This window comes from Moschus berezovskii, chromosome 24, assembly GCF_049115385.1.
Source record: "Moschus berezovskii isolate FMDL1 chromosome 24, NW_MosBer_1.0, whole genome shotgun sequence".
Lineage (NCBI taxonomy): Eukaryota > Metazoa > Chordata > Mammalia > Artiodactyla > Moschidae > Moschus > Moschus berezovskii.
Window position 1 is genome coordinate 54,453,088 of NC_142483.1, and position 144,179 is coordinate 54,597,266.

The following is a 144,179-nucleotide window of genomic DNA, read 5'->3' on the forward strand; positions in this document are numbered from 1 at the left end:
CTGCGGGCCCTCGGCTGCTCCTTCTGGGGATGAGCCGCGCGCGGAATGGTGACTTTGGAGCCCCTGGGAGGGGAAAAAAATGTCCTATCAAACGCAGGGTTCTTGCCACAAGACCATCAGTGGCAGACTGGACAGAAGGATAGTGCATGCAAACTCTTGATCTGCCTCGATGGAATACACTAAAAAATAACTTAAAGTGTGAAATAGAAATTTGAAACGGGGATTAAAAAAAAAATTCCCCTGCCTGCTGCCACCGGGGAAAGGCTGCTCGTGCAGAGCAGCTAGCTACCTGTGGCTTTAGCAGGGACTCAGTGGTGGCAGAGGGCGCTTGCAGGCGGCCTGCGCGCAGCCCCACAGGCCCCGGGAAGGCAGGGCTGGGGGCGGCAGGGCGCGCCGGGGGTGGGGACGGGGGACCGGGGGCCGCTCACATGCAAATGCAGCTGCGACAATCCGGCCGGGCGCCTCCGCGCCTCCGGGAGGCCGAGGCAGGGACAAAGCATCAGCATTTTCTGCATGTGAAAAGCCCGCATTCCTGGGCGGGGAGGCAGCGAGGGCGCCGCCCCCCTCGCCCCATTCACCCTCCGGACCACACAGAGCGCCTCTCGCGCCAAATGCTCGAAGCTTCGCTCCAGCTTTTCTTTCGACTAGGGCGATGCATCCGAAATGTAGATATTTCCCTAAACGCCGGCTTTGACATTTAATGTGATCCTAAGTAGCCAGAAATGTGGACTGGATTAGGAGGAGGCTTCGGGCCCACAGGGACACTTGGCCAAATCCGCCTAAATCCTCCTGGACAATTGTTTGTCACCACACGGATCCCCTTTGCCCCAAATGAGGGGGCTAATGAACTGCGCTGCCTCCTCCCGGGACACTCCCACTCCCACCCAGGAGCCCGCACGTCGGCCCGGCGCTTCCCAGGGAGGAAGCCAAGCCTGGTGTGCAAACTGCTCAGTGAAGGTATAGGTTTGGTTCCTTTAGGTTGGGCCGGCTGAGTTTGACCAGTAACCCACCCATGCTGGGTCACTATTTAACTGGCTTGATGAGCCACAGCGGGTCAAGGATGCTGAGGCGCCCCGCGAACCCTGGGATTATGTTAATAAGCCATCCCCACCTTGAGAGAAGCAGTTCTTGTGACACTGCCCGACCTAGAAAGGAAGGCACCCAGAATCTGTGCTGCTGACTTTATTATCTAGAACAATCCTCACACTGTATAAGGATCAGCCCTGTTTTCAAAGTATTCAGGATCCAGGAAGGGGAAGGAAATATGATGAACAGTAGACTCAGGCTGAAAAATCCGCCAGGTTACCATGGGGCTCCCCTGAAAAGCTTACCATCCCGGAAATACCTCTGGGTAGAATGTGTGGAATGAATGAAGGCTTGGGACAGAGCAGGTATCTCCCTGGGAGTTAGGGACCAAGGGGCCGAGCGAAAGGCCAGAGTGCGTACACACTGAAATGAACCAAGTCCTAGGGATGGGAAATGGTGACCACTCTGGGGGACAGCAGATTCCAGTCTGGATGTAACACACTGGGTGTAAGAGAAGTTCAGTGGGGAGAGGGGAGTGGTTGGTGTGCAGAGACCTCTCGGGGGAGTTGGAGCTGTGCTGCAGGTGCAGATGAGAGGATGAAAGGGTGGGGGAAGGGACCTCCTGGCAAAGGAGGAGCGCCTGGGTGAGGCAGGTTAAGAACAGGATGCGAACATAGGATGATGCCAGTATACACTGAACACCCCTCGTGGCCCAGACACTGGACACAGCCGGAGGGCAGGAGGCAGTCATTTACCTGGAAGGGTCCCCTTACTCTCTACCACCCAACTCCCCAGTTCCAGTGGCTCAGCAGTCTCTGCTTTGATTATCCTTCATATTACACAGTAAAAAAATGAATTTCCTTTTGAACATCTGGAGCTCATATCCAGCAACAATGTCCACGGCTTTAAACCTCATTCCAAGTCTGTGAGAGAGGTACTGTTATTGTCCTCACTTCACAGATGAAAAAAGAAACTGCGGCACAAAGAGGCAAAATACGGTGTTGCAGATCAAGTCTGTCCCGGTGAGAGCTGAGATTTGAAGCCAGTCCAGCAGTCTGGCTCCAGGGTTCACAATGGCCCTGGTCACCTTCCTCCAGGTGGCTTCCAAGTCATTGAGGATGACTGGGCTGAGCAGGTCCTTTGGGCAACAGGAAGGTAAATGCACTCACCTGTAGTGAATGTCTGCGTTCGGGCATCTCATTTTAATTTTCACAGGAGGCCCTGAGGAAAAGTTACCTTCATTGTGCAGAGGGTCAAAAAGCTCAACAGAGATCAAGGCACTTGGGTTGAATAAGGGGCAGAGCTCCCAGCAGACTGGCCCATAAGGGGTTCTGCATGGTGGGAACACCAAGAGTGCTATTCTGAGGAGGGGATAGGGGTCCGAGTGGGGCAGTAGAGACCCTTGAAGCAACTGGCTCTGCTGGGGGCCACCCTGCGGTCTGTGAAGGGACCCTTGCCGTGAATTCTGGCCCAATGGGCTGCTGAACAGGTGGTGGGGCTTGAACAAAAGCTAAGGAGTCCTGTCTCAGAATTCACAACCCCATCAGCTGTGACACCACCCTTTGAGAGCCCCCACACCTGTTAAACTGCAGAACATCATCTACTATAGAAGATGATCGAGACACAAACAGAAAAACTTCCAGGACATGGCATCTAAAACCTCTCAGCACAGTTGGGGTTACCTCCATTAGCAGTAAGTGAAAGTTGCTCAGTCCTGTCTCTTTGCGACCCCATGGACTATATGGAATTCTCCAGGCCAGAATATGGAGCTTCTTTACCAGCTGAGCCACCAGGAAAGCCCACGGATACTGGAGCGGGTAGCCTAGCCCTTCTCCAGGGTCTCTTCCTGACTCAGGAATCGAACCGGGGTCTCCTGAATTGTAGGCGGGTTCTTTTCTTATTGAAGTATAATTGCTTTACAGAATTTTGTTGTTTTCTGCAGGCAGATTCTTTACCAGCTGAGCTACCAGGGAGGCCCCTCCATTAGCAGAGATGGTGGTTCAGGCTGTGGTGGAAAAAATCAGTGGGAGAAGCTTTCCTGGCTGATGGACTCAGAAAGACAAGTCACAGAGGTGAAGAGCCTACATTTACTGCACCCAGATCTGCTGAGGGTGGCTGTGGAGGGGAGAGCTGGACTGCTGGGGTCAGAATTTGACAACAGTGCCTCAGATCTAGAGTGCTCCAGCTGGGAAAACCCTTCACCAGCCTTCTCTTAAGATGTGCAGGGTTGTACCTGCAGCTAAAGATGGATACATGATTTGAACTACAGAGGAGATGGAGGCTGAGGTCTGCTGAGGGTTTCTGGGGAAACTTAGTTCCTGATGGTTTCCGGTCACGACAGGGTGCCTTTACCCTCTTCTTTTCAAAGTTTATTTTCATCTGTGCTGGGTCTTTGCTGCTTCAAGCGGGCTTTCTCTAGTTGCGGTAAGTGGAGGCTACTCTTTGCTGTGGTGCTCAGGGCTCTCCTTGTGGTTTCTCCTGCTGCGAAGCATGGGCTTCACTGCCCCATAGCACATGGAATCTTCCTGGACCAGGGATCTAACCTGTGTTCCCTGGACTGGCAAGAGGATTCTTCACCACTGGACCACCAGGGAAGTCTTGCCTTCATCTTCTTGCTTCAGTGGAGATATGATGCTGGAACATCCTGTGACCAGGGGGACAAAAATCCAGATGCTAAGGAGGATGGTGTGGGAAAACAGAGCTGAGTCCCTGATAGCATCCCTGAGCACTAAAGCCAAGGTCACCAGAGGCCTGTGGATACCCTTCTCAAGTGGGACAGAAACTATCTTCGTTTAAGTTACAGATCCACTTTGTGCTATTCACAGCTGGGGTATTCTTATTTAACAGCAGCGTGGGGCCGCATCTGCCTCTTGGCTATTCCTGCTTTCCCTCCAACTAGTCAGCAAGTGGGGAAAGTTTCAGTTTCCTGGGATGTCTCCAAAGATGTACTGCCTTCGAGTTCAATTTCAGGCCTTCTACCACCCATATGCTACCCAAGACCTGGTGGGCTCGCAATTTATGAAGCCTGTGGGCTTTGTCTGGAAAATGCCCTGGCTAAGCTCCAATCCTTGGGCCACCTGATGTGAAAAGACGCCGCTGTTGGGAAAGACAGAGGACAGGAGGAGAAGGGGGTGACAGAAGATGTGGCATTAGTGACTCAATGGACATGAGTTTGAGCAAGCTTGGAGAGCTGGTGAGGGACAGGGAAGCCTGGTGTGCTGCAGTCCACGGGGTCACAGAGTTGGAAATTACTGAGCGACTGAACAGCAACAGGCAAAGCTGCTACCATCTTGTGGCACACACATGGCTCCCACAGAACCGCTACAGATCTGGGGCTTGGGGAAGCAGCTCCTGCAGACCTGGACCAACACTGGTGTCGCCTACGACTCCCATCTCATTTGGAAAAGGCTCCGAGAGGCCTGAGGGAGCTAGGCCACCTCTGTTTTCTGTATCCTCCAGGAAGGAAACTACTCTGTATGTAAAACAACTTATTTAATTGCTAAGTAGTGTCCGACTCTTTGGTGACCCTATGGACTGTAGCCCCGCCAGGCTCCTGTCCATGGGATTCTCCAGGCAAGAATACTGGAGTGGGTTGCCCTTTTCTTCTCCAGGGAATCTTCCTGACCCAGAGATCGAACCTGCGTCTCCTGCACGGGCAGGTGGATTCTTTACTGCAGAGCCACCAGGGAAACCAACTGCCACGTGCCAACAGCAGGTGGGCCACGTGCACACCCATCGCACGTTCAAACGGAAGGAAAACCGCAGCCCTTCTCCGATCACCTGTGGGTCGTGTCTGGTTGAGTCACACTTGGTTGCTGTAGATCCCTAACTGAAATGTTTGATTTCAGCAACAGAACAGTTCAGATGCAGTTTCTGATAAACCATGTGCTTCTCTAAACGCTCCCCTCTCCATTTGTGAAGGCTGAGGAAGCACGTAGATTCAGCCGGTGTGAACCTGGTCTTCACAGTTGGGAACTGGAGAGAGGCTGGCAGCAGGGGCGATCCCGAACGGCCGGCTTTCATGAATCCACCAAGCCTGATGCTGACGGGGGTCACCCAGGTTCTCCAGAGTCAGTCTGCAGTGTGTTTTGTCTTTCCTGCTTTTAAGTTTAACGTACTGACCCTATCGACAAATTTTGGCCAGGTCAAGCCTGCAACACATTCCTGTCTCTGATGAGAAAGAAGCTTTTAAGTTCCCATTTTCATCTGCAACGGGATTAGCGGTGAGCCTTGAACTCTCTGCTAACAGACTCCCTAACTGGTGCTTCTGCCTAACGGTACAGGAGGGTGAACGTGACCAGTGCCCTGAATGCTGTTTGTTGTCATCTGTAATTTTTAAGCCATAATTGATTCCTATCAGTCATCGCTGCTTAACCCCACCTGACTAGCCCTACGGGTCCTACTATGCATTTTCTGGCCCCTTTGGTCACAACTAGGTTATGACACGTCAGCCTCCCCCGCCTTCTGCCCTGTGCAACTTCTGGACTGGCTACTCATCTGCTCATGATGTGCTCTCCATTTTTACAACTTTAACATGAAATCTCAAATGCCAACATACCGTAATCACTGCAAAAAAGATAAAATATATTTAACAAGACTGTTCTGATAAGACTGTGTTTTAATTGTCTTTGACAGATACATCACATAATGGCTTAAAATGAATAATCTAGCAAAGATTATATGGAAAACAGATGAAAATGAGTTTGTGAATCCTTAACTGTATGTAAGCTTCCAGCCAAAAAAAATTAAAAAAAAAATAAAACAAAAATCAGGGGTTAAAATCATTTCAAAATTGTGTCTTCAAAACTAGCACCTTCAGCATCTTTTATTCACTTTGCTGTGATACAACTAAAAAGGCTTGTAAATATTCCCCTGGGTCTCAGGTAACAGTTTTCCACGAGCAAACTATCACTTTCTCTGCACAGTGAATGCTGGCATTTGGATGGGCTGGATCGGGTGGACAGGCTGGAACACTGGTTTCTTTCTCATTTCAGAGAGTGTTTTCACTGCAGGGAGCAGCTGATTCCTTTTGATGATCTGTAAGGCCAGCTGGGTATTACCTATAAAAACACTTCCCATTACAAAAAAGCATATAACAATAGCACCACCTAACAAAGCAAGTGCGTCAAGTCTCAAAAGGGAGGAAAAGATGATGCAGAAGAGCAGTGGTCTGCAACCGCTGCTATATGCTAGAATAGCACGTAATGCCCCCTGCACCATCCTGGGAAATTCTGATTTAAGAAATTTAGCGTGTGAGCTAGGGGACAGAATTGTTAAAAGCTCTGTATCGATTTTAAGGTAGAGCCCAGTTTGAGAATTTAAAAGGGCTCTAGACTGTGCGCTAACCCCGCCACGCCTTTCAGGAGGACGAGCCTGCTGGGGGCCTTCTTCAGCAATAAAAGGAGGGGAGGCTTGTAAGGATTTCCACGATCAGAAAGGGGGTATGACGAACAACTCTTAATGTTTCTGTCCCCCCGCACCTCTCCCATTCAGCTCTCCTTTTCTACTTCACACCATCTCTCATGTAGGGCCCACAGCCTTTCTTCTAGGTCATATATGCCCCCAGAGGCATGACCTGGATTTAGGCTTGAATAAAAAATCCTCAGCAGGAACTGGCTTACGGCAAAGCTTATTAACGACATCTGTGTTTAAAACACTAAGGTGTACAACCCAAAGCCACTGCATTCTGTCTCAGGTTCTCAATTAAGTGTCATTTGGATGCCTAAGAGAAAGGTTAATTAGCAGAGATTAATTACAATGTCAGAAGTTATGCTATTCTACACTTAACCTGCAAGAAGTAGGAATTTGTAAGATATCAGAAACTCCCTTGTTTAGAAGAATGCGATGGGTAATATCTCTTCCATTTCTTAGAGAAAAAGCAGACACCAAAAATCTCTGGCTCTTTGCAGGGCTACAGTCAAGAAACACTCACCATTCTGTAGCTCAAGGTAGACAGCCAGCAGGATGGCTTCAGGGGGCACCTCTTTGGGATGGATCATTGAGGCCGCCTTCACTCAAAACAAAAGAGAGACCCATGAGCAATAGGTAGCTTAAGATACAAACTCTGAGTAATGCCAAAAAAAGAATGTCAACCTACCAATGTCGAGTCAGCAAACTTACTCGAGCTCACTGGGACACTACAGTTCTGCTCGGATGGCCGTCAGCTGTCTGTCTTCATCCCTCCCAATTAAACTAGACATGTAATTTTCAGTACATACTTATCTTCCCTTGCCTAATCCATAATGAGTTCTTAACAGGAGAAAGCATTCCTTCTCTCTTGGTCTTCTCCTGCTTGGGATTCTTCTAGCTCTTGCTATGCCTGTTGTTTTGTTTTGGTCGTGCCCTGCGCCTTGTAGGATCTTAGTTCCCCAACCAGGGGTTGAACCCATGCCCCCTACTGTGGAGGCGTGGACTTAACCACTGGACCGCCAGGAAAGTACTGAATTAACATGCATCTGAGGATGAGCCCTTTCCAGTTCTGGGGAACCCCTCTGGGTCTGCCGATGGCAGTGCCTGTTCCCCTAATACAGGCTGGGTCCCCTGCCTGTGACTGGTCCAGGGACAGGCAGGGGACCTAAAGAGCCCCGATCAACAAAAGTTCCGGAGACCTGCTGATGTGGCCCCTCTGGGTGGGAGAAGTCAGAGGTCTAGTTCAGTTACACAGCGCCAGGAACTATTGTGTGCAAAATTTCTTTGTGAACCCTTCTTTCTAAAAAGGTTTATTTGTCATTTAACTTTTTGAGTGGACAGAGATTCAGGCAATTCAAAACTAAAAAGGAAAACAGGCATCCAGGGAACAGTCTCCCATCCCAGTGCTCCAGCATACCGCACCTCTCTTGTCACCCCGTAGCCAATGTTCGCAGTTTCTGTTGTATTCACCCAGAGATCCTTTATGCATACACAGGATTACATAAAAACTGCTGTGCACTTATTTGTTCTTTTCACTTAAAATATGCCTCAGATATGTTATCGTATTAGTATGCAAGGTTTACAGCTGCCTTGGGCTCAACTCTATGGCACACCATTATTGATTTGACGGAGCACTGATACAGATGTGGTTAACAATCTTTTGAAATACTGATGATTAAAATTCTCAGGAAAACTCTCCATTAGGTGCCTAGGTTCATTTGCAACAACAGTCAGTTGTGTACCTTGCAAGAATATGTCTGGGGACTTCCTTGGTGGTCCAGTGGCTAAGACTCCATGCTCCTGGGGCAGGGGGCCTGAGTTCGATCCCTGCTCAGGGAACTAGAGCCCACAAGTTGCAACTAAAGATCCTGCATCCGCAACTAAGAAGACCTGGCACAGCCAAGTAAATATTTTTTGAAGAGAGTATGGGAGTCATATTCCAAAGTTTAACAAACTGACCAGAAGTCAGGACACAAACAGGATGAGAGAGCCCAGCAATTCCAGGCCCCCTGCCGGCTGCCCCACAAGACGCCCGGCCCTGGCCCAGCCGCACCTGGTGGAGACACTTCCGGGCCTTGTCATACTCGCTCCGCAGGCAGTAGGCGCTGCCCAGGTTGAACAGCATCACAGTCCGGGCCGAGCTGACAGAACTGGGGTAGCACTGAGGGGCCCGTTTCCCAGCTGGGGAGAAGAGCAGACCTGCGTGAAGAGGCCGGGCCGGGGGCACGGAAGCAACCCGCCCGCCGCCCGCGCAGCTGCCCGGAGTTTAAGCCTGGCTATCCTCCCCGGGCGGACAGAGGAAGGCCACGGAGGCTCGAGGGTGAGTCTTTGGGAAGCAGGCTGGGCTACTGAAGCCTTTACGAAATGTCTTACTTACAGGATTCCATTGCTTCATTTTCACCTTTGTCTGATCCTACAAAGACACGGAAATAAACCTGAGGGGGCCAGACAGAGTATATGTCCCAAGAACTTAACTTTCTTTATGAAATGGAAATCTAATATGGCGATCTGTCGCAGTATCTCCATTTTCACGTGGTGGAGGCTCTAACACTGGCGGCCCAGATGGTAGAGAGGCTGCCTGCTGTGTGGGAGACCTGGGTTCCATCCCTGGGTTAGGAAAATGCCCTGGAGGAGGACACGGCGACCCACTCCAATATTCTTCCCTGGAGCATCACCATGGTCAGAGGCGCCTGGAGGGCTACAGTCCATGGGGTTGCACAGAGTCAGACATGACTGAGCGCCTAAGCACCAGGTTCTAATAAAAGACACGAGAATGCCACCTCCTGCCCACCACCACCCCAAGTCTGAGAAATACTTAAAGGGAATTCTAGTCTTGCTCCCTCAAGAATTTAGCCATGATTTAAAACTGACTTTTGAATGTGTTTTCACTCTCCCTGGGATTGTGGAATCCCTCCACAGAGAAAAACACAGTATAAAAATCAAAACAAATCATTCTGGACTTCTTAGTGGTCCAGTGGTTAAGACTCCACGCTCCCAAAGGAGGGGGCCCAGGTTCAATTCCCAGTCAGGGAACTAGATCCTACATGCTGCAACTGAGTTTGTATGCTGCAACTAAGGCTCCAAACAACCAAACAAATAAAACCAAAAAAACCCGAATCGCTCTAACACCATCAGCATTTAAAAAATTAGAATTTAGCAATTAATAAATATGACTGAAACGACAGACTGCCGACCTATCACTCCCTTCCCTTCACAACCATGCCCTTAAATTTCTATACATCCTGAGTTACAATGGAAAGGCAATGTAAATAGTGAAGAGTTCTGATCAAACATGTCTTCCTTAACCTTGGTCCTGCTCGTTTGAAGAGATCCCTAAGGAGACATCAGTGACATTCTCTGGGTTCAAGTGAGTAATAGCATCAGAGATTCTGTCCAGAGAGATGAGGGCTTCTGCAGCATATAAATGACCCAGGAACCTGAAATGAAAAAAAACAGGTTCCAAATTGAAACATAGGTCATCACAAAAATACCCAATGTATAATAAAATCTGGTGTACACGTAAAAATTTCACATATGTTAAAATCACTTAAATTTTTCTCTTAAAAAATATCTTAAAATATACAATAATTTTTATGTTAGTTAAGAAGGAACAAATGATACATTTCAAGACAGCAGTTTAAAAGTGGGCAGTAAATCAACTGTATTTCAATAAAAATTTAAAATACAGTTGACATGGGGAGGGAGGTGGGAGGGGGGTTCAGGATGGGGAACACATGTACACCTGTGGCGGATTCATGTCAGTGTATGGCAAAACCAATAACACTGTAAAGTAATTAGCCTCCAATTAAAATAAATAAATTTATATAAAATAAAATACAGCTGACAAATGTATGCTGTTCTATTTATACAGAAAATACCATCAGGAAGTGACGAAGTTCTAAAGGAAGTGGCAGATCCTAGGATGTGTGCCTTGGGAGTGGAGGATCAGAGTTAGGGTTCTCCAGCCTGTGCTGCCAAATCAGTCAGAAGGCACCAGGTCTGTCTCCATTGCTGCATGTTGGCGCTCTCTGATTGAGGCGAGCAGGGTCTACTCTCGAGCGGCGGGGCATGAGCCTCTCACTGTGGGGGCTTTTCTTGTTGCAGAGCACAGGCGCAAGGTGCACGTAGGCTCCAGTGGTTGCAGTACCTGGGCTTCAGGCTTAGCTGCCCCGCGGCATGTGGGATCTTTCCCGACCAGGGATAAAACCTGTGTCCCCCGCATTGGCAGGCGGATTCTTAACCACCGGACCATGAGGGAAGCCCCTGGATCAACTTCACTTCTATTGCACAAGTGTCCTCCCCTTCACATCCTCTCTTCTGGGTGCAGCTGCTGTCAGGCAGATGTGTTTCCTCCAGGTTTACAAGAGCCTGGTTCTTCCAGTGTCGTGCTTTCAGCCATTTCCCCCAAGATTATCTGATTGATTTCTCAAAATTAAAACAGCCTTAGACATAATACTCCTTTGGTAAAAATCCTAATGACTCTTTCTACTTGAGAACAAAACTAAACTAAACTTTTGTAGATTTAAAGCTCTCCACAGATGGGTTCCACTTTCCTGTATTCAATGTCTCACTCCCCCAAAGGTTCCTCTGTTCCCATCACTGTCCTGGGCGGACAGCCCACCGTGCTGCCTGCAAGCCTTGCCTCCTTGGCTGCAAAGCCAGGCCAAAATCTAACTCCTCTGAAAGGCCAGTTCAGTTCCCAACTCCTTAAGCCAGCCTGTCCCAATTGTCCCCACGTGGACCCTGAGTCCTCAAACCTTAGACTCTTTCCAATTTGACCATTTTCTGGGATTTATGCACACTCAAGAGCATTTCTCTGTCTTTTTTTGGCTCTGCTGCATGGTCTGTGGGGTTCCATTCCCTGACTGGGGATCAAATCCAGGTCCTCAGCAGTGAAAGCACCGAGTCCTAACCACCGGACCATCAGGGAATTCCCAAGAGCCATCTCATCTCTCTCTCTCTTTTTTTCTTAAGAGCTATCTCTTTATTAAGCAATTTCTTTCTTCTAACTAGCAGGAGCTATAATGCCCCCAGTTTTTAAAAGTAATTTTTAGGGGAGTATAGCTGATTTCCAATATTGTGTTAGTTTCTGCTGCACAGCAAAGTACATCAGTTATACATATACATATATCCACTATTTGTTAGAGTCTGTTCTCATGTAGATCAGCACAGAGCATTGAGTTCCCTGTGCTACAAATTAGGTTTTTATTAATATATTTTATATGTAATGCTCTTCCATTTTGCTTCCCCACCAGATACCCTAATAGAAATGACAACTTAAAAAATCAGTAAATTTAAATACATTTTGAAATAAGACATTTTAAAAATTGCATTAAACCAGAATCCATAAGCCAATAATCATAAAACACAGACACATTAGAAACTTCCTGGTGGTCCAGTGGTTAGGACTCCACCCTTCCAAGCAGGAGGTGCAGATTCGATTCCCGGTCAGGCAACTGAGAACCCACATGCCCTGGCAAGGCCAAAAATATAAAAATACCCTCCTCCCACCCATAAACATACAAATTCAGAGAACCACTTCAAACCACTTCAAATTCTGTGAATTTACTTTTAAAAAAAAAAACAATTAAATGCCTTCATGACACTCAAAGTCCAAACCTTTGGACGAGGAACACAAAGGTAAAGCTGCTGTGGTACCTGGGCTATCTAAGGCAGAAAGGCTTATCCTCACTGCAGGGATGGGGGTTCTGAGAAACCAAAGATGAGAGCAGAATGGTTAAAGAGAATTATAGATGAAATGATCAGACATGGCTTGGCCAATCCCTCAAGAAATCATAAAACCTAAGAATGTTGTTGCTTTGATGTTCAGAGGGAAGAAGTTGATAAAGGAGGTTGAAAATCCTCCCACAAATGCCAAGGAAAGAATCTAATTAGGATTATTTGACAACAGTGATGACCATGTCAGTCAGAGAATTAAAAAAAAAAGCAGCAAGGATTTGCATTTCATTTTTGTTAAAAAGAAACACACAGAACTCTGCTCCACCGATGGCCATGCACATCACGGTCGGAGCAGCGGGTGTCTGCTAGGCACAGGCCAAGGCTCCTGGCTGGTACGTCTCAGCGCTGGACCACAGGAAGGTGCCTTAGAGGCAACCCGACTGCCTTGATCTCAAGCCCCCACCCTCCAGGCCTGGAGTGTAGATGAGATTTTCTCATAGGAGAGTAGGAGCTCTCATACTTGAATTGTGACAAAGTCTCTATGTTCCTGGATGCTCTTTTTTTTTGCGGCGGGGGGGGGGGGGGGGCGCTCACCGTGCAATTTTAGTTCCCCGACCAGGGATCGAATCCATGTCCCACTGTCAACGGAAGCACGGGGTGTTAACCACTGTACCGCCAGGGAAGGCACAATCCATGTTAACTTCAGGTGCTTGTATAAAGTAGTACTTTTATAAAAGGCAAAAATAAACATTTACAGAACTGTTCCTCAGGGTATGACCTCACAGCTCTAAGTGCTGCATGTCACAATCAAAGGCCACTGAAAGGGAAAGGAACGAGTTTTGGAAATTTTAACTATGTACATAAAGGAAGAATGTAAAACAACGGTCCTGATGTTACACCGAGTGCCCATGGTCAGGGATAACATTTCCAGCGTCAGCATCATACAAAGATTCAAAGAATGCTGCATGTTACTCAGTTTTCATAAAAGAAAAGATGATGTGCTTTAGAAAATTTTAGAGTGATAATGACATTAATATTGAAGAGGCATCTGAAGAGTTTAAATAAGACTCACGTTCTTTGGAAATGGTGCAGTCGTTTGGGAAAATATGTTAAATTCAAAGCAGATTTATCCTGTTGACCAAACTCCTTTTCATGTGGGTCTTTTCACTGAGGACTCAGCTTGTTTGGGGAGCTAGTAGGTGATAATGTACCCACTCAGACCCAGAATACAGAGTCCAGAGTCTTTGCCTCCTCATGCACCGTATGGCAGATGCCGTTTCCAACAACCCTCGAAGTGCAACCAGTGAAAAGAAGTTTCACTACCAAACACAAAAATTAGCAAATTAAGAAACTTTTGTGCTTTCCCTAAGATAATTTACATTCCACTGGGGAAGTCAGAGAGGCAATATGCACCACAGACTCACAGAAACCCTCCAAACAAAACAAACACACAGGGTGAGTGACACTTACTTCAGAGATCCTGACAGCTTGGGCTGCTGAAGAAGTTTATCTGCATGATTCAGAGCCATAAGGTTATCACCCAAAGCTAGAGCCACGTAGGCACTGCAGGCGAGTATGGAGCATCTGGAACACAAAAGGTGAGGGCTGAGGAGACCTGAGCCACAGGGTGGCGAGGATGATGTTTGTTACACAGGAAAGGACGGCCTAGATTGCCAGCTGTGGCAATCTGGACGCCAGGCAAGGAGAGGGGAAGCCACAGTGCTAACGGTAAGAATTAGAATGATGTACAAACCACCACCTGAGCTCAGTTTAGCTGTTTACCTATCATCTTTAGCTTCCATCCCATCTCCCACAAAATAACCCTCTGGAATTAACAGTATATGCTTAGCCTGTGAAAAAAAATGTCATTAATTGCCTAGTGGGAACTTACTCCCATAGAACATTTCTTTTACTATCCTAGAAATAAAGCTATGAAAGCACCTTTGCAACTCTGCTAAGAAACACAATTAACTTACCGAAAAATCCATTTTTTACAGTAAGCTCAGCTTACTGTAAAGTGTTCTCTGAAAGTATTAAGAAGTCTATAGCTTTTGCTAAGCCACAGCGTCAACAGTAACTAAAAGAATTTCATTCACAGAGGCACTATTATCCTAAATGAATATTCAAGACTAAAAAAAACCAGGATGAATAATGTAAAGATAAAAAATGTAAGTTACACTGATTTTGCTAGGTTGGGCTGGAAACGTAAACTTCTGTTTGGTTTTCTACTTAACAGGCAGCTCATTTAAAACGAGTCTAGCTAAAGACTTGACACTAATAGATCATTTGAATGTTAAACAACCGCTCCACAAAGCAATCTTAAAATAAACCCTTGTCAAATAGAAATGAGGTCTGAATGGCCAACCATAAATGACCTGACATTAGATACAGGGTTTTGAGTTATGTTTACAAATTACAATACATATGTATATCATGAAGTGCACTCCGGGTGTAATTTCAATCTGGGAAGAATGTGACCATCCTAGCAACACAGTTTTCTAATACTCTGAAATTCTCTGACTAGAAAATGCCCCTCTGGTAAAACCACATGCGGGCAAATTCAGAAGCAGCCTGTTTCCTCCTCACTGCCTCACTCCCGGTTGCTGGAACCTTGGAAAATTGTCCACTAAAGGAAAAGTAGCCCCTCAACCGCTAACAACGCAGAATAGTAGACTGGCACAAGGATTTACGGCCTGAGGCTGTGACGATAAGGGCGAGAAGACTGCCTAGGGTGGGTCCTCATTTTATGACAAAGTAGAAACTGAGATCCAAAGTGACTAAATACATTCTCTAGCTTGGAGTACATGACGAGGGTCAGGACTAACAGTCAACACCGTGGACGCCCCATTCATGGTTCTTCCCACGCTATCACACTGCTTCTTTGTCAGTTCATAAGACGGCCCTAAAAATAAAGAATGGATTACAGTTTGATTTTTCCAGTGCATACATAACTATGCACACATATGCAAACTATCTTTTTATCATTTATTATTGGTCCTTTTACTTTTCAGCTGTGTCATGTGGCACGAGGGATCTTAGTTCCCCAACCAGGGATAGAACCTGCGGTCCCTGCATTGGGAATGTGGAGCCTTAACGACTGGACCGCCAGGGAAGTCCCATAATCTGCCTTTTTAAACAGGAAGAAAACAGAACTTAATTGAAACGCTACAAGTTTACATTTTGTTACTGAGCACATAATTTAAAATCTGAACCCTGTTCATAGAAGAGAGTCACTTAAGAGCAGCAAGCAGTGTCATTACCAAAGGGATTTCCCTGACAAGCCTACAGTCAGCCTCATGTCTCCAACAGCTGTCTTCACTAACAAGGCCATCCCGTGGCAACGACGCCCCAGGGGAGTCCTCTGTGATGGAAGACTCCAGGGCCCAAAGGAGGGAGGCACTGGCTAGTTATCTCCTATTTTCAGGAGCACTTCAGTGGTGAGCTCTGTGTGGTGAGATTAGGGGCACTTAATTTCCTCTTTGGGTTTATTTATAGTTTTATTTTTGAATGGCAATAAACATTCATTCATCACTGAGATATGCACTGATTATGAAGAAAAAGAATGACTTTTAAAGGGCGGGGTCTTGGGCTTCCCTGGCGGTCTAGTGGTTAAAAATCTGCCTTGCAGTGCAGGGGACACTGGTTCGATCCCTGGCCTGGGAAGACCCCGCATGCCATGGGGCAACTGAGCCCGTGTGCCACAACTACTAAAGCCTGCGTACCCTGGAGCTTGTGCTCTGCAGCAAGAGAAGTCCTTCCACCACAACTAGAGCACAGCCCCTGCTCCCCGCAGCTAGAGAAAGCTCGTGCGCAGCAACGAAGACCCGGAGCAGTCAAGAATAAATAAAAAAATAAAAATAAAGGCCTAGGTCTCTAGAGGACCGAGGCCATCGTCAACTCACGGCCTACTTGAATGACAGTCACACAACTGAATATTCGTTTCCATCTGTGACTTGCCAGGGCAAAACATAAGCTCCTTAAAAGCAGAAGCTTGCCTCTTTTGTTTCCTACACAAAGGCTGGAGCAATCTCTCAGTGTCTGCGTAGAAGTTTAACAGACCATCAATGTAAGATTCACAGCTTTCAACACTGCAGATCTACTTCTCCAGGCACCCAGACGCCCACCTGCCCAGGTGGCAGGCCACCTTGCTGATGAAGCCGACTCCCCTCCGGCTCCCAGACACAGGCTCCCGGGCCAGAGTCTACGACGGGCCTTGCCTCGGGCAGGCTGCTGGGAAAGGCCTGCCCTGGCCTCTCCTGACAGTAGGGGGGCTATTACCGCTCCAGCCCACTGTCAAGCCCACTCTGGGTCCAGAAATCAGTCATGTAAGATTTGCAGCAGGATTCTGCTTCCCAAACTATAATTATGTACGAGGTAAAAAGTGGTTTGCCTCTGTTTTTACCTTTCCCTCCATGAGACACCATGTCAAATTAGAACAGGGTGAAAGATTCTACTATTAAAGCAAGCTCCCTATTAAAAAATACGTGAATGCAAAACTCTCTGCTCAAGAGTCATCACATTAAAGTACATTTCCTGGCATGAAACTAAAACTAACATTCACACTCCTCTTCTCGGCGGGCATTCCCATCCACCCTAAGGCATCTTTTACCACTCTCTCGCTCGCCCTCCACTTCCTCTTGGGAAACAACACTCCACGCTGCCTAATTCCTGCAAACTGGTCACACCAGAAGCACGCTTGGCTCTGGAGAAATCGCTTCACTTCTGATAGCTGCTACTTAAAATACTGACACCCCCCACCCCGCCCCAACCTGCCGCACCACTTCCTCGAGTCACTGTCCAATCTGCTTGACCAACCGCTCAGTGGATCTGACAGGTCATCAGACCGGAAGAACTATACCTCAGGGGAAGGGACATGCTTGCTTCACCCGCCCTGCTGCGCACCCCTCCACTGTGGGGGATCCCATACAACCCTGCCCGCCCCTCCACACACTGGAGGAGCTGGCTCGAGAGCCACAGAATGCCAACCCTTGGTAAAGAACAGAACAAAAAAGAAGAACAAAGAAAGGACAGAAACGGGGAAAATTTTTTCCTTAAAGGACCAAATTACAGCAACAAACCATTTAAGACTGAGCATTAAAATGTGTCAAGCCATATATTCTGTGGGTAAAAACGAATCTAAACCAAGTGCCTGAAACAGCAAAGTCAGTTCAGTCGCTCAGTTGTATCCGACTCTTTGCGGCCCCATGAATCACAGCACCTCCCTGAGGCCTCCCTGTCCATCACCAACTCCCGGAGTTCAGTCAAACTCATGTCCATCGAGTTGGTGATGCCATCCAACCATCTCATCCTCTGTCGTCCCCTTCTCCTCCCGCTTTCAATCTTTCCCAGCATCAGGGTCTTTTCCAATGAGTCAGTTCTTCGTATCAGGTGGCCATAGTATTGGGGAGTTTCAGCTTCAGCATCAGTCCTTCCAATGAATATTCAAGACTGATTTCCTTCAGGATGGACTGGCTGGATCTCTTTGCTGTCCAAGGGACTCTCAAGAGTCTTCTCCAACACCACAGTTCCAAAGCATCAATTCTCTGGTACTCAGCTTTCTTTACAGTCCAACTCTCACATCCATCCATGACTACTGGAAAAACCATAGCTTTGACTAGATGGACCTTTGCTGGCAAACAGCTCAACCCATATCAAAAGAGGCGGGTAAGCCCAGTCAGTCACCATTTGTCAAAGGTAAATAAATTCACAAAGTGACCTCGTGACACACATTATTTGAAAAATTGGCTCAAAATATCCTATAAAGAATTTCTTCTAACAAATTGAATATGGTACTGGATTTAAAATTTTTTTAAATGTACATTTCAAATTGTTTCCATTTATCTACAGAAATCTAGAAAATGTTAAACTTGTCAACTCCAGCTCTTAAAATTTAAAGCTTCATGTCTTCTGTAAACACTGCTTTCTAATAACTGTTCTGTTACTAAGAGCCTTATTGATAAACACATTCCAAATCCAATACCAAGAGAGGGCCAGCTCAAAAAAGCTGAGGAAGTTTTCCTCTTCAAGCAAATCTAGCATCTCAAGGAATCCAGTCCTACCCCAGGCAGCAAATAAAATGCAACCGTCATAGACACAGCATCTGATGCACGGGAAGGACTGTAAGATCACACAATCCAACTTGACGGAAGAAGAAAGGCAGGCCAAAATGGGTTAAACGATTTGTCCAATGTCAGCAGGAGCCCTGTGGGGTTTCTCCAGAGTGGGAGACCACTGAAGAATTATCCGAACCCTGGCTTGTGATTAATCTGATCACCATTCATCTAAATGGGGTCCTGGGACTCAGATGTGAATCGTGCTATGTGAAGACAAGCTGCTGATAAGATGAAGGATGGATCCAACAGGCAGGTTCCCTTTTCTGGAAGAGTTTACTAGATGAACACGTTTCCGTAGGATCAGACCCAGTTAAAAGACTGAATCGGGGCTAAGTCCCTAACAAGAGCAAAATGAGAGTCAGGAGATTATTAGCCATGATCTTGTTTTAGGTATGTTTCTCCAACTACAATAGAAGTACTTGGCTAAGACCAAAAGAAATAGGATTCCTTAAGTACACTAAAACTGCCTGTGATATTTATGTTATCCACCATTTGTTTGGCTCATCTTCTTTTATAAACAGTGGGCCATGGGAGGTCCCTTTTAACTGAATAGGAAATAATTCATTGGGTGTCACATCAGAAGTCTATAAGAACTAATTAAGGTCCCATAATTTATACTTGTGGAATAACTGGGCCAAGTTAAATTTGGTCTGAACATTTCCTTTTATCCATTTTGAGCCTCTTACTAAAAAAAAAAAAAAAAAAAGAAAGAAATATTGAAATTAACTGTGTGTCAGCCAAAAAAAGAAAAAGACAAATTGAAATTTCGTTTTTATTTGTATGCCCCCATTTTCTCATAAAGACATTTCCCATATTGGCCCCAACATTATTTCTTGCCCTTTTCCAGTTCTGTTATACCCTTTTCCAGGTTCTAGGGCAGCCTCTAATTTCTCTTTAGAAATTAAAAGTTCGCCAATGTCACAAGCCCAGAATGCCTAACAACGATGCCCTGAAACGCATGCTGTGTGAGACTCTGTACATGCCCGTGGCAGTTACTAAAACACCACGCAACGACCGAACGCTAATGTGACTGGCCTTGTGGGCTTCTTTCTTTACTGTTAGCAACATGTGCTTACTCGCTCACTCATGTCCTACTCTTTGCCACCCCATGGACTGCAGCCCGCCAGGCTCCTCTGTCCGTGGGATTCTCCAGGCAAGAATACTGGAGTGGGTTGCCATGCTCTCCTCCAGAGGATCTTCCCAACCCAGGGATCAAACCCAGGTCTCCCACATTGCAGGTGGATTCTTTACTGTCTGAGCTACCAGGGAAGCCCATTAATAAGATACTTCTGTGCAAAAGGATTAATATGTTGAGCCCTTACCTCATATCACATACAAAAATTAACTCAAAATGGATCAAAGACCTAAATGTAAGTGCTGAATAAAATTATTTAACTCTTAGATGAAAACATAGGGGTAAATCTCATGACCTTGGATTTGGCAGAGGATTCTTCGATATGATACGAGAAGTAGTCAATAAAATAATAAAACATAAATTGAACTTTATCAAAATGAAAAATATTTGAGATTCAAAAACACCTGCAAAAAACCCGAAAAGACAACAGACAGAATTGGAGAAAATATTTACAAGTCATATATCTGATAAGGACCCTGGACCTAGAATATATAAGTAACTCTTACAACTCAATAATAAAAAAGACAACTAACCCCTCTAAAAAAGAGACAAAGGATTTCAATAAAAATTTCTCTAAAGAAAAAGATTCACATGTCCAATAAGCACATGAAAAGATGCTCAACATCATTAGGTTTCAGGGAAATGCAAATCAAAGCCATAGTGAGATACCCACCTCATACCCACAACAATGTATCAATAAAAAAGATGAATAACAAGTGTTGGTGTGGATGTGAAGAAATTGCAACTCTCATACACTGCTGGTGGGATTGTTAATGGTGCAGCCACTTTACAAAACAGTCTGGTAATTCCTTAAACAATTAAATAGTTATTATGGGTCCCAGCAATTCCACTTCTAGGTAGAAAAATAAAAACATGTCTACACAATGACTTGGACATGAATATTTAGAGCAGCATTATTCCTAGTAGCCTGAAGATGAAAACAATCCAAAATGAATGAAATACTGATACAGGCTACAACTTGAATGAACCTTGAAAACATTACTGTAAGTGAAAGAAGACAGTCATAAGACCCACATGTTACATAATCCCATTCACAGGAAAGTGCGAAACAGGTAATCTAGAGAGACAGAAAGCAGACTGATGAAGGCTGGGGAGTGGACTGAAGAGAAAGGGGTTACAGCCAGAGGGTGCAGGGTTCTGAAACTGACTGCAGTGATGCCTGCACAATGTTGTGAATAAACCAACAATCACGGGATGGTACACTACACGGGTGAATTGTGTGGTATGTGGATTATATCTCAATACAGCTGTTTTAAAAATATGTTATCAGTTATTTTGTTGTTCAGTTGCTAACTCCTGTCCGACTCCCTGCAACCCCATGAACTATAGCCTCCCAGGCTCCCCCATCCATGGGATTCTCCACGCAAGAATAGTGGAGTGGGTTGCTATTTCCTTCTTCAGAGGATCTTCGTGACCCAGGGAAGACCCTAACCCTTGACTCCTGCACTGCAGGCAGATTCTTTACTGCTAAGCCAATTTGTCAGTGACAGTCAATAAATGTTTGACTTAAAAAAAGTCAACCCGTATATTAGGTGTATATAGTGTAAAAAGTTAACCCTTATATTAGGTGTGTATAGTGTGTATCATTATCTCCCAATTGCACGTGGCAACATTAATATTTAAATCAAAACATATGGCCAAAATATCAACCCTCTACGTGTTTTTGCACTATAATAGTCATTTGGGAGTTAAGCCTTTTAAAGATGAATTTTTCTTTTTTATTTATTTATTATTTTTTTAATTTTTCTTTTCTTAAAAACAGCGGTTAGATGCCACGAAGTAGATGGCAATGCCCTAACTGTATGCGTGTTGTCAGGCCCGAGAGCCTCTTCCATCCTTGTCAAGGGGAGTGCTAACCTTCTCTCCTTTCATACAACACTAAAGATGAATTCTTCTGATGAGACACTCGGCTAAATTTTGTGGCATGTGAGAAAACTGGCATAGGAACACTATCACACACTGGTAAAAACCACGTATCAAAAAATATAAACACTTCAAATGGTTCTAAAACCTTAGAGGCAGCACTGTCCAAGAGAAATATAATCGGGGCCATGACTGTAATTTTATATTTTCTAGTAGACACATTAAAAAAAAACAAAAAACAATGGTGGAATTAATTTCAACATTTTAAAATTAACCTAAATATCTAAAATGTCATTTCAACATAATCAATATAAAACATTACTGACATATATTACAGTTTTAGAAGTTTTGAAATCAGTGTGTATCATACATCTGAACTATGTACCTTTCACCAGCCATGGCCCATGCGCTCAGGGCCCAGTGATGAGTGACTGTGATTCTAGATACTGAGGCTTCAGGGTCTAAGGAATACATAAAATACATGGAGAGTTTTTTGTTGCTGTTAAAACACCAAGTTTTCCACATGTCACCCTATGAGTGATATGTCAGAGAAACTGACCATTTATGAATCATTAATAATTAACTGTATTTCCCCAAAGACGTCTGCCTCCAATGCGGGAGACCCGGGTTCGATCCCTGGGTCGGGAAGACCCCCTGGAAAAAGAAACGGTAACCTACTCCAGTATTCTTGCCTGGAGAATCCCATGGACAGAGAAGCCTGGTTAGGCTATAGTCCACGGGTTCGCAAAGAGTTGGACACCACTGAGCGACGGAATGGAACGGAAAGAATATATTCAGAGTTATATGAATTTTGAAAATTTTCAATATTTCTTAAACCATTTAAAGTTAGGTATGATTTTTATATCATCTTAAATGTAGAGTTTGGTAAGTTTGAACATGTACATGTAACTGCCAGTCTAATTAAGATACAGAATATTTCTTGCACCCCAGAAAGATTCCCCAAACACCATTCTCATTTCTATGAACGTAAGTTATACAGCTTCTGCCTGTTGTACAAGTGGTATAAACAGAATCATACAGTATGGACCTGACACCGAGTAAAAGAAGAAACAAAATGTTTTGAGATTTGCATCATGTTGACTAGTGCATCAGCAGCTTGTTCCTTTTTACAGCTGAGTAGTATTCCAATATACAGAGTAGCCTGTAATTTATTTCTTAAAATTAAAAAACAATTAATTTGGCTTCACTCGATCTTACCTGGGGCATGTGGGATCTTTACTTTCGGCATACAGGACCTAGTCTCCTGACCAGGGACTCAACCTCAGGCCCCTTGCATTGGGAGCATGGAGTCTTAGCCATTGGACCACCAGGGAAGTCCCTATTTTTGTTAAAAAGAATTTTTGGTTGCACTGAGTGGCATGTGGGATCTTAGTTCCCCGACCAGGGATCACACACTTGCCCCTTGCAATGGAATCTTGGAGTCCCAACCACCAGACCACTAGGGAATTCCTAGCCGGCAATTTAGTTAAGCCAGTCTCCCACTGATACATGCCTAGGCTATTTCTATTTTTTGTCTATCAAAAGTAAAGCTGCTTTAAAATTCTTACGTGGACAAATTTTCATTTCTCTCCGACAAAAACTGAGAAATAGAATCACCTTTCATCATTTAAATATGTCACAGCATTTATTTAAGTCAAGACTGGAGTGAGACTGAGTGTTTGCGCATGTGTTTTCTTAACCGTATGAAACCAATGGCTTTGCTTTGAGTGGTTCAGGGAATAAAGGAATATTCTTACAGTGCCATTACATACATGCCTTCTTGACCCAATGTATCACTATCTCTAAATTCATCCAAGCCTCATGATTAAACTATTAATTTCTGAGACTTTTTCCTGCTTGGAGGACAAATTTCTGTTTTCATTTTGAGAATATATTTTTCTGAAAGCTACCTTGATTTTAATACAGAATCTCACAATTGCTTCAGGTATCCTATGCCTTCTGAAAACATACCTGTAACTTGGTCAGAATGATTTTTTTGGGAACCATCTTCATTCATGTACAAATGAAAAAAAAAATAAAAAAAGGAAAGTAGTCAAGAAGCTCTGTCTGAATCCATACAGTAAGAAGTGGTCATTAGAACAGTCATGATAATTTACTGCATATTAGTTATGCTGGAAAAGAGGAAATGAGGTTTTGCATTGGTGTCTTGGGTATTAGAGCACAGAGGGGTCAAATATAATAGTCCATAAAAACTAAACTATGCACTCCTCATACAGGTTCCCAATCACATAAATGAATTCAGGTCAGAAACAGATAAAAATCTCTGACAATTTCAGGATCTCAACGGAGAACCAGTGTGCTCAGGCTCCTCCTTTCTGCAGAAGACAGCTGGCTCCTGCCACAGAACTGCTCTCTAACACACCTAACTATGGTGGGAGCTTTTACAGCTTTGAAAATTACGACACAAATCTTTTACGACTCCTTCCCCCACACCATTTGTCTCCACATTACGGTTACTACTGTCCTGTCCAGCGGTTCTTTTTATAAATCTACCCTAAGGCTCCTTCCATCTTGTTCCATTTCCCTTCTCCCATCTGCTCCATAAGAAAAAAAGGTTAGTATGTACCAGCAAACCCATCTTCCTTCACTTTATGATGATGGAATTCCCTATGGAGACCCTCTGTCCCTTTCTACAAAAATAGGGAAGGAATCTTTTTTTCTCTGAAAACCACCAATCCTCCTGCTAGAATGTGTGGAAAGCAAACAGTTGTGAAAGGCACAACACTCTCGGAGAGGATGAACGCCACCCTGCACATACTCTTTTCTTTTTTAGTACCACTTACAGAAGGTAAATTTAAATCACGCAACTCTGTAGCTGTTCAACCAGTGTGGAATCAGAAACGTCTTAAATTACATGCACACATAAAGCGACCCTAAGATTAGCACTCATTCAAATAAACTTGTAAAAATTAAATCCAACTTAAATATTGCTGCAAATACCTTCACCATTAAGGATTCCCCTTAACTGTGTACAATGAGAGTCACCGCAGCATTATTTATAACAGCAAAGACTGATAACATTATAACCAAATACAAATCAACGTTAAATAGATTGTCATATCCATATAATGCAACTGTATGCACCCATTAGAAAGAATGAAACCGAGCTCTGTAAACAGAGCTACAGACGCCCTGTCCAATGCGAAAAGTAAGGTACAGAGCAGTGTGGAAGGCTACGGCTGTAGTGTAAAAATCCATCCATCCATCCATCCATATATATATATATATACGCATGCTGGGACGGTAATGAGAAATCCCACTGGAAGGACACAGAGGACGCTGGTCAGCCGCCGCCCACCGGAGAGCAAAGACGGCGGAGACTAGCCGAGATTCACTTTACACTGCCGAGCCTCTCCCTTCTTGGATTCTTTACCCTGCAAAGCAACCTATCAAAGACAGAGGAACCCTGAGGTAAACACGAAATGTGGGGGGCTCCATAAACAGATACATCTCTAGAAAACAGTAGGCATACTGGGGGAAAAAACTGTACATTTTTTGGGGCAAATTTAAAGCATTTTCCCAAATACAGCCTTGACTGAAATTTACAATCCACCCCTTTACATCAGCTCACTTTATACCAAACCTAGACTAGCTTTACTTAATTTGCTTTGCTTTTTCACATTTCCACTCAGGACAGAAATCCAATATAGTGAGTTTATTTTAGCTATATGGTTGGAATTTTTTTTAAAATTTCATTTTATTTCACTCCATAGCTATATTCTTTTGTGTATTTTGTCAGTTTCACTAATAATTTGTCAAAGTATTTTTTATTTTCTTGCTATCTTCTGACTCATACAAGAAATAATTCAAGAAAATTTAAATACAACTTTGGAGAAAAACATTTAATTACCTTTAAGTTAAAAAAAAAACCAAAACCGCTGCTGTAAAACCTTAAATGACCAACTCATTTCTAACTAAATTTGAGAGTTTAGATTTTCCTCATATAATCAGAAGATTAATGCTTTCTTCCCAAAAATAAGATGCAGTGGGAATTTACACATATATATAGCCCAGGAAAGAGAGGTTATATTACAGCAAAGTGGGAATTTGACAGAATAAAGAGATAAAAAGCTGCTGTTTGGACTTCCTTGGTGGTTCAGTGATTACGAATCTGCCTGCTAAGGCAGGGAACATGGGTTCGATCCCTGGTCTGGGCGATTAGGCTTGTCCGCCACAACTACTGAGCCTCTGCTCCACAAGAGAAGCCCAGACACCACAACTAGTACATAGTCTCTGCTCGCTGCAACCAGGGAAGGCCCACGGGCAGCAACAAAGACCCAATGCAGACAAAAAAAAAAAACAACTGCTGCTTTGTTGAACAGGGTGCCTGGAGCCCTAAGCTCACTGACAGCGATGCCATGCCATCACTGATCTGATGATACATGACCAGAAAAGGGAACATGGCCAGTCTTTCCTCCAAAGAGATTCATTAAGATTAATGGAGTAGCTTCATGTTTTAAAAGTTGGAAGACACAAATATTCCAGTAACAAAATAAAAATCATCAGTTATCCCACCACTAAGAAGGTTCTGACATAGACCCCTCCAGACACACATGCAGACACACATATGCATTATTTTATAAAAATGTAACTGTAAACTATTTAGACACAAATCTTAGCATTTTATAGGTCTGTCCAAAGCTTTATTTGGAAAGGTAAATGAAATTAATCAATGTACTATGTAAAATTACATGAAACATGGAGAGAACCTTACATTATTAAGCTTATATAAAATAAATTCTAGATGAAACAAAAATTTAGATTGGTGGTTGTGACAGTGTAACAAAGAGTACTAGAAAATGTGGCTAAATTATTCTTTAAATCTTAGAGGCAAGAAGGACTTTCTACCACCACACAAAATGGGGGAAAAAAGTAAAGATTGATAAATACGATACTTAATAAATGAAACTCTGTTTTATAACTAAATACCAGAAACAGTGTTATAAGACAAATGATAAAGATCAATTTCCTTAATAAAACAGTAAATCCTACCAACAGGAGGTTCACAGTAAAAGTAATATAGGTGATCAATAAACTGTGGCATCAGATTGAGCACCTTCGATTGAAAGAAATGTAAAAGTTTAAAGTGAAGTCATTCCCCACTTATTAGGGTTATCAAATTATCACAGGAAGAAAGGACCCCAAATCTCACCACCTGGTAACTAGCCTACTAAGTAATACCATTTTCTCCTAAGTGTTTGCCATCTGCTTCTAAGAGCAGGGCCTTTTCTTTTACCTCTGATTCTCCTGCAGCTAGCACCAGATTAGCACTAATGTTTGCTGAAGAGAATGTGATTAAATGAAATGCTTTCCAAAAATTTACAATGCTACCTGCAATATATAAATGTCTCAACTGTACTCTTGTCACTTTTTGCAACTTAGTAGGTGAAAACATAAGCAATGATGGCTCTTTCTTTCCATTTTAATTTGCAGTCCTATTATTGAAATCATTCTTAAAGAGATGCTGAACCATTAATCCTATTTCCAAAACATGAAAAGACGATGGTCAAAAATATCTCAAATTTGTTGAAAGATAAATTTATAGATTTAAGAAGGTCAGTTAACACCAAGGGAGGTTAAAAACAAAGAAAACCCCACTCAGACTCATCATAGTCTAACTGCTGAATGAAACACAGACAATCCATGTTGACAGAAAAATGGCACCTATAACAACGGCTGAGATCAGACACTGGAGGCCAGAAGATAATGCAGTGACGTCTTGAAAAAGCTGACTGAAAACAAGAACAAGATCTAAAGTACTTTTATTCAATGAAAACATCCTCCAAGAATGAAGATGAAATGAAGACAATTTTAGATTTAAAAAGGAAAAAAACCAACATAAAACCTTAGGAAAAACTATGATGGGAGATCTTCAGATTGAAGGGAAATGATTTTACATAAAAATTAGAATCATCAGGAAATGGTACTCATGTAGTGAGACATAAAAGACTGTTCTGTTTCTTTTAACATATACATGACTGTTCAAAGCAAATATAATGGGGTTTATAAATCTGCATGGGCAATAATATAACTTACCCAAACTGACAGAGATGAAAACAGAAAATCTGAATAGCACTTAACTACTGAAGAACTTAAATTCACTACTGAAACTTTCCCACAAAGACCCTAGCCCAGACGGTTTTACTGGTGAATTCTATCAATCATCTGAGGAAGGAGTAACACCTATATTAGATAAACTCTCTCAGAAAACAGAGGAAGCGCTTCCCAACTCATTCATAGGTTCAGTATAACCCTGAAACTAAAACCTAAACAAGACATCTACAGGAATGAAAAGCATGGACCACCTTTCCTTGTGAGCATGGGAGCAAACACTCCTCATAAAAGATTCAATCCAATTGAAAAGGTAATACATCCTGCCCAGTAGGGTTAAATCACAAGATTGAAAGGTTGGTTTAATATCTGACACTTAATCAATGCAATTCATAATATTAACAAAATAAAGGACCAATGCGATGCTAATTTTGTTTAGATACTCACTTTAAGTTTTCTAACTCCTGTTTTCTCAACGGGGAAGAAGGTGGAGCTGGAATGCATTTGTCTCCATCGTGGCTTTTACTGCTAAAATAAAGATAGAGTCCTAATTATGAAGAGCACAAGTAATCAAATATATTGATAAAGTTTCATCTCCCTATCCCCACTCTCATGGAATTTTTTATGAAACAAGTGTGCAAGAATCAAACTGAAAAACACTTAGTCATGCAGTATCACTAACATGTTAAAGCTGTAGCATAGGGACTTTTCTGGTGGTCCAGTGGTTAAGACTCCGTGTTTCCAATGCAGGGGACACAGGTTTGATCCCTGGCTGGGGAACTGGGATCCCACATGCTCCACAGTGCAGCCAGGAAATTTTTTAAAAAAAAAAAAGCTATACCATGTATTAGCTTCTTTTCCCTACCACTTTAAAAAATCTGTAACAGAAAACAATATCTCTACTATAAAAAGAAAACCATTCCAGTATTTTCAGAAATTTCTCATTCTTCTAGTTGTCTTTTACCAACTATAGTAAAGCATAACCCCTTGATGGAGGGAAAACAATTCCACAACTTTTGTTCCAAATTTTCCATAATAAACGTTGCATTTTTAGCATCTTAGAAAAGATGCTGAGATGGAAGACTCGAGTTTAAAGGAGCCACATGTAAAAGGAGCTCTTTACATATAATAGTGCTTGTTCCATTATGAGGAAGATTCTCCTGGTTTCTGTGCACTCGGTGCTTAGTCACTCAGCCGTGTCTGACTCTGCAACCCTGTGGAATGTAGCTCTCCATGCTTCTGTGTCCTTGGAACCCTCCAGGCAAGAATACTGGAGTGGGTAGCCATTCTCTACTCCAGGGGATCTTCCCAATCCAGGGATTGAACTTGTGTTGATTCTTTACCACTGAGTCACCTGGGAAGCCCCCCAATTTCCATAGATTGGCATAATATTTCATTTAATGTAGAAAATTAGAAATATACAGAAATATCCTGAAGGTCAGTGGTTTACAGTATGTTAAAAGAAAAGTCAGAAAATAATAAAAAAAAAGAGAAGTTTTAGGGATTTAAGTATTTATTTTAATAAAGGTTTTTTAAAAAAGCCACCTCTGACAGCAACAGGATTTCTTGCAATGATTCCTCATGGCAGCGAAAAGCTTACTTTCTACTTTTCTCTTTCAAGATTCTCTCACTTAGTCTTCACCTTATTTTTCTCTTGTAGAAAAAGAAAAAAATATATATATACACACACACACATATATCTTTGGCCACGCTGTGTGGCTTGCAGGATCTTAGTTCCCTAACCATGGACTAAACCCAGGCCCCAGCAGTGAAAGCGTGGAATCCACTAGACCGCCAGGGAATTTCCCAGAAATACTTACACATTCATACTTCCTATTACTCAAAACAGAAAACTTCGCAAATTCTGGCTGCAGATTTTAGGAACTTATCTACTGGACAGAAGCCCCGCAGACTTGACCGAGGGAGGTCAAAGCGGTCGGAATACCTGCAAGCATCACTGCTTTCACTGCTCTCCGCGTTGCCACCTAGCTGATTACTGTTTTTAGATCCATTTTCCTGCTTCGGATCTTGCTGGTCTTCAGGTAACAGCAGCAAGGCGTTTCGGAGACAAATGGCTGCAAACTCCATACTGGCTACAGGAATGGCTGAAGACTGTCCATCACTGAAAATAACAAACCCAAGTCAGCTAACAAAATGACAACCATAAATAAGACTTCCCTATTACCAGGAATAAAACCAATGTAACTAAATAATAAAGGCTTTGCCCTAGGACAGATAGAAATGGTAATACAAGGAGTTATAAGAGAATGCTAAGGAATCCAAAGCCTAAATATCATACAGGCATACCTTGGGAACATCATGGGTTCGGGTCCAGACCACCACAATAAAGACAGTATCACAATAAAATAAGTCACACAAATTTTTTGGTTTCCCACTGGATATATAAGGAATGCCTACACTATGCTGTGGTCTATTAAGTTTGGAACAACATCATGTCTAAAAAAAAACCCAATGTATGTATCTTAAGAAATATTGTTAAATGCTAACTACTCATGACCCTTTAGTGAGTCAAAATCTTCTTGCAACAGTACCATCGATGATTACTGATCACCATAACAAATAATGATGAAAAAGTTTGAGAAAGTGCCAAGAATTACCAAAATGTGACACAGAGATTACAAAGTGAATAGCTATTATTGGAAAAATGGCGCCAACAGACTTGCTCCATTCAGGGCTGTAACAAACTTTCAATTTCTAAGGAAAAAAAAAAAGCAACATCTGCAAAGTGCAACAAAGCAATAGCCCAGTGCAGTAATGTATAAAATGGAAACAGCATAAACAGAAGACTGTAAGTACACACATTATACACCACGCTGTTTCTACTGGAGTGGGACCTCAGGGACAACCTGACGGACACCTGCAATGTCAGTGTTAATCTAACAAAGGAGTTACAGACAGTAAAAACTGCAGTGAAGGCCAGGACAGACACAATCAGAATGGGAAAGAAGGGCAAAAGTAGATTTTCACATCTGAGCTTTGTTTTGCTTGATGTTAGCTTTTGAAAATATCTTACAGTTACCTTTTGAAAAAGTAATGTTATAGGTCTTATAACTTTGTTGAGATTTTATATAATTTTCTGTTGGCTTTATATATCAAGCTGAATCAGGTTTATTAAGAAGAAAAAAGTGAAAAGGAGTAACAATTTTAAAATGGTAGGGAAGTGATGCTTTAACTTATCTTTGAAAGAAATCTGTATTACTGTTGAAATAAAGAGCAAAACATTGTGTGCCAGATACGTTTTTGAAACTTTGGGAAAACTTTTAAATGGCAGTGAACAATTTTACTTTGGACAGAAGAGAAAAGTAGAAATGTTTTTACAAAGCCTACTACTTTAGAAATAGTGGCAACTCCAATTGGAATCTTTGTAAGAGATAAAGATGTTCATATTTAAAAGTTGCTCAACTGAAAAGCTGTTCTAAACGAGACAGCTTTATATTACTTTTGTTGATATATGTAATAGTACTTTTTTCTCCTAGTCCTAAGGAATTAGCTTTTGGGACTATGAGAAAATAATAACTAAATGAAAAGCATCAATGATAAACTATATAAAAAGGAAACAACAAGATGCCCTCTTCTGGACATTCTGGATAATGGCACTGAATAGACCAGGGTTTCTTAGGGCAACAACCTCAACACCCATGGATATAATAAACCAACATCGTGTTTGAAATAACATTCGCTGCTGACCTGTGTATAGCAGTCTATTTGTTGAAGCAGCAATAAAATCTAGTGACAAAGTGGCTCCTCCTATGAGTTTCCAACCACATTTTAAAATAAATAACACTATTATGAAATAGTATTAAACATAAATAGTTTCTCTTTGCAAAATACTTACTTATAAACAGTATTCTGGATTGACTGTGATGCCAGAACTATTTTACGATGATAGCCTTGACCAACAATAGACTGTACAATTCCTTTTTTACTTGGAAGACCTTTTGTTTCTTGTTCAGAAGTCTACAAAACACAAATCATTTCTAATTAATTTAATGGAACTGTAAGATGAGGTATGAAAAATAACCCAGGACCTTTCGCAATTACTCTAAGAACCTTCTTAAGATCCATCTGTGTGGAGTTTTGGGTGATAAATGTTTGGTACTGAAAAGAGTACATGAGGCTAAAAGTCGGTGACATACACCACACTTCATCAGTATAAGCGCCGAGATAAACCTGAGGCAAAACAGCAAAGCAAGAGCAACTCAGTAACAATAAGGTGCTACCGTTCAGCAGACAGAGCTATATTCACTATCCCATGAAAAACTATAATGGAAACGAATATTAAAATAGAAAAGAATGACTCAAGTGCTTATTCAGAACGATTTATTTGGGCCAGTCTGTGCCCTAGGCACCGTGCTGGATATGACGGGCACTTCGGGCATTTTCTTTCTTAAAGAAAGTTAAGAGCCACAGAATCACAGTGAATGAGAGAAGGGAAGCAGTTCCACTTCCTAAAACACACATCTCTCCCTTCTTAACTGCAAGTATTAATCACAGTGTTAAAAACATACACAAACAAGCTACATATGTCAAAATTTATCACAGGCACGATTCTTACCTTCCAGGAAATTAAAATCCTACAGCCCTGGAAACATTAAACTGAAAAGAGTAAAAGCTACCAGCACATACAGAAATATTTTAGGATACTTCACTATGATATACAATCTCAATACAGGAGCTTGGTGGTGCCAACTTCCTTCATCGTCCCCCCGTTCATGCTAAGTCTCTGATTTACCTGCATTTTATAAAGTCCTGCAGATTCTCGTACATAGGGACAAACTGGAGGCAACTCACATGAACTTGCAGAGATAAACTTCTGCCCTGCAAAAAGTCCACCTCTCAACACGTCTTTTCTGTGCTGTTACTTCTTGCTCCCTAATACAACTTTCTCATGGTTCTACCTCCATATACGTGTGACTTTTAACAAAGCAAGGATTTACATGTATGTTCATTTTAGAAAGAATTACATGAAAAAAAAAAAGAATTACATGACATACAAAAAATACAATAAAAGTGCCTGAGTGACTGGAACTAATTTTTTTTTATTGAGGAGGCAGCTACAGAATACTAGTGAAAAATAAAGAAAGGGTAGATGTTCCGAACCACGATTAGAAGGCCTTCTCTTTGACCTGTTTTCCTGGCAGGGGTGATAAACTTTCAACAGCTTGCCCATAGTCTCTTCCCTGATCCTTAAGGCTGTAGAAGCTGATCAGACGGCTAGATCTGGATGGGACTAAAAATCCACAAAACAGACCACAGGTTCAATAGGACAGTAACAGTCAGAGCGTGTGCCAGAATAGCCTTAATGGAAAATATGATGTGATTAAAATACTCATAATTTTATAGTGGCTTGGCAGGAACCACACTCAAGAAGTAATTTTCAGAACTCAGAAAAATAAATGGCACATATCCAGGAGAGTCAATGGTATTGGTGATTTAAGTAGTCTTCTCTTAAATACTCTAATTGAGTCCATATTTTTTATTTAGTAAATATTTTCTTGTATATAGTATATGTTGCTCAGGTAAAGAAGAACCCTGCAGCTGCCAAAGGTGTCTGCAACAACACGCACGGACAGTGAGGAGAAAACTGCCTCCCTGGTGCCACCGAGCTACTGCTTACTGAGAGGCGAGCTTATGTTCGGACAGAAAAACTGTCCAGCAGCCCTTCTGTCCCAAGGAAGTTAAGACACGTTACACAATTTTATTTGGAGGTCATAATTTCTCCTGTTGGCATTTTCTTCTCTCATGTTACTCAAAAGTATTTTGGGGCTGATTTTACCTCAGGTTCTAGGAGGAGGACAAGTGCAAAGACAGATAATTATTTACGGCAAATTTCCTGTTAGTAGCACAGGATTATGAGTGTTCTGGTATCCACCAGGCTTCCACAACCAAATCGTTTTTGCCATTTTAAAAAAATTTACAAATTTACAATTTTCTAGAAGAAAACAGTAGAGAAAAAAAAAACCTTATGAAATCCATAGAAGACAGACAATCCTAAAAGCAATATTTCTAAAAATAAGTCATTTTAAAAGAAAATAATTAAACCTCACTAGAGTCTCCAACACTAAATTCATCTCATTGAAGAGAAAAAGCAATTTCTAGAGATCCCTTTTGTTTAAAAAAAACATAATAAATTATACCTAGAATTGTTTATCAGTTAATTTAACAATTAACCATTAAGAAAGCTATCTCTTGATAGGAAGGAAAAGTACAATGAAATAACCCACTAAAGAATTTCAAAGACAACATTCACCTCTTCCCCCAGTGGCGGCAAACTCAAATCAAATTGCTTGTATCAAGTGTGACAATTGCCAGGCAGACACACCTCTTTAATCCCTTTAGTTCCTGTAGCTGCTTTTCAGGAAGTGCTGCTCCCCATGGCAGACATGCCAGGCAAAACCTCTGGATGCCATACCCCCTAGAGCCTAGCAAGGGCGGGGGTGGCTAGGAGACGGGGTGGTACAGACAGCTGGTGAATCTGATACGACCTGTCTTCCCCCACCTCCCACTTACCCCTCCCCAACTTGAGATTCAAAAGGCTTTCATCACCTGTTGTTTGGCGATAATCTAGGCATGGACGCTAGTGTAAACTGGTCTATTTCCCATAACCACTGTGGATGGACGCGTGTCAGAGAGAAAACGTCTGGTAATCCACTAACTCCACAACATCTACTGAATCAGAAGTAAACCGCGGGCGCTGGAGGAAACACAGCATAACACGGTTCTTTCCACACTTGCCGTGTTATCAGCAGTCCTCGTTTAATCACTGGGTGCATACAGCACTTTCACGCCAGCTGACGGCGTGGCCGCTGCCCTGGCAGCTAGCAGACCACCGCTGCAACAGATACGACCTCTGAATGGCTTCAACTTTTCAACATGACTGCCGACACATGTGGTCATTCTTTACTAAGAGCCAGAAAGTGAAAACACGACTTCACGAAACTAAATTTTGTCCAACTGATAAGGAACGGAAGACTATCTTTACAAATTCCCTGAGGGTCAGCGAGCAGAGGGGGCAGCAAGTGGGGGTGGGGGTTCAAAAAGATAGAGACTCACTCCCTTATTGGCAGCAATGCAGCACTCAGCCAGCCGCAGCCAGAGCCGGGGGTTTGCGTGGTAAACCTGAACCGCTTCAATCAGACACTCAAATGCAGCGAGCGGCCTTCCAATGTGAAGCAGCTGAATCCCACAGTTATACAGCAACTCATACCTCTTGTTGGTTAGTAATGTACACATAGGTCTTCCTGAAAATTTTTTGCCTGATGATAAAAAGCAGATGAGAACAAATCATTAGATTTAAAATAGCAGCTCTGCTGAAAACATTTCTTCACTGAGTATTCAATCACTGCCTTGTCTGACACTGAGGAGCCCAATCCTCAATCTGAAGGTGTAAACACCCCCCGCCATGATGATATCTCCACCCCCAACCCAACAAATACCCTCCAGAGGCATCTCAGCTGTCTGTGCTCATGGAGCCAGAGACGTGTCTTCCCATGTGCCAGCTCCTCAGGCAACCATGTTCCAGGAAGGCAAAGGCAGAGACAGGACCCTCTCTCACCCCAATGAGCCTTACACTCCCTCTCCACACTCGGCGCCTGCAAGAAGACGCCCCTCCTTTTCACTGTCAGTTCAGCCAGGCTTCCCTGGTGGCTCAGATGGTAAAGAATCCCCCGACGATGCGGGACACCTGGGTTTGACCCCTGGGTTTGACCCCTGGGTTGGGAAGATCCCCTGGAGGAGCACGTGGCAAGCTACTCCAGTATTCTTGCCTGGAGAATCCCATGGACAGAGGAGCCTGGTGGGCTAGAGTCCACGCAAGACTGAGTGACTAAGCACATCACAGTCATTTTATCATCATGTATTTTCTTAACCAGAAGTATTCAGCTAATGTTAGGGTTTTAGGGAACTTTACTATGGAAACAAAAATTTACTATACCCACAATGACTAGTGTTCATTCACTTATTCTAACTTTCATTGTTGCTGTTCAGTCGCTAAGTTGTGTCTGACTCTTTGTGACCCCATGGACTGCAGCACGCTAGGCTTCCCTGGCCTTCACTATCTCCTGGAGTTTGTTCAAATTCATATCTATTGAAGCGGTGATGCTATCTAACTATCTCCTCCTCTGCCTTCCTCTTCTCCTTTCTTTCATAAGCTGTAATAAAACAAGAGGAGGGATTCCTGGCAGTGGTTAGGACTTGGCGCTTTCACTGTTGGGGCCCAGGTTTGATCCCTGGTCGAGGAACTAAGATCCCACAAGCCATGTGGTGTGACAAAAAAAAAAGGACAGAGAGAGACTATGTGTGATTTTTTGGATATATTTTTCATCAATTAAATAATCTTTAAGCAACACAATTGCCTGATTTTAAGGATTTCAGATCAAGGATCCATATACTAAGAATATAAAGGAATAAACTTCATAAATCTGCTTAAAGATTGTCAGTTGCTGCCAACAGTATCACATATGAAACCCCCTGAAGAAAAAAAAAAAAAGGGAAGAATAAAACTACTTTAGGGACTTCCCTGGTGGTCTAGTGGCTAAGACCTCACGCTCCCAAGTTAGCGGGGTCTGGGTTTGATCCCTGGTCAGGGAACTAGATCCTGCATGCCTCAACTAAAGAGATACCTCATGCTGCAATGGAGAAGATCCTGAGTGCTGCAAATCAGACCTGGAGCAGCCAAAATGAAGTTAAAAGAAAAAACAAACACAAACCAAAAAAAACCTAGTTTGGCAGAGTTAAGAAATCTTAGGAAAATACTTTGCTTTATAACATTACCACATTGAGATTATTGGTATTTCAAATCCATGAAAAAGTGAATGTAGCTTTTTTGATTATTATTCCTAACACCTTGCTACACAAAGTAGCAATATCTACTGAAAATCTGGAGTCAATTTCTGGGGTAGGATCATGTATGTAAGGACACATGACGGGCATTTTAACCAGATACTTGCTCTCTGAAATCATGCTTTCCTTGAGTAGTGAAACACAAACTGGCCCCCAGCCGCGGGCTTACCTGGATCAGCGCTGCCTGCACTGAGCTGGGCACAGACGTTGTCATTCTCCTGGAGAGCCTTTTTAAAGTAGAAAATTCCCAAATTGTGCTTGCTCATGGCAAAATGGATGCAACCAAGATTATTCCAGAACATGCACCGCAAGCATTCACCTGAGAAAAACACAAATTTATCCACAGATTTCACTGCTGATATACATCCGACAAGAATCAGGCTTTTGGGGCCTGAGTTAATTCTATAATCAATGGCACTCAGACATTAGAGAACAGTTTACAAGGCATTTGAAATTTAGGAAAACATCTGAAAATTCTGTAAACTCCTTTCTCTTAAAATCTCTTATTAAAGGTGATAAATAAATCTAGCATATTGATTTTTTTTAGCATACTGATTTTGTTAGCCTGTTTACCTTTTTCTGATTTCATTTTTAATAACCACAGGCAAATGATTCAAAAATGCAGAAGACAAGAAGCATTTATTAGTAACATAATAATTACAAATTGCACCCACGCAACAGTTCTGGGAGGAAAGACGCAAGTTATAGAAGCGATAGAAGTATATTAAAGAGCATGTAAACAGAACGTGTAAAATCCTGCTTTGTTTTGTTCAACTCTGTCTCCACTCTTCTTTCCATTCACATTTCTTTAAATATGATGATGGCAGAGCATCTACCTTCCTGTGTGAGTTGGGCATTTGTATTTCTTATCCTGTACATTTGTCTCTTTCTAGTTCTTAGCCCCTTTAAAAGATCTGGTTACAGATGTTTTCCTATTGGTTACCTGCTAGTGTGTATATTATAGAAAACTTCTGTCCCATGTGTTTCAATTATTACCCCCCACTGCCAGCTTGTCATCTGTCTGGTGAGTTGGTTAGAGTGTGTGTATGTGTATGCTTATGTTTTTAATCATAAAAAGCTTTATATTTTTATGTGGTCAAGCTTAGTCATCTTTTCTAAACTGTATGGTTCTGAGATTTTGGATAATGTTTAATCAAGGCTTCTTCACCACAAAAATAAGATAGTCATCCAAGTTTTCTTTTGTTGTCTTTATGATTTTATTTTTACATTTTAATCCTGCATGTGTCTGGATTTTATTTTGGTGTAATGAAAGCAATCCAAGCTTCAGTTTTCTTTTTGCAAATGGTTTCCCAAACATTCCTAAACAATTTGCTGACAGTCTGTCTTTTTTTCAATGATATAAAACAGGAAACTAGACTGATAAAATTAATAATCAGAATATTCATTCAATGCTTAATGCTAAAAATGAAAGGCCGGCTTCATTTTGCTTTAAATTTAACTTATTTTTAATTTAAATTTTACCTTAAAATTAAGCAGTGATAATATTTAAGAAAGAAAAAAGCTAGGCTGAAGAAAAAAAGAGTAAGAAATATGTTTTAAAGGAGTTTGTTTCTTGTGGGTGGCTTTATGAACAATTTAAGAAAAACTCTATTCCCAGATCTTCTCTAATAGGCTTACTTTATTAGCAGCAAACAATGAATTTTATATATGGCAAGCAAATTAAAGATTTTAAAATAAATACAATGAAAAATATCAATACATAAAGTATACAACTATATATAAAATCTTTCCTATTAGATTGTAAGTGTTGACTAGTCAACTACATGTCTAGCTCCATTTTAAGACTGACAACATAAATTCTGAAATCAGTGTCAAGACAATCCTAGGTAAAATTTCTGCAATGTGTATTACCTTTTTAGTCTGAGAGACCATTTCAGTTTGGGTGCTAGAGGGTCTCTAAGGGGAAATTATGACAATAAAAACATGAAAAATAAAAATTTAGCAGAATTAGGCATGGGTCCTCAGAATAAGCAGAGTACCTGAGAGAACTTGTAATGGAAAACACCGCCTTTTTCTTTCCTTTATGACTCCACTGAAGTGGTGAACAGGGGAAGGTTCGTGTGTGTTTACATGTGTGTTTTGTGCACTGGTCTAAATAGAATGTCAGATGAAACAAATATTCATCTTTGCATTCTAAACTTAGTCCAAAATATTTTCACTGTTTAACCTCATTTCTTGAATAAACCGATTTTCTTCCTCCTTCTCCATAAAACAGCAACGATATGAATTTAAATGAGAGCTGCAAATTTTACTTTTCATTTTACTATTAATATTAAGCAATTTGTTAAGGCTTTCGAAATAAAGGAAAGAATAGATAGCAGTAAGTAAATTCCTAATTTATAAAAGTATTTTTGATATAATGGTCTAAAAAAATCTTTCATAATATCACTGCTTTTATGTGAGGGAAGGGCAAAAGTAAAATCATCTCATTTCCTTAAAAGGTCTCTCATTTCCCCAAGCAAAAGCCCAAAGTCGTTATGCCTTGGACACAATTTCTAAGCTGGTATTAAAACCAAAACGAGCGAAAGAGTACCTGGGGTGAAAGACAAGTAGAAGTGAGGCATCTTTTAAAATGGAAACAAGTAATAAAGAAAATTCTAGGAATTTTCTGCAGCAGAAATAAAAAATATTTTCATTTAAAAAATTAGCAAAAATCACTCTGAATAGCAGCCTAGGAAAAACAAAAAGCAACAAGGCGTAGAAGAATCAGGAAGAAAACACCAAAACTTCACAATTTTCTTTTACCTGTTTTCATGAATCCTGGATGCTCAGCAATGTTTGAACTATTCAACAGTTTCACAGCTTTTCGATAATTACCTCTTAAGTACTCAAAATTGCTTTTAAGAAACAGGGAAGGTGCAGACTGTAAAGAAAACACAAGTTTCTTACAGTTTGTTCTCAGATGCCTAATGCGAGATCATAATCACACCACTGCTCTGGCATGTGGTTAACAGCATAACCAAACCACGTTAAGTCAAGGTCATGAAAACTACAGTCTCTGACTTTCCTATTGTTTTCACAATCTAAAACAACGAAACCTGGCAGGCAGCACTTTACAAACTAAATTATTAAATATCTACCTAAAAAAATACATACACCATATGAATAAGCAAATAGTCTGCAAACAGACAGCACTAACCGTCTTCATCTATTATACTATTAACTGAAAGCCAATTTAACAGAACTAGGTCCTTCATCTTAATGATTGTGATAGACCGATGATCTCCCTTATCTTCTAGGACACAAATACACCTTCATTAGAACCCAAGGTACAAATAATTAAATGCTTTTCCAAGCAGGGGGAAAAAGGTGTCATTTCATGGATGGAAAAATTTCCTAACAGAATGCCTGTTTTCAACAGTAATTATTTCAACAACAAAATAATCGTGTTTTGGATCAAAGACCATCTTTCGCTTCTCCTGAAACTTGCTCCTGAAGTTTTCCCTGATGTGGGTATGACTAACAATGATTTATTTTCCTGCTCATCTCTCCCCTTTGATGATGATATTCTCTAAGAAAGGGAATGTCTTTTCTCCCTGAAAAGACTTGATAATAGCCTCAAGTCTATCCCTCAGGTCTGGGCTACAATGTTCTCTGAAATCCCTTGAAACCGACCCAGTGGCTAATCTGGATCCTGCCTGAGATTTCTAGAGTCAACTTTCCTGAACTTTTCCTACTATAAACTGTTTCTCTTTATGACTTCACACTTTTAATTTACAGTTTTCCTGAAAGTTTCTGTCTCTTTATTGTCTTAAGGCTATTTATCAGTCGGAGTGGAGGGAAAGGAAGGGGTATTTTTAACTCAAAATACTCTAGAATCAATCAAACTGAAGGTACTGTCGAGCCAAAGATCATTTGGAAGGGGCAGGTTTGGGCAACAACCAAATTATTTACCTTTAATAAATGTTTTGGCCACTCCAGTACTATTGCCTAGAAAATCCCATGGATGGAGGAGCCTGGTAGGCTGCAGTCCGTGGGGTCGCTAAGGGTCGGACAGGACTGAGCGACTTCACTTTCACACACTGGAGAAGGAAATGGCAACCCACTCCAGTGTTCTTGCCTGGAGAATCCCAGGGACGGGGGAGCCTGGTGGGCTTCCGTGTATGGGGTCACGCAGAGTCGGACACGACTGAAGTGACTTAGCAGCAGCAGCAGTGACTATATAACATCCAGCTGAAGACTAGCAGGGGGGTACCCTTTCTGCCCCCTTCTGATGTCTATGTCAGAAGCTTTCTCTATCTCCTTTATACTTTAATAAAACTTTATGACACACACACACAAAAAAAATGTTTTGGGTATAATCTAAAAAAAAATACTACAGTATCTAATAACAGTAAATGTTAATTGTGATAAACCACTCACAGAATTCTGGACAGCTGTATACTAAGGGGGAAATGCTTGCTACAGTTCTAAGTGGGAAAAACACTGTAATAAATTATAGACACAGATGATCAGTAGCTCACAACTCAACATAAAGGTTTATATCCGGCAGTATATATATACTACAATAAACGTAAGTTACTTAAAACTGACAAATACCTATGGTGCAAATAAGAAAATTTGGGACATAAAAGCTACTAATTAAAAAAAAGAAAAGTCAAGAAACTTACATTCCCAGCTGTATTCATGACGGACTTGATTTCCCTTTTGCATGCCTTTAGGGACTTCATTTGGATATACGCTCTTACTTTATACTGTCAAAAGAAAAACACTAGTATGTAGGAACTGTGGTGGATTTACACATGCTGAAAAAGTTTTACTTTCTAGTTAAGAAAATTAAACCCAATCTAGTCGCAACACAGTTATACCAGGTACTTGTCAAAGTGGGTTTAAAAAAACTTTTTTTTATTATCTTAGTCTATTTTTACTGTACTCTTGGAATATACATTAAAAAAAATTCTCTCTTGGAATACACTTATAAAAACTAAAACATGGTTGAATGAAATTTATATCTAAGTTCCAAGCAAAAATCGTATCAATCCTTAACTGTATATGGCTAACTAATAATGAATTTTCAAATTCTACAAACTGATTTTTATCATCCAATACATTCCTGGGCCATTTCTCTCAATTTTCTAAAGAGAATTAAAAGAAATAACACTGCATTATCATCGTAAGCAAAATATACTTAGATAAATGTGCTTCTGAACTTTAATACTTCAAAACCAATAAACATACATGCCTTTAATTACTTACTGTTTTCAATGATCACATCCTTCATCATTCATAACTACAGGTAAATATATGTCAGGTATAACTCCTCTTAACCTTTACACTACCTGATGTATCTTTGACTTTGCAGCTTCTATTAGTGCTCCGCTTTCAGCTTTATGATTAGATCCCTCTTTGCTGGTATTATTGCCAGTCTGTAGGGTGATAAAACAAAGTTAACCAAGATTAAATATTTTTGACCGTAACTGAAATCACTGACTCACAAGTGAGCTAACCTGAATCACCTAGAGAACATTCTCAAAATTCTGAATCCCAGGTCCCATTTGGGTGGGAAACTTCAGAAGCTCACAGTTGAGTATAATGATGGGCCAGGTTTAAAAAGCAAGGATATTACTTGGGCAAAACTGATTATCTTCCTAAAACACAGAACAGATCATGTCATTCCCTCTTTAAAAACTTTCTCTGTGGGCTTCCCTGGTGGTCCAGTGGTGAAGAATCTGACTTGCAACGCAAGGGACACCAGTTTGATCCCTGGTCTGGGAAGATCCCACATGCCTTGGAACAACTAAGCCTGCCCACTCACCACAACTACACAAAGCCTGCACGCAGCAATGAAGATCCACCACAGTCTAAAAATAACATAAATAAATCTTTTATAAAAAAAAAAGAAAAAACTTACTTTGGGACTTCCTGGTGGGTTAAGAATTTGCCTTGCAATGCAAGGGATACCAGTTCAATCCAAAGTCTGGGAAGATCCCACATGCTGTGAGGCAACTAAACACATGCACCACAAATACTAAAGCCTGTGCTGTGCAACAAGAGCAGCCACCACAGTGAGAAGCCCAGCACTGAAACTAGAGAAAGCCTGTACACAGTACTAAGAGCCAGTGCAGCCAAAGAAAAAAAAAAAGTAATAGCACAGCTATCATTAAAAAAAGAAAGAAAGCAGACCACCAGGGAAGCCCAGAGAGAAAGGAGGGAAGGAAGGAATGGGAATGGCTTCTAATAGGTACAGGGTTTCTTTCTGGAGTGAAGACAATGTTCTGGAATTCAGATAGTGGTAATGGTTGCACAATTATGTGAGTATACCCTAAACCACTGCACTGTACACTTTAAAATGATAGATTCTGTGTATGTGAATTATATTTCAATAAACCTATTAAAATAATACTTAGTAACCACAGATACTAAACATACTTTACATGATAGTCTGATCACCTCAGAACACTCACCTCATTCTTTCCATTTTTGTTATTGTTTCCCTGTGAAATCATTTTTTCTAGAACAGCAAGAAGATGTAAAGCTTTCTCAGCTTGGTACGTTAATATATACAGGTCTACGAGCAAAAAACACACTGCTTGGGCAAATTTTTCTTCTGGGGGGCAAAAAAGAAAAAAAGGAAAAACAAGAAAAGTCACAATCCAAAATAATATCTCAGACCATTCCCCCCCACAGAAAGCTCTAAAAAGCAAAGCCTGAGTCTTTTACCTAAAGGAGTGTTCATTCCCCAGAGCCATGTGTGAAAGCCAAGTGCAGTATCAACTATGTCATCCTATTAGGCTTCTCAAGGCCTTACATATCAGGGATTCTAGTGCCTGAAATTCCTTTGGCAAAGTATCTACCAAGTATCAGCACTTATAATGAGGAGTATTATGTTAGGTAGAAGGAAACCCTAATTCCAGAGCCTGGTTACTTAATAGATGTACAGCCTCTGCACATCATGGAACTATTCAAACTCAGCTGATTGACCTGAAAAGTGGAGACAATACTTCACGTGCCTGACGGTAGGGGGTGGACCAGGTGATCCCTTGTTCCTTCTAACCCGAAAATGGTCTGTGACTCTAGGAAAACAGACTTCCTTCCTAGGCACTGAGATAGAGAAAAGAACAAGGGGATCGGAGACACAAAAGAAACAGGTGCAGACTGGGGTACACCGGAAGCTGAGACAGACAGGCGGAAAACGCAAAGACAAAACTTCCAAGGAAGAACCAGTGAAGAGAGCAGGGATGACCCGGCACATGACATGACACCATTCTCCTTTCCTTTCGGAAGAGAAGATAAACGGAGGGGGACTAAAAGAAGGTGGCCAGAAAGAGACACAGGCAGAGGGAACGGATATACGGACACCGAGGGGAAAAATGCAGGACGGAATGAACTGCGAGCCTGGGACTGACACCTATACACTACCATGTGTAACAGAGAACTAAATAGAGCCTAGTGCACAGGGAACTCCACTCAGTGCTCTGTGGCGACCTACATGGGGAGGAAATGCAGAAAAGGGGATATAAGCACAGCTGATTCACTCTGCTGTACAGCAGGAACTAACACAACACTGTAAAGCAACTAGCTATACTTCAATAAAAACTCATTAAATGCCAAAAAAGAAAAGAAGGCTGCTATAATCAAGAACTGAACATTTCAGGGGAAGCCCCTGGTGGTCCAGGGGTGAGGACACCATGCTTCCAGTGATGGGGCCTGGGTGCGATCCTGGGCCTGACAAGCCTTCCTGATTCCAGGCTTGCGCTTACACAGCGGCCACGGTGGAATCCACTTAAGACTAAGCGATGCAGTTGACGTGCAAAGGTCACACGTCTAGAAGGGCTGCCCACCTCAGCTGAGAACCCGCCATTCCTTACCCCGGCCACAGTGCTGGCTCTGTGCTGCTTCTCCGGGCTCCCGCTTGTTCCTGTCCCCTTGACACCGTCTTCTCACTCCCCGGGGCCTTACCACCTCAGGGCCTCTGCATACACTACAACCTCTGGCTCTGATGCTTTCTTGCCAATTGCAGGGCTTACTTCTCCTCTTCACTCAAGCCACTTTCCAAATACTGTCTTATTCCAGGCCTTCCTCAATTACCTTATCTAAAAATGACATCCCCAGTCAATCCTCTTACCCCATTTTAGCCTTTCTTCCCAGGATTTAACTACATCATAATGCATATTTGTTGTATTGCTCTCTCTGCCATTAGAAGACAAACTTAATGAAAGTGAAGACTTGATTGCTTTCACTATTATCTTCCGACTCCAAAACAGCATCTGCTCAATAAATTTATACTGTATGAAGAGGCAAGTGATGAAGTAAAAAAAATTTTCAAAGAAGGAAAATGGATCTGAATACTGAGCTGGTGTTTGCTGTTCAGCTGCTAAGCTGTGTTTGACTCTTTGTGACCCCATGGACTGCAGCATGCCAGGCTCTCCTGTCCTTCACTATCTCCTGGAGTTTGCTCAAACTCATGTCCATTTGGTTGGTGATGCCATCCAGCCACCTTACCCTTTGTCATCCCCTTCTGTTATAATGCGCTCACAGTACAGCACCCAGCACAGATGACAACTGTTTCAGAAATTCTAAAAACCAGCTTTAGAGAGAAAACACATCCTTGCCATCCTAGAAGTAGAACTGTGATTCCCAGCTTTACAGGGCAAAGGATCTGGTCCCCAGTCACACAATCCTTCACCACTCCTGCCTTGTCTGCCAGGCCCGGTGTCCTCAGGGCTGAGGGGCAGAAGGGTGCCTGGAAAAGGCCTCCCTGGAGCCACAGTGAGAGCTGTCCAGCCAGCCAAAAGCACAGGGACCTGGAATCTTCCCAAAGCAGCATCTGTCCTACAGTGACCGTAACAGCAATCAGGGATTTATAAATCAAGAATAAACACTAGGGTTTTGAATTTGAAAGAAAGACCCTGCAGAGAACAAGACACCTGAAAGCTGCTTGCTCGCAGGCTGGAAGCCGACAGCCCTCTCCACACGTTTCTCAGTCCAGCCCTGCTGTTGCTTTATCACTCCCTCTTCTTTCCGTATCCTCACTTCACTTTTAGTTTTTATCGGAGCATAGCTGCTTTCCAATGTTGTGTCAGTTTCTGCTGTTTGGCAAAGTGAATCAGCTATACTTAAACATGTATCCCCTATTTTTTGGATTTCTGTCCCATTCTGGTCACCACCGAGCAGTGGTCCTTACTTTTCTTATCACTTATTTGAGGCTGGTGACTGTAAGCTAGTTAACAAAAGGCTAATTGTATTCTATATGATCTGCTCTATAATTACCTACAAGAATTTCAATTGGGCAATATATGAAATAAAACACTACCCTGTCCCCCTCACTTTCAAAACACTCCTTCCTTAGTATAGCAGTCAAGAAAGAAAGGATCAGGTACACAAAGGCAGTGTTTAAAGAGCAAAGAAAAAAAAAAAAAATCAGTGAATCTTTCCAATCAGAAACAGCATTTTCAACAGTTATCTTCAAAAACGGGGTAACAGTAGGATGTTAAAGAAAAACCTAGATTCATCTAAAAGTGATAGAATTTTTATTTTTTCTAACCATTAAGATAAACTGACACTGCTTTTTCTTTCTTTAAACACTCATAAAGGATTCTAATTTAGGTTATCTAGACACAAGTATCACAGACCTTTGTAAGTATGAGGAGATAGGCAAATTTCTTGACAGATGACATACCGAAAGGTTCTATGAACTGATAAAGTTTTTCGCCAACGGATATGGCCTCTGTATACTGCCGCAGATGATATAGGATGACTGCTTGATTGTAATACAACATGCTGTTTTCAACATCATCCAACCCATCCATTTCTTCAACAGCTGAGTGTACCTACAGAACAATCAAAGGAGATTATGTCCTAACAGTAAGAAAATAAAGAGTAAAGGTGCAAGAATCTGAATGAATAAGCAGGAACACAGGTCAACATTTTTAATCTAAAATCTCCCACACTGTCAATAGGACCTATAGGCTTTGTTGTAAATTTCTGGCTGTGCTGGGTCTTCACCGCTGCCCATAGACCTTCTCTAGGTGCAGAAAGCGAGGCTTACTGCCCAATCGCAGAGCGGGGGCTTCTCACTGTGGAGCACGGGCTCCAGGGGGTACGAGTTCTAGTAGCAGGATCCCTGATCGATCCTTGGGTCAGGAAGATCCCCTAGAGGGGGAAATGACCACCTGTTCCTGTATTCTTCCCTGGAAAAATCCTATGGACCGAGGAGCCTGGTGGGCTACAGTCCATGGGGACTCAAAGAGTGGGATGCGACTGGGTGACCGGGCCCGCACACATGCTATGGTATGGTGGAACTCATGAATTTAGCATGGGGGCTCAAAAGAAAACAGAACTGGGTTCATGCAGCTCTTATTACATAAAAGCTTTGTCTCTTTGGACAGTTTATTAAATAAGAAAAAAAATGTAGCTACCTCATCGGGCTACTGGGAAGAATAAATGAGACGTCCGACAGAGATTCTTAGTTACATAAGGTCTTATTGTGCGGTAGGCACTGAAGGTCTGCCACCAGCCCTCTTCAGTATCAAAGGGCTAACCTTGTGATGCTATTATGACCAGACCAATACCCAAGGCAGGTTCCAAACCACAAATAAATTATATCTTCTATTTAAAAAATTAATCATTTCCTGATCCAAAATGCTAAAACAATTTGATATGAATAATCAGATCTTTCAGTTATAAGTAAGATTATAGTCTCAGCAGCTACCTTTTTCATATATTTCTAATTCTTTCTCATAACTCCAAAGCTCAGATTTTGTATATCAGCTTATTCTGTTCAAGTTTGAAACCCAACAGAAAGTAAAATCACAGAGCATACCTTCATTTCCTAGAAAATGAATTGTATAAAAATAAAACTAATACAAATGTTGCAGATACAATAGAAATTGTGCTATTAATATCAAATAAAAAGTCACATTAATTTTACCTAATTTCATTTCATAGAGAGCACCACAATATTTTATAATGAAATTCATGTATGGTATTACCTGATTCTTCAGCTGGTTAAGTGTTTGTCTCAAACTATCTGTTGTTGTCTGGTTACTTTTAAAAAACTCAGCTACTGCTGTATTCAAAATTATTTTATAATCATCTTTGTTTATATCTTGTAGGCAGGCAAGATGTTGCAGACAGACATCGTAATTTCCAGCCTAAAACAAAAATACACAAACAAAATCACCTACTAACTTTAAGAACTTTACATTCATTTCCAAATATATTTCATTCACATTTATTTAAAAGTTTTTACAAAGATATAATTCCCCTAAATATACTAAAGTCACTAGATGAAGTAATAGTGACATCAATTAAAAAATTGTGATATGATTTTGGAAACACAGAAACCTGGCAATGGCTCAGATTATTCCCATTCCTTTCACGATATTTAAACTCTAAAATTAAAGAAATTTAAACCTAAACCTACTCTCTGAAGCTAACTCTTAAATTAGTACAGAACAAAGATCATAAATTCAGTGTGAAAATATTCATGCTTGACAGATTCTAAAAATGGAACAGATTAAGAGAAACCATTTCTTACTGTGAAAGCTTGGAAAGCATTGGTGGACAACTCCTTCTCTTGATCAGTGATCCCAGAGGACGGACCTGTCCCTTCGTGTTTCTCTGCTCCCTGATCTGCAAATACACAAGTTTGATAGTTCTTTAGAATTAACAGCTGTCCAGTGAACGTGTCCCGAGTTTTCCTTTTAATTGTCTTCTTCCTCCTGGAGTTGCCAAAGTCAGACCTTTCTCAACTACAATGAATAATTAGTATTTTTTGTATTTATTTTTATTTTTTGGCCATGCGGCATGTGGGATCTTAGTTCCCCGACCAGGAATAAAACCCTGCCCCCTGTATTGGAAGTGCAGGTTCTTAACCACTGAACCACCAGGGAAGTTTGCTAACTAATGTTGTAAGTGAGGAATGAAGCATTCTTTCAAAAACTTAAGAAATGTCTCCCTTTGTTGTGGAAATCCTTATATAAGGATTACAGCTCTGTCCATTAGGACATTCAGGCTAAAATATCTCTTCAAAATATCAGATCTGGGACTTCCCTGCCTACCAATGCATGGCACACATGGATTCGATCTCTGGTCCAGGAAGAATCCACATGCCACGGGGCACCTAAGCCCGGGCACCACAACTACTCGGTCAGTGCTCTAGAGCCCACAAGCCGCCACTAGACAAAGCCTGCGTGCAACAACGAAGAACCCAGCACAGCCAGAGAAAAAGAAAGAAAAACAAATAACTCCTGTTTTAAAAAAAAGAATTAGATCTGCCTCCCACCCCAGCAATACACCCTAAATCTCACATATTCAAGAACCTATTCCAGGCGCTAGAGACACAAAGAATTTATAAGTACATGAGAGATGCTTTCAAGAAGTTTATAATCGTTAGAATGTAGTAACAATGAGAAAATGACACTGATAAGAATTCATAGGTAATTACCAGGCAATGAAGACTTTCACAGGCGTAGAAATCGAAAAGCCAGGATTAATACATTTAAAAAGCTTCCTTAACAGAAGTTTCCATATATATCAATTATTTCTGCCCTACAATTTACTGTTTTAAAAATTAGTTTTGAGGAATCTCCACACTGTTCTCCATAGTGGCTGTACTAGTTTGCATTCCTACCAACAGTGTAAGAGGGTTCCCTTTTCTCCACACCCTCTCCAGCATTTTTTGCATGTAGACTTTTGGATAGCAGCCATTCTGATTGGTGTGAAATGGTATCTCATTGTGGTTTTGATTTGCATTTCTCTGATTATGAGGGATGTTGAGCATTTTTTCATGTGTTTGTTAGCCATCTTTATGTCTCCTTTGGAGAAATGTCTGTCTAGTTCTTTGGCCCATTTTTTGATTGGGTCATTTATTTTTCTGGAATTGAGCTGCAGGAGCTGCTTGTATATTTTGGAGATTAATTCTTTGTCAGTTGTTTCATTTGCTATTAACTGCCATATGATCCAGCAATCGCACTCCTGGGCATACACACCGAGGAAACCAGAATTGAAAGAGACACATGTACTCCAATGTTCATTGCAGCACAGTTTATAATAGCCAGGACATGGATGCAACCTAGATGTCCATCTGCAGGCGAATGGATAAGAAAGCTTTGGTACATATACACAATGGAGTATTTTTCAGCCATCAAAAAGAATGCATTTGAATCAGTTCTAATGTGGTGGATGAAATTGGAGCCTATTATACAGAGTGAAGTAAGCCAGAAAGAAAAACATCAATACAGTATACTAACGCATATATATGGAATTTAGAAAGATGGTAACCTTAACCCGGTATACGAGACAGCAAAAGAGACACAGGTGTATAGAACAGTCTTTGGGACTCTGTGGGAGAGGGTGAAGGTGGGATGATTTGGGAGAATGGCATTGAAGCATGTATATTATCATATGTGAAACGAATCACCAGTCCAGGTTCGATGCATGATACAGGATGCTCGGGGCTGGTGCACGGGGATGACCTGGAGGCAGGATAGGGGGAGGAGGGAGGTGGGAGGGGGGTTCAAGAAGGGGAACTCATGTACACACGGGGCGGATTCATGTCAATGTATGGCAAAACCAACCAATATATTATTGTAAAGTAATTAGCCTCCAATTAAAAAAAATTAGTTTTATTTAAAAAATAAATGCAAAAACCTCAGCTAATGCAAGTTTTAAGCTACTCAAGTACAACACATGTTGAGTCTGAGTGTAAACTGGTCAGACCTCCTGGGAAGTAATCACCAATACCTGTCTATGTACAGCGTCTTGACCAAACAACCCCACTTCCAGGTATTCACTCTACAAATACCCAAAGATGCTCACTGCAGCACTGTTTATAATAGTGAATGTCTAGAAATAAACACCCTTCAGTTAAGAAAACTGCTAAGTAAACTGTGGTATAGAAATACAATGGCACACTGAACAATTGTTAAAAGTTGAGTCCCTACAATGTGTTGACATGGAGAAACATCCTCAACATCTTAAATAAAAGCAGCAGACTGCAAACAGTTTTATACAACAGAGCTCCATGTTTTATAAAAATACATACACAGATACTTATTTCTGAAAATATATACAGTAAAAATTGGAAGGATAAACATCCAGTTTTTAGTGATTATCTTCAGGGAGTGGGACAGAAGAGAGATTTTACTTTCCTTCCTATTGCTCTTAATTGTGAGACCCAGGAGGGCTCTATGGTGCTTTCCTGGATACAAAACTTTCTGATCCCCCCTCATTCCCCCCCGCCCCGCGTCCTGTCCCATTTCTTGCCTGTAGGAAAAAGCTTCAGACTCCTCAGTTCAGTCGCTCAGTCATGTCTGACTCTTTGCAACCCCACAGACCTGCAGCACACCAAGCCTGTCCATCACCAACTCCCGGAGTTCACTCAAACTCATGTCCATCGAGTCGGTGATGCCATCCAGCCATCTCATCCTCTGTCGTCCCCTTCTCCTCCTGCCCCCAATCCCTCCCAGCATCAGAGTCTTTTCCAGTGAATCAACTCTTCGCATGGGGTGGCCAAAGTATTGGAGCTTCAGCCTCAGCATGTTCCTTAAGTTCAAAGGGCAGAGTCAAACAGTAAACAGAGAAGATGGAGCAGTCGAGAAACAGCAAGGCAGGGTCCTGGTTCCTGCTCAAGGAATATATGTATCTCTGAGTTCTTTTGCAGGAACTCAGGCCCCTATCCAAATGGAGGATGGTAACTTCAGGCTAAGCACAGATTCTGGTTACCTCACCACCAGCCTATCAGAGGAAAGCCACAAACCCTGCAGCTCTCAACCCAGGTTTTGCCTACAAAAACTTTGTGCTGCAAACTGTTGGGGGAGTTTGGTTTTCCCCATTCTCCTCTCTTGGCCCTGCAATAAACCTTTTCCTGCTCCAAACTCTGACATCTTGGTTTGTTTGGCCTCACGGTGCCTCAGGCACACAAACTTGCATTTGACAAAAACTGTCTAAATTTTTATAATGATCACTGATCACTATTTTTAAGTTTTATTTTTAAATGCCCGCCTAGGGACTTTCCTGGTGTTCCAGTGGCTAAGGCTTCACACTCTCAATACAGCAGGCTGAGTTTCAGGCCTGGTGGAGGAACTCGATTCTACAAGCTGCAACTAAGAGTTCTCATGTTGCAACTAAGGCAAACTAATGTAAGGTTTAGAATAAGGGGTCTAGTTGACTGACTGCAAGATCTATCAGATGGAGACTGTGGTGGGGCTGGGCGGGGGGCGTTGCTTCTGGATGTGTGAGAATTCATTAAACCATAGGTACACTTATGACATGGGCATTTTTTGGTGGGGCTGCACTGCTCAGCATCTGGGGTGTTATTTCCCTGACCATGGATCAAACCTGTGCCCCCTGCAGCAGAAGTGTGGAGTCTTAACCACTGAACTACATGGGAAGTCCTGGTATTTTTTGATAATGGCCTACAAAATTGTTTTCCAGGAGCATGTCAAAGAACCCAGTGTCAAAAGAGCTGATTTTAGGAAGCCCTCAGTTCATGCTCAGTCATGTCAGACTCTTCCTGACCCCATGGACTGTAGCACACCAGGCTTCTTGTCCATCACCAACTCCTGGAGCTTGCTCAAACTCATGTCCACTTAGTCGGTGATGCCATCCAACCATCTCATCTTCTATATTCCCCTTCTCTTCCTGCCTTCAATCTTTCCCAGTATCAGGGTCTTTTCCAATGAGTCAGTTCTTCGCATCAGGTGGCCAAAGGATTGGAACTTCAGTCTCAGCATCAGTCTTTCCAATGAATACTCAGGACTGATTTCCTTTAGGATGGACTGGTTTGATCTCCTTACAGCCCAAGGGACTCTCAAGAGTCTTCTCCAACACGGTAGTTCAAAAGCGTCAATTCTTCAGCGCTCGGCTTTATAGCCCAGCTCTCACATCCATACATGACCACTGGAAAAATGACAGTTTTGACTAAATGGACCTTTGTTGGCAAAGTAATGTCTCTGCTTTTTAATATGCTGTCTAGGTTGGTCATAGCTTTTCTTCCAAGGAGCAAGCATCTTTTAATTTCATGGTTGCAGTCACCATCTGTAGTGATTTTGGAGCCCCGCAAAATAAAGCCTGCCACTGTTTCCATTGCTTCCCCATCTATTTGCCATGAAGTGATGGGACCAGATGCCATGATCTTCGTTTTTTGAATATTGAGTTTTAAGCCAGCTTTTTCACTCTCTTCTTTCATCAAGAGGCTCTTTAGTTCTTCTTCACTTTCTGCCACAAGGGTGGTGTCATCTGCATATCTGAAGTTATTGATATTTCTCCTGGCAGTCTTGATTCCAGCTTGTGCTTCATCCAATCCAGCATTTTGCATGATGTACTCAGCATATAAGTCAAATAAGCAAGATACCAATATATAGCCTTGAGGCACTCCTTTCTCAATTTGGAACTGATCCATTGTTCCACGTCCAGTTTTAGCTATTGCCTCTTGACCTGTATACAGATCTCAGGAGGCAGGTAAGGTGATCTGGTATTCCCCTCTCTTTAAGAATTTTCCACAGTTTGTTGTGATCCATACTGAAGCATCACCGACTCTGTGAACATGAGTTTGAGTGAACTCCGGGAGTTGGTGATGGACAGGGAGGCCTGGCGTGCTGTGATTCATGGGGTCGCAAAGAGTCGGACACGACTGAGCGACTGAACTGAACTGAACACAGTCAAAGGCTTTGGCATACTCAATGAAGCAAAAGTAGATGTTTTGCTGGAATTCTTTTGCTTTTTCAATGATCCAATGGATGTTGGCAATTTGATCTCTGGCTCCTCTGCCTTTTCTATATCCAGCTTGAACATGTGGAAGTTCTTGGTTCACACATATTGTTGAAGCCTAGCTTGGAGAATTTTGAGCATTACTTCGCTGGTGTGTTATATAAGCATGTGGAAGCCCTGGCCAGGCACATAACAGCAGTTAGTAAAGACTCCAGTTTCCCTATCATCACAGTACAATGAAAACACATGTCTTAAAATTAGCCACATTTCCAGTCTAGTCTCCCTTTGGCCACCTATCTCTTTGCTTAGAGATGTAACTAAATATTAGCTTCCTTCCCACTTTCCCTAACACAGAACAACTAAGGACTCCATTGTGCCTTTTTTTTCTTCAACAAAATACTTATCTCTGCACTTTAAATATACAAATAAACAATGAAATTAGATTTAGTGTGAACAGCTCCTTAGATCACTGTGAAACCCCTATTATTAGACTGAATACTCTTGAGAATCACCACATACTTTAAAACAAAATGCAACCTGTGAACTTATCTAAGACTTAGATCTACTACCAAAAAAAAAAGTATTCTGGTATTTGGGTTTATAAGAAGTGTTATTTCTGATAATTAAAGTTACATAAATTAGTATTTCATTTCCACTTTGCAAACAGATAGATAAGAACCGAGTCCTAACAGGGAGGAAAAACTAATAGTTTGATGAAGAGAGCTCACTGGTTTGAGAAGACTCTGTCAAACAGCTTTTTCATTAAAAAGCTAGCAACAAAGAGTTTCTGTTAAGTCAACTGCTTACACAATCAATATACCTGCCCGGCAAAACTTTCAAGTGCACCATTACAGTAAAGACCAATTTCTTTAGAATGTGTAAAAATAAGGACATAGGATTTCAGGATCCCCAAAATGCAAAGTATGAGTTTAGATCGAGATGGAACCTCAACTCTAGGTATAGTCAACATATTAACAATGAACGTAGATATTAATACTTTAAAAAATTATTAAAGGAAACCTGATGTATTTCCCCTCACACAGAAGTACACTAAATTGAAACCAAATACCCCAAATTCTTAGTTTGCCATCAAGTTATCTCCACAGCTTCTTCCAAAATACAGCCTCTCTACCTTAGATGGCATTCTTTAACAGGGCTTCTGGGTCCAAAAGTCACTTATGAATTGTAATTTATAAATACAGGGCAGAGGGAAACACAAGACAATTCACCAAGGCACTGAAGAATTAAGCTGCAACTTTTCGCCAGAAGCAGACTGGTTCATGTGGCCACTGCTATCATTATCCTCTAGACACTGTGGTGGTGATGGTGGTTTAGTCGCTTCAGTCGTGTCTGACTGCGACCCCATGGACTGTAGCCCACAAGCCCACCAGACTTCTCTGGCCACGGGTTTCTCCAGGCAAGAACACTGGAGTGGGTTGCTGTTTCCTCCTCTAGGGAATCTTTCCCACCCAGGGATCAAACCCAGGTCTCCTGCGCTACAGGCAGGAGACTCAGCCACCAGGGAAGCCCCTAGAAATTGTAAATATCCTAAAATCCTCTAAATAGGGACAGAATCACTTTGATAAGCTAGACTCTAAGGCTGACAAGAGACTCTGAAACAGACATTTTAGAGAACTGAGCTCATAAACAGCCTCCTCCATGTTAACTAACCAGCATTATTCTACCTACATTATTTTACTTCAAGATAAAACTTAAGGGAAAAAAATACTACTTCAATGAGATTACTATTTTTATTTTCCTTATCTTTATGCACTTTTCAAGTTTTCTCCAAGGAACAGTCTTTAAAACATTCATTTTGGAGGTAATTGACATCTTACCAGAAAGCGTCTGCACATAATTCCACAATGTGTCTTTATTTGTCCAAAAATAGTCTCCGTTGCCAATTGAAAGAGTATATGACCGTTCATCCATAAGACTGACCTTCCTTCTACTCTGGCCTAATGAACAGGGCTGACCATCGAGGCGTACAGAGTTCTTTGGCACACAAACCTTGACGCTTTTTAAGCCAACAGGCTTCATTTCTAACCAAACAATTAAGTTTAAACTAAGTAGAAAAGAAACACACCACTTTCCCCAAACTGAAAAAGTCCGTTAACTGAAAGCCCAGACAGATTCCAGTACAGAATGTTAACAATTCAAATCTGATTGGAGGAGGATCTTCCATACAAGTTACCCTTTTCCAAACTGAGCTCCAATGAGGTTCAAGGAAAGAAAAATTTCCCCCAAGACAAAAGAAATGAAGGCCTAAAGAAATCTGCTGCTATACTTGCAAAACAATGCTGACGCCTTTGTGACGGAAAATTTTAAATAAGAAGGATGCCATTTCAAAGAAAAATAATTCAGGTTTACCAAAGCCACCGTGCAGCTAAGGTTCACAAACCTCACATGTGTTTTTCTATCACTGGACAAAGTATAGCTGTCTTAGCAAAGCCCTACATACGATGGCTGACTTCTCCACAGCTCAGAGGAGTAGCATGTGACCAGCAAGGCTACAGACGTGGACATGGAAGAGATAAAGAACAGAGCAGCAAGCACCGGGAACAGTGGCACACCCTGGAGAAGACGGGCAAAGCAGAACACTACGAGCATGGATAAGCATGTTTATTTTCACACCTGAGAGTCGTTTGGGGGCACAGATTCACTCTGGTTTTCAGATATTAATACGTATCAAATCATGAGTTCAGAAAGCTGAGATTTTTCCTCAAACTTTTACATTCAACTGAGACATCTCACTCTGTTTGGAGTTTTCATTTTAAAGGGCTGTGATGAATGTCTGACTTCACTCACACTTTCAAACATAAAATTTTAACCACTTTAAATAATTTAATATAACCCATTTTAGGAACAACCTTTGACTTAAAAATACAAAATTTCCTAAGAACTCAAATAGCTTATAAATCTAAAAAATTAAGCTTATGAAAACAGTGACTCTTTAATTACGTGCATGCAATAATATAGAAAGGCTTCAATTTACAATCACAACTCTTAAGTCAATTATTTACTCAATCATACATTTTAAATTGGAATTATAAGACAATTCTTAAGTGTTAAAAACACTTAAAATATCCTATGTAGGTCACTTAAAGATAATTTATATACAGACTCCATTAACTATACTTTGATTAAAAAATAAAAAGGTTTAAAAAAACACAGATTCCTTATTGGACCTTGAAAAAAAGCAAATGGCAAGACAGTATTGCACAGTTTTTCTTCTTTTGCATACATATACGCATATACATGGTTTTCCCTGGTGGCTCAGGTGGTAAAGAATCTGCCTGCAATGTGGGAGACTGGGGTTCAATCCCTGGGTGGGGAAGATCTTCTGGAGAAGGGATGACAACCTACTCCAGTATTCTTGCCTGGAGAATTCTACGGACAGAGGAGCCTGGAGGGTTACAGTCCATGGGGTCGCAAAGAGTCAGACACGTGTGTGTGTGTATGAATATATATTTGATGTGAGCTTGGACAGTCTGGAAGAACACACAGACTCAGTTACCTGCAGTGTGACACTGGGCAGAAGTGATAGAGGACTTCATATTTTTTACCTTATATACTTAATAACAATCAAAATGTTGGGAGTGTTTCAAATAAAATAAAAGTAGCCTTGGCTTAAAGTTCTCTCATTTTGTTCTTCCTACCATTAAAAAAACCAACTTTTATTGAGTACAGCTGCTTTACAGCGTTGTGTCAGTTTCTGCTGTACAGCAAAGTGAACCAGTTATGCGTATACTTATATCCCCTTGGTTCTGCACTGCCTCCCCACACAGGTCACCACAGAGCGCTGAGTGGAGTTCCCTGTGCTGTGTGCTAGGCTCTCATTAGTTCTCTGTTTTATACATACTATCAGTAGTGATATATGTCAACCCCAGTCTCCAGTTCCTCCCACATTCCTCCATCCCCCTTGGTGTCCATATATTGGTTCTCTATGACTGTGTGTCTATTTCTACTTTGCAAATAAGATCGTCTATCTCAATTTTTTCAGATTGCACATGTATGCGTTAATACATGATATTTGTCTTTTTCCTTCTGACCTCCTTCACTCTATACGACGGCCACCAGCTCCATTCATGTGATCTAGACGTTTTTACAGTCATCCTGGCTCAAGATTTCAAAGCCATCTTTAAATACTCTTCTCCTGACTTCCTATTACTCATCTGGCCGTCTTTCCCTTTTTCACGGAATCAGCAAACACACACCTCACCTCAGCTGATCGTCACAAGCTATAACCAGGTAAAGTAAATAAATCAGGAAGCTATTACGAATAAATTAAAAGACTATTCAGTTCAGTCGCTCAGTCGTGTCCGACTCTCCGCGACCCCATGAATCACAGCACGCCAGGCCTCCCTGTCCATCACCAACTCCCGGAGCTCACTCAAACTCATGTGGACCCCCCATTTTACAAATGAAGAAACAGGCTCAATTTAGAACCTTTTTCAAGGAGCAAGGCTTCATGTTCATCATTCCCAGTCATCCTTAAGTTCTGCCAATTTCACTCCTTTAAAGATTCTCACACCTGCCCCGCTTCTCCATCAACCCCTACCCTAAAGTAATACTAGTCAGCATTTTTAAAAACCAGGGCCTAAGTTGAGCCCATTTAACCCCTTTCCAAAACTGTGAGGTAGATATAATCATTCTCTTTCTCCACACAGGAAAACTGAGGCTTAAAAAAACGGTTTCTTAAAATCTGCCCAAGGTCACACAAATAACAAGTAGCACAAGCAGGATGAGCCTAGGCTGTCTGATTTCACACCCCAGACTCCTAACTCTCCATCACTTACCTGGCTCACTTAAAACATGAACTCATGGACTGGTGGCTAAGACTTCGAGCTCTCAAGGCAGGGTGCCCAGGTTCTCTTCCTGGTCGGAACTAGATCTCACACGCTGCCACTAAAAGATCCTGGATGCCCTGATGAAATCTCTAAGGCTCCTCTTTAGTTAGAAAGAAATTCTACCTTCTTCCATGGCCTGCATAAGGCTGGAAGAAGCTGGCCTCTGCCACAATTCTAATCTTGCCTCTTGCCATGCTTCCTGTGCTTACTAGGTTATGAACAAGTGAGTGCTTTCATACACCAGCTATTGGTCTAGGAGCTAGAGGCAGCCCACGACTAAACAGACAAACATGCTTGTCCTCACGGTGCTTAGGCTCCAGGGGTCTTCCTGCTGTCCAAGGGGTCTGCACAGTGGATACTCGTCCCACCTGTATCCTTCTTCCCCCATTCGGCCCGCTGGCTCTTTATCGTCAGGGTCTGTTCAAATGTCGTCTCTAAGAGAGACCTTCCTCCTCTCATCGATCCACTCAAAGTAGGATCCCTGCTCTCAGTTATCCTCTATCCTCTTATTTTCTCTTCACATTTTTTTTGGGGGGCGGGGGCCACACCATGCCTCATGTGAGATCTTAGTTCCCTGGCCAGGATGGAACCCCGCTCCCTGGAGAGGAAGTGTGGATTCTTAACCACTGAATCCCTAGGAAAGTCCCTCTTCACAATTTATCACAGCTTGAAATCCTAATTATTTATTTTGTTTACATATTTATCTGCCTTTCATGTGTATTAGAAGCTAAGCTGATCGCCGAAGAATTGATGCTTTTGAACTGTGGTGTTGGAGAAGACTCTTGAGAGTCCCTTGGACTGCAAGGAGATCCAACCAGTCCATTCTGAAGGAGATCAGTCCTGGGTGTTCATCGGAAGGACTGATGCTAAAGCTGAAACTCCAATACTTGGGCCACCTCATGCGACGAGTTGACTCACTGGAAAAGACTGATGCTGGGAAAGGTTGGGGGCGGGAGGAGAAGGGGACGACAGAGAATGAGATGGCTGGATGGCATCACCGACTCGATGGACATGAGTTTCAGTGAACTCTGGGAGTTGATGATGGACAGGGAGGCTTGGCGTGCTGTGATTCATGGGGTCGCAAAGAGTCGGACATGACTGAGCGACTGAACTGAACTGAACAAGCTCCATGGGGACAGAGACTGCAGTGCCTGGCAGAGTAGGCTAAACCGGTGAATATTTACTGAATAAATTAATTCACAACATAAGGTGGTTTCAGTCTCTGGGCTTCCAGTTTTGTTTTAACTCTATCCTCACCTACTTAATACAAAGTCAACCTGATTATCCAGGCAGGAAGTTTCCTACAGTGTGGGCTATAAGCTTAAACCAATGAAAGCAACAATCACTCTAAACCCTATTTTTCTGTGACACATATTACACAGCTCTTCCCAAATGGAAGTGTCACTATTACAGGGCTGTCTCTAACAGAGTGAAGAGCAGATCGTCAAAAGCAGGGACTGTGTCACATCCATTTCTTCAACATCAAAGGCAGGGCTTGGCACTCAATTCTGGTGAACCAAAGAATGATTAAGTAGAAGAACAACAGAGGTAAGACTTGAAAACTAGATAGATTTCAGAGCTAAAAAGGTCATTCCAGGCAAGTGCACTGATATGGACAAGTAGGAATGGTAAACCTGGGGGAGAGACAATGTCCTAAATTGAGAAGGAATATGCTGGTCACCTTTCTCTTCATGGATAACAGCCTTATTGCGGTGAAGGGGTTTTGTAACTCAATGAAGCCATGAGCCATGCCGTGCAGGGCCACCAAGGATGATGAGTTACAGTGAAGAGTTCTGACAAAATGTGGTCCACTGGAGGAGGAAATGGCAATCCACTCCAGTATTCTTGCCTGGAGAACCCATGGACATGAGTACCTGTATGAAAGGCAAAAAGATATGACACTGGAGGATGAGCCCCCCAGGTGGGAAGCTGTCCTACATGCTGCTTGGGAAGAGCGGAAGGCAATTACCAATAGCTTGAGAAAGAATGAAGTGGCTGGGCCAACATGCGAATAACACTCAGCTATGGGGAGGCCTGGCATGCTGTGATTCATGGGGTTGCAAAGAGTCAGACATGACTGAGCGACTGAACTGAACTGATGGATGTGTGTGGTTGTACAGTCTGATGCTGTAGAGAACAATACTGCATAGGAACCTGGAATTAATCCATTAATCAAGATAAATTGGACGTGGTCAAGCAGGAGATGGCAAGAGTGAACATCAGCATCTCAGGAATCAGTGAACTAAAATGGATGGGAATGGGCGAATTTAATTCAGATGACCATCTACCACTGTGGGCAAGAATCTCTTAGCAGAAACTGAGTAGCCCTCACGGTCAACAAGACAGTCCAAAATGCATCACTTGGGTGCAGTCTCAAAAACAATGAAATAATCTCAGTTTGTTTCTAAGGCAAACCATTCAACATCATAAAAACTCAAGTCTATGCCCCAACCATTGATGCTGAAGAAACTGAAGTTGACCAGTTCTTTGAAGACCTATGGGCTTCCCTGGTGGCTAAGATGGTAAAGAATCTGCCTGCAACGGAGGAGACCCGGGACTGATCCCTGGGTCAGGAAGATCCCCTGAAGAAGGGAATGGCTACCCACTCCAGTATTCTTGCCAAGAGAATTCCAGGGACGGAGGAGCTTCTAGAACAAACACCAAAAAAAAAAAAAAAAAAAAGATGTCCTTTTCATCACAGGGAATTGGCATGCAAAAGTAGGAAGTCAAGACAAAGCCAGAATAACAGGCAAGTTTGGCCATAGAGTAAGAATGAAGGAGGGCAAAGGCTAACAGAGTTTTGTCAAGAGAACATGCTGGTCATATTAAACACCCTTTCCCCACAACCCAAGAGAAGACTACCAATGGACATCACCAGATGATCAATACCAAAATCAGACTGATTATGTTCTTTGCAGCCAAAGATGCAGACTCTGTATATAGCCAGCAAAAACAAGACTTGGGGCTGAATGTGGTTCAGATCATGAGCTCCTTATTGCAAAATTCAGGCTTAAAATGAAGACAGTAGATAAAACCACTAGGCCTTTCACATATGGCCTAAATCAAATCTCTTATACAGTGGAGGTAATGAATAGATTCAAGGGATTAGATCTGGAGTGCCTGAAGAATTATGGACAGAGGTTTGTAACACTGTACAGGAGGCAGTGAACAAAACCATCCCAAAGAAAAACAAATCCAATAAGGCAAAGTGGCTGTCTGAGGAGGCTTTCCAAATAGCTGAGGAAAGAAGAGGAATGAAAGGCAAGGGACAAAGGGAAAGATATATCCAACTGAACGCAGAGTTCCAGAGAACAGCAAGGAGAGACAAGAAGGCCTTCTTAAGTGACCAATGCAAAGAAACAGAGGAAAACCACAGAATGGGAAAGACTGGAGATCTCTTCAAGAAAACTAGAGATACCAAGGGAACATTTCATGCAAGGATGGGCACAATAAAGGACAGAAATGGTATGGACCTAACAGAAACAGAAGAGATTAAGAGGTGGCAAGAATACACAGAAGAACTGTACAAAAAAGGTCATAATGACTAAGATAACCACAATCGTGTGGTCACTCACCTAGAGTCAGACATCCTGGAGTGTGAAGTCAAGTGGGCCTTAGGAAGGAAGCATCACTACGAACAAAGCTAGTGGAGGTGAAGAAATTCCAGCTGAGCTATTTCAAATCCTGAAAGATGATGCTGTTAAAGTGCTATAGTCAATATGTCATCAAATTTGGAAAACTCAGTAGTGGCCACAGGACTGGAAGAGATCAGTTTTCATTCCAATCCCAAAGAAAGGCAACGCCAAAGAATGTTCAAACTACTGTACAATTGCACTCATTTCACGTTAGCAAGGTAATACTCAAAATCCTTCAAGCTAGGCTTCAACAGCACCTGAATTGAGAACTGCCAGATGTACAAGCTGAGTTTCGAAGGGGCAAAGGAACCAGAGATGGAATTGTCCGTGTTCTTTGGCACATGGAAGAAGCAAATGAGTTCCAGAAAAACTTCTGCTTTGGTAAAGCCTTTGACTGTGTGGATCACAGCAAACTGTGGAAAATTCTTAAAGAGATGGGATTACCAGACCACCTTAACTGTCTCCATGCGGCTCAAAAAGCAACAGTTAGAACTGGACATGGAACAACTGACATGCAAAATTAGGAATGGAGTACAACAAGGCTGTATATTGCCCCGCTGGTTATTTAACTTCTATGCAAAGTTCATCGTGTGAAATGCCGGGCTGGATGAAATAACAAGCTGGAATCAAGACTGCTGGAAGTATCAACAACCTCAGTTATGAAGATGATACCACTCTAATGGCAGAAAGCAAAGAGGAAAGAAAGAGTCTCTCGATGAGGGTGAAAGAGGAGAGTGAAAAAGCTGGCTTGAAATTCAACATTCGAAAAACTGATCATGGCATCTGGTCCCATCACTTCATGGCAAATAGAAGGGGAAAAAGTGGAAGCAGTGAGAGACTGGAATGTATAGTCAAAGCTATGGTTTTTCTGGTAGTCACGGGTAGAGATGTAAGAGTTGGACCATAAAGAAGGCTGAGCGCTTAAGAATTCATGCTTTCAAACTGTGGTGCTGGAGAAGACTCGTGGGAGCCCCCTGGACTGCAAAGAATTCAAACCAGTCAATCCTAAAGGAAATCAAGCCTGAATATTCACTGGTGAACTGTTGCTGAAACTCCAATCCTTTGGCCACCTGATGTGAAGCGTGAACTCACTGGAAAAGACTCTGATGCTGGGAAAGATTGAAGCCAAGAGGAGAAGGGGGCGGCAGGGGATGAAACGGTTAGACAGCATTCTGCAGTCAACAGACAAGAATTTTAGCAAACTCTGGGAGAGAGTGGAGGACAGGGGAGCCTGGCAGGCTACCGTCCATGGAATCACAAAGAGTAGGATGTGACTTAGCAAATGAACAACAACACGCAGGTCCCCTTGGTTCAGACTTGGACAGGCCAAGCTTATTCCCCACGTGGAACTTTCTCTCAACCCACCCCTCCCCATTCCATAAGGCTCACTCCATTTCACTGGGGTGTCTGCTCAACTATCACCTCACAAGAGGCTTTTCCTGAGCAGCCTACCTTAAATTCTCTAGCACGCTCTAAATGCTTAGCCCCACTTTCTAGATCTTTTCTCTTGTTTTTTAGGTTACTGAAGAGATGCTCTAACTATTTTACTTATCTGTACCTGTATTAGGATATGCACGGTCCCCTGAAGTAGGAAATGGCAACCCACTCCACTATTCCTGCCTGGAAAATTTACAATCCATGGGGTTGAAGAGCAACTGAGCACACATGCATGTATCACGATTGGCTCACTTTAATTTCAAATCCAGTTTGTCAATTATTGAGATCAGGATCTAATTAAAAAATCCTGGAGCACATTAAGAGTTTCTTTTCCTTCTTAAAAAACATATAAATTTTATCGTAAAAAGTTTGTGTCGACCACTTCTAAAACCTGTAATTTAAGCGCCTTTCAACAAAACGTGGATGGATGCCACAGAGAACAGTGTCAAGACTGTCCCAGGGGTAGGCAGGAAAGAATTTTATATTCCTCAATGGAGAAGATTCTAGGAATGGAGTAGTAATCCATAAAGAAAACCGTCGAGATCAGTTAATCTTGATGAACTAGAAGGAAAAAGGCTCTAAATACCAAGGCACTAGAGAGCACAGACCGAGGTGAGACACGACAACGTTATGTCTATTTCAATAAGTGGTTTCGACAAAGTTAATTACACAGGACGTCGCTGACCACAGGCAGGCTGGTGTGGCTGAAGCCACCCAGGTAAGTGTCGTAGCCTGAGCCACGGGCATCACAGCAGCTGTGTCTCCGGGTGAACTTTCCTTGCTCTGCCTTCCCCAGTGGGAAGTCGAAAAGCTGTGAAACGGCCATCTAGATTCATGCTTTTTAAACCAGAGAAATTTCGAAGAGCAAGGCAAAGGCGACCAGAAGCGGCTTCACGTTGCACTTGGTAAGAAACTACCGGACCTGAGGCCCAAAGACTCACATTAGCGGCGGCCGAGGGAGGGTCTAAGGGAGAGAAATGCACGCCCCAGAGAGAGCGGCCCCGAAGTCCCCAGCTGGGGCCCCGCGGCCGGAGCGCACGGTCTGCCCGCTCCCGCGGCTCCCGCCGCTCCCGCGCGCGCGCGCCTCACCTGCAGGCTTGTCTGCAGCCATCTTCCCGCCTCGGCTCGGATTCTGCCCTGCAGGTGGCGTGGCCTCCACTCCAGCTGCCCAGCTGGCTGTGGTTCTGGACGTCGGAGGACAAGCCTGCGCCCACCCCGGCTCCGGGCCCCTGGGTTCCGGCCTGGGGAGTGGGCAGACGGCGGGCTAAGGAAGTGACGAAGGCTAGTTCGCGTCGTCTAGCAACAGCAACAGTAGCGTCCCCTAGCCGGGCGGCGCCACCGCCTCCACTTACGCGCGGCTTCCGCCCCGCGGAGCCCCCAGACACATGACTTCCGGGCGCCGCGGCCGGCGTGGGAACTGCGCCTGGCCCCGCCCCACGCCAGCGTCCTCGGTGCCCCGCCCCCCCGTCCCCCCGCCGGCCGGCGTGCGCGCTCCCGCGCGTCTGCGCCTGTGCTGGCCGTGCTGGGCTGGGCTGTGCAGGGCTGGGCTGGGCTGTGCAGGGCCCCTTGCGCTTACACTGGTAACAGTTGGTAATGATTGGTGAGTATTCGAGTTCTTGTCCCTTGTTTCACATGAAACCACAACTACACCTCATATCTATGTGTTAAGCATTGAGCCTTGCACTTGGCTTGTACACCTGTAGTAATTTCTCACAGCTTTGTGAGAAAGCCCAGTTGCGGGTCCGTGTTTGAAAGCAAAATAAAACATTTTATTTTAGAAGTTTTAGATTTACAGGAAAATTGCAGATGATACTTGGAGATCTTCTGTACTCCTCACCTAGTTGAGGTACGTCTGTCACATATGAGAAACCACCTCGATTGGTATATTATTAACTAAATTCAGCGTTTAAAAAATTAAAAAAAAATTTTTTTTCAGCTAGTGTTCCTTTTCTGTTCCAGGATCTTGTCCAAAATGCCACGTTAAATTTATTCATGTATCCTTAGGCTTTTTTTGGACTGTGCCCGGCGGCTTGTGCGATCTTAGTTTCCCTCACCAGGTATCTAACCTAGGCGGGCATCCGATTCCTAATCACTGGACCGCCAGGGAGCTCCCTCCTTAGGCTATCCTTGACTGTGATCACTTCTCAGATTTTCCTTGTTCTTGATGACTTTGACAGCTTTGAAGAGTACTGGTCAGGACTTTTGAAGAATGGACCTGGATTCGGGTCTGTACAGTTTTTTCATGGTGAGACTAGGGTAATAGAAAGACCACATAAGTGACTAGCCATTCATGTTGCTGCAAATGGCGTTATTTCGTTCTTTTTTATGGCTGGACAGTATTACATTGCTTATATAAACCACATCCTCTTTACATGGATATTTAATTTATATTGTGGTTATAACCCAATATTACATTATTTTGTTGCTCAAATTTTTCAGCTTTGTTAATTGGGAGCTTTTTCATGTTTGCTCCGTGTCCCTTTAACATGGTTGCCCATTAAAAAAAAAAGAAACCTAACTCATATTAACATATACACAGAGAAGTACACAAAGCATAAACACTGAGTTTTGAATTTTCATCATCTCAGTGTATCCACATAACTAGCGCCCAGAGAAAGAACGACAGGTTACCCACCTGCCCAAGCCCCCTGGAGCTTCCTCCCATCCCCCGCCCAGGGTGCTTCCTAACTGATGGCTAACACCATTGATTAGTCACCTGTTTTCAAACTTAATAAGAGTGGATCACAGTACATTTTCTTGAGAATCTGGCTTCTTTTGCTCCATCTTACAAGATTCGTCCATGTTGCTGAGCGAAGTTAGTTTCTCACTGTTATGTAATGTACCATCACGCAAATATATCATAATTGAGGTATTCATTTATCGCTGAGTAGTTGGGTATTTTGTCTATGCCTAACCTGGTATTTATACTTTGTTTTGTTGTTGTTGTTCAGTCTCTAAGACTAAGTCATGTCTCTTTGCAACCCCATGGACTGTGGCACCGGAGAGGACAATGGCACCCCACTCCAGTACTCTTGCCTGGGAAATCCCATGGATGGAGGAGCCTGGTGGGCTGCAGTCCATGGGGTCGCTGAGGGTCGGACACAACTGAGCAACTTCACTTTCACTTTTCACTTTCATGCATTGGAGAAGGAAATGGCAACCCACTCCAGTGTTCTTGCCTGGAGAATCCCAGGGATGGGGGAGCCTGGTAGGAGGCCGTCTATGGGGTCACACAGAGTCGGACACGACTGAAGTGACTTAGCAGCAGCAGCAGCAATAAGGCCAATATGAATATTCTAGTATGTCTTTTGATGAGTATGTTAGAACTCACATAAAATGACACCTGAAGTGTTTATTGATCTTGCTGCTGTGAGGAGCCTCTCAATAAGAAAGGAATTAGCAGGAAATTAATAGAATTTGGGCACTTGCCGGATGATTTTAAAGAGGGATTAGGGAAGTTGGGGGGTTGGCAGTTTGGAAGTGGATGCATTCAGGAAGCAGACAGAGTTCCAGTGTCTTAGTTTTTATCCAGGAGGAAGGCGGATTAGAGCAAGGCTGGAGTTATCCTTGGTCAAGGGGCAGCACCACTCATGTCAGAAGAAGGAGGTGTTCCATCATTGTTGTGCTTGTGGAGGGCTTTGTTTGTGTCTTGTTGCCACAACAATCATGGCATAAGCTTCTCTGAACATGTTCATATCATGTGAGAGCTGTGTATGTCCAGCTGGGGACGTTCTGCGAGCAGAATTGTGTCTCACTTTCTTAGTCTCCAGGCTTGTCAGCAGAGCCAGTTTTCACTTGCTCACATGTGGTCCCCCCTGTGGGTCCTTATCCATTTCACAGATCAGGAAAATGAGGCCTAGATGTTAACCCACTTTCCCAAGTAACAAGACTATAAGCAACTGTTACCTTAACCTCTACATTCAGCTTTAAAGTTTCTGAAATTCACCTGTATTGAAGACATCTCGGGTCTTGTCTCTCTCATCTTTCAATATTGGCAGCTCTCCCTCGTTTATAGAGAGGGAGAAGTGTTAACTCAGAAGTGGGAGATGGAGAATGTCAGTGGTCTCTGCTGTGTCACCATCCATGACGAGTCAGTTCACGTCCAGCTAGTGATGGTATGACTGTGTACCTGCAGTGCCTCAAACCTCTGTGGTCTTCGCCACTTGTGAAAGCCTGTCTCCAAGGGTGGTTACCAACAGTTCCTCCCATCCCAATTGACACAGGCTGCTCTTCCCCCCTCTTTGATGATGAGCTGTGACGTGCTTGGACCACCCGAATGCGGAAGTGATCCTGAGCCAGTTTTCGTTCTAGCCCTTGGAAGGCATGACAGCGTCCACTTTCCTGCTCTTATACTCACCTGCCATCCTGCGAGGCTGTCCTGCTAAAGACTATGGGAAGGAGATCCAAGGTGCCCCAACTGACAGCCAGCACCAAGGATCCTGACATAACAATGAAGCCTTCTTGAACCTTCCAACCCAAACCAGCTGTCAGGTCAATGCAGTCAGGTGAGTGATCCTGGCTCTCATCATATGAAGCAGAAAAACTGCTCGGTCAACCCCCAGAAGCATGAAAAATAAGAGGTCATTGTTTTGGGGTTTTTTTCGGCATCTAAGTTTTAAAACAGATATGAGCACATACCATGAAATCCACCCTTTTATTGGATTGGCCAAAAAGTTCACTTCAGTTCAGTTCAGTTCAGTCGCTCACTCGTGTCCGACTCTCCGCGACCCCATGAATCACAGCACGCCAGGCCTCCCTGTCCATCACCAACTCCCGGAGTTCACTCAAACTCATGTCCACAGAGTCGGTGATGCCATCCAGCCATCTCATTCTCTGTCGTCCCCTTCTCCTCCCGCCCCCAACCTTTCCCAGCATCAGAGTCTTTTCCAGTGAGTCAACTCGTCGCATGAGGTGGCCAAAGTATTGCAGTTTCAGCTTTAGCATCAGTCCCTCCAATGAACATCCAGGATTGATCTCCTCTAGAATGGACTGGTTGGATCTCCTTGCAGTATAAGGGACTCTCAAGAGTCTTCTCCAACACCACAGTTCAAAAGCATCGATTCTTCGGCGGTCAGCCTTCTTCACAGTCCAACTCTCACATCCATACATGACCACGGGAAAAACCATTGCCTTGACTAGACGGACCTTGGTTGGCAAAGTAATGTCTCTGCTTTTTAATATACTATCAAGGTTGGTCATAACTTTCCTTCCAAGGAGCAAGCGTCTTTTAATTTCATGGCTGCAATCAGCATCTGCAGTGATTTTGGAGCCCAAAAAAACAAAGTCTGACACTGTTTCCACTGTTTTTCCATCTATTTCCCATGAAGTGATGGGACCAGATGCCATGATCTTTGTTTTCTGAATGTTGAGCTTCAAGCCAACCTTTTCACTCTCCTCTTTCACTTTCAACAAGAGGCTTTTGAGTTCCTCTTCACTTTCTGCCATAAGGGTAGTGTCATCTGCATATCTGAGGTTATTGATATTAAGTAAAAAAGGCGCATTTTAATTTTCACCAAGACCCTTATTGAACAATGCATTATTAACTGAACAAACTTTTTGGCCAACCCAATAAAATGTGCAATTTCATGGTTTTCAGTATATTCACAAAGTTGTGCCAACATTACCAATATCTGATTCTGTGTCAAACTTCCAAGATAGAATATTTTTTTAGTGACTCAGTGGTTTCTTCTCCTTGAGGACATTCCCAATTTACAAGTGAAGAAAAAGTATATTAAATGTATTTTTATTACTCTCTGAAACATGAATTCTGGAATATTATTGCAAGTATAAATATGGAAAAATTGAGTCATTAAAATTTGATCATGATGATGAGAGATTTTAGAACATAGGAAAGTACAGAATATGTTACAATGTTTATTTACCACTCAGATTTGACTAGTGTCAATGTTCGCCACATTTTCTTTTGAAAGTCATCACTGGTATCAGTTCAGTTCAGTCGCTCAGTCGTGTCCGACTCTTTGCGACCCCATGAATCACAGCACGCCAGGCCTCCCTGTCCATCACCAACTCCCAGAGTTCACTCAAACTCATGTCCATCGATGAGTCCAATTTATATTCCTTTCCTGATTTTATTTCCCTTACTCCATTCCCAGAGGTAGCCACTGCTCTAAAGATGGTATGTGTCCCTAAAGTCCATGTTTAAAACATAATATATACATACAAAACATTTATTTTCATTCATTCAACTTTATATTAACATCACACTGATAGGACCATTCTGAAACTATTTAACCCAACACTGCATTTTTAAAAATTTAAATACATATTCATCAGTTCAGTTCACTCAGTCGTGTCCAACTCTTTGCAACCCCAGAACTGCAGCACAGCAGGCTCCTCTGTCCATGGATTCTCCAGGAAAGAATACTGGAGTGCGTTGCCATGCCATCTTCCAGAGGATCTTCCGGATCCAGGGATTGAAACTGCAAAAATATATATTCATAATATATAATATTTATACAAAGTATATCATAAACATGTAATATATACTTATATTAAACAACATGTATAGTTTATTTTAACTACTGTTCAGTATTCTACCAAATCATTGTCACTTAGGTATAGTTTGGTGGTATGATCCCTACGTAAAAGACTCATAAATGATAAAGGGCTTTCCTGGTGGTCCAGTGGTTAAGACTCCATGCTTCCACTGCAGGGGGACTGCAGGTGGTATGGGTTTGATACCTGATCAGGGAACTAGGATCATACATGCCACCCAGCGTGGCCAAAATTTTTTTAAAAAAACTAAAAAACAGGAAAAGGCATTAATTATCTCACTGATGAATACTCTGTAGATAGACTATTCCAGTGGTAGGTCAGTGACTCATAATGTCAAGATGCAATTTGGCATCCCTGGGATTCTGTCTGTCTTCCTCTTGTGGTCCCAAGATAGCCACCGTAACTCTGAGCATCGTACTCTTGCCTATCTTGGTACCCAAAGCAGGAAGCGGACAAAGAGGGCAAAGCATTTTCCTTTTCTAGCTTTATTCTCTAACAAGTAGGTACCACGTTTCATCAAACCCAAGATGCTATCAATTTGTTATTAAAAATCAGGAGTGTCGAGAATTAAACTGACTGGCGACCCACTCCAGTACTGTTGCCTGGAAACTCTCATGGACGGAGGAGCCTGGTAGACTGCAGTCCATGGGATCGCTAAGAGTCGGACACGACTGAGCGACTTCACTTTTCACTTTCATGCATTGAAGAGGGAAACGACAACCCACTCCAGTATTCTTGCCTGGAGAATCCCAGGGACGGGGGAGCCCGGTGGGCTGCCGTCTATGGGGTCGCACAGAGTTGGACACGACTGACGTGACTTAGCAGCAGCGATGCTTTCTTATCCCTTAGAATTTTTATTTGATGCTTATAAAATACCTCTTTGAGACAAAAACATAAAATTTAAAAATATTATATGTTACTCTTGAGCATACAAAACAAGAAAATAGAAATGATATAAATTAGTTATGGCATTTTCAGAACATCTTCCCACCAGAGTCCCACTTTACTTTTCAATTCAGTGCCTTCCCTGTCTGTCTTCTTCCCCAAGACATCATTCTCTGTGCTCCCAGGAACACTGGCAGGACAGCAGTCTCCTCACAGAATCACCAGTTATCTCTAGCAGTCCCATTCTGTACATTTTAGTTCTGACACTTTCTGGATCTTACCAGAAGATGTCACAAACCAGTAGGCTTTCGGATCAAGTTTGCACACACATGGGGAATGACACACATACCACAGCAGTCCTCTGACAGATTGATTGTGAGAAGCCTGACAATTTCAGAAATGAAAGAATGTGTCTCAGAATCAATGCAGTAGTGAATTGTCCCCAGAAGCCTCTCACCAAAATCTTCCCTTAGTTCTCCTTGGTCAAATCGGTTGCCTGCCCACTGCTGGATCAATTACTGGCAAAAGAGAGTCCAGTGTGTGCCTTGGGTTCATTGCGATGCATCCACAAAACACTGATGTGGGGGATCAATAAAATCGGGGTTTTATTAAGTGAGAGGAGGAGGAAATGACTGTTGACAGGACCGTCTCATCACGTTAGCAGATTTGTCTTTTACGGACAAGACTCTTAAGTCATTTCCAATTTTCATTTTATCGGGAAAACCCGAATGAACCTTTTGGCTAACCCAAAAGGTGCAACCAAAAAAGTACAAACATAGCCATAGAGACCACCATTGCCCGTGTGCGTGGTTATGAGAGTTCCTCTAGACTGCACACTGCAAGGTGGGATGTTGCTGAGAATGTAACAGATTCTGTGTGTCCACCTCCAGCTTCATCTCATCATGGACTTGTTTTGTCTACTCTTTTCTGATGTTTTGCTGCTGGAATATTTTAAAGCAAGACCCAGACATCATACCCATTCACTTCTAAACACTTCAATATGCAACCTCTAAAGGAATATCCAAATACTTTCTTGCCTAACCACAATGCCATTATCCCATCTAACAAAATTTCAAATAATTCCTTAATATTCAATTACCAAGCTGTACTCAAATTTCCTCTATTGTATAAAAATACTCTTTTTATAATTTCTGTTTAAAATCAGGATCAAACAAGATCCCTTTTATTTGGTTATGTCTCTTGTGTTTCTTATAAGTCTTTTAAGTCTTATGTTTCTCTTAATCTAGAGCAGTTTCCTCCCCTTTTATTTTTTCTTTCATTGACTGGTTAATGAAATTAGAGTCCAATATAAGATCCCTCCTTTGAGATCTGGTGTATTGCTTCCTTTATGCTTAGCATTTTCTGTGCCCTAGAGATCAGTTTTGTAATTTTAAAATTTTTATTTATATATCTTTGGCTGTGCTGGGCCTTCACTGCTGCTCAGGCTTCTCTCTGGTTGTAGCAAGTGGGGGCTACTCTTTAATTGTGATGTGCAGGCTTCTCACTGGGGCTTTCCAGGTGCCGTTAGTGGTAGAGAGCCCACCTGACAATGCAGGAAACATAAAAGGCGCTGTTTCAGTCCTTGGGTCTGGAAGATCCCCTGGAAGAGGGCATGGCAGCCCTCTCCAGTATTCTTGCCTGGAGAATCCCGTGGACAGAGGAGCCTGGCGCACTACCGTCTGTGAGGTCACAAAGAGTTGGACACGACTGACACGACATTGCGGTGGCTTCTCTTGTGAAGTATGGGCTGCAGGGCCCTTGGGCTTCTGTAGTTGTGGCTCCTGAGCTCTAGAGGACAGGCTCAATGGTGGTGCATGGGCTTAGTTGCGCCGGGGCATGTGGGATCTCCCAGTTCAAGGACTGAACCCGTGTCACCTGCCCTGGCAGGTGGATTCTTTACCACTGAGCCATCTTCCCTGGTAGCTGGCCCGAGATCAGTTTTAAAGGCTTGATTATATTATGGTTCAATTTTTTTTGTTCCCCTTGAGAATCCTTCCTGGGTGGTGCTGTGTACTTTCTGCATCACTGTCTGGAGGTTTATGATATTCACTATCTCATTTAAGAGAATTTTTATTTATTTTGGGCTGCTCTGGGTCTGCGTTACTGCACGTGGGCTTTCAGTAGTTGCAGTGACTGGGGGCTACTCCCTATTTGCAGTACACAGGCTTCTTATTGTGGTGGCTTTTCTTGTGGAGCATGGGCCCTAGGGCCTGGGCTCAGCAGTTATGGTGCATGGGCTTAGTTACCCCACAGCATGTGGAATCACCTTGGGCCAGGGATCGAACCCATGTCCCCTGCCTTGGCAGGTGGATTCTTAACCACTACCACCAGGGAAGTGTCTCATTTTTTTTTCAATGTGTATCTTAGTTTAGTTTAGTTCAGTTCAGTTTAGTCTAGCTTTTGGCCATACTGTGTGGCATGTGGGATCTTAGTTCCCTGACTAAGGGTCGAACCTGCGTCCTCTGCACTGAAAGTGCAGAGTCTTAATCACTGGGTAACCAGCGAAGTCCTGCTATCTCATTTGTGTGTGTGTGTGTGTGAGAGAGACATTAAGATTGATCCTGCCCAGTCTGGTAGAATCTGACTGATCCTGCCCAGTCTGTGATGACTTAAAGGGATGGGAGGGGGAGAGGGAGGCTCAAGAGAGAGGGGGCCTATGTATTATTATGGCTAATTTGTGTTACTGTACAGCAGAGACCAACACAACGTTGTAAAGCAGTTTTTGTCCAATTAAAAAATAAATTTAAAAAATTAAAAGAAAAAAAAAAAGATTGATCCTAGGGAGTTCCTTGGCAGTCCAGCCATTAGGACTCCAAGCTTACTGTAAAGGGCCTGGGTTTGATTCCTGGTTGGGGAAATAAGATCTTACAAGCCTTGCAGCATGGCCAATAAAATTTTAAAAACATTGTTCCTTGGGTTTGTATAGTACCAGCCTGATCTTTATACATTTCCTGTCAGCCTTTTCCCTAATGATTTCAGAAGTGCTGGACATGAGTTTGAGTGAACTCCGGGAGTTGGTGATGGACAGGGAGGCCTAGCGTGCTGTGATTCATGGGGTTGCAAAGAGTCGGACACGACTGAGCGACTGAACTGAACTGAACTGAGTGACCATGGTATTAATCAGTTATTTCGCTAATAGTTGAAACAATTTTCAAATTTCGACACTCTTGCATCTCCTAACTAGAATCCATAGATTTCACACCCTAGGATCTCCCTCGCCTTTCCCTAGTTGTTGCCATGGCTAGAATTCTTCCTCACTGAAAACCTTTCCCTTGTCCACAGAGATATTTGGTTACACTGAAATTCAGTGTATATCAGAAAGGCAGGAGGAATGCTTAGTTCTTTCCCTATAATTATCAATTTTCCAAGGAGTCAGTTGATATCCCTACAATCTCTATGGCTATTTCTTTTCTAAAAAATTATTCATAATTCATATGTTCAGTATGTTTTAATCAACTGCATGCCTTCATTTTCTTGAAATCAAAATTATTCCACGTGTACCAGTGGGACCACACAGCCCTGATGATTGTCCATTATTATATTTCTACTGTGGCTCAACGGTAAAGAACCCACTTGCCAATGCAGGAGACTCAGGAGATGCCAGTTCAATCCCTGGGTCAGGAAGATTCCCTGGAAGAGGAAATGGCAACCCAACTCCAGTATTCTTGCATGGAGAGTCCTATGGACAGAGGAGCCTGGAGGGCTACAGTCCATAGGGTCGAAAAGAGTCAGACATGACTTAGCAACTAAGCAAGCACTGGTATGAAGCAGAAGTGTGCTCTCAATCCCTGGTTTAGCTGTTGTATTGTGTATGTGTTTTAGATATACCTTTATGTTCTTTAGTTTCTTTGCTTATCCTTGCTTCTTTTTTTTAAGTAGCTATATTGAGATATAATTCATGTACCATACAACTCATCTATTTATTTATTTTATTATTTTTTAAAATATTTATTTTTATTTATCTGACTGCATTGGGTCTTAGTTACAGCATGCGGGATGTTCGATCTTCATTGCAGCCCCTGGAATCTTTATTTGAGGCATGTGAACCCTTAGCTAAGGCATGTAGGATCTAGTTCCCTGACCAGGAGTCAAACCCAGGCCCCCTCCATTGGAAGCACGGAGTCTTAGCCTCTGGGCCACCAGGGAAGTCCCACAATTCATCTATTTAAAGTGCATGGTTTGGTGATTTTTAATCACAAAGTTGTGCGATCACCCCTGCAATCTAATTCCAGAACATTTTCATCATATTCAAAAGAAGCCCTGTATCCTTTACTAGTCATTCTCAGTTCCTCCCAACCCACGTTACATGATTCTAGAACAAGAAGCCACCCTCAGAGAGTGCAGCCCTTGCCTCACTTGCACTGCCCCATTCCCCAGTGTCCTCTCTTTTACCCTTTTCCAACCACTTACCCCTGGTAATCAGTATCTTAAGTTCCTGAGAATCGCACATTCCCCCACCTTTAAAAATATGTAAGATGTGAACATGTCTGAAGTAGAGACTCTGAGCCACTTGCCCCAAACGCGTTCATCTTCCAAAGTCATACAGTCAGGGGAGGGTGGGATGGATGAATTGGGAGGTTGGGATTGACATATACACACTATCGTGTATAAAATAGATAATGAATAAGGACCTGCCGTATAGCACAGGGAACTCTATTCAATACTCTGTAATGACCTATATGGGGAAAGAATCTAAAAAAAGGTGGGTATGTATGTAACTGATTTGCTTTGCTGTACAGTAGAAACTAAAGGCAATGGCAAGCCACTCCAGTACTCTTGCCTAGAAAATCCCATGGACGGGAGAGCCTGGTGGGTTGCAGTCCATGGGGTCGCTACGAGTCTGACATGGCTGAGCGACTTCACTTTCACTTTTCACTTTCACACATTGGAGAAGGAAATGGCAACCCACTCCAGTGTTCTTGCCTGGAGAATCCCAGGGACGGGGGAGCCTGGTGGGCTTCCGTCTATGGGGTCACGCAGAGTTGGACACGACTGAAGTGACTTAGCAGCAGCAGCAGCAGAAACTAACACAGCATTATAAATCAACTATACTCCAGTAAAAAATAAAACATTGAATATAACCAAAAAACCCAAAGTCATACAGTATGTAATTTTCACTTGTCAAACACTCCCTTCTCCTACTTTCCCTGGCAGCCAGGTATAATCACATAACGACTGCTTTAAAAGGTTGTTGCATGTCTTTTTCTCTTCTCTCCCAATTCTCCGTCCTACTGTCTGGATTGTAAATGTGATGGCTGGAACTCTTAACAGCTATCTTAGACCCTGAAGCCAAGGTCTTCGGGGTGGAGGAGTGTAAAGCTTAAAGAACCTGCATTCCTAATGATATCTTAGACACTACATGCCAGTTCCAGACTGTATTTGTGTGTATGTTGCATGCAAGATTTATTCATTGTTCATTTGGATGTTCTATAATATAATGCTGAAACATAATGCTCATAAACATAATGCTGAATCACATAATGCCAATCCTAACTGCTTCAGTTTCTGAATGAAACTAAGGAACAAATCTGATTTGATTTTTGCTTGTGTCATCTAAATGTATTATTTCATTATTTACAGTCCTACATAAATCCTGTAATAACATAGAATGAAAACTGTAAGTTTATGTTAGAAATGTTGGTATTGTGATATCATCAGGGCTAATGTGTTGGTGTTCATGTGTATGTTCATGTGTATTATGTAATATTTTATAACAAATGAGAAGCAGAAGGAGCAGAAAAATACTGTTCTAAGGGTGCTTCTGTGCAGGATGTGACCTAGTCCAGGAGTCAGGAGACTCAGAGAAAGCCTGAAGAAGCTAGACCCGAAAGGTAGAAATGAACAAGGTATAGGGAAGAGCAGGTGCAAAGGCTTGTGGTGGGAGGGATCCTACCGAGTGTGAGAGATGAACACAGACTCATTGTGGCTTGAGCAGAGAGAATGAGGGGCAGGGAGGAGTCAGACAGGTCCTATTAAGAGTTCTGTTTGTTTCCTGTCCCACAGGGATCACTGTCCTTTATCACCTGATGTTCAGTGTTTGGGCTTCCCAGGTGGCGCTAGTGCAGGAGACATAAGAGACGTGGGTTTGATCCCCTGGGTTGGGAAGATCCCATGGGGGAGGGCATGGCAACTCATCCCAGTATTCTTGCCTGGAGAATTCCATGGACAGAGGAGCCTGGTGGGTTGCAGAGTCGAATATGACTGAAGCGACTTAGCACGCGTGCTCATCCAGTGTTTTAAAAACTGTTCTTTTTTGTTGTTTTGTTGTTTTCTCTACCTTTTCCTCAATGGTTACTTAATATTCTATGATATAATTGTGTCCTGATTTATCTAGTAAATCCTTGACGTGATCATTGAGATATTGGCTGGTATTTCAGCCAGTCTTACAACTAACATCTTTACACATGAACCTTGTCTTCCATTGCACAGTAGCTGTGCAGACACAATTTGTCAATAGAAGGGGCCGATGGAAGAAAAGCCAAGTGTGGATACTCTTTAGGTAAGTTAAACAAGACTTCTCTCCATGGTCATTTTTCTTTCCAGAACTGCTGTCTGTCGCTCCAGTCAGCCTCCTTCAGCAATGCCCAGTTTATTAGGTAGGTCAGCACCCGTAAATCCCTGTTATGAATTGTTTCATGTTCTTTCTTTGTGTTTAGAACTGCTCGGCCATTGCCAGTTAAAAGGTAACGTTAAGCAACCGTTTTATTTTTTAACTGATTAATTTAAAATGTTTATTTCTTTGTCTGCACCGGGTCCAAGTTGTGGCACTAGGGAACTTTGATCTTTCTTGCATCATGTGGGATCTTTAGCTGTGGCATGCAGACTCTTAGTTGCAGTGTGTGGGATCTAGTTCCTTGACCAGGGATCGAACCTGTGCCCCCTGCACTGGGAGCTAGGAGTCCTAGCCACTGAACTACCAGGGAAGTCTGTAAACAACTGTTTTAAATGTCCCTGGACCTTCTGTGATGGAGAGGAGGCTGTTGTGCCAAACGCACGTCGGACAGCCTCATTTCCTCCTGCGGGCTTGTTGGCCACATTGATGAATGTTAGTAGTTGGCGCCAAGGGAAGGAAAGCCAAGCCCAGTCATTCATTGGGCAAACCCAACGTGTTTTATATACCTGGGGGATTCAGAAGGAACTCAGCAGTCAGAAAACCAGTTGATCAGCAGCATTCTGTGGGATGAAGAGAAGTGCAAGCTCACTGTAGATGTGTGTGCTAGAGGTGGAGTGGGGTGCAGATGGGAACGTCTGGGTATCCAGGCTCACATTCAGCCTCCAGGAAGTCAACGGGCCCTCCTAGGCCTAGACTTCTGTGTGTGTGTATCAGCCTGGGATGTGCTAGGCCAGGTGACTCTCACCAACACAGCAGCTAAATCCTACGGGATTTCACTGTGGGGCACCCTCAGCATGACTGGTCATCACCCTGCCGAACCTCAGTAAACACAGCCTGGTCCGTGACATTCCTCAACTCAGAGCTGTGGATGCAGGAGAAGGCTCAGTGCCTCGTAGTCTCGGGGATCATTCACCAGATCCTTAGACCTAATCAGCAGCCTGGGTGCAGGCCTTCCGGTTCAAAACCTAGCAGCATCTTTCACCGTCCATTCTTGAGGAAACTATGCCCGTGTCTACAGCCACTGCTGCGCCTATTCCAAGATCTTATCACACTCAACCTCAGAATTGGCCTTGAACCTGGTCCCTGACTCTCCATACACCTCCCACATATGTGGCTCTCATTACAGCTGTATTGGACAGAGTGAGTTTAGACCTTTGGGACAAGTTCATGTACCTACATCCTGGGCTTCCCAGGTGGCGCTAGTGGTAAAGAACCCACCAGCCAGTGCAGGAGACGTAAAAGATGCGGGTTCAATCCCTGGGTCAGGAAGATCCCTTGGAGGAGGGCATGGAAACCCATTCCTGTATTCTTGCCTGGGGAATCCCACGGGCAGAGGAATCTGGCAGGCTACAGTCCATAGGGTGACAAAAGGTTGGACATAACTGAAGCAACTTCACATAGCTAATCAGTTCAGTTCAGTCTCTCAGTCGTGTTTGACTCTTTGCAACCCCATGAATCGCAGCACGCCAGGCCTCCCTGTCCATCTCCAACTCCCGGAGTTTACCCAAACTCATGTCCATCGAGTCGGTGATGCCATCCAGTCATCTCATCCTCTGTCGTCCCCTTCTCCTCCTGCCCCCAGTCCTTCCCAGCATCAGGGTCTTTTCCAATGAGTCAACTCTTCGCATGAGGTGACCAAAGTATTGGAGTTTCAGCCTCAGCATCAGTCCTTCCAATGAACACCCAGGACTAATCTCCTTTAGAATGGACTGGTTGGATCTTCTTGCAGTCCAAGAGGCTCTCAAGAGTCTTCTCCAGCACCACAGTTCAAAAGCATCAGTTCTTTGGTGCTCAACTTTCTTCACAGTCCAACTCTCACATCCATACATGACCACAGGAAAAACCATAGCCTTGACTAGATGGACCTTTGTTGGCAAAGTAATGTCTCTGCTTTTTAATATGCTATCTAGGTTGGTCATAACTTTCCTTCCAAGGAGTAAGCGTCTTTTAATTTCATGGCTGCAATCACCATCTGCAGTGATTTTGGAGCCCCAAAAAATAAAGTCTGGCACTGTTTCCCCATCTATTTCCCATGAAGTGATGGGACCAGATGCCTTGATCTTAGTTTTCTGAATGTTGAGCTTTAAACCAACTTTTTCACTCTCCTCTTTCACCCTCATCAAGAGGCTTTTTAGTTCCTCTTCACTTTCTGCCATAAGAGAGGTGTCATCTACATATCTGAGGTTATTGATATTTCTCCCGGCAATCTTGATTCCAGCTTGTGCTTCTTCCAGCCCAGCGTTCCTCATGATGTACTCTGCATATAAGTTAAATAAGCAGGGTGACAATATACGGCCGTGAGTACTCCTTTTCCTGTTTGGAACCAGTCTGTTGTTCCATGTCCAGTTCTATTAACTAACTTGAAAACATAAATTTACCGCTGACCACTAGGTGGCACCCCACCACAAGTTATACCATTGTATGTTTAGGCTCAGCATTTGAAGACCAGTTGCTTTGAGGATGTGTGAGCTGACCAAGATACCTCCCTTTGGAGTGTCAGGTTTAAACATTGTGGGTCCAGTTCCAATGTGAATTTCACTAGCTTGGCTGAACGATAAACACAAGTAACTATGTAGTGAGTCTGGCTGTGACCTGTCACTCTGCTCTTTCAGTCTATATTTGTTGAATTAGCCACTGTCTTTCTGTAGAAATGTCTCTTCTGTGACTTGTTTCTCTCTGCGTCTCCACAGACCCTGGTGCATGCCGACCGAATGTCTCCTCCTCCTTTCTTCCTCAATCCAGGTGGTTCAGTCTCAGAGCTTTGCCAACCTGGAGTACGCCTTCTACCTTTGCCTTTTCGTTTATCAATAAAACAGGGGGAAGAACAATAGGACCGCAAGTCCTTTTGCTTAGGCGGTACAGTAAGTCCCCTACATATGAATGGATTCCATTCCAAGAATGCATTCGTAAGTCCAACAAAGTTAACCTAGGTACCCAACTAACACAATTGACTGTACAGTAGCATACTGTAATAGGTTTACAATACTTTTCACACAAAAATACATGAAACACACACACAAAAAAGAAAGCATTTTTAACCTTATAGTGCAATATCTTGAAAAGTACAGTAAGACACTATAATACCTGGCATCCAGGGGCTGGCATCAAGTGAACAGGCAAGAAGAGTTATTGCCTGGAGGAGGGAGAAGAGGTGGGTGATGGTAGAGCTGAAGGGTCTTCAGGCTGCAGTTTCACTCATGCCTGATGTTACTGGCAGGGGTTCTGGTTCCTTGCTGAAACCAGATGCAAGTTTGCATCTTTGAAATCTTGCAACTTGAAGGTTCCTATGTAGGGGACTTAGTGTACAAGGAGGCCAAGACTGTTCCTATAGTCAGTCAAGCACATGCAGGTACGTCAAGGTAATTTCTCCTGTGGGTCACTTTGATTGTTCTGGCTCTTGGCTACTGTTTAAGTTCCTGTGGTGACCGTGGCACTTGAACTTCACTCAGCTGCAGCAAATGCTGGAAAACCAGACCCAGCTCTCTCTGTAGCTTGTCCTGTGCACTTGCAAGCAGACAAGACTTGCTTTATTTCCTCTCCCCACCATTAGGAAATTCTTTTTTTAGTTGAAGTATAGTTGATTTACAATGACTTCCCTAGTGGCTCAGACGGTAAGGAGTCTGCTTGCAATGTGGGAGACCCAGGTTTGATCCCTGGGTTGGGAAGATCCCCTGGAGAGGGAAAGGGTAACCCACTGCAGAATTCTTGCCTGGAAAATCCCATGGACGAAGGAACTTGACAGGCTCCAGTCCGTGGGGTCACAAAGAGCTGGACACCACTGAGGGGCTTCACTGATTTACAATATTATATTAGTTTCAGGTGTTGACAGCGTAGTGATTTAAAGTTTTAATAGATTTACTCCATTTTAAGTTATTATAAACTAATTGGCTATATTCCCTGCGGTTTACAGCATATTCTTGTGGCTTGTTTATTTTATACATCATAGCTTGTATCTCTTAACCTCCAGCCCCTCTCTCGCCTCTCCCCCCCGCACTGGCAGCCACTAGTTTGTTCTCCATATCTGTGAGTCTGTTTTGTTATATTCATTAGTTTGCTTTATATTTTAGATTCCACACGTAAGTGATAACATACAGTATATGTCTCTGTCTGACTTATTTCACTTAGGATAATGCCCTCTGGATCCATTCATGTTGTTGCAGATGGCAGAATTTCATTCTTCTTTATGGCTGGGTCATATTCTATTGTATATATATAATATATGCATAATATATTATGCATATATAATTTATATTATAACATAATGTTTATTGTATTTAATATATAATTATATAATATAGTTTATATTATATATGCATATATATTATATGTATACACCAAATCTTCTTTATCCATTACATTTTGTAATGAACACTTAGTTTGCTTCCAACATTGCTTGGCTGTAATGTTGCTATGAACATTGGGGTACATATGTCTTTTCGAACTAGTGTTTTCATTTTTTTCAGATATACCCCCAGGAGTGCAGTTTTGCTGGATCATAATGGTGGTTCTATTGTTAGCTTTTTGAGGAACTTCCATGCTGTTTTCCACAGCGGCTGCACCAATTTACATTCCCACCAACAGTGTACAAGAATTTCAGCTCGTCACATCCTCGCCAACGTGTTATTTATGGTCTTTTTGATGACAGCTATTCTGACAGGTGTGAGGTGCTATCTCACTGTGCTTTTGATTTGCATTTCATGCCCCTACCATTCTTGATTCAAAGCATTTTCAGCCTCCAGTGTGTGTCAAGGCTCTGTTTGTGCTGGACACTGGACATTCTGAAGGACTTTGTCCCCAGAAGGATATTACAGAAGGCAGAGGATTTTAAAGTAGGGAAAAGAGAGGGGAAGATTGACAGGTTAGTTTCAGTGAGAGATAGCAGTCAAGCTAACTACTGTGGGCATATCGTGCTGGTTTGTATTCTGCTTATTTTGAGAGAAAATAGAAAGTGAGAAACCAACAAGGTGTGAAAAGATACTGAGGGCTAACCTGTTTCTGGTTTGTGGGATTAAAAACAATTTTTGTTTTCTGATCATAAAATTCAGGTTTATCTTCAGATAGTAATTCATAGGCACAATGCAGAAATGACATAAGGCTTTGGCTTTATCCAGAGGTTAGCAATTAAAATTACAGTGGCTGAGCTTAGCTATATGAAGTCTCTGGAGCTAGATCACCTGAGCTGAGTTAGTAGTCTAGTGTTAGTATTCTAGCACTAGTACTCTAGTGCCTTCACTTACTGTCTCCATGAACTGAGGGAAGTACTTAATTTTACTGTTTGTTCCCTCATTTGTAAAATGTGGATAAGAATAGCACTACTTCATTGGATTAAAATATGGAAAGCATTTAGAATAGGGCCTGGCACATACTAATGTGTCAGCTGTCAATACTACCTACTGAGCCATTCTTCCCCTCCCCCACTGCCAAATTACTGGATGTGAAGCTACCTACTAAATCCCAGGTATTCTTAAATACTTAATGTGCATTTTCTTATCTAACCGTCATAATTTGTAAGGCAGATTACTTTTATCTCTGTTAACAGATGAGAAAACTGCCATGACCTTATTAAGGTCATACAGCTGCAACTTAGGCAGTGAAATTGCAGATCCTCCCCCCTTACATGCCACTACTTCCTCCATTGACAGAAAAGTTAATCATAAAAATACTAGCTTTTTAGCTATACGTTATTCCTTCATATAATTTCCCAAATTTCATAAAAAAAAAAATTGATGACATTAGGAAATGAAAAGGGACAGGTCAGTGGGAGGGGTCAGAGTTCATGTAGAAATAAAGGAACATAGTGACAGAGGCGGCAATGAGGTCAAAAGCATCGGCCCAGCAGTGCCTGAGACATGGTTGCCCTTGTTTGTGGCAAATATAACAACTGCTATTTTCTTCTAGGCCTCCATTTCTTTTTCTTTAAAAAAATTTTTTTGAGGCATAATTGTTTTTAATTTAATTTAATAAAAAAGATCATTGACTGTGCCTTGAGACTTGTGGGATTTTAGTTCCTTGGCCAGGATTGAACCTCGGGCCACAGCAGTGAACATGTGGAATCCTAACCACTGGCCTGCCAGGGAGTTCCCCCAGGCATAGTTGATGTACAATATTAAATAAGTTTCAGGTGTACAGCATAGTGATTCACAGTTTTTAAAGGTGATGCTCCATTTATAGTTATTATAAAAATACTAGTTATATTCTTGTGCCATACAATAAATTGTTGAAGCCTTATTTATTTTATACCTAGTAGTAGTTTGTACCTCTTAATCCCCTCTCTGTATCTTATCCCGCCCCCTTCCCTCTCCTCACTGGTAACCAGTGGTTTGTCCTCTCTCTTTTTTGTATTTGGCTACACCAAATCTTTCTTGCAACATGTGGGATTTACTTCTCTGACCAGGGATCGAACCCAGGCCCCCTGCATTGGGACTGTGGAGTCTTACCCACTGGACCACCAGGGAAGTCCCCATTCATCATTTTCTGAATCTTGTAAGGTTTAAAATGACTTTTTTCTACTCAGACTAGAGGCTGTTTAAATATATTGTTTTATCCTAAATTAATACTAATCCCTCTATAAAAAGGTTTTGTTTTTTTTTAAAGGCCTGGTACTCCGAGTATATATCTCCTGATCACAAGAAAGGCATCCAAGCAGAGTTTGACACAAAGAATTAAAAAACAGCAGGGTGCTTTCCTTTTTCTGTTCTCTTTTGTTTTCAAACGCAAGCTCTGTGTCTAGACATGGAAACAAACACAGAATTGTTCGGTGTAATTATATCTATTGTTTAGGGGGCTGAATCAGGCTGGTCGGGGAGGATTGACTAATGAAGAGGTTAATGCTAGTTTTTCCTCCCCACTCAGCACCGACTGGAAGAAGTACAACTTTGGAAATGGAAAACAATGCTTTTGATATCTTAGTAAGCCCGTCATTTGATTTCCTTTTAGGGTAGTCCTGGTGATGGTGGGTTCAGATACTGGGAGAACCAGTAGCCCCAGAGACATTCATGGTCATTTATATGCATGTATTCTTTTCCATGTGGTTTATCCCAGGACATAAATGTAGTGCTCTGTGCTATCCAGTAGGGCCTGTTGTTTATCCATCCTGTATGTAATAGTTTGCATCTGCCAACCCCACACTCCCAGTCCACCCCTCCCCCACCCCCCGCCCTTGGCAACTGTAAGTCTGTTCTCTATGTCTGTGAGTCTGTTTCTGTTTCATAGATGGTTCATTTGTGTCATGTTTTAGGTTCCATACATAAGTGGTGTCATATGGCCTTTGTCTCTGTCTGACTTCACTTGATGTGATAATCTTTAGTTGCATCTGTGCAGCTGCAGATGGCATTGTTCCATTCTTGTTTAAGGCCGAGTAGTATTCTATTGTGTGTGTGTACCACATCTTTATCCATTCATCTGCTGATGGACGTTTAGGTTGCTTCCATCTCTTGACTACTGTGAATAGCATTGCTGTGAACATAGAGTTGCATGCATCTTTTCGGATTATAGTTTTGTCTGGATGTATGCCCAGGAGTGGAATTGCTGCTTCATGTGGTAATTCTAGCGTTCTGAGGCCCCTCCACCCTGTGTTCCATAGTAGCTGCACCAACTTCATTCCCGTCAGCAGTGTCGGTGGGCTCCCTTTCCTCCATATCCTCTCTAGCATTTATTGTTAGTGGACTTTTTAATGATGGCCATTCTGACTGATGTGAGAATTTTAGTTTTGCTTTGCATGTCTCTAATAATTAGTGATGTGGATTATCTTTCCATGTGCCTGTTGACTGTCTGTAGGTTTTCTTTTGAGAAATGCCCATGTCTTTGGTTGGGTTGTTTGTGTTCTTTTGCTGTTGAGTTGTGTGAGCTGTTTGTATATTTTGGATATTCAGCCCTTGTTGGTTGCATCCTTTGCAGATATTTTCTCCCACTCTGTAGGCTTTCTTTTCATTTTTTCTAATAGTTTCCTTTGCTGTGCAAAAGCATGTACGTTTGATTAGGTCCCATTTGTTTACTTTTGCTTTTATTTCTATTGCCTTGGGACACTCACCCAAGAAAGCATTGGAATGATTTATATCAGGGAATGCTTTGAGTTTCATTATGTAGGTCATTCTTTGGTTTATCAGTTTCCCCATTTTTAAAAAAGGAATCATGTTAATAATAGTATTTATTACATGTTGTTCTGGGGGGAATTTGAAAAAGGCAACAGATTCTGGCTTTGTTAAATCCTCAGGAGCTGGCCGCGCACTAGTTTTTCCCTCCCATCCAAGGAGGCTGGCTCGACTGAACTGCGTGTGTGCGCAGCATGGAAGTAGATTAGGACCAGAGAGAGCTGGTGTTGCAGATATAGAATAGATCTAGCTTAATCTGGACCAGGAAGCAGAGATCCCAAGTAGTCTTGATACAATGGCCAGTATTTTTTTCTTTTATAACCCTTACCTGGTGCCAGGAACTGTTTAAATACTCACAGCACCACCAACTCATGACTCTTCACCAAAAAACCTATGATGTAGGTTGTGCTTTGATCTTTGTCTTAGAAACTCAGTGTCTCCAGCACAGAGAGGTCACAGTTAGTGAAGGGTGGAGCTGATTCAAACTCAGGCAAGTTCATGCTTTTCATTTATATATCCAGAAGCACAAGAAAGGTAGAGCCAGTGTCACTAAAGACCAAGATCATCACAGCCCAGGCCCTCGCTCCAGGGGCCTAGCATTCTGGGAATTCAGTTACCACCTAGGGAAGCTTGTCCAAGAGGGAGCCTCTGTGCAGATATTATATATCATTCCTCTGTGTGGGTTCTCCATGCAGGGGGATAGAGCCCCTTGGTCCTTTTTTTTTTTTTAAATAAAATAAAAGGTTTAGGGAATTCACCAGCAATCCAGTGGTTGGGACTCAACGCTTTCACTGCTGGGGACCCAGGTTCAGTCCCTGGTTGGGGAACTATTATCCTACAAGACATGTAATACAACCACAAATTTAAATAAGTAAGCAAGAGTTTTAAAAATCCATGGCTCCGAGTTCATTTTCAGAGGTGAAAACAAGGTGACCTCAATTTATTCAGTCCGGCAACCCGAGATGGTGGCTGCCCCATCCTGCTGTCCTGGTTTCCCCCTTTCCACCCATCTTTCCAGCAGTTGCCACAGCAAATAGAGCCTGATAGAACTTCTTCTGCCCTGTGGGTCTCTCTTGCTTTCTGCCCTGGGTCAGCTGGGTGGGCCTCTGTTGCGTGTGTGTGTGTGTTCTAGTATATTTATTTATTTGGCTGCGCTGGGTCTTGGTTGTAGCATGTGGGGTCTTTGATCTTTGTTGTAGCAGGCAGGATCCTTAATTGTGGCTCTAGGATCTTTAGTTGTGGCATGAAGGATCTAGTTCCCTGACCAAGGCTCGAACCTGGGCCCCCTGCATTGGCAGCATGGAATCTTAGCCAGTGGACCACCAGGGAAGTCCTTGACTGTGTTTTGTGTTTTCACTCCCGCAAGCTTGAACACTCAAATCATGTCCAGCTACCCATGAGCACAAACTCGACTGTGATAAATACTCTTATCCTGGTTTCCATATGGGCCAGGATGAAAATTCCTTTGGGACATATAACTGGGGATATATGCTGTAGCCCAAGGTGTGTGTATGGCTTCCCTGGTGACTCAGATGGTAAAGAATCTGCCTGAAATGCAGGGGACCTGGGTTCAATCCCTGGGTCAGAAAGATCCCCTGGAGGAGGAAATGGCAACCCACTCCAGAATTCTTGCCTGAAGAATCCCATGGATAAAGTAGCCTGGAAGGTTACAGTCCCTTGGGTCACAAAGAATTGGACACAACTCCTCATGCGACGAGTTGACTCACTGGAAAAGAGTCTGATGCTAGGAGGGATTGGGGGTGGGAGGAGACGGGGACGACAGAGAATGAGATGGCTGGATGGCATCACCGACTCGATGTAGGTGAGTTTGAGTGTACTCCGGGAGTTGGTGATGGACAGGGAGGCCTGGCGTGCTGTGATTCATGGGGTCGCAGAGAGTCGGACACGACTGAGCTACTGAACTGAACTGAAGCACCCCACTCCAGTACTCTTGCCTGGAAAATCACATGGACGGAGGAGCCTGGTGGTCTGCAGTCCATGGGGTCGCTAAGAGTCGGACATGACTGAGCGACTTCACTTTCACTTTTCACTTTCATGCATTGGAGGAGGGAATGGCAACCCACTCCAGTGTTCTTGCCTGGAGAATCCCAGGGACGGGAGTGCCTGGTGGACTGCCGTCTGTGGGGTCGCACAGAGTCGGACACGACTGAAGCGACTTAGCAGCAGCAGCAGTAAGCCAAAGAATTGATGCTTTTGAACTGTGGTGCTGGAGAAGACTCTTGAGAGTCCCTTGGACTGCAAGGAGATCCAACCAGTCCATTCTAAAGGAGATCAATCCTGGGTGTTCATTGGAAGGACTGATGCTAAAGCTGAAACTGCAATACTTTGGCCACCTCATGCGGCGAGTTGACTCACTGGAAAAGACTGTGATGCTGGGAGGGATTGGGGGCAGGAGGAGAAGGGGACGACAGAGAATGAGATGGCTGGATGGCATCACCGACTCGATGTAGGTGAGTTTGAGTGAACTCCGGAAGTTGGTGATGGGCAGGGAGGCGTGGCGTGCTGTGATTCACCGGGCCGCAAAGAGTCGGACACGACTGAGCGACCGAACTGAACTGAAGTGATTGACACTTTCACTTTCAAGGTATGTATATTCTTATGTCTCTAAAAACTGCTTGACTGTTCTCCAGAACGTCTGTACCCCTCCTTCCAGCAGGGCCTGCAAGACCCTATGCCCCCAGTCCCAGCCAACGTGTGGCATTATCCATCTTTCTAATTTTTGCCAGACTGAAAAAATGTAAAGTGAATTCTCAGTGCTGTTTCCTTTGTATTTCTCTAGTTCCTAGTGAGCTTGATCCTCCAGCACAGGCTTGTTAGCCTTTCTGCTTTGTCTCCTATAAACTGCTCATTTTCCTGTTGGATTCCTTCTCTTCTTCTTGTTGATTTACAGGAGTCTCTTGTACATCCCAGATATTAGTCACCCATCGGTTTAGACATTACAGTTGTCTTCTATTCTTGTTACTTGTCCATTAGCTTTTTCTGTAGTCTTCCTCATTGAACATAAGTAGGTCATCAGTTTTATCAGTTTTTTCCTATGGCGTGTGCTTTTGAGTTTCATCGAAGTCCTTCTTAATGTATTCTCTCATTTTAAATTTATATGTTTATCTTCACATGTAGGTCTTTAATTGGTCGGAGTTCATCTTTGTAGGTAAAATGTTAGGTAAGGATGTTAGGTAAGGATCCAGTTATTTTTTTTTCCAAAACATGAGCCTTTTTATCCCCAGGACCTTTCACTACATAGCAACTGTTTCCCCATTGGTTTGTGGAGCCAGAAGGTACCATGTCTGTCCTGTGTCTTCTTGAGATTAGACAAATCAGAAGATGGCAGAACTGCATGGGGGAGCTGGGAGAGATGCTGTTGTTTGGGCTCCAGATATTCCTACAGCCAGAAATCCTCCCACCCCCACCACGCCTTGTTTTTGCTTTAGTTTTTGTCATCTGCAGCTGAAGTGACTATTACAGCGGTGATGCCCTAATCTAGCCTCTGTGTAGAAGCGCACACCCTCTTGACTAAAGCTGCTTGCTTTCTAATCCCAGCTCCACCAGTAAGTGGCTGTGTGATTTCGTATAAGTTACACAATCTCTCTGGGCTTCAGTGTCTCTATCTGAAAAGTCAGGGTAGTAATAGAACTTAATTCATAGGATTATGGGGAGGATTAAATAAAATACTTTAAAGCAGAGTGGCGCCTGGAATGTGGTTCAGTTCAGTTCAGTCCAGTTCAGTCGCTCAGTCGTGTCCGACTCTCCGCGACCCCATGAATCACAGCACGCCAGTTCCCCATGAAGTTAATCATGTATGAGTTTGATCTATCTGATTATATTCTAATTATACCTGAGAGGCCATTTAAGAAGTCATTTAGAAAAATTAATTTTGGGGGCATACAAATAAATTATCTTCTAACCAATCTGTTTAAAAAGGTTTTTCAGGACTTCCCTGGTGGTCCTGTGGTTAAGGCTCCGTGCTTTCACTGCAGGGGAAGTGGGTTTGATCCCTGGTCGGGGAACTAGGATCCTGCATGCCATGCTGTGTAGCCAAAAAAAAAAAAAAAAAAAAAAGTCCTTTTCCCGGGATCTGTGACAGTCACCATCACTAGATGGCACCCGAGGGGACTGAGCATGAAACAAGGAACCTTAAAGAGCTTCTGACTCAGAGTCAGCTCACCACATGCCAGATGGAGTCATAGGTGAGGTTGCTTTGGCCTGCAGGGAATTGCCAAAGTGTTTTAAAATGTATTTGCTAATATTAAAAAATCAGGAGATTTCATATAAAAACCTGATTTCCAGTCTCTGGATATATTGGAAAAGCTGGCCCCTTGGGGCCTGCAGTGGTGCGTCCCTGAGGCTGGGCAGGCTTCTGGGTCCAGCACAGCCCTGTTGGTTCCCGTCATTTGTCTCTTCTTGGCTTCTCTAGGTGTATAACTTCCTAACTCCTAGTTAGGCCAGCCCTTCCCTTTGCAGATTGGAGGCCGAGGTCCTAACAGAGAGGTGAAGGGCTGGAACTGGAATCAGAGCAGAGCTCTCCCTCTCTTTTTTTTTTCCCTTCTTTTACTTTTTTCTTTCTGGCTGCACCACATGACTTGTGGGATCTTAGTTCCCCAACCAGGGATTGAACCCTGGGCCCCCTGCAGTGGAAGCACAGAGTCCTAACCGCTGGACCACCAGGGAAGTTCTCTCATGCTGTTTCTTTTACACTTGATTGTTTTCACGGACTGACTGAAGCTAAAAAACGGGGAAGACGTAGTGAAGAACTGAAGCTGGGGCACTCGGGGCTGCCAGCTGATGAAAACGTGCAGGTCAGTAGGATTCTTTTTCCTTTTTGTGTGGAAAATGACTTCATTGGTTTGGGGGAAGTAATATGGTGCTGGAGAAGACTCTTGAGGGTCCCTTGGACTGCAAGGAGATCCAACCAGTCCATTCTAAAGGAGATCGATCCTGGGTGTTCATTGGAAGGACTGATGCTAAAGCTGAAACTCCAATACTTTGGCCACCTCATGCGACGAGTTGACTCACTGGAAAAGACTCTGATGCTGGGAAAGGTTGGGGGCAGGAGGAGACGGGGACGACAGAGAATGAGATGGCTGGATGGCATCACCGACTCTGTGGACATGAGTTTGAGTGAACTCTGGGAGTTGGTGATGGACAGGGAGGCATGGCGTGCTGTGATTCATGGGGTCGCAGAGAGTTGGACATGACTGAGTGACTGAACTGAACTGAACTGAATGTACATTCAGTGCAAAAGATTCAACCAATACAGAAAGAAATAAAGAAGGTCAGGATTCTTTCAAATTCCAATTTCTATTTGTAACTTTCATTCATTTTGGTGTCTGTGCTTCCAGCCCTTCTCTGTGTATTTATAGATACACTTAATATAGACATTGTCTGGACCAGGTTTCCACACCATGTTCATTAGTTTCCCTCTAACTGATTCTTTCATATCTTTCACTGGGAGTTTTTTTCAATTATATTAAAGTAGTATAAAAATGTAAGGTCAAAACTTTTTGCTCACCCCAGCTCTCTTCCATGATAAGCCATAGCGAGGATGGGGAGGGAAGAGAGAATCATGAACAAAATTACTATCTACCACCGGGACCAACTGGGCTGGGAGGTAAGTGAAATTTAGACTGAGCCCCATTGTCAATAAGCCTGAGAAGTGCAGTTTGAACCCACGCTGCTTGAGAACCTCAAGGGCTTCATCTAGTGTGTCCCTTAATCAAAGACCTTTTGTCCTCAAAGATTCTTTTTTTCTTTTTTTAATTGGTTAGTTTCTGGCTGCACTGAGGCTTTGTTGCTGCACGTGGGCCTTCTCTAGTTACGCGCGTCAGGGCCACTCCAGTTGTGATGCACGGGCTTCTCATTGCGGTGGCTTCTCTGACTGCTGAGCATGGGCGCTAGGGCGTGCGGACTTCAGTAGTTGTGGCGCACGCCTTGGTTGCCCTGGGTGTGTGGGATCTTCCTGGACCAGGAGTCAAACTGGCAAGTGAATCCTAATGCACTGAACCACCAGCGAAGTCCCTCAAAGATTCTTAGTGAAGGCTCCTCTCTGATCATGCTCACTCTGCCTTTATATTTTTATGCTTTATGCTTTTGTGTGGTATATGCCTTTTATGTTATTTAAAGTTATGAAGACCTCACACAGGTCTTTAAAAGAAGGGAAAGGTTAAACTGTCCTCTCAATGTTTGATTCTTGAAATAACTATTTTTTTTCCTTTCCTTTCACTGTCAAAGTTATACCAATCAGCAAAAATAAATTTCCCTGTGAATAGGTGCAAGGAGTATTGTTGCCAGGCAGCAAATAAGAGAGCATTATTTTTATGCGTTTTGGAAGGTGTAGCATCTTGCTCCACTGTTTCCATGGAGAATCCCAGTTGTCATGCTTAATCAAATGCTGGGGAATTGAAATTTATGCAAAGAGACTAGCTTACTAAGTCTTACTTCGCTAAGGGACAACTAGGAGAAATATTTCAAGGAAACCTCTTTCTTCAACTCAGGCATTATCTCTTGGTATCACTTGACTCAAGTTAACACTTCATTTGTGTCAGTTGCTTTTCTAAAGCTATTGGAATAATGTTTCTTTAAAGTCACAAATTGCATGTACACTATTTCTGGTATAAGTCACCGTGGATGTTTAGAGCACATGTGAGTGGCATCAGAATACTGTAAGGAAATATATAAAAAATGGTTGTCAAGAAAGTTGTCTCCTTTGTTAGCATGGTAACGTGTCCGTTTCTAAAGTTCTCCCCATAAATTAATAAGAGAAAAGACCCAACACAATTCAGAAAAAGTGAAGGAAATGGAAGGACAGTGGAGTTCAGAGAATAGTCCTACCAGATGTTAAAACATATAGGATAAGAAAGGTATGGTTCTGGTGAGAGAATAGATAGGTAAAAAGAACAGAATAGATAGATATGATAAAGAAGACATAAAAAATAATTGGGTACAAGAAAATGCACAAATGACCGATAAGCACATGGAAAGATAGCTAACATTATTGGCCATTGGGAAAATCAAAACCACAATGACATACCACTTTGTATCCATTAGCAGGTCTATAATAATAAAAATAATAATAAATGTCAGCTAGGATGTGGAGAAATAACACTTAGAAAACAGTCTGGCAGTTCTTCAGAAGGTTAAATATAGAGTTACCATTTGACCTAGCAATTCCTCTCCTGGGTATATACTCAAAAAAACTTGAAACACATGTCCACACAAAACTTATACACAAATGTTCACAGCAGCACCAAAAAAGTGGAAATAACCCACATATCTTATCAACTGATGAATGGATAAATGAAATGTGGTGTATCTTTACAATGGAATATTATTTGGCTATAAAAAGGAATGAAGTGTTGAGGGACATCCCTCGTGGTCCAGTGGCTAAGACTCCGTTCTCCCAATGCAGGGGTCTAGGTTCCATCCCTGGCCAGGGAGCTAGATCCCACATGCCACAACTAAGATCCAGCACAGTCAAAAATGAATAATAATAAATAAAATAATTATTCTTAAAAAGGAATGAGATATTTATACAAGCTACAATATAGATGACCCTTAAAAACATTATGCTAAGTGAAATAAGTCAGTTATCTAAAAATCCAACATATTCTTTATTACAAAATAATAATGAAATATCCAGAATAGGCAAGTCTATAGAGATAGTTAGTGGTTGCCTGTAGGGGTTGGGGGAAGATGAGGGTGACTGCTAAAGTATGCACAGTTTCTTTTTGGGGTGATGAAAATATTCTAAAATTGTGGTAATAGTTGTACAACTCTGTGAATATACTAAAAACTATTGAATTGTACACACTAAGTGGGTAGATTTTATGGTAGGTGAATTACATCTCAATAAAGCTCTTACAAAATAATGGCTGAGGAAGGCAAGGATATTGCTTTGGAAGATGGCATGATAACTTGAAAAGAAAATTCATTTAGACCTTTAATCAATATTAAACTTCGAAATCATTTTGAAATAAGCCAGAGTTAAATATAAAAAGCTAAAACAGAAGGTAGAAGAGAAAAGCTGGATATCCACATGCAGAAGAATGAAGTTTGATCCTTTTCTTATACTATATACAAAAATTAACTCAAAATGGATCAATGACCTAAATGTAAGAGCTAAAACTGTAAGACTCATAGAAGAAAGCATAGTGGAAAGACTATATAACAGTGGATTTGGTAATGATTTCTTGGTTATGAAACCAAAAGAAAAAAATAGATAAATTGTGCTTTATAAAAAATTAAAACTTTCTTGTATTAAAGGACAATTGTCAACAGAGTGAAAAGGCAAGTCATGGAATGGGGAAAATATTTGCAAATTATATCTGATAAGGGATTAATATCCAGAATATAGAAAGAGTGTCTACAACTCAGCAACATAGAAACAAACTGATTTAAAAGGGAGCAGTCCTCCAATTTAAAATATAATTTTAAAATGGTAATAAAAAACAAACAAAAAAAGAAAAATATATAATTTCAAAAATTGGTGAAGGAGGATGTTTCTCTTTGTTATCTGACCCAAGATACCTGACCACATCATCAAGAATAAAGCTTCACTTTATATTGGCATTTAAAAAAAAGTGGGCAAAGAGGACTTCCCTGGTGGTCTAGTGGCTAAGAATCTGCCCTGCAGTGCAGGGGACGTGAGTTCAATCCCTGCTTGGGAAACTGGGATCCCACATGGCTCGAAGCTGCTACGCCCCTGTGCTGCAACTACTGAGCCCATGCACCACATCCAGAGAGTTGCAAAAAAAGTACTGGCATGACGCAACTAAGAGCCAATGCAGCCAAATAAATGGATAAAGTTTTTAAAAAGTGGGTAAAGAAGTCAAGTAGACATTTCTCTATAGAAAATACACAAATGGCCAATAAGCACAAGAAAAGATGCTCAATATCACTTACCAGTGGGGAAATAAATGCAAATTGAAACAATGGCATACCACTTTATACAGCTTGGAATGACTAGTATTAAAAAAAAAAGACAAACTGAAAATAGCAAGTGTTGGTGAGGATATGAAGAAATTGGAACCCTTGTGCATTGCTGGTGGGAATGTAAAATGTTACAGCTTCTGTGGAAAACAGTAGTGGTTCCTCAAACAGCTAATCATAAAAAAAAAGATAAAAATAATCACAGACGGTATGATCAATTTCTAAGGCATATACTGCAAATATTTGAACACTGGGATTTGAACAATTATTTGTACACTCAAGTTCATAACAGCATTATTCATAATAGCCAAAAGGTGGAACCAATCCAATGTCCATCAACAGATGCATGGATAAACAAAATGTAGTATGTACTTAACACTGCTGCTGCTGTGTCCCACTCTGAGCGACTTAACACAGAATACATAAGAACTTCAGTCCCAGGATTGCTTCACTTGTTGTGTGGGGAGGCAAGGCTGAGTTAGAGCTAGTACTGGGGGTACAATGTGAGGGAGATACGGATGGATGGAGACTCGGGAAAGACAGTCTAGAAAAGTAAGTAGCATTGACACATACCCAAGCAGTCTCCACCGCCCTCACCTCCCCTACTGCCTCGTTTTTAGAGGGAGACAACACACGCAGATCTAGGGATTCTAATGTTATTTCAGTGTTCGTAAGAATCTTTACCAGAGTGTTTTTTCCTGTCTTCTCTGACTACTGCATAATTACAACCAGGTAAGCCAGTTCTCCACCCAGTTAGGGAGGAGGCAGATTAGAGTCATCTTGGAAAAGAAACAAGCATATGATTCAAGCTAGATGACAGCCACACTTAACCTTTGGGCAAAATGCAAGAGAGTGTGGTTTAGATGAGATTAGAAAAAAGATGCCAATAAACACTTCTTTCATCTCTTACGAGAATTTTTGAGTCTGTCTCTGGAGCTTTCTACCTGATCAGCTACCTGGTCAGCTATATATGTACGCATTAAGACAACAAAATCATGTTAAAAAGTTCAAAATCACTCCTCCCTGTCCTTCAGTTCTGTCCTTTGGGAGCAATTGCATTTAATACTTTAATTTGTTTATTCTTTTATTATTTGTATATTTCTAAATAATTATATTAATATTTTGTTTACTGAATTTTGACATAATTTATGGCTTTCTGAATCAGTCAGTTTCAAGTCAGAGAAATAAAATCCTCATCATACTATTTAGTAGAGAAAATGTAATAAACGGGTTAGAACAGTAGTTCTCAACTGAGGGGATTTTGCTCTTCAAGGAACGCCTGACAATGTTATGACAATATTTGGAGATGTTTTTTTTTTCCTCAAAACTGGATGAAGACTACTCGTATCGTGTGTGTGTGTGTGTGTATACATGCATGCATATACATACATACATACATATATATGTGTGTGTGTGAAAGTGTTAGTTTTTCAACTGTGTCTGACTCTTTGCAAACCTATGGACAGTAGCCGGCTAGGCTCTTCTGTCCATGGGATTCTCCAGGCAAGAAGACCAAAATAGGTAACCATTCCCTTCTCCAGGGGATCTTCCCAATTTAGGGATAGAGTCTGGGTCTCCCACAATGCAGGAAGATTTTTTACCATCTGAACCACCAGGAAAGCCCATATATATGTACATGAATGGCCAAATATGTGTGTGTATGTATATATTATACATATATATGTATTTGTATGTATGTATAAGAAGGCTGAGAGCCAAAGAATTGATACTTTCCAACTGTGGTGCTGGAGAAGACTCTGGAGAGTCCCTTGGACAGCAGGGGGATCAAACCAGTCAACCCTAAAGGAAATCAACACTGAATATTCATTGGGAGGATTGATGCTGAAGCTGAAGCTCCAATATTTTGGCCACCTGATGTGAAGAGCCGATTCATTGGAAAACACCCTGATGCAGGGATAGATTGAAGATAGGAGAAGGGGACGACAGAGGATGAGAAGGTTGGATGTCACTGGGAGATAGTGAAGGACAGGGAATCCTGGCATCCTGCCTTTCGTGGGGTCGCAAAGAGTCAGACACAACTATGTGACTGAACAACAAATATATATGATACATAACCTATAAAATATATATTATGTGACATATAATACGAGGTATATATTATATATTAATATATGTAATAGAGAGGGAAAGACAGAGAGGCGTCGCCAAGATTTCTCTAGCAAATGATTTATTTTTGGCTGCGCTGAGTCTTCCGTTGCTTTGCGTGGCCTCTAGTTGTGGCGAGTGGAGGCTGTTCTTCGTTACGGTGCGTGGGCTTCTCAGTGCGGTGGTGTCTCTTGTTGCAGAACGCAGGCTCTAGGTGCGCAGGCTTCAGTAGCTGTGGCTCTTGGGCTCAGTAGTTGCAGCTTGTGGGCTCTGGAGCGCTGACTCAGCGATTGTGGTGCATGGGCCTAATTTCTCCATGCCCTGTAGGATCTGCCCAGACTGGGAATTGAACTTGTGTCCCCTGCATTGGCAGATGGATTCTTATCCACTGTTCCTCCAGGGACAGATTTTATTTACGTTTATATTTAGGTCACTGAGAATGTAGAAATGTTTGCTCACTAATGTTGTTAATCAATGAGAAATGCTGTTTATTTGTATTATAAATGTTGTTGATCATAGTTATGTTTCTTTTCTAGTACAGTTTTGTTTTTCTTGTAATTAACAATAGTTTTTTTTTTTTTGTTTGCTTAGTTTTCTATGCATATATCACTAATCATTGTCAAATTCTCTGTTAGGTCTGTAAGACTTCTTTTATATATTTTTTTCTGATGCATTTCTTCAGTGCATTAGAAAGTCAGTTTCTTTTTTTCTTTTTTCCAATGATCTTGTTCCTTTAACTCTCCTTTAGTGTTAGATCTTTGACCATATCCATAAGCTTCATTTTTTTTTCCTTTTTTTTAAAAAAATGGTTTATTTTTCTTAAGGAGCCTTTATTTTTCTGTTATAGCCTCTAGAACTAAAGAGGTGATGAAACACTTAACACTTTGCCTCCTCCAGTAAAACCTAAATAGGGTTATTGGGTGGATCAGCAGGAGAAGAGTTAGAAGTGATTTTCTGAAAAAGCTCTATACCAGGCTAAAAACATTTTTGAAACTTGAAAAACCAAAAGAAAGTTAAATATTCTTATAGATGAATAGGGAGACCAAGATGAGGTTAAAGTGGCAATTAATGGCCTAAGAGGATAAGATGAAAAGGTACTCAATTTGAAGACAGACATTTTATTTCTCTTAATATTGTTCTATATTTTTCCAACTTGTTTTATCTCATAATTAATAACTACTAGTTATATTGACAAAGAGTTATGTTTTTGTAGGAAAGTGAGGCTTGAGGTACATTTCTGTTTCGTTCCAATAACTCATGTACTGGATCTTGTAGCTAGCTGCACAGTTTACCTGGTGAAGACTGATACTTTTTTATTTTATTGGAGGATAATTGATTTACAGTGTTTGTTTACAATGGGTTGGTTTCAAGTATAGAACAAAGTGGATCACAACAAACTGGAAAATTCTGAAAGAGATGGGAATACCAGACCACCTGACCTGCCTCTTGAGAAACCTGTATGCAGGTCAGGAAGCAACAGTTAGAACTGGACATGGAACAACAGACTGGTTCCAAATAGGAAAAGGAGTACGTCAAGGTTGTATATTGTCACCCTGCTTATTTAACTTGTATGCAGAGTACATCATGAGGAACGCTGGGCTGGAAGAAGCACAAGCTGGAATCAAGATTGCCGGGAGAAATATCAATAACCTCAGATATACAGATGATGCCACCCTTATGGCAGAGAGTGAAGAGGAACTCAAAAGCCTCTTGATGAAAGTGAAAGAGGAGAGTGAAAAAGTTGGCTTGAAGCTCAACATTCAAAAAACAAAGATCATGGCATCTGGTCCCATCACTTCATGGGAAATAGATGAGAAAACAGTGGAAACAATGTCAGACTTTATTTTTTTGGGCTCCAAAATCACTGTGGATGCTGATTGCAGCCAGGAAATTAAAAGACGCTTACTCCTTGGAAGGAAAGTTATGACCAACCTAGATAGCATATTAAAAAGCAGAGTCATTACTTTGCCAACCAAGGTCTGTCTAGTCAAGGCTATGGTTTTTCCAGTGATCATGTATGGATGTGAGAGTTGGACTGTGAACAAAGTTGATTGCCGAAGAATTGATGCTTTTGAACTGTGGTGTTGGAGAAGACTCTTGAGAGTCCCTTGGACTGCAAGGAGATCCAACCAGTCCATTCTAGAGGAGATCAGTCCTGGGTGTTCATTGGAAGGACTGATGCTAAAGCTGAAACTCCAATACTTTGGCCACCTCATGCGACGAGTTGACTCACTGGAAAAGACTCTGATGCTGGGAGGGATTAGGGGCAGGAGGAGAAGGGGAAAACAGAGAATGAGATGTCTGGATGGCATCACTGACTCGATGTAGGTGAGTTTGAGTGAACTCCGGGAGTTGGTGATGGACAGGGAGGGCTGGCGTGCTGTGATTCATGTGGTCACAAAGAGTCGGACACGACTGAGCGACTGAACTGAAGTGAACTGAACTGATAGAGCAAAGTGATTCAGTTATACATATGCATATGTTCGTTCTTTTCAGATTCTTTTCCCATGTAGGTTATTACTGAATGTTATGTAAAGTTCTCTGTGCTGTATTAGTTGGTCCTTGTTGATTATCTAATTTATATGTAGTAGTGTTTGTAGATTTTTTTGGACAATGGTCATTCTGAGTAGTTTTAATTTCCTTTTCCCTGATAATTAGGGATGTTGAGCATCTTGTCATGTGCTTTTTGGCCATCTGTATGTCTTTGGAGAAATGTCTATTTAGATCTTCTGCCTATTTTTTGATTAAAGAAATTTTTACCTCTTCTGACTCTGCTGGTATCTTTCTGTTAATTACATTATTATCCCCACTGAGACAGTCCCACTAAGTAATCAGTCCCTTTCATCTGAATGAATGACTGTCCCAGGATTCTTGCACCAAGTGTACAGATGGGAAACCCTGGGTGCAGTGAATCAAATCCAACTATCTTGCCTTTATTTTTATGATTGTAGTAGAGACTTGTGTCCTTTGCTGTGTTAGCATCCCTTTGCCCAGCTATGCCCAGTGATGCTGCTAATGGCTCAAGCTGATACCCTTCTCAGGAGAATTATCCTTGGCCGGGGGGATTCACCTTATTGGGAAATGCCCGGGAGGTGCTATTAATAATTCACCTCAGGGCTTCGTACAGCCAGTGGCTGACTGAAATGAGGATAAAAAAACTGAGCCCCCTCGCCTCAAAGGGCACGACTCTGTGGCGTCATTCACGTTCCAGAACTGTGGGCAGGCTGAAATTAGACCTCACCTGAAACTTCATCTTTGTTTAGCCTCTTTCCCTGCTCTATCCTGCTTCTCCTACTTTCTTAAAGTTTCTCCTGGAAGCACGACTTCAGGATGTCTCTTGAAGAGTAATAGTATAAGAATCCCTGCCTCCATTGCTGCTTCTGGGAACAAAACTCAGACTGTGATAAATGTTTTTTTGGCTTCTTAGCATTCATTCTCCTTCTAAATAGCACCAGAGTTTCTTTTTTGGGAAATGACCTTCCCATCACCCTATTGTGGCCAGTGTTTTTTTTTTTTTAACTTAAAAATTTGTTTATGTGGCTGCACCAGATCTTAGTTGTAGCAGGTGGGATCTTTACTGGGGGTATGTGAACTCTTAGTTGCGCCATGTGGGATCTAGTTCCCTGACCAAGGATTGAACCTGGACCCCCTGGAGCTTGGAGCCTTAGCCACTGGACCACCAGGGAAGCCCCTGGGGACCATCTGTATGTGATAAAATCTATGCCCTTACGTCATGGAAGCTGAAGGGGTTTGCGGAAGGTCCTCCTAGTAGAGATTCTTCCTCTCCCTGGTTTGGGACAGCAAGCTTGGTCTTTTGATCTAAAGTCTGCCAATGTGACATTCTCTCCAGGGATTATGAATGTTGAGTGGGCACTACCAGGATATGTGAAGTTCACTGTTCTCATCATGGGATTCTGCTTGCCTTTTTCTCCTCGACCTTTCTGTGGTTCCTGCCTCTTAACTTTGAGCACCTTGGTTCCTACCCACTCCCAAGCTATTTGGTTGGCCTTTTGTGAGTTATCCCAATCCTTCCAGGAGTTTCCCTTTTGCATAGGGTCTCTCAGGTTATCTTGCTTATAAGCAAAAGACTCATTAGGGATGCAGATACCTTACTCTTTATCTCACTGAAGACAGGAAAAAAGATCTGGGACTGCATCGTTAATTCAGAAGAGGGGAGATGTAGGGCTTCTGAGTTTGGTGAATAAGAGCTTTTGCCCAGACAGCTCTTCTTGCTCCAACAAAGAGGTAGGAGTTTGCAAAGCATCTCTCAACTGGCTGAATTATACTTTGGTCTTAGGTGAGATTCTGAATTAATACCTTCTGGTAGAAAGCTGATGTCTGGCTTTCAGCCTCAAAACATACATCTCAGTCTGAAACCTCCTCTCAATTGGCATTTTTCTTTTTCTGACGTGTTAATGCATTTTTCTTTTTCTTTTCTTAATGTGTTCATGTACCAGTCCTGAAAATAGAGTGATTCAACTGCGTAAAGATAGCTGTACTTCTTAAAAATACCTTCTGGAGGAAAAAAGACTTTCTTATGAGTGGAATTTTTCCTCCAAAATTGTTCATTCTGGGGGTTGTAGGGAGGGAAATGAGCTCAACAGAAAAACCAAAATAGATACACAAGATTCCAGAGGAATCTAAAGACAATCCTTTGTTCCGAGTTGCCAGGCAACTGTTTCTCCAAGGATGCTGTCACTTTGATTTTATAGAATAATCAGGTGCCTGAATTTCTGCCTCAAGAAATTTTGGGATAATAATGAGTTCATCTTTTATGATTAAAAAAGTATAAGATGGAAGACTCTGTCCTGCTGGGCACACCTATTTCACTCCTTTTTCTTTCAGTTTCTTTGTTGCATGTCTTCAAAACAAATAGATTTTCATATATTTGGGATTTTAAAATTTATTGAAGTATATTTGGTTGACAATGTTGTGTTAATTTCTGCTGCATAGCAAATTGACTCAGTTATACACGTATATATTCTGTTTCATGTTCATTTCTCTGAACCGTGATGGTTTATCATGAAACATTGAATATAGTTCTCTGTGTTACACAGTTGGACCTTGTTGGTTATCCATTCTGAATATAATAGTTTGCGTCTGCTAATCAGTTTGGAATGTTTTTGTTGGGTGCTGCTGAGAGTGGAGATGGATGGAAGACCACTCAAGATATTGATTTTTGCTGCTTCAGATTCTCATCTTATGGCTGTTAAGACATTTTATCCACAAAGAACAAAAGAAAACAATGCACATAAATATTGCCTAAAACAATAAACCTGGGTAACTCAGCCTTAAGCTTAGAAACTAGGTCATGGCACACAGGTAAACAAACTGGTATTAGATAAAGAGCCAGACAGAGAAAGAGGCCTAGAGATGAATCTTTTCATCAATATTTGGGGAACAAATCTTGGCAGAAACATAGTTGTTTGTTCAGATACCTGTGTATAAAGTCTCAGAAGAGAGTTTTTGAAAGAAATCACATGGCTAATTTTATAGAGAACCAAGTGTGTGTGGCCAGGCATGGAAAAGGTGTAGCCCTTAGGCTGCAGGAGGGTTCCAGGCCATGTGTCAGGAACCTCAACAGAGCCCACACTCAAGAAGCAGGTAGTCAGCAAGCTCTGCTGCACACAAGGAGTGACTTCCTGACCATCTCCTCCAGGTATTACTCACTCCCAATTCCAAACTCTAGGAGAGGGCACCCCTAGCTCAGAGGTTCAAGCGCTCAGTCTGGGTTGGAGCTGATCAGCAAGGACCTTCCTTTTCCGATGCTGCCACAACCTTCCACTAAGACCCCAGTTTTGGGGGCAGCAAATAGGAAAGTGAGGTTAGAGTCTAGAAGCCGAGGAAAAAAGCCAAGTATCCACTGCATCTATTATTTATCTTTGAATCTCAAAATCTAGGCACAGTCTAGAGACAGTGAAGACATTTCTTAATGTTATTAGGGGAGAAATTATTTATAAAAGAATGGGGGTAAAATCATCTACTTCAACCCTTTTATCCATTTATTTTTCTTTTTTCGGCAGGACCAGATGGCCTGCAAGATCCTAGTTCCCCAACCAGGGTTCGAACTCGTGTCATCAGCAGTGAAAGTGAAAAGTTCCAACCACTGGACTGCCAGGGAGTTCCCCCTTTTTATTGATTTATTATTATTATTTTAAAAAAATATTTATTTGGCTGCACTGGTCTTAGTTGTGGCACGTGGGATCTTCAAGCTTTGCTGCAGCATGTGGGATCTAGTTCCTTAACCAGGGATTGAACCCGGGCCCCCTGCGTTGACAGTGCAGAGTCCTAGCCACTGGACCACCAGGGGAGTTGAAATACTTTGGAACCACTTAGTTGGCAACCTGCCTGGACCCCACTGGTGCAGGTGATGTCAGGGCTCCATCCTGCACTGGACTCTGTAGGTGGTTTCACTTCCAGCACCTGTAGCTGCTCGGCCACAGGCACAGAGAGTCAGACATGCTGGGGAGGAGAGCCTCATCTGCTGTGACTGTGAAACAGTGACTGAGGTGCTGAGGTATCAGAGGCCGGCTCCCTTGCCTCTGGTGAGGAGAATTATGCAGTGTGGCTTACACCCCAGAGCTCCTTCTGGGATCAGGGTGAAGCTTTCCCTGAGGGCACCTGAGATGGTTAATTTTATGGGTCAACTTGATGGAGATACAAGGGGCCCAGATATTTGTTGTTGTTGTTTGTTGAGTCGCTCAGTTGTGTCTGACCCTTTGCAGCCCCATGGACTGCAGCACACCAAGCTTCCCTGTTTTTACCATCTCCTGGAGCTTGCTCAAACTCATGTCCATTGAGTTGGTGATGCCATCCAATCATCTTGTCCTCTGTCATTCCCTTCTGCCTTCAATCTTTCCCAGCATCAGGATCTTTTGTAATGAGTCAGCTCTTCGCATCAGGTGGCCAAAGTACGGGAACTTCAGCTTCAGCATCAGCCCTTCCAATGAATATTCAGGACTGATTTCCTTTAGGCTTGACTGGTTGGATCTCCTTGCAGTCCAAGGGACTTTCAAGAATCTTCTCCAACACCACAACTCAAAAGCATCAATTCTTTGATGCTCAGCTTTCTTTATGGTCCAACTCTCACGTCTATTTGATTGAACATTATTCTGGGTGTGTCTGTGAGGATATATCCAGATGAGATTAGGATTTGAATAGGTAGACAGAGCAAAGCAGATGGCCCTCCCCAGTGTGGGTGGCCCCATTCAGTCTGTTGAGGAACTGAGTAGAACAGAGGAAGGCAGACAAAGAGATGGGAAGGGGAAGTTCCATTTCTATCAGATTGCTCCAGCTGTGCCGTCAGTCTTCTCCTGTCAGAGAACTGGGCCTTATGCCTTGTTTCCAGATGTTTGGACTTCGACTCGAACTTATGCCACCCATTCCCCTGATGCAACTGGCTTTTCTGGATCTCAAGTTTACAGGCAGAGGATGGTGGGAATTTCAGTTTTCATTATCATGAAAGCGTGATTTGGGGGCTTCCCTGTTGGTCTAGTGTTTGGGAATCTGCCTTGCAATGCAAGGGACATTGGTTCAGTCTCTGTTTTGGCAAGATCCCCTATGATGAAGAGCAACTAAGCCCTTGTGCCAAAACCACTGGCCTCTAGACCCTGTGAACTGCAACTGATGAGCCCACATGCTTAGAGCCCATGTTCTGCAACAAGAGAAATCATTGCAGCAAGAAGCCTGTGCACTGCAAACTAGAGGGTAGTCCCTGCTTGCCTCAACTAGAGAAAAGCCTGAGCAAAGCAACAAAAAGTCAACACAGCCAAAAATAAAAATAAATAAATAAAATTTGAGAAAAGAAGAAAGCATGATTTGTTCTTTCCTTGATACTCCAGAATCCCCACATATACCAAACTCTGCAGATGCTCAAGTCTGATAGTCAGCCTGCAGTTCCGCATCTATGGATTCACTCAACCCCTGATTGTGTGATGTTTTGGTGTTTAGTGGCAAAGTCATGTCTGACTCTTTTTCGACCCCATGGACTGTAGCCTGCCAGGCTCCTCGGTCCATGGAATTTTCCAAGCAAGAATACTGGAGTGGGTTGCCATGCTCTTCTCCAGGGAATCTTCCTGGATTAGGGATCAGATGCCCATCTCCTTAACCACTGACTGACAGGGAGGTCCTCATCCACTTTGTTAATGGCCTTCCCTGGGAGCATATCTGTAATAAATCAGTAATAAGTTCAGTTCACTTGCTCAGTTGTGTCTGACTCTTTGCAACCTCACGAACTACAGCACATCAGGCCTCCCTATCCATCACCAACTCCCAGAGTTTACTCAAACTCATGTCCATTGAGTCAGTGATGTCATCCAACCATCTCATCCTCTGTCGTCCCGTTCTCCTCCTGCCTTCAATCTTTCCCAGCATCAGGGTCTTTTCAAATGAGTCAGTTCTTCGCATCAGGTGGCCAAAATATTGGGGTTTCAGCTTCAGCATCTGTCCTTCCAGTGAATATTCAGGACTGATTTCCTTTAGGATGGACTGGTTGGATCTCCTTGCTGTCCAAGAGACTCTCAAGATTCTTCTCCAGCATGACAGTTCAAAAGCATCAATTCTTTGGTGCTCAGCTTTCTTTATAGTCCAACTTTCACATCCATCCATGATTACTGGAAAAACCATAGCTTTGACTAGAAAGACTTTTGTTGGCAAAGTAATGTCTCTGCTTTTTTATATGCTTCTAGGTTAGTCATAGCTTTTCTTCCAAGGAGCAAACATCTTTTAATTTCATGGCTGCACCATCTGCAGTCACCATCTACAGTGACTTTGGAGCCCAAGAAAATAAAGTCTTTCACTGTTTCCCCATCTATTTGCCATGAAGTGATGGGACTGGATGCCATGATCTTAGTTTTCTGAATGTTGAGTTTTAAGCCAACTTTTTCACGCTCCTCTTTCACTTTCATCAAGAGGCTCTTTAGTTCTTCTTCGCTTTCTGCCATAAGGGTGGTGTCATCTGCATATCTGAGGTTATTGATATTTCTCCTGGCAATCTTGATACCAGCTTGTTCTTCCATCCAGCCCAGCGTTCCTCATGATGTACCCTGCATATGAATTATATGAGCAGGGTGACAATACCCAGCCTTGACGGACTCCTTTCCCAATTTGGAACCAGTCTGTTGTTCTGTGTCCATTCTAACTGTTGCTTCCTGACCTGCATACAGGTTTCTCAAAAGGAAGGTCAGGTGGTCTGGTATTCCCATCTCTTTCAGAATTTTCCACAGTTTATTGTGATCCACACAGTCAAAGGCTTTGGCATAGTCAATAAAGCAGAAATAGATGTTTTTCTGGAACTCCCTTGCTTTTTTGATGATCCAGCAGATGTTGGCAGTTTGAGCTCTGGTTCCTCTGCCTTTTCTAAATCCAGCTTGAACATCTGGAAGTTCATGGTTCACGTATTGTTGAAGCCTGGCTTGGAGAATTTTGAGCATTACTTTACTAGTGTGTGAGATGAGTACAATTGTGTGGTAGTTTGAGCATTCTTTGGCATTGACTTTGTTTGGGATTGGAATGAAAACTGACCTTTTCCAGTCCTGTGCCCACTGCTGAGTTTTCCAAATTTGCTGGCATATTGAGTGCAGCACTTTCACAGCATCATCTTTTAGGATTTGAAATGACTCAACTGGAATTCCATCACCTCCACTAACTTTGTTTGTAGAGATGCTTCCTAATGCCCACTTGTCTTCCCATTCCAGGATGTCTGGCTCTAGGTGAGTGATCATATCATCATGATTATCTGGGTTGTGAAGATCTTTTTTGTACAGTTCTTCTGTTTATTCTTTCCACCTCTTCTGAATATCTTCTGCTTCTGTTAGGTCCATACCATTTCTGTCCTTTATCGAGGCCATCTTTGCATGAAAAGTCCCCTTGGTATCTCTAATTTTCTTGACGAGATCTCTGGTCTTTCCCGTTGATCACTGAGGAAGGCTTTCTTATCTCTCCTTGCTGTTCTTTGGAACTCTGCATTCAGATGGGTATATCTTTCCTTTTCTCCTTTGCCTTTTACTTCTCTTCTTTTTACAGCTGTTTGTAAGGCCTCCTCAGACCACCTTTTTGCCTTTTTGCATTTCTTTTCCTTGGGGATGGTCTTGATCCCTGCCTCCTATACAATGTCACAAACCTCCATCCATAGTTCTTCAGGTACTCTATCGGATCTAATCCCTTGAATCTGTTTGTCACTTCCACTGTATAATAGTAAGGGATTTAATTTAGGTCATACCTGAATGGTCTAGTGGTTTTCCCTGCTTTCTTCAATTTAAGTCTGAATTTGGCATTAAGGAGTTCATGTTCTGAGCCACAGTCAGCTCCCGGTCTTGTTTTTGCTGAGTGTATAGAGCTTCTCCATCTTTGGCTGCAAAGAATATAATCAGTCTGATTTCGGTATTGACCATCTGGTGATGTCCATGTGTAGAGTATTCTCTTGTGATGTTGGAAGAGGGTGTTTGCTATAATCAGTGTGTTCTCTTGGCAAAACTCTGTTAGCCTTTGCCCTGTTTCAATCTGTACTTCCAAGGCCAAATTTACCTGTTACTCCAGGTGTTTCTTGACTTCCTACTTTTGCATTCCGGTCCCTTATAATGAAAAGGCCATCTTTTTTGGGTGTTAGTTCTAAAAGGTCTTGTATGTCTTCATAGAACCATTCAACTTCTTCAGCATTCTTCAGCATTACTGGTTGGGGCATAGACTTGGATTACTGTGATAGTGAATGGTTTGCCTTGGAAACGAACAGAAATCATTCTGTCATTTTTGAGATTGCATCCAAATACTGCATTTCAGACTCTTTCGTTGACTATGATGGCTACTCCATTTCTTCTACGGGATTCCTGCCCACAGTAGTAGATATAATGGTCATCTGAATTAAATTCACCCATTCCAATCCATTTTAGTTTGCTGATTCCTAAAATGTCAACATTCACTCTTGGCCATCTCCTATTTGACCACTTCTACTTTACCTTGATTCATGGACCTAACATTACAGGTTCCCATGCAATATTGTCCTTTACAGCATCGGACTTTACTTCCACTTCCACATAAATCTATATCTTGGAATCTATTCCAGGGCACTTGAACTTCTAGGAAAATTCCCCAAAGGCCCACCTCTCCAGAGCCACCCTGGCCTCTCACATAGGATATCTCATATCGTCTCATGGCCTCGTAACTATACAAGGTTAATGCCTGATCCAGCAGGGACCCTCCTGGGCCCTGTTTCTGGGCTACAGCATTGCTCCGGCTAGTCACTGCCTGGGTCACTGTTGCTGTTGTTGAGGCCCTCAGTCATGACTGACTCTTTGCAACCTCATGGATGGCAGCATGCCAGGCTTCCCATCACCATCTCCTGGAGCTTGCTCAAACTCATGTCCATTGAGTTGATGATGCCATCCAACCATATTGTCCTCTGTCATCTCCTTCTCCTTCTGCCTTCAATCTTTCCCAGCATCAGGGTCTTTTCCAATGAGTTGGCTATTTGCATCAGGTGGCCAAAGTATTGGCGCTTCAGCATCAGTCCTTCCAATGAATATTCAGGACTGATTTCCTGGACTGGTTTGATCTCCTTGCAGTCCAACGGACTCTCAAGAGTCTTCTCCAACCCCACAGTTTCAAAAGGTGCTCAGCCTTCTTTATGGTCCAACTCTCACATCCATAGATGACTACTGGAAAAATCATAGCTTTGACTATACAGACCTTTGTCAGCAAAGTTATATCTCTGCTTTTTAATATGTTGTCTAGGTTTGTCATAGCTTTTCTCCCAAGGATAAAGCATCTTTTAATTTCATGGCTGTAGTCACCATCTGCAGTGATTTTGGAGCCCAAGAAAATAAAGTCTCTCACTGTTTCCACTGTTTCCTCATCTCTGTCATGAAGTGATGGGACCGGATGCCATTATCTTAGTTTCTTGAATGTTGAGCTTTAAGCCAACTTTTTCATTCTCCTCTTTCACTTTCATCAAGAGGCTCTTTAGTTCTTCTTCGCTCTTTGCCGTAAGGGAGGTGTCATCTGCATATCAGTTGTTAAATATTTTGAATATAACCCTGAACCTGTTTAAATGTTAGGGCTACAAAATGTAGACGCTAACTAGAGTGTCTGCTCTATTCACAAAATCTTTCAGTTTCTGGAAAGACTTGAGTATGTTGGGGCAGGTTCAAACCACATGAACCTGCCATTCTGGCCATGGTTGATTGGACCAGGGATAGACGCCTCATCCAACCCGAGCCAATGAGTTTCTCTGTTCAGAAACTTGAACTGAAAGACACAGCGGTTGGGACTTGTTGGGACTGAGTCCCCATAATGACATCATTGCCCAAAAGGGAAGGTCCATGATTTCCTGTTTCTGCCCCCTATGCAGGACTTGGATGTGTAGGTCTTCTAGTAGTAGCTTTCCAATAAATTCCCAGTTTTGGTTACATTTGCTCGAGTCGCTGTTTCTTGTAACCAGAAGAGTCTTAACTATCATCTATGTCAGCACGTGGAATGAATGACTGCTACTTGTTTGTCTTGTTCAGAGCCTCCAGCACCTTCAGAGCCCAACATGGGTTAGACACTCAAGAAATGTTTGCTGCCTCAACAAACAGGTCTCTGTAGGAAGGAGAAGAGCACCTTGAATCTGTCTGTCTATCCGTCCATCCATCCATCTATCCATCCAACAGTATCTATCTGTCTACCTCTCTGTGTGATTTGGGTAAATATATGGGTTTCCCTGGTGGCTCAGATGGTAAAGAATCTGCCTGCAATGTCGGATACCTCGGTTTGATCCCTGGGATGGGAAGATCCCCTGGAGGAAGGCATGGCAACCCGCTCCAGTATTCTTTCCTGTAGAATCCCATGGACAAGAGGATCCTTGCAGGTACAATTCATGGTGTTGAAAAGAGTCGGACACAACTGAGCAACTTAGCATAGCCCAGCATAGGCTTGAAAATGAGATTTCATCAACTTTCTTGAGTATGTATGGTCTCTGGAGAAAAAATGAATTTACATGCCTCTTGCTTCTGCTTATATTTTTTTCTTCATTAAAGTGTCCTCCCAACTAATCAGTCTATCTCATGGCCTATTTTTGTTTATTAAACATTTAATATACTGATTAGTATCAAATAGCTTTAAGGTAAAAATCTTAATTCGACTTGAACTTGGGAGGTTTCTGAAATACATACTGTGCTGGTGAATACATATTCCCAGCTAATGAAGTGAACTATTTGGGCATCATGTTTACTTTTTTATTTTTTGGCTGCACTGTTTAGCATGTGGGATCTTAGTTCCATGACCAGGGGTGGAACCTGCATCCCCTGTATTGGAAGGATGAAGTCTTAACCACTGCATGACCAGGGAAGCCCTGGTATCTTTGATGTCCCCAAGTCACTATCCAGCCTTACTCCATTGATTTCCTTTCTTTTTAAACAACTCTACATCTCCCACCGTCTAGTTTTGATCTAAGTTAGAAACTGTAGCAACTGCAGGTTAGGAATTTTGCTTAAATGAGGAGAAAATGTGCTTGTGTTTTATATATATGTATATATATATATACATTTTTTTTTTTTTTAACATGGGTGAAACAAATTAGCTCTTTAAGTAGGAGAAATAAACTTGGGGATATAAAGTAATGAATGAACCATACAACTATGCTCTTCCCAGGCCCGTTGAGAGAGAAACCTAGAAACTTCACCTCCAGAAATCAAGTTGTCACCGTCATCATAGAAAGTCAGCTCAGCTGAAGGCTGTTCTCTGGCATGGAACAACTGGTTTTGCCTGTAGTGGCTTCCGTTGAATCATCAGTATGAGTTAGACAACATGTGGGTGTAAATGCAACAGTCAAAGCAGGCAGAAACCTCTGGAGAGAAGTCTGGTAGTTCTTTCTTCTGTCTGTCAGCAGAGCAGCCTCTGGTTATCACAAAACAATTTGAAGGTTCGAGCAAACAGAATAAGTCCTTTGACGGATTTGCGGGTCTTGCTGCTTACTGAGGCCATCTGGGAAAGCCAGAGGCTTGGGAATGGGGCGCATATTCTCCCAAAAAAAATGCTTTTGTGGGTGCAGGAGAAGAAAATGGATGTGCACCCATAAGAACTGTGAAATATTTTCATTTCCTGCCACTGAAGAAGGATCTATGGCAAAGGTGTCATGGGAATGTTATAATGGAAAACAATCTTATGACAGACACCTTCCCATTGGAGGGTGTGACAGCTCATGAGAAAGAGGCTTTCAATTCATGACTCCAGAGCATTACCTCATTTTGCCCGAAGGAGGCTCAAGGGTACCCATCAAAGCAGAGCAGCCGGTGCAGCACTGGGATCACGCCCTCAAACACTGCTGCTTACTAACGTGGGACGTGTGAAAACAATGCTACATCCTCACTAAGATCATGGAAAAACTGAAGATGTAAGGCTCTTGCTTGGGTCTCTTGATTCTGTCCTTACAGTCGTGAGGCTCAGCCCCATTGACTGAGGACCTAGCTGTGCCAGACACTCTGCTGGGCCATCCTACATTCTGTGTCTCAAATCCCCCAGACAGTTCAGCGGGACCAGTATGAACCCTACCCTCTTTTTCATTTTATTTATTTTTATTGACGTGTAGGGCTCAGTGGTAAAGAATCTGCCTGCCAGTGAAGGAGACACGTGAGATTCAAGTCTAATCCCTGGTAGGGAAGGAGGAAGGAATGGTTACTCACTCTAGTATGCTTGCCTGGAAGATCTCATGGAAAGAGGAGCCTGGTGGGCTACAGTCCAAGGGATCGCTTAGAGTCAGACACAAGTAGCGACTGAGCACAACACAGTTGATTTATAGTGTTGTGCTGATCTCTGCTGTGCAGACAAATGACATGTATGTCACTGTACACGTGTTGTTCAGTTGCTCAGTCCTGTCCAGACTCTTTGCGACCTTATGGACTGCAGCATGCCAGGCTTTCCTGTCCTTCACTATTTCCTGGAGTTTGCTGAAACGCATGTCCATTGAGTTGGTGATGCCATCCAACCATCTTATCCTCTGTTGTCCCCTTCTCCTCCTACCTTCAGTCTTTCCCAGCATCAGGGTCTTTTCCAGTGAATTGGGTCTTCGTATCAGATGGCCAGAGTATTGGAGCATCAGTCTCAACATCAGTCCTTCCAATGAATATTCAGAATTGATTTCCTTTAGGATTGACTGGTTTGATATCCTTGCAGTCCAAGGGACTCAAGAGTCTTCTCCAACACCACACTTCAAAAACATCAATTCTTCGGCGCTCAGCTTTCTTTATAGTCCAACTCTCACATCCATACATGACTCCTGGAAAAACCATAGCTTTGACTAGATGTACCTTTGTTGGCAAAGTAATGTCTCTACTTTTTAATATGCTATCTAGATTGGTCATAGCTTTTCTTCCAAGGAGCAGGCGTCTTTGAATTTCATGGCTGCAGTCACCATCTGCAGTGATTTTGGAGCCCAAAAAAATAAAGTCTCTCACTGTTTCTACTGTTTCCCCATCTATTTGCCATGAAGTGATGGGACAGGATGCCATGATCTTAGTTTTCTGAATGTTGAATTTTAAGCCAGCTTTTTCACTCTCCTCTTTCACTTTCGTCAAAAGGCTCTTTAGTCCTTCTTCACTTTTTGCCATAAGGGTGGTGTTGTCTGCATAGTTAAGGTTATTGATAATTCTCCCAGCAATCTTGATTCCAGCTTGTGCTTCATCCAGCCCAGCGTTCCTCATGATCATATAAGTTAAATAAGCAGGGTGACAACATAAACAGCCTTGTCATACTCCTTTCCCAATTTGGAACCAGTCTGTTGTTCCATGTTCAGTTGTATCTGTTGCTTCTTGACTTGCATACAGGTTTCGCAGGAGCCAGGTAAGGTGGTCTGGTATTCCCATTTCTTTAAGAATTTTCCACAGTTTGTTATGACCCACACAGTTAAAGGTTTTAGCATAGTCATATATAAACATTCCTTTTAAAAAATTGTTTTTAATTTTAGCTGCCCTGGGTCTTCATTAAGGTGTGGGGGTGGGGACCTCTCTAGTTGCCATGCATGGGTTTAGTTATCCCTGCACCATAAGGGATCTTAGTTCCTTGACCAGGGATCAAACCTATGTATCCTGCTTTGCAAGGCGGATTCTTAACCATTGGACCACCAGGGAAGTCTCATGGACTTTCTTTTTTTTTAATATATTTTTTTTCCATTATGGTTTACCACAGGATTTTGGATAGAGTTCCCGGTGCTGTACAGTAGGACCTTATTGTTTATCCAACCCCCACTCCTTCTTTACAGATGAGGACCTGCGTCTCAGAGAGGTTAAGTGATTTGCTGAAGACTACCCAATGGGTAGAGAGCTCTATCTGTCCTCAAAGCCCGGAATTTTTGTTGCAAGGAAATGCCTGGAAATAAAAGGAGCATGGCTTACTGCCTCTCAGAGTTGTGGGAAGATGCCTGTAGCTTGTCCCTCCTTCCTGTCTACTTCGTAGCATTTCCTGGTTAAGTGTGGTCCCCGGATCAGCAGGATCACCATCTTCTGGAAGCGTCTTAGACAAGCAGGAACTAACGTTTCTCTCTAGACCTGCCCTCTAAATTTGGGGGAGAACTGATCACCTTTCTCACTGTACATTTATCATATACCTTTGATTAAGTGCTAATTATCCTGTGACTTATCTCAGAGCACCTCTGAGAAACAGTTTCTGTCCCCGTCATCAAATCTTTGACTTTCAAAGTGTGTTGTTTCAGGACTTTCTTGGCAGTCCAGTGGTTAAAACTTGCGCTTCCACTGCAGAGGGTGGGCGGGTTCTATCCCTGGTTGGGGAACTAAGATCCCACATGCCAAGCGGTGCAGCCAAAAAAAGAAAAGAAAAAAAAAACCAAAAAACAAAGTGTATTCTTTCTACTGAAAAAAAGCTGTCATTTCTACTGACCTCTTGCCAGAACAGATATCTCCCATCAAATGAGCAGAGGCAAGAAGCAAGGGAAACATTTCAAAAAGTTCTGCTGATGAGGCTGTGGGCACCTGGGTATTACCAGGTAAGGCTAAATATTAACACCTAAGAAGATTAGTGGAGATTGCAGGAAGGGGACTCTCATTGGGTTAAAGGTCATTTCTCTGAAATCTCTCCTTGGGGAGGAGCCTCACAGTGGAAGTGATAAGGCGGGAGGCCAGGAGAAAGGACATAGTTATAGGGACGAGGCTTAAAGAGATTTCTAGAGGTGAAGGCGGATGAGCATGGGAAGGACCACGTGAGGCTTCAGGTTTTTGGATAGAACAAGGGGTTACTAGGCAGAGGAAATTAGTCAACAAGAGAGCTAAGAAGAGAAAAGCTAAATTTAAAATATAGCCAAGAGGTTGGCAAAGAGAAGAAAGTAATTCAGGACAAAAGAGAGGGAAGAAATTCTTCACCAGTGGAACCATACTGGAATCACTGTATTTTTTAATTTTTTTGAGATTCTAACTTCTGGCTCCTTGGAAGTCTAACATCCTCCCAAAGATTTCTTTAGGTCACCAAGAGCTTATGTTCTCACGGTTATGTCAATTTTACAATTTGTACATCTTTCTTTCTTGTTTTTTTTGACCTCGCCATGTGGCATGCAGGATCTTAGTTCCCCAACCAGGGATGGAACCTGTGCCTCCTGCATTGGGAACACAGAGTCCTAACTACTGGACCACCAGGAAGGTCCCCTACACATCTTTCTAATGCTTCACTTCTTCCTATGAAACCCCATGCAGTGATTATGTCCAGCATAATACATGTTTTTCTCATTCATGCCTACAGTAATTCTGCCCAGAGGAATTGTATCCTGGTTATTTTATAGATAAGGAAGGTAATGGTGGTTAAGAGAAGCATAGAAATTAGACCAAGGATATAGAATTAGCAAGCCGAGGAACCAGGATTTGAATGTATATCCAGCTGACCCATTGGTGGCCACCAGTAACCCGTGGCCACCAGTAACCCATGCCTACTGGTTTCGTGCCTGGTGTGTCCCCTTCCCCTTGCATCTGGGCTGGGCCCTGTTTTGCTGTAGCCAATAGGACGCAGTCAGAGTTCCAGGCAGAAGTTCCGGGAGCTGTGCAGCCACACACGTTGAGAGACCCCCCTGCCGGAGAGACCACGTGAGGGAAAACCTGAGACCACATGGAAGAAAAGCCAGTCACTCATCGGCCAGAGTAAGCTAAAGCCCCAGACATGCGATCCCAATGTAACCATTCCTGTTTGCCCCTCAGCTTCGTGAGCAATCTGAGCTGAGACATCGGACGTGGTAGATATTATGTCCCCACAGATGTCATGTGGAGCAGAGGTGATGGGGTTGAGTCTACTCAAATCCCTGACTCCCAGAACTCTTGAAAAATGATAAAAGTGACTGTTTTAAGTCAGTGAATTTTAAGTCAGATAGTTTGTTGTGTAACAGTAAATGACTAAGACACACTCTGCTTTTCTGTGGACGAGACATGAGCAAGTGTTTGCAGCAAACTGTTTGCGAGGGTTTATTGCAGACTTTAATCAAGTAGAATCGGCAGCTCATGCTCAAGAGACACCAAATTCCCCAAAAACTTCCAGGCAAGTTTTTTTTTTTTTTTTATAATTGTATTTATTTAGTTATTTATTTTTTGGCTGTGCTGTGTCTTCGTACCTTGTTTCCTCCTGGTTTCGAACCGGGGACCTTTTGCGTGTGAGGCGAATGTGACAAACACTACACTAGGGAAACTCCGTGTCTTCATTGCTGCATGTGGGTTTTCTCTAGTCGTGGTGATTGGGGGCTACTCTTCATTGTGGAGCATGGGCTCTAGAGCACGTGGTTGCTTTGCAGACTGTGGAATTTTCCTGGACCAGTGATTGAATCTGTCTCCTGTATCACGAGGCAGACCCCTAACCACTGAACCACCAGGGAAGGCCCTAAGGCAAGGGTTTTTAAAGACAGTGTTAAGGATGGGAGGATGTGTGAGCAACTCATGGACCTTCCTCCAGTTGGTTGGTGGTGAGGTAACAGGGTGATGTTTCAGGAATCTCAGTCTACTGGTTCCAACTACTCTGGGGTCTGTGTGCTTGTGGTCAGCATGCAGTCACCATCCTCCACCTCTGTGGGAGTCTTAGCTTTTGCAGAAGAACTGTAACATATGCACCAGATTGCTGTGTCTATCCCTTCTGGAGGAACTACGAGTCCTGTGACTCTTGTCCTAGTCATTAACTGCCTGAGCATGCTCTTTGGAACTCAGGGAAGGCCCAGGAGACTAAAGTCTTTTTTTTTTTCTTTTTTTCCAAACAAGAAACGGGGGCCATGGAGGGACATTTTTGCATGGGAAGGCCCTACAGGATCCTGCCTGGTTTCAGTCCTCCCCTTTGTTTGCCACTCTTTAATCCTGAGGGGATCAGGGACAGGACAAGAAAGGGAATGAAGTTCAGTTCGATAGATTAATTATAAACTCAGCAGGGGAATTTGATTTTAGAAGGATTCAGTTTTACAGGCACCATTCAGGGACTGATGAGAGGATAGAGAATAATGAAGATAGGGTTCCTGACCTTTTAGAGCATATATTTTGTTAAAGGGAGATGGTTGATCACAAACAAACAAATACAATAATATCTGAAAATAATAAGTTCTACGAAAAAAAAAACCACATGGAGTATGGATAGTATGGCTGAGTGCATTTTCCAAAAATTGGCTGTAGTAATACGTCCCACTCCAGGGAACCTCCCTGGTGGTCCAGTGGTTAAGACTCTGTGCTTCCTGCAGGAGATGCAGGTTCAATCCCTCGTCCAGGCACTAAGATCCCATATGCTTCAAGACCAAAAACAAAACAAAACTCCCATTCCACATGCTCATCTATCAAGACCTAGATTCTTATCATTCATCTGTCAAGACTTAGAATGTATTTTCCTTACCCTTACATTGAGTGGGTGGGTGATTTGCTTGTAACCAGAAGAACACAGCAGAAACAATGCTGTGTGATTCCAAGGCCAGATCATAAAAGGTGATAAAGCTGCCATGGAAAAGCAGTCCAATTGCCCTGAGGCCACCATTGCTGGAAAGAAGCTCAAACTGTTGCAGGAAGGGGGACCCTTTCCAGGGCCCAAGAGTGGGCCCTTGTCAAACACTTAGAAATGAGCTGTCCAAGGAGACGTAGGTGCTAACAAAGCAAGAGACTTTATTGGGAAGGGGTGCCCTAGGCAGGGAGCAGCAGGGTAAGGGAACCAAGAAAACTGCTCTGCCATGTGGCTCATAGTCTCAGGTTTTATGGTGATGGGATTAGTTTCCAGGTTGTCTCTGGCCAATCACTCTGACTCAGGGGCCTTCCTGGTGTCACATGCTGAGCCAAGATTGATTCCAGACAGAAGGATTGTGGGAGATTGGTAGGACATGTGGACTGGAGTCTCCTCTCTCTTTTTGATTTTCTTCAATTCTTCCAGTTGGTGGTAGCTTGTTAGTTCCACACTCCTTACCAGGACCTCCTGTTTAAGATAACTCATGCAAGTGGTTACTATGGTGCCTGGCCAGGGCTGGCAGTTTCAGTCAGTGGCTCCCCTGACAAAACCGGCACACAAAGAGAAACCTCACAGAAAGAGCCTGAAACTATAAGAGAAAGAAGTGCTCAGCCAGCCCCCAAGTGTTCCAGCCACTAGCCTGTCCCCTCCTGCCACCATCTGACAGCTAACTGTGGCAAAGAGCCACTCCTGTAAACATTGAAAAGTAAAGTGGTCCAGACAAAGAGAACAGCAAGTGAAAAAGACTGGAGTTAAGAATGAGATTCACACACCCATACAGAGAAGTGAGATTCACACCATGGACAAAGAAAAGAATTTTCACAGCAACTTTATTCACAATAGCCCCAAACTGGAAACAGACCAAGAGTCCATCAACAGAAAAATGTATAGACGTATAATCCTACAATGGAATAACATGAATGCAGTGTCTGCTACACTTATATTCCCAGTTCTTCAGAATCACGCTGTGATTTTTCATTGCTTCACACATCTTGTACATTTATTTTCTAGGGTTTCTAATTGGTTCTCTTTTGCCATTGAAAGATCAAACATTTGCTTTCTCTACTACATGACATATCATTTAGCTGCTTCTTCCTTTTCCTGTTGTTTGAAATGTATTCCACATTTCTTAAAAATATTCTTGTGAGAGCTCACTGAGTCTTCTTTGATCTGAGGTGAACTCGTTGTGTTCAGGCTGCTTAAGCAGCTGATAAGCTGGAGTTTCTTTTCATAGCAGTCCTTGGCAAGTTCCCTTGTGTCCTATATACCACATCTTCCTTTGGCAGAAAGGATACTTGAGAGAGAAAATTTCTAAACCTTTCATATTTGGTAATAAGTTGGATGCTTCAACTATTCCTTTATTGGTGACCTGCTGTTTCTTACCCTCCCAGGAGGATTTAGGGTCTTCTCTTACTCCATGATCCTCTAAAGTTTCCCTTTGGTATCTAGACTTCTTTTTTTTTTTAACTTACTATGTCAGGAACTCAGAAGGCTTTTTCAGAGTAAGGGCATATATCTTTGTAGGAACTTTTGTTCCATAGTTCTTTAATAAATTCCTTCCTTTGGTTTCCACCTTGTCTCTTGACTGACTTCCTATTGTTTAGATGTTGAACTTGCTGGGCTGGTTTTCTATCTTCATTATCTCTTCTATTTTTCATTTCTTTGATTTGTTTCTTCCATTTCCTGGGATGTTTCCTTTTCTTTCAGACTGTGTTGAAAATTTTATATCTCCCATTATACTTCCAGAGATTTTTCTCATGCTGTTGACTGTTATTTTTCCCCACAGTGCTGTGTTCTTATTTTATAAATATAATAGCTTCTCAAATCTCTTTGAAGTCACTTAAGTTTTTTTGTTTTTTTAATTTTTTTTCAGTTTGTTTTTTATTGAAAGATAATTGCTTTACAATATTGTGTTGGTTTCTGCCATATATCAGCATGAATCAGCCATGGGTGTATATGTGTCCCCTCCCTCCCCACCCCACCCCTCTAGGTTATCACAGAGCCCTGATTTGAGCTCCCTGTATTTGTTTTTTAGATTACACTTTCTTCTGTTTTCTGATTTATCTCCATTTCCTCTGGGATTAGTTCTTCCTTTGACTTGGTCTTTTTATTTTCATTTGTTAACTGTACATCCCCAAGAGCCTGGATAGGTTTTTCAAGGTAGTTGGTACTGATTCCCTCTGCTGGTATATATGTCATGCTCTTGCTTTTGGTCTCTTCCTCAGCTGAGAAGTGAGGTGGAAAGGTCTTGTTTATTGGTAGATTTTGCTCTAGAGTGAGCAAGAAGGGAGTAGGCCTTGAAATGATAAGATCTCAAGATTCCAGAATGGGGATGGCTTCATTCTGAGAGTCAGGCAGTTTATTCAGTTTCTTCAGAGTCTACAGTAGCTTGTTAACAGACTGGTTCTCAATGAATCAAATCTCCCGGTGTATGTACCCCTTTAACAATGGCTTTGCGGCTAGCTCCTCCATCAAAAGGTGAAGTCTGTTTTCTGCCTGTTAGATCTGGTCTGGTCTTGTGAGTTGCTTTGACTAACTGATGCCACAGAAGTGATATTTTGCATATTCTGGGACCTTTGTCTCAAGAGGCCTTGCAGCTTTCACCTTCCCTTTCTTGGAAGCATGAACTAGACTACTGAGTGATGACAGACCCTATGGAGGGGGTCACAATGACAGCCAATCCAAGGCCACAGGCCATCTTAGACCTCCTTAGACTCAGGGAGCTGCCAACTGACTGCAGCCAATCCCTAAAACTGTGAGAAAGAAGACATGATTGTTATTTTATGCCACTCTGGTTTGTTGTACAGCCATGATAGCTAATGGAGAGCTTTAAACCATTTTTGGTTTGGATTGCCTATGTTCCACGTGTATGAGGCAGATGCAAAGTGGAGACCTAACTGGTTTGGTTATTCTAAAACATTCATCAAACCTGTTTTCTGTCCTTCCCATTGCAGCCCTCTACATCAAACATCTCTAAGTCTTGGATTTTTGGAAGTTTTATATTGGCCACACTATACAGCATGTGAGATCTTAGATCCCTGAACAGGGATGGAACCTGCAGTCCCTGCATTAAGAAGCACAGTCTTAACCACCACTAGACCACCAGGGAAGTCCAGATCTTTCTTGGTAAGTCAGAGCATACTGGTTATCTGACTACTTAGTAACACAACTTTGATTTTAGCAGCTAAGATTTATAATTGTAAGGTTCCCTTGCAGCTCCAGGCTGCCACATGAAGTTCTAGACGATGAGATCTAAATGGAAGAGTTCTGTGTCATTTCCAGACACACTGCTTAAATGGAATTGACCTACTAGGAAAGGTTCCTGTTTGCTCGTCTGCTCTTCCTTCTTTCTGCTGCCTAGAATGTGGATATAGTGGCTGGAGCTCTGGTTACCACCTTGGGCCTTGAGAGGATGAAAGCTATGCCCACAGGATAGTAGGGTTGAAACATCAGCCTGATGGGGACTACCCTGGCAGTCTAGTGGTTAAGACTTCATGTTCCCAGTGCAGGGAGCACAGGTTCAGTCAGGGAACTAAGTTCCTGCATGCTGCATGGCACAGCCAAAAGAAAGAAAAGGAAGGAAGGAAGACAGACCAGACTGAATCTGACGGCATAGTGGAACTCCCCTTTCAGCTATGCAGTGGCTACCTCCAGATTAATTTTAGTTGAGAGAGGAATAAGCTGCTGTCTTGTTTAGGGTGCTACTAATTACCACTCTCCACCTGTTTTATGTATCTGAACCTAATCCTACTATTATAATTTGACCTCTCCCTGGGATCCTCATCCCTTACCTATATTTATCTTGGGTTGCCTTCCTCTCTCTAATTCATATCTAGAGGTTCCATTGGGCTTTAAAACATCTTCCATGTCTTATCTTATTATGTTCCATCTCTCCTCTAGCTTTTTGAAAATACAGAGTACAGTTATAATCATGATCTTAATGTCCTTGTCTGCCAGTTTTAGCATCTGTATCAGTTTGTGTCTACTCCAGTGATTGAAGTTTCTCCTATCAGGGTTTCCTACAGTTTATTCTCAAAGGGCTACATTGTCTTAGGTTGGATTCCCCCTAGCAGGAGATTCAGACTCAAGGATTTGAGTTGGAGGTAATGACAGGAGATCTGGTAGGGGTTTAGGAAAGTAAGCCAGAAGGAAAGCGAACCAATGGAGGATGTGTTAACAAGCAGGTTACTGCTGTGGGTGTCTGGGACCCACTCCCACTGGGACCTGTATGAGATGGTACAGAACAAAGATATCCTACCTGCAAGGCAGCAGAGATTAAAAAAAAAATGTTTAGGGTTTTGTCTCTTTAATTTTTTTAAGCAGAAATCATGTTTATTTAGGTTCCACTTTTCTTACTATATTTACAACATAATAATAAGAATTGATATTCCTTGGGATCTTAGGAAAAAAATATGTTTGCACACTGTTGGTGAAATGTTTATATTAGTTGTCTATTGCTGTGTAGAAAATTTCTTCAAAATTTGGCAGCTTAAAACAGCATGTATTTATTATCTCGATTTTTGTTGGTTAGAGATTCAAGAGTGGTTTGGATGGGTAGTTATGGCTTGAAGTTTCTCATGAGGTAGCAGTGAAGACATTGTGTAGGGCTCCTGGTGGATTCACTTCCAAGAGGGGTCACTTGCATGACTGTTTAGCAGAAGGTTCTTAGTTCCTTGCCGGCTGTTGACAGGAAACCTCATTTTCACAAAACAAAGACCTCTCCATTGATTTCCTTCAGCATCCTTATAACATGGCAGCTGGCTTCCCCCAGAAAGTGTGATATTAGAGAAGGAGAAAACCCTATTGCCTTTTATTGTATAGTTCCAGAAATCAAACATCATCAGTTTCTTCATTCAGTTTTATAAAAAGTATTTATTTGGTTGCACTGGATCTTAGTTGCAGCAAGCAGGATCTTTAATTGTATTATGTAGGATCTAGTTCCCTGGCCAGGGATTGAACTTGTGCCTTCTGCATTAGGAACACGAGGTCTTAGCCACTGGACCATCAGGGAAGTCCTGGAAACAGGGATTTTTGAGCACCAACTCCCATTGGTCATTGGTTGAGGATTGCTCTGGGAGACGGCTTCTTGCACTTGTATCCTCCCTGTCCAGATGGGTCTGAGTCAGACTCCTGTAGCTGGATAAAGTCCTCCGGGTACACTTCTCAGGTGCTTGTAGTTGGAAGTGGTTAATATACTTGGGCACTGTGTTTGTGGAGGACAGGACTCTGACAGTGTCTGCCATACACACCAGACCTGGAGTTCAAGTCTTCATTCAGCAAACCAGGAAAGAATGAGCTGCGGTCATGAAAGTACTTGCCTTTCCCAGCGTGGTTTCACTGACTCAGGCTGACCCAGCGCCTTGTGTCCCTTCTGATTTATTCTGGCTCCGAGGCACTCCACCAAACCTTGTGGTCCTTCCAAATGAAGGCAGAGGTATTTTATCCTATTATGTGTAGTCTGCTGATGGGGAAGGAGGTGCCCTTTCAGGCTCTTGAACACCAGAAGAACATAGCCTTCCTTCTAGCTGGGCAGTCAGCCACCTGGCCCTTCCATCTTCCGTGTCATGATGTAATTTAATTTCTGTAAACGACTCAAGTCCGGAGCCTGATGGCCTGGCCAAGTCTGGTCCATCTCGGCTGCTCTCAGAGAGGCTTGTTGAAGGCTTGTTGAAGGCTTACACATATGCCAGAAGTGGTTAAGTCACTTGTAATTCTTGGCCATTATCAAGTGATCAAGAATTGCAAGTGACTTTGGAGAATCCCAGGGACGGGGGAGCCTGGTTGGCTGCCGTCTGTGGGGTCGCACAGAGTCAGACACGACTGAAGTGACTTAGCAGCAGCAGCAGCAACCCCTTGGGGACTCAGTTTCCTATCTGAAAAATAATGTGGGCGGGGGCCATCTCTAGGGTACCTGCAAGCTCGAGGACCCTGCCTGGCTTGCAACTCCATGGCCAGGTGAGTTGTCTCTGTATGTCCCAGATCCTCTCCAGGGATGGCTGCGGGGAGGCTGCCCCTTCGCTCAGTCCCCAGACTTTTGGCCTCATTGCCTTTGACTCTGTAGTCACACATCTGAGAGGACATCCTGACAAAATAGCCAGAGGTGAGGCAGTCTGCACAAAGGTGAAAGTGTTCGTTGCTCAGTCATGTCTGACTCTTTGCAACCCCATGGACTGTAGCCTCTGTCCATGGGATTCTCCAGGCAAGAATATTGAAGTGGGTTGCCATTCCCTTCTTCAGGGGATCTTCCAGACACAGGGTCAAACCCGGGTCTTCCACATTGTGGACAGATTCTTTACTGTCTGAGCCATCAGGGGAGCCCCAGTACAAAGGTTTTCACCCAAAATTCATAGAATAGTCAAATGGTATATGGCCCATCCAGGTGATGGAATAGGACTCAGATGGCGGAGAGACGGTGAGGAATTGTCAGTGACGTTCAGATTCACACAGCCCATGATATGTTATATGAAAAACAGGATGCAAAGCCACATATGTAAAAAGATGACTCTCATATATGACTATATTATAAAGTATCTGATTTTCTTTATATGTTGATAAATTTGTCTGTTTTGTTTATATATTTGTACAGGGTTGGAACATGAATTACAGTTGATTTTTCTCCCTTCTTTACCTTATTCTGCATTTCCTTTTTTAATATTTATGTATTTGGCTGCACTGGGTCTTAGTTGCAGCATGTGGGATCTAATTCCCATACTTGGATCGAACCAAAGCCCTCTGCATTGGGCATTCGGAGCCTAAGCCAGTGAACCACCAGGGAAGTCCCTATCTCGTATTTTCTAAGTTTTCTCCAATTACCAGAAGTGTGTGTTATTTTTATGAACAAGAGAAAACAGACGTATTTCAAACAGTGCCTCTGTGGGCCTTCTGATTTGTCTGCAAGAGTGCTGGTGTAGGCATAGACATCTGCGCGACCTCTTTGACGCGCTGGGCTTCATTGTCATGGCCATCTCAGGTACTGAGAATCCTTCCCTCAATTGTCTAGATAGCGATGATGGAGTCCAAGCCCCCGTTCCTTCCTGTCTCTTGCAAATGCTGCTGTCTCGATTTACAGCTGAGTGTTGACCAGCCGTCGCCTTCTGCCCAGACTTGTGCTGACTCCACAGGGAGAGGGTGACCTCATTTACTTTGGGTGGAGCTGGAGAAGGGGGCTGGGAACTGCATGTGATGAAGGTTTCAGTTCCAATGTGCTTTTGCTGCATAGCCAGTACCTAGAGTACTCAAAAGCAAATAGGACTTGCAAGGCAAAAATGGTCATTCAGAAGGTCAAACTGTGTTTTTTTTTGTTGTTGTTGTTTTTAAAATTTGGCCAAGAGGTTTGCGGGGTCTTAGTGCTCCAACCCGGAGAAGGCAATGGCAAGCCACTCCAGTACTCTTGCCTAGAAAATCCCATGGATGGAGGAGCCTGGTAGGCTGCAGTCCGTGGGGTTGCTAAGGGTCGGACACGACTGAGCGACTTCACTTTCACTTTTCACTTTCCACTTTTACACATTGGAGAAGGAAATGGCAACCCACTCCAGTGTTCTTGCCTGGAGAATCCCAGGGACAGGGGAGCCTGGTGGTCTTCCGTCTATGGGGTCACACAGAGTCGGACACGACTGAAGTGACTTAGCAGCAGCAGCAGCAGCAGTGCTCCAACCAGGGATTAAACCCAGGCCCTCAGCAGTGAAATTGCCGAGTCCCAAACACTGGACCGCCAGGGCCATCCCCATACTGTGTGTGTGTATATATACATATATATATGTATGTCTATATCAGTTCAGTTCAGTTCAGTTCAGTCGCTCAGTCGTGTCCGACTCTCCGCGACCCCATGAATCACAGCACGCCAGGCCTCCCTGTCCATCACCAACTCCCGGAGTACACTCAAACTCATGTCCACAGAGTCGGTGATGCCATCCAGCCATCTCAATTATTTATTTATTGGGCTGTGCCACGGCTTGGTTGCTGCACATGAGATCTAGGTATGGTGTGCAAATCTTTAGTTATGGTGTGTGAACTCTTAGTAGCACATGGTATCTAGTTTCCTGGCCAGGGATGGAACTGGGGTCCCTGCATTGGGAATGTGGAACCTTAGCCACGGGACCACCGAGAAGTACCCCCATACTGTATGTTTTAAATGTGGGTCACGTGGTTCATTGACGGCTCGGACTCTGACCCTTGTCGTAGGTGCTGTCAGGGTCCCATCCGCACATCCTTTGCCTTCCTAGAGGGCTTCCTCATCTCTCTGGCTGAGACGGTCTCTGATCCTGGGAAGTGAGGCGCTTAGTCCACTCTAGGGCAGGCCAGGGGCATCAGATGGTTAACGCCCCAGGCTAAGCCCTAAGTCCCTGAGGGATGGGAGTGAGTGTCTACACAGCCCATGTCTCCGCCCTCAGCGAGGTATCTTTGAGACACGTTCCAGCAGACCTTCAGAGTCCTCAGAGGATGAGGCCCCAGGAGCCACAGTAGAGACCTGCTGATGAACATCTGCTCCACTGTCTCCTCACCCTCTCTTCTCCACTCTGGCCTTCTGGTCCTCAATAAACCTCATGCACCAAAACCCTTGCCTTGCTCTGAGAACCTTACTCCATGCATACCTGACAATGCTCTGAGTCATTTGGAACGAAATACATCACCTTTACCCTCCCACACCAAGGGGGAATTGGGGCTGTCAAGTTCATTTACTGCATAGGCCATAAAGCAGGAAAGTACCCTAAGTTCCAGTGATTTGAAACTCTCTCAGCTGGATGTGAACAATGAATTGTTTCCTGTTGCTACAAAGAAAGAACCCATTCTGGATTCCAATTAGAAGAGAAAAAGAGAACCTACTTCATTTCCCTAAAGCATTGGAGACATTTCCTTCCAGGCCAGCAAGAGCTCTGAAGATGATTGTGCCCTAAAAATAGCATTCTCACTCCTGAATGGGTTACAAAAACTGAAAGGGGCGGGTATTTTCATCTACCTCCAGAGCAACTGCTCAAAACGTCAGAGGGGATTATGCAATGACTTGGTGCTGTCTTTCACTTGGCAAAGCAAATCACTGCTCAGTGATGGGCTTTCATGGTAATGCAAGAGGACACATGGGGATCTATGCAAGGAGGGAGGGAAAGGGGTGAAGAGTGGGGGAAATGAAGAGAGGATTGGAAAGGGGATCACACTGAGGGTCTGCCTGCCTTCCTGCTTACCTTGGAGAGCGCTCCAAACTCACCCTCTGCACCATGCCCAGGAAAGCCCTGATCCTCTCTGCTTTGTCTACCCTGGCTATGACCTTCCCCACACCAGCCCTGGACTTGACCACTGCTGTAGGATTCACTACTGATTTAAACTCGGCCCCTGACTGGTCCTTGGAGAAGACACAGGCTTTCCAGTGGCATCAAACACTCCCAGTTTCCTGGAAGAAGTCACTGAGGCCACTCACGATTACAACTCAGTTACATGGAGAGCTTCTTCAGTGAAAATTATACCAATGTCACTGCTGTTTATCATGACTGGAGCACCAGCCCAGGCCAACACCTCCATGGGAAGTGATTGTAAATCCCAAATAAAGACTTATTTTTCTTGTATATCGAGAAGTTCAGAAGTAGATCATTCAAGCCTATCACAGTGCTCTAGGAACCCAGATCTGAAGGGGATTTCCGTCTGTCTGCAGACAGGGCAGAAACTATGGGAAAAGTTGCCATAGTAGGTTCAGTTGAAGCGAACTGTGCATTCTGCTTTAGCCAGTTTCTACTTACTCCAAATCCAGGCGCCAAAACACCCGTAGCCATTGGGTCCCCATGTAGTACTCTGACTGAGTCAGCTGTTTTCCTCCAGTTGTTGGAGAAAGTGCCAATAATGTTAGGAACGATGCTTTAGGCCCTTCCCTGGTGGCTCAGACAGTAAAGAATCCGCCTGCAATGTGGGAGGCCTGGGTTCAATCACTGGGTTGGGAAGATCCCCTGGAGAAGGAAACGGCTACCCACGCCAGTATTCTTGCCTGGAGAATTCCATGGACAGAGGAGCCTGGTAGGCTACAGTCCATGGGGTCGCAAAGAGTCAGACATGACTGAGTGAATTTCACTTTCACTCAGAGTGTGACCCACAGACCATCATCTGGGAGCTTGTTGGAAATATAAAATTTCCATCCTGACCTCTGAGATTCTGAATAAGAATCTGCATGTTCACACTATCCCTGGTGATTCAACACACATTGAAGTTTGGAAGCTCAGCCTTAACTATTAACTTAAATCATGAATCATAAATCTCGCTCTCTTTGTTCATTCATTCAGCCGCCCAATGATAATAATTTGGCTGCTGCAGCAGAAACGCCTGCCCCAAGATCCTTTTCCTTGCCTTTCTTTTTTGTTATTTATTTATTTGGCTGTGTTGGGTCTAGTTGTGGCATGTGAACTGTTAGTTGCAACATGTATGTTCTAGTTCCCTGACCAGGGATTGAACCTGGACCCCTTTCATTGGGAGCACAGAGTCTTATCCACTGGACCATCTTGGAAGTCCCTTCCTTGCCTTCCTGATAACAGACTGTAATTTTATTGGGGGAAACAATACACCTGCCTGAAAGACCACATTTCCCAAGTATCCTTGTAGCTAGACGAGGCTGTGAGATTCTCACCAATGACATGTAGGTGGAAATGTCTATGGGACTAAAGGGAGGGCTCTGAAAACCAGGTGGTATATCCTTCTTTCCTCTTTACTTCTATCTGGTGCCTGTGACATGGACATCATGATTGGTCTTTAGAAGTCATCTTGGGACATGAGGTGACCTTGAGAATGGAGGTTACAGGCTGAGAACGGTAGAACAGAAAGATGAAAGCTTATGTCCTAGGGTTGATGTGCTCAGTCATGTCTGAGTCTTTGCAACACTCTGGACTGTAGTCTGCCAGGCTCCTCTGTCCATGGAATGCTCTGGGTAAGAATACCGGAGCCAGATGCCATTTCCTACTCCAGGGGATCTTCCCAACCCAGGGATCAAACCTGAGTCCTTATGTCTCCTGCGTTCGCAGGTGGATGCTTTACTACTAGTGTGTACTAGAAGATATAGTGTAATTACTGTATCAGCTTGGGTATACTGATATAGTATAATATACTTTATCATATGTTGTGTATGTCCAGACTTCTTTTATGAAAAACTTCTGTCTTTTTTATTTACTTATTTTTAATATTTTTATTTATTCATTTGGCTGCTCTGGGTCTTAGCTCTGGCACGCAGGCCCTTCGATCCTCCTTGCAGCATGGGGAATCTTTAGTTGAGGCATGCAGGATCTAGCTCCTTGCCCAGGAATTGAACTCAGGCCCCCTTGCATTGGAACCACAGTCTTAGCCACTGGACCACCAGGGAAGTCCCTCTTAAAAGTATTTTCCAGATTACACTGATGAATGATAATAGTTACTTGTTTTATGCTTTCTAGCTATACTTAGTTTTATTTAATCCTCAATAGCCCTATGAGCCCTATTCAACTCATCCATTTATAGAGGAGAGAACTAAGATTCAGAGAGGTTAAGCAATGTGCCCAATGTCACACAGCCAGGAAGTAGTATTTATTTATTTATTGGCTGTGCTTTACAGCTTTCAGGATCTTAGTTCCCTGACCAGGGATTGAACCCATGCCTTCTGCAGTGAAAGCATAGAGTCCTAACCACTGGATTGCCAGGGAAGTCTCTGGCAGCAACTTTAATATCCCCTACATGCACAAACCTGTGGATGTTGAAACTTTATTTTCCATCACTTTTGGTTGTTTTGGTGGATATTTTTTATGCAAGGTAATAAAAAATATTATGGTAGTTGTATCCCACTAAAAATAAAAATTAGAATTACTCTGAAACCATTAAAAATTTTTTTTGGCAAGAAGTATGTTGTAGACCTTTTTACCGAGGCCAGTATACATATATTAAAGCATATAATGTGGGACTTCCCTCGTAGTCCAGTGGTGAAGAATCCACCTGCCATTGCAGGGGACATGGGCTCGATCCCTGGTCCAGGAACTAAGATCCCACATGCGTGGGGCAACTAAGCCCACACTCCACAACTCCTGAGTCCATGCTCCACAACCAGAGAAGCCATCGCAATGAGAAGCCCACAGACCCCAACTAGAGAGTAGTCCCTGTTCACCGCAACTAGAGAAAGCCCACACAACAATGAAGACCCGCACAGCCAAAAATAAATAAATAAGTGGTCGAACGATTTTTTTAAAGGTATATAATGTACACCTCCTGAATCAGAAACTCTGGGGTGGGGCTTAGCACTCTGTGTCTGAACAGGCTTTCCAGCCTGTTCTGCTCACTCAAGGTTGGAAAGAACTGGACTATGTAAAGCCTACAAATCGCATATTAGAGTCAATAAGGTTCTTGGTAATTGTGAAATTCTATTTAGTGCCAGAGAGGAAAGAGTTTTAAGGGTTAGGAAATGGCAACCCACTCCAGTATTCTTGCCTGGAGAATCCCAGGGGCTGGGGAGCCTGGTGGGCTGCCGTCTATGGGGTCGCACAGAGTCGGACGCAACTGAAGTGACTTAGCAGCAGCAGCAGCAGGAAGCCTGGATATCCATCTACACTATTCAATCAATAACAGTAGCATGATGTGGGAAAAGAATATGGACTTAGCTCAGCCATTTATTAACTATGCAGCTTGGGCACGGCACAATCTCTTTGAGCCCTAGTTGGTTTTTTTAAAAAAATGTTTATTCATTTATTCAACTGCTTTGGGTCTTAGTTGCAGCATGTAGGATCTTTAGCTGTGGCATGTGGGATCTAGTTCCCCGACCAGGGATTGAATCCAGGCCCCCCAGTACTGGGAACATGGAGTCTTAGCCACTGGATCACCAGGGATGTCCCACGCCATAGTTGTTTACAACTGCAAAATAATTATTAGTCCCTGGGTTGGATCCTAGACTGCATTTGTATTTTGTTTGATATGCCCAGGGGTTTTTCTTGTTTGTTCATTTGTTTTGAATTAATTGCTGTGGTAGGGGCAATGAGTGGTCATCAAATATCCAACTGCTCCGCTTAATTTCCCTGTCTTCTTTGGACTCAAGCAACTCCATATGATCAATGGCCTGTGAATTGAAATGATGTGCGTCATCGCCTGACCAAGGCACTTAGGAGCTGGTGTGCATTTTGCATCTCTTTCTTCCCGGCAGTGGTAGTCTTGGAAACCATCTATGGAGGTGGCAGGATCACAAGATAAAGGGATCCTGGCTCCCTGAGTCACCAGATAAGAGCATCCTCTTGACCTGCATCTGAGTTTGTGCTAAGCCAATGACATTTGAGGGTTTGTTTGTTACTGCAACATAACTTAATCTATCCTAATATGGTTAGTGACACTTAAAAATTGGGAATTTTTATATGAAAAATCTGAATTTTGGGGGGCTTGAATTCCTAAATGGCAGTAATTGTTCAGAGCTGAGGGATGGTGCGTGGGTGGGCACGCACTCTCTATTTCACCCCAGTCCTCACCATTTCCTGAAGCAAACCCTGACAACACAGCTGAATGTCAGTTGCCACTTGACATCACTCTTGTGTAGTAATTTTCTTATACCTAAGAGGAAAGTGAACTATCTCTGAGTGTATATCCCTAACAGAAATGGGAAAATTAAATATATGAGAGCTGTATATTTAAGGAAAATTATAAAAGAGTTGTTCTCTTTGTGGAAGAGAAGTCTAAATGTTGAATTTGTAAACTATGTATATAGTCCGGAGAAGGCAATGGCAACCCACTCCAGTACTCCTGCCTGGAGAATCCCATGGACGGAGGAGCCTGGTGGGCTACAGTCCATGGGGTCACTAAGAGTCGGACACGACTAAGTGACTTCACTTTCACTTTTCACTTTCACACATTGGAGAAGGACATGGCAACCCACTCCAGTGTTCTTGCCTGGAGAATCCTAGGGACAGAGGAGCCTGTTGGGCTGCCGTCTATGGGGTCGCACAGAGTCAGGGCTCCCAAGGTGGCGCTAGTGGTAAAGAACCTGCCTGCCAATGCAGGAGACATAAGAGACCAGGGGGAAATGGCAGCCCACCCCAGTATTCTTGCCTGGAGAACAGAGAAGCCTGGTGGGCCACAATCCATAGGGTCGCAAAGAGTTGGACATGACCGAAGGAACTGAGCACACTTGCGTATAGTCAGGAAATCCCTGGAGCTCCCGTGTTTAGGATGGCACTACTCTGCTGGGGCCCCTGGTTTGACCCCAGGTAGGGGAATTAAGATCCTGCAAGCTACATAGCATGGCTAAAAAAGAGGGAAAGTTAAAAAGAGAATAAAGTGTGTCTGTGTCGAAAGAAGACAGTGTAACATGCTACTCTGAAGTGACTCATAGGAAGAGTTATGACGGGTGTAGAGCAAGATGCCTGCGGCAGAAGTTATTAAGTAAAAAATGGTGCTGACATTTCAACAGGAGTTCCTTTCCATTGTGAATAAAGTGAATGACACTGCCGTGCAACGCAGCTACATCTGATGTGCGCAAACTACAGTATCCCACTCACGTCACTTGGGTGCCTCTTAATCCCTGGAGGTGCTTGATCTGTGAGGACTGAAACAGTGTATGAGTATCGCTAACGTGGAATGAAGAATGTCTAGCTTGGTATCTGGCGTGTAATTGACTCCAAAAATGTTAGTTTTGTTTATTTATCCTGACTCCAGAAAAGAGCACTGGCATCCATTCGGTTGGCCAAAAAGTTCTTTTGGGTTTTTCTATAAGACAGTACAGAAAAAGCTAAATGAACTTTTTGGCCAACCCAATATCTCCAGCTTTACTCAGAAGCCCAGCAGTTCAATGTGGACATATAATCAAGAAGACCAAAAAAATGGGTCGTGTCTAACAAGATGAGGAGACCAAGGGTGAAAGCAAAGCCAGAAGGGAGTGATGTCTTTATCAGGAGAGAAGAAAAAGATTTACATTCTTCAGTATAAGAAAATAAAGGCTGGGACTTGCCCAGTGGTCCAGTGGTTAAGACTCCACACTTCCATTGCAAGGGGCATAGGTTTGATCCCTGGTTGGGAAACTAAGACCCTGCACGCTGCAAAAAGAAATGAAAGGCTGAGGAGACACAATTGAAACCATCAACTCTTGGACAGAAGGTGTGAAAAGTGAGAACTTGTTCAGAATATATTTCTGCTGCCTCTCATCTACCTCCATGAATGGGAAAACAGAACCTCCCCATCCCATGGATGCTGGGCTGGGCCATGTGGTTTGGTCAATGGAGTGTGGGCAGAGCTATATACTATCAACTGTGTGTGTGTGTATGTGTGAGCTCTGCTCCCAGGCCTATGGAAGCTTCTGAACTCCACCAGGAGAAGAACAGGAACCTCAGCCTGTACCACAGAATGAGCCCTGTGGAGCAGACCCACAGTCCGGAACCAATTCCAGCTGACCTGCAGACCCATAAATGCATACTTGGTGGTGTTTGCGCTGAGTTACAGGGTGCCTTTTCATGCGGCATTATTGCAACAAAAGCTGATCGCTCTGGAGGGTACAGATGGCGAAAAACTTTTATAATTCCCCAAATGCCAGGACCAGGCATCTAGACCTTGTTCTATGGGAAACTTCAAAAGAGAAACCATTTCTACCTGGTCCCACATCTTTTTTTGTTTTGGCCACACTGTGTGGCATGCAGGATCATATTTCTCAACCTGCAGCCTCCCGCCCCCCGCCTTGGGAGCCTGGAATCTTAACCATTGGACCACCAGGGAAGTCCCGAGTCCCTCTTCTTTAAAGCCTCCTTTCACTCTTAATGTCCCTGCTCTCCGTTGCTCCCGATTGTTTGTTTTCAATCATACTATGTGGGTAGATTTTCCCATCTTTTTATTTCCTCAAAATGAGCTGCTGTTTGGGCCATTCCTCAAAAAAAGCAGAGTTTTGCTTCCTCTCTAATGACGCTAGTAATCAAAGCTAATAATAAATAGTGCTTTTCTTTTTGGATAATTTTTATTTATTTATTTCTATATTTTGGCTGTTCTGAGTCTTCATTGCTGTGCGTGGGCTTTCTTTGGTTGGAGTGAGCAGAGGCTACTCTCTTGTTTAAGTGCATGGGGTTTTCATTGCAGTGATTTCTCTTGTGGAGCACAGGCTCTAGGCTCATGGGCCTCAGTAGTTGTGGCCAGTGGACTCAGTTGGTCTGCGGCATGTGGGATCTTCCTGGATCAGGGATAGAACCCACATCCCCTGCATTGCCAGGCAGATTCCTACCTGCTGTACCACCAGGAAAGTGCTAAAGAGTGCTTTCTGTGAGGTAGACAGTGTTCTAAGTGCTTGACGAAGTTGAACTCACTTAATTTTCACAGCCATTCTATGTGGTAAGCACTATTTATTCATTTCTATTTTATAGATTAAGAAACTGAGGCAAGAGAATCTTAGTGATAGCCCCAAACAGCACAGGATTAGTCGTAAAACAGTGAGGATTCAACCCTGGTAGTTTGACCCAACATTCCTATTGTCTTTTCCTTTTCATTGGTGGGTTAAATGAATCAACAAATCTACATTAACTTCAGTTCAGTTCAGTTCAGTCGCTCAGTCGTGTCCGACTCTCCGCGATCCCATGAATCACAGCACTCATGCAGAATTGGTTTATTACCTCCTTGGATACCAGAAGGCCATAACTCATTATGTGTGTAGATGGCCTTGGAGAAATGAATCTAAGGATGGAATTTTGCCCTGTGACAAGTCACTAAGGAGATAATGTAAAGGTGATATTTTTTTCTCATGCCCCGTAGATCACACTTTAATTTTAAGGAGACCAAAGAATTAGCAAACTCAGACTTTAAAAGGAGAAATTTTGGCAAAAAAGGTAAGTGAATCCTGTTTTTGGACCATGTGTCCTCCACATGGGGGACATGCAAACCTGACGACCGTTACTGCACACCCGAGTGTTGGGGTGGGGGCTCTCCTACCATGGCCTCCCCAGGACCATGGGTTCCACCTCCTCCTGCTTGTTTGGATACTGGCAGCTTCGGTTCCGGTGTCCCTGCATCGTGTCCCGATACAAAATTCCACCTTCTCGGTGGTTCCTGCAAAAATATCAGTGAGATGAAGGATGTGATTGTTTTCTTTCTTTCTTTCTTTTTTTTTACTGAAGACATGTTAAGACAGAGGAGGGGATCACATCACTAAGAATGCAACCTTCACTATCTCATGAGGTCCGCGAGCGGTGCCTCAGGTCACTCCCCTTTTCAAACACACGACACCCTCTGTACATGAAGCCTTGGATGGGCAGTCCCCAGCTCTGGCTGCCTCTTGCAAGAGGACCAGGCCCACCAAGCCATCTGTTTCTCTAGCTTCCAGTCACCCTCTCCCCTAAAATTCTGATAAATCCAGTTTCTCTGTTTTGTTACAGTTGTTTAGTTGCTCAGTCGTGTCCTCTGTGACTTCATGAACTCTAGTCCATCAGGCTCCTCCGTCCATGGAATTCTTCAGGCAAGAATACTGGAGAGGGTTGCCACTTTCTTCTCTAGGGGATCTTCCCGACCCAGGGATTGAACTTGCATCTCCTGCATTGGCAGGCAGATTCTTTACCACGGAGCCACCAGGGGAAGCCCATCCTGTTACAGTAAGAAGTACTAAGGAAAGTGGTGGGCTACGATAACCATCCTCCCACAAGAAAATCTCAAAATGAATAAAATAGCAAAATTGGTGGATATAGGATTAATATACAAACAGCAATAGCATGCTGATTTATCTGCAACCAACAAGGACATAACCTTTATTATTATTCCATTAATAAATAATAACAAATGAATCAATGCCATTGAGCATATTTACCACAGCTAAGGGTATAGTGTGCTTAGTTGCTCCATTCCGTTCCGTTCTGTCGCTCAGTCGTGTCCGACTCTTTGCGACCCCGTGGACTGTAGCCTACCAGGCTTCTCCGTCCATGGGATTCTCCAGGCAAGAATACTGGAGTGGGTTACCGTTTCCTCCTCCAGGGTATCGTGTCCAACTCTTTGCGACCCCGTGGACTGTAGCCCGCCAGGCTCCTCTGTCCAAGGGATACTCTGGGCAAGATTACTGGAATGGGTTGCCATGTCCTCCTCCAAGGGATAGGGTACCTCGTGATAAGTCTAATAAAAGATACCTAACGATCAGTTTAGCTCTTCTTTTGAGGGAGAATGGATTAAATAAACTGGATTATTCATACAGTAGAATTCTATAGTATAGCAATTAAAATGAGTGATCCAAGACCCTCCTATATATCTACATGACTCAATCTTGAAAGAATAATGTTGAGTAAAAAAAGCAATTTTTAAAATGTACACATAGTATATAGCCTTCATGTAAAAATTTAAAACCTACAGTTGAATATATAAATATGTATCTGCATGAGAATGAAATTCACCTGTTTTTAAGATGAGACTACCTCTAAAGAAAGAATTTGAAAAGGATGAGACTAGAGTGGACTTTCTTTAAAAAATTCTAAGGTTATATACCTTAAATTTACAGTCTTGTATGTTAAATATATTCAATAAAAAATTCTAAGCAGGAAGGATATCTATGGTGATATGTTACTTTTACATAATATGCTTATTATTAATGCATATTAATATAACTATCTATATATTGACTTATATATTTATATGTTTGAAATATTTTATAATTAGAAATTGAAATAGAAATTTTATATGGGTTCAAAAAGAACCCATGGGTTTTCAGACAGTGATGAAAAACCTTTCATCTTCTTTAATGACATGTTTTTGTTCTAATCATATATATTTCTTAATCTCCAAGACAAAAAATTTGTTATGAAATAAGAGATCAAACTCCCTGATTGAAATTTTATCATCATGGAAAGATCAGATCAGATGTGCAATAATTTGCCCTTATTTTGAGAGCTTCTGAGATAATCCCGAAACAGGGCAAGTCGACTTATCACTCCCGCACCTCAGTTTTCAGATCTAGTGGCTGAACTAGGCTGTTAGACCTGGTTAGCCTTTCCAGGTCTAACATTTATGAACTCCTAGAACCCTAAGCTCTTTGTGTGAGCTTAGAACTCAGATCAGCTTGTGCAGAGGGGCGTGCTCCTGGCAAAGGTTAAAAGCAGTCTCTTTCTGTCAGGAGAGAATGAAGCAGGGACTGCTCAGAGCACAGAGGACAATGTGCAGAGGAAATCCACACCTAGACTTGGCAGAGCTATTCAAACTGGCCATGAGGAGAGAGATACCAAGGATGTCTGTCCTGCAGGTAAGACGATGACTGCCCTGTCCTCTTTGACAAGGGCAGCATTTAGGGAACAAGCGTAATTCCTTTGTTCTTAAGTGTGGGGCTGTTTTGAATTCTACTTTATCATGCATATAAATCTCATTAACTATAGTAAAAATTGGATGGTGATTTACATATGCTATAGATTCAATGGGCTTTCCAGATGGCTCAGTGGTAAAGTATCTGCCTGCCAATGCAGGAGATGCAGGTTCGATCCCTGGGTCGGGAAGATCCCTTGGAGAAGGAAATGGGTACCCACTTCAGTATGCTTGCCTGGAGAATCCCATGGACAGAAGAGCCTGGTGGGCCACAGTCCATGTGGTCACAGAGAGTCAGACATGACTGAGTGACTGAGCATGAACACATGCATAAATTCAATAGCTGCAATTTTGTTTGGAATGATTCTTATAATGGTATCATGGTCGTGTCTTTAAAGGAAAAAACCCTTAGTTTTTAAAGATATGTATTGAAATATTTATGGCTGAAATAATATTATGTCTTGGATTTGATTTAATGTGGTTCAGAGATGGAAGAAGAGGGTGACAGTCAAACTAAAATAAGACTGGCCATGTGTTGGTAACTAGTGAAGCTGACCACCACTTGCCTGGGTCATTTTCCTGATCTGTTACCACAACACCTGGTCTGAATTGATCTGCTTGCCATGCAATGACAAACTTTTAAATCAGCATTGAAGTTGATTTTATAATGAACAGATTTTAAGATGTTTTCAAAGAAGATTGGAATTTTCAGCTTTGCCAGGAAGGAAGGCTACCATAGCCTTTCATATTGGATGAACCAGTAGAGCATGTCTTATGGAAAAAATGAACTCAGATTTGTTAAGTATCTGTAAGATGGCAGGTATTGCTTGAGTTTCATTATTTTAAAAACATGTTTATTTGCTTATTTGGCTGCAATGTGTCTTTGTTGCAGCAAATGGGATTTCTAGTCTTTGTTGCGGCATGCTGGATACATATATATTTTTTCAGTTGTAGCATGCAGGGTCGTTAGTTGTGGCACGTGGATCTTTTTTAGTTGCAGCATGCAGACTCTTAGTTGTGGCATTTGTGGGATCTAGCTCCCTGACCATTGGAGAAGGAAATGGCAACCCACTCCAGTATTCTTGCCTGGAGAATCCTAGGGACAGAGGTGCCTGTTGGGCTGCCGTCGATGGGGTCGCACAGAGTCGGACATGACTGACGTGACTTAGCAGCAGCAGCAGCAGCTCCCTGACCAGGGATCAGACCTGGGCACCTTGCATTGGGAGTTCAGAGTCTCAGCCACTGGACCACCAGGGAAGTCCCTGAATTCACTGTTTTTTATTTTCAAAAAATTGATTTAACTAGAAATACATGTTATTATCTCCATGGTAGAAATGAGGAAGCTTGGCCTTGCCCAGGTCATATTGCTGACATATTTGGAGTCAGGATTCTAGTCTGCAGATGAATAAATCCAAAGTATGTGTTGTTCTTGCCATGTATCCTTGATGTGTGATCCAGTGGTAGAGATACCCATCTGGAAGCTTGTTAGGGATGTAGATGCTCAGACCCCATCCCAGTCCTACTAAATCAGAATCTGCTTTTTAGCAAGGTTCCCAAGGAATTCATGTGCACATTTAAACCATTTCAACATTGAGAAACCCTGCATACGAAACACCTGATAAATTTATTTCAAATAACAGTAAATATTTCTAATGTTTATTGAATCCTCACTATATGTCAAATTTTGTTTGTTTACCAGTCATAACTCTATTAGAGGCTTTAGATTGGAAACAATTCCAAGGCTGCACAATTAGTAAGTGGTGGAGTCTAGATTTGAAGTGAAATTGGTCTGACTAAGGAGCCTGGACTCGGAGAAGGCAATGGCAAGCCACTCCAGTACTATTGCCTGGAAAATCCCATGGATGGAGGAGCCTGGTAGGCTGCAGTCTGTGGGGTCGCTAAGGGTCGGACACGACTGAGCGACTTCACTTTCACTTTTCACTTTCCACTTTCACACATTGGAGAAGGAAATGGCAACCCACTCCAGTGTTCTTGCCTGGAGAATCCCAGGGACGGGGGAGCCTGGTGGGCTTCCGTCTATGGGGTCACACAGAGTCGGACACGACTGAAGTGACTTAGCAGCAGCAGCAGCAGCAGCAAGGAGCCTGGACTATAACCCATGACCCCACCGATGTCACTCTGAACACCTAATCCAAACACTTTATTTCATCTAAATGATGCAGATCTGCTATCTAGTTCACTGTTTTTCATTAACATTTTTTAATTGAATACTTAGGTTTGATCATGTGGACAGTAATCTAAAATGTCAGATTCATTATAATATTGCTGCTATTTAAAGCAAAATTTTAAACCATGAGATCATATGGTGAATATACTTCTTAGACTAAAGCCAGTATATTCATATATATATATATGTGAATACCAGAGTAAAAATTCTAGTAGGTTATCTGGCTATTCCATTTACCAATGAACTGAAATATAAGATAAGTTTGATTCTTTGAAGCAATCCTGATATTTACAAAGGAAGAATTGGAGAGGACACTCTGCTTCCTGATGTCACCTTTATAGTACTCAGGAACGCTAATTTTCTGTTTCCTTTATTTCTTTCGGTTGTGCAGCATGCAGGATCTTAGTTCCCTGACCGTGAATTAGAGCACCCCCAGCAATGAAAGCTCTGAGTCCTAACCTCTGGACCTCCAGGGAAGTCCCTCTATTTTCTAATAGTAAAAATTTGAAGATCATTAGAATCTCCTTAAGGGTGTCCCAGGTGGTGCTAGTGGTAAAGAACCCGCCTGCCAATGTAGGAGCTGTGAGTTTGATCCCTGGGTAGGGAAGACCCCCTGGAGGAGGGCATGGCAACCCACTCCAGTATTCTTGCCTGGAGAATCCCATGGGACAGAGGAGCCTGATGGGCTACAGTCTATAGGGTTGCAAAGAGTAGGACATGACTGAATTGATTTAGCATGCACTGAATCGATTAAGAATCTCAAACACCTCCAAATAAACAACTCTTTAATTTTACATGGTGTAAAATAACTGATTCATTTTGCTTATTAGAAACTTCCCACTGGGCACCTCTTTCATCCTCTTTCCCATGTGGGGAAAAAAGAAATGAACATAATGTTTTTATTGGTGCAGAATATAATAGGTTATACTCCTAGGCTTACTTTTAGTCAAAGCAATGAGAAACCATAATTAGCTCTAAAGTAGACTAAATTGTTATGAATATGAAATCACCTGCAGCCCCAAAAGACAGCACATTTCTAAAAGCGCCATGGAATGAAAAAGGGGGGGAATGCCATGGAATTTCCTATTTTTTGCCTCAGGTAGAGCCCCCAGAGTAGAAAAATGTAATGACCTTGATGATCTAATGTTGGCAGATCTCAATCTTTAAAGTCAGTTATTAAATATATTCTCTTTTAGGGAGTTAGGGTGGCTGAGTGTAATTCTGGAAATCTAAGAAGTCAGTCTCATGGAAATCACTATTCCTTTAAAAAGGTAATGGACTTGAACTTGAGAGCATACGATTACAAGGAAATGAGACCCTCCAAAAACATATGTAATAAGTATCCAGCTAGCAATACATTAACCAGTGGACCTTTCTCTTTCTTCTTTTTGGTGGTAAAGAACAGATTAAAACAATGACAGCTAAGCATTCTAAAAATGCTATCTATTCGGTATTAAAAATGTATAAGTAGATAATTAAAATGCTTAGATAAACATTCCTCTAGCCTGAAAGATAAGTCCCTTTGTTTTCCCTGTGTGTCACTGAGCATCTGCTCCATGTGAATATGGTTGATTTACAGATTTTTACCCTTTCATTCATCACCCATTTTTCCAGGAATGAATATGGTATTGTTCTGAGGCGCTCAGCTGGGAATGAAAAGACAATTCTGATTATTGCTTTATTCTGGAATTTTAAAAAATAGTCAGAGCATAGTATTTTTCAATGATATATTTCAAAGCAAATGAAGCGTTTTTTTCTCTGTAAACTGTGATCCCTCAGGTATGCTTATACACACACATATGCATACACAAGCACTTGTTTTTTTTTAAAGAAAGAAGGGCAAGTATTTCAATTTTGACCCAGAAATAGAAGAGATTCTTTTTTCATGTGTTTTCCATGAAGGGGGAAAAACACCTAAGAAAGTCTGATCCTGTTTTCTCCTCTCAGGTTGTTTCCCCAACTCTTTCTTTGTCTAAGACATGAGGTTCTCTCAGGGCTCACCTGATAAAAATCCGAGGTGAGTGGTAGGAGAGAGGCTGCTGCTGCTGCTGAGTCACTTCAGTCGTGTCCAGCTCTGTGTGACCCCACAGGTGGCAGCCCACCAGGCTCCGCCGTCCCTGGGATTCTCCAGGCAAGAACACTGCAGTGGGTTGCCATTTCCTTCTCCAATGCATGAAAGTGAAAAGTGAAAGTGAAGTCGCTCAGTCATGTCTGACTAGTAGCGACCCCATGGACTGTAGCCCACCAGGTTCCTCTGTCCATGGGATTTTCTAGGCAAGAGTGCTGGAGTGGCTTGCCATTGCCTTCTCCAAGGAGGTACTTAGAATAAGATAAACACAACTCAAAGGAAAGCAAAAAAAGCAAGATTAGGCATATTTTCCCTCTAATTGGGTCCCAGGATCTCCTGCTGGGAAAGTTTGTAAGCAGAGATTCTGCCAATTCTAGAATTACTGCTTTTTCTCAAACATCAGGGTGTTATAAAAAAAGAAAAAAATCATATATTATGTAGGGGACTCTTGAACCTCTTTTATTGTTTGAATTGTTCATAGAGTCAGCCTCTAAGGGGTCACTCCTGGCCTTGCTTATTTCCTTTTTCTTTTGGCTTTTCAGCTGGCATTTGTGTCCACTGTGATTGCCAGCATTTGGCGCAGTGGGTGAAGCAAGTCTTATTTGAAAATCTGCTAGAGACAGCGGGTGGGAGCTGGTGTACGAGGAAGCAGCTCGAGGGGTGGCTGCTTTGTCCCAGTTCTCAAACACAGAGGGAGCGATCTTTGGCAGAAAGAGGAAGTGGCCTGCACCAGCCCCACCCCCCACCTCAGCCCTCCATCCCTCATCCCTCCAGAAGGTTCTCCTCCCTAACCAGTTCTGTAGAGCTCTTCTGCCTGACAAATGATCACTTTTCTTGAGAAAAATAATCCCTAACTATATAGCCTCGAGGAAGCTGATGAGTAAGCAGGGGATGATGGTTGACAGAGAAGAGACATAGCTAGCTCCTCAGTGATGGAAAGCCGGAGAGAGGAGCTGTCTTCCCTCTAACTAGTGCTCCATTTCCCACTTCCAGGCTCTGTGGCTCAGCTGAATTAGAAGCCAAACTAAAAAGCATATCTGGGGTACACCCCGGGGTATCACAGTAGGATCTAAGATCTCCTCATATGACCGCTGCTGCTGCTAAGTCACTTCAGTCGTGTCCGACTCTGTGTGACCCCATAGACGGAAGCCCACCAGGCTCCCCCGTCCCTGGGATTCTCCAGGCAAGAACACTGGACCGCAGGATACTATTATTGAGAAACCTAGAGAGGCCCAGAGCCTCTTCAGTTCAGTTCAGTTCAGTTCAGTCACTCAGTCGTGTCCGACTCTTTGCAACCCCATGAATCACAGCACGCCAGGCCTCCCTGTCCATCACCAACTCCCGGAGTTCACTCAGACTCATGTCCATCGAGTCGGTGATGCCATCCAGCCATCTCATTCTCTGTCGTCCCCTTCTCCTCCCGCTCCCAATCCTTCCCAGCATCAGAGTCTTTTCCAGTGAGTCAACTCGTCGCATGAGGTGGCCAAAGTATTGCAGTTTCAGCTTTAGCATCAGTCCCTCCAATGAACACCCAGGATTGATCTCCTTTAGAATGGACTGGTTGGATCTCCTTGCAGTCCAAGGGACTCTCAAGAGTCTTCTCCAGCACCACAGTTCAAAAGCATCAATTCTTCAGCAATCTTAAGAAATGGTAAATCAGTATTCAGACAGCATCTTAAAGTAGCAAGAGGATGCGAAATGCATTTTAGAAGGATTTTGCTTCAGTGGTAAAGAATCCGCCTGCCAATGCAGGAGACTCAAGAGCTGCAGGTTCCATCCCTGGGTCAGGAAGATCCCCTGGAGTAGCAAGTGGTGACCCACTCCAGTATTCTTGCTTGGAAAATCCCAAGGACAGAGGAGTCTGGTGGGCTACAGTCCATGAGATTGCAAAAAGTCAGACACCTGAACGCTCATGCACACACATCAAAAAGTGGCTAACATATTGTAAAAGAGAGCTCTTGCTTTCAAGTATTAAAGGATTTTTTAATTCCTTTTTCCTTTTGAAATGCACAAACACCATCATCATCATCATTATCCATTATCCAGGCCATCATTATCCTGAAATTTTAGAAACCTGGTGACAAAGAGTAACTCTGTTCCTTTATTCATACCTTCAACAAATCTTGTGCTATGTTCTAGGCACAAAGTGCTTTGGGGTACATTAATGAAGCCCCCACAGAGATTAAGTTGTAATAAATAAGTAAATTCTATACGGTCCCTCCTTTGTATCTGTGGGTTCCACATCCACAGACTGAACTAACCTCAGATTAAAAGTATTTGGAGAGGGAATTCCCTAGTGGTCCAGTGGTTAGGATGCCACACTTCTACTACAGGACTACCAAGGGCATGGTTCAGTTCAGTCGCTCAGTCCTGTCCAACTCTTTGCAACCCCGTGGACTGCAGCAGACCAGGCTTCCCTGTCCATCACCAACTCCCAGAGCTTGCTCAAACTCATGTCCATTGAGTCAGTGATGCCATCCAACCATCTCATCCTCTGTCGTCCCCTTCTCCTCCCACCTTCAATCTTTCCCATCATCAGGATCTTTCCAAATGAATCAGCATTTTGCATCAAGTGGCCAAAGTATTGGAGTTTCAGCTTCAACATCAATCATTCCAATGAACACTCAGGACTGACATCCTTTAGGATGGACTGGTTGGATCTCCTTGCAGTCCAAGGGACTCTCAAGAGTATTCTCCCACACCACGTTTCAAAAACATCAACTCTTCAGCTCTCAGCATTCTTTATAGTCCAACTCTCACATCCATACATCACTACAGGAAAAACCACAGCTTTGAATAGATGACCTTTGTTGGCAAAGTAATATCTCTGCTTTTTAATATGCTGTCTAGGTTGGTCACAACTTTTCTTTCAAGGATCAAGCATCTTTTAATTTCATGGCTGCAGTCACCATCTGCAGTGATTTTGGAGCCCAAGAAAATAGTCTCTCACTGTTTCCACTGTTTCCCCATCTATTTGTCATGAAGTGATGGGACCGGATGCCATGATCTTAGTTCTTTGAATGTTTAGTTTTAAACCAGCTTTTTCACTTTCCTCTTTCACTTTCATCAAGAGGCTCTTTAGTTCTTTGCTTTCTGCCGTAAGGGTGGTATCATCTGCATATCTGAGGTTATTGATAATTCTCCTGGCAATCTTGATTCCAGCTTGTGCTTCATCCAGCCCAGCATTTTGCATGATGTACTCTACATATAAGTTAAATAAGCAGGGTGACAATATACAGCCTTGGTGTACTCCTTTTCCTATTTGGAACCAGTCTGTTGTTCCATGTCCAGTTCTAACTGTTGCTTCTTGAACGCTGCATACGGCTTTCTCAGGAGGCAGGTAAGGTGGTCTGGTATTCCCATCTCTTTAAGAATTTTCCACAATTTGTTGTGATCCACACAGTCAAAAGCTTTGGTGTAGTGAATAAAGCAGAATTAGATTTATTTTCTGGAACTCTCTTGCTTTCTCGATGATCCAGTGGATGTTGGCAATTTGATCTGTGGTTCCTCTGCCTTTTCTAAATCCAGCTTGAACATCTGGAAGTTCACGGTTCACGTGCTATTGAAGCCTGGCTTAGAGAATTTTGAACATTACTTTGCTAGTGTGTGAGATGAGTGCAATTGTGCGGTAGTTTGAGCATTCTTTGGCATTGCCTTTCTTTGGGATTGGAATGAAAACTGACCTTTTCCAGTCCTGTGGCCACTGCTGAGTTTTCCAAATTTGCTGGCATATTGAGTGCAGCATTTTCACAGCATCATCTTTCAGGATTTGAAATAGCTCAAGTGGAATTCCATCACCTCCACTAGCTTTGTTCATAGTGATGCTTCCTAAGGCCCACTTGACTTCACATTCCAGGATGTCTGGCTCTAGGTGAGTGATCACAGCATTGTGGTTATCTGGGTCATTAAGGTCTTTTTTGTATGGTTTTTCTGTGTATTCTTGCCACCTCTTCTTAATATCTTCTGTTTCTGTTAAGTCCATACCATTTCTGTCCTTTATTGTGCCCATCTTTGTATGAAATGTTTCCTTGGTATCTCTAATTTTTTTTAAGAGATCTCTAGTCTTTCCTGTTCTATCTTTCCCTCTATTTCTTTGCATTGGTCACTGGGGAAGGCTTTCTTCTCTCTCCTTCCTTTTCTTTGGAATTCTGCATTCAGATGGGTATATCTTTCCTTTTCTTCTTTGCCTGTTTGATGCCTAGTCTGGGAACTAGGATCCCATATGCCAATTAGTGTGGCCAAGAAAAAGAATATTTGGGAAAAAAGCTCCATAAAGTTCCAAAAAGCAAAACCTGAATTTTCCTGGTTCAGGCAACTATTTACATAGCATTTACAACTATTTATATAACAGTTACATTGTATTTACAACTATTTTCATAGTATTTACATTATATTAAGGGCTTCCCTGGTGGCTCAGATGTAAAGTGTCCGCCTACAATGTGGGAGACCTGGGTTCGATCCCTGGGTTGGGAAGATCCCCTGGAGAAGGAAGTGGCAACCCACTCCAGTACGCTTGCCTGGCAATTCCTGTGGACTGATGAGCCAGGGGTGCAAAGAGTTGGACACGACTGAGTGACTAACACTTACTTATGAGGTATTATAAGAAATTGAGAGATAATTAAGGGCTTCCTTGGTGGCTCAGCCAGATGTTCAAGCTGGTTTTAGAAAAGGCAAAGAAACCAGAGATCAAATTGCGAACATCTGCCGGATCGTCGAAAAAGCAAAAGGGTTCCAGATAAACATCTATTTCTGCTTTATTGACTATGCCAAAGCCTTTGATTGTGTGGGTCACAATAAACTGTGTAAAATTCTAAAAGAGATGGGAATACCAGACCACTTCACCTGCCTCTTGAGAAACCTGT

The 144,179-nt window shown here is 42.7% G+C and overlaps 1 protein-coding gene and 1 non-coding gene across 3 annotated transcripts; both read right to left on the minus strand.

Annotated features, from left to right (window-relative positions):
- Positions 1-1,153: 1,153 nt before the first annotated feature.
- On the minus strand, positions 1,154-64,147 carry CNOT10 (CCR4-NOT transcription complex subunit 10). Of its 2 annotated transcripts, none has more exons than XM_055414740.2 (19): positions 63,866-64,147; positions 47,681-47,775; positions 47,133-47,294; positions 45,821-45,971; positions 42,606-42,748; positions 41,481-41,567; positions 40,812-40,895; positions 38,947-39,064; positions 36,350-36,499; positions 34,393-34,595; positions 31,175-31,296; positions 29,264-29,440; positions 27,766-27,846; positions 13,585-13,698; positions 9,742-9,872; positions 8,813-8,848; positions 8,489-8,616; positions 6,959-7,034; positions 1,154-3,670 (listed from the first exon to the last, which is right to left on the minus strand). In XM_055414740.2, the coding sequence occupies exons 1-19, from the start codon at positions 63,885-63,887 to the stop codon at positions 3,600-3,602; spliced, it is 2,151 nt and encodes a 716-aa protein (XP_055270715.1). In that variant the 5' UTR covers positions 63,888-64,147; the 3' UTR covers positions 1,154-3,599. The 2 variants fall into 2 exon arrangements, with proteins under 2 accessions (XP_055270715.1, XP_055270714.1); XM_055414739.2 differs by lacking the exon at positions 1,154-3,670 and adding an exon at positions 5,627-6,086 and having other exon boundaries at positions 63,866-64,145.
- Positions 21,137-21,262, minus strand: LOC129548251 (U6atac minor spliceosomal RNA). The gene has a single exon (XR_008684328.1). It is a non-coding gene; the product is annotated as a U6atac minor spliceosomal RNA (small nuclear RNA).
- Positions 64,148-144,179: the final 80,032 nt, after the last annotated feature.

What these genes read in the sequence shown, in the direction of transcription:
- CNOT10 (XM_055414739.2), bottom strand. Translation starts at nt 63,887, where the DNA reads ATGGCTGCAGACAAGCCTGCAG. An exon ending in TCCAGGATTCATGAAAACAG is followed by an intron (nt 36,500 to 38,946) that starts GTAAAAGAAAAT and finishes TGTTTTTCTCAG; the next exon opens with GTGAATGCTTGCGGTGCATG. An exon ending in AAATGAAGCAATGGAATCCT is followed by an intron (nt 8,617 to 8,812) that starts GTAAGTAAGACA and finishes TCTTCTCCCCAG; the next exon opens with CTGGGAAACGGGCCCCTCAG.